Consider the following 122490-nt stretch of genomic DNA (forward strand, 5'->3'; position numbering starts at 1 on the left):
CTGGGTTTCAGGTGAACTCTCCCTCTGTTTTCAATTGACCTCAGGGTGAAATTGTGTTTCAAAACATCCTGCAACTATCAGATAAGTTTGATTTCTGCAAGAGGGCGATGTTTTCTTGTTTTGAACAATAATTTGATAAGGGAACATTTTTGGAAAATGATCACAAAGTAATAATATAAAAGTTACTAATATTAGTGTGGGGGAGTTGAGGAGCTCTGGGTGTCTGCAAATCTTGTGTGTCTGAAATGGCACCCTATTCCCTAGTCACTGCTTTTGACCGGAGTTACAGCAATTTAATTCATAGCCAAATAACACACCACCTGTAGTCTACCAGTAACACCTGTTCTCAATATCCCTATATATGATCAGATGTTGTCTTAGTACGCCTGTTAAAAGGCGTACTGTGTTGGTTTTGTATGCCCATGTTCTGTAAAGCATGTACCTTTGTGGTGTGTCTCCCTTGCTTCGGGTATTGGCTCCACATACTTCCATGCCACCCTCAGTTTCCTGGGTCAGATGCTGGATGAGTTGTGGCTTCTTCCATGCTGAGCAGCCTTTCAGGTTATGTCGATATAGGACACGTTTTACTGTGGATATAGATACTTTTGTACCTGTTTCCTCAAGCATTTTCACAAGGTCCTTTACTGTTGTTCTGGGATTGATTTGCACTTTTCGCACCAAAGTACGTTCATCTCTAGGAGACAGAACGCGTCTCCTTCCTGAGTGGTATGACAGCTGCATGGTCCCATGGTGTTTATACTTGCATACTATTGTTTGTACAGATGAACGTGGTACCTTCAGCCATTTGGAGATGCTCCTAAGGATGAACCAAACTTCTGGAGATCTTGGGCTGATTTATTTTGAGTTTCCCATGAAGTCAGGCAAAGAGACACTGAGTTTGGAGGTAGGCCTTGAAATACATTCACAGGTACACCTCCATTTGACTCAAATTATGTCAATTAGCCTATCAGAAACTTCTAAAGCCATGTCATAATTTTCTGGAATTTTCCAAGCTGTTTAAAGGCACAGTCAATTTAGTGTATGTAAACTTCTGACCGACTGGAATTGTGATACAGTGAATTATACGTGAAATAATCTGTCTGTAAACAATTGTTGGAAAAATTACTTGTGTCATGCACAAAGTAAATGTCCTAACCGACTTGCCAAAACTATAGTTTGTTAAAAAAGGATCGGTTGTAAGGGCTGTCGTTCTCCTCATCCTCGGACGAGGAGAGGAGAGAAGGATCAGTGGACCAATACGCAGCATTTGGGAAATAAGCCATCTCTTTATTTGCAACGATGGCAACACGAAAACAAACACTTACAAATTTACAAAACAAGAAAACGACGTAGACGAAAAAACCTGAACATGAACTTACATAACTAACGTAAAACTCACGGACAGGAACAGACTACATCAAAACGAAACGAACAACCGAACAGTCCCGTATGGTGCAAAACATAACACAGATACGGAAGACAATCACCCACAAACAAACAGTGAGAACACCCTACCTAAATATGACTCTTAATTAGAGGAGAACGCAAAACACCTGCCTCTAATTAAGAGCCATACCAGGCAACCAAAACCAACATAGAAACAGAAAACATAGACTGCCCACCCAAAACACACGCCCTGACCATAAACACATACAAAAACAACATAAAACAGGTCAGGGCCGTTACATCGGTGTCCCGCAAGCGGGACAACTTCCGGTGGTACTGGAGGGCGTGTAATTCAAATAAATTCTAATAGTTATTATGGATTTTAAACATTTAGGTACATATAAGTGTCTTATGTCGGCTGAAAGTTTACATTTGTGTTAATCTAACTGCACTATCCGATTTACAGTAGCTATTACAGCGAATACATGCCATGTGATTGTTTGAGGACAGTGCCCCACATCAAAATATTTTTCCACCAGCACAGGTTTCATACATTCACATATAAAGATTAAATATTCACTTACTTTTTGAAAATCTTCCTCTGATTTTTCATCCAAAGAGTTCCAGCTATAACATGTAGTGTCATAGTGTTTGATAAAATAAATGTTTATATCCCAAAAAGTCAGTTTAGTTGGCGCCATCAATTTGAGTAGTCCACTTGTTCAACTTGCAGAGAAATTATTCCAAAAATCTACCCCTAAATTTTGTTTCAGCAAGTCAAAATACATTTCTATTCACTCCTCAGACACCCTAAAATGTAATCAAACTATAATATTTATTTCGGAAAGAAGTATGTTCAATAGGAAACCGATTTTAGCAGGAGCGCAACTTCATCATGGCTTGCAAAGACATGGATTTCTAAGACTATGTCTTCATACAATTTTTTTTATTCTTATTCGTTTTTGAAGTCACAAGCATGGAACTTTGAACATAGACTGCTAAAACCCTGTGGAAGCCATAGGAATTGCATCCAGGGAGCTATTTTACAATATGACCTTTCTTTTGCATTTCTAAGAAGATGGTCTCTCAACAAAATAAATATTCTGGTTAGTTTCTTTGGATTTTCTCCTACCATATCTATTGTGTTATACTCTCCTACATTATTTTAACATGTCCACAAACTTCAAAGTGTTTTCTTTCCAATGGTACCAATTATATGCACATCCTGGCTTCAGGGCCTGAGCTACAGGCAGTTTATTTTGGGCACGTCATTCAGGCGGAAATTGAGAAAAATGGAACTAGCCCTAAGAAGTTTTAACAAGCAATATGTGGAGTGGTTGAAAAATGAGTTTTAATGACTCCAACCTAAGTGAATGTAAACTTCCGACTTCAACTGTACATACAGTCACTGTGGGGACGACGTCATCGATGCATTTATTGATGAAGCTAGTGACTGATGCTCCAAGAAGGCGTAGCAGTCGGACGTGTGTTTGTCTTGTCTTGTCCCGCGTAAATAGTCCTCGTATTTTTTGTATACATTTCGTATATATTTTAATTTCACTTTCCATCTTGGAACTGAATATATATTCCCGCAACCCACCTCACCCAATGTGGTACGGATCTGCTATTTTTTTATACTTTAGAACCGTAACCCCAATCAGAAGCTAGCCAGATAACTAGCTACTAGCTAGTAGTCAGTTAGCCACTGCTGCGGTCTTCGCCCTTAACTCGGACACCAGCCAGCTTCAGCTCGGGCAAATACCTGCCAGTCTGCAGGCGCGATATCAACCCAGAGAATATAGGACTGCTTTTTCTCTACCACATCACCGGATTCCTGACGCAAGCTCTGGACAATTACACCGGATCATCGTCGCTAGCTAGCTGCAACCAGGTGGCTTCTACTGGCTAATACCTCTGTCCCGAAACAAGCACCAGTTAGCCTTGAGCTAGCCTCGAGCTAGGCCCATCTGCCGGCTAGCCGAAGAGGCCTACCAGCGAATTATTGGGCTACAATACCTCTTTTGCCAATTGGACTGGACCCTTTATTGCCGAAACGGAGCCCCGCCGATCCATCACGACTGGTCTGCCGACGTAATTGTCCGAGGTGGTTTCAACAGGCTTTTCCATTGCGACGTTTCTGAATACCCATCTGCTAATTATTAGCTGTCTTATCGGCTGCTATCTAAATAAATATACCGGACAATTATTATTTTTTATTTTTTATTTTTCCTGGGTCACTATATCTATTTTGCCAATTGAATCGATCCCCTCTACCACACGGAACCCCACTAATCTACCGACGGAAACGAACGAGGTGACAAAAAAAATAAAAAAAATAAAAAATTAAAACAGACCTCCATCCTATGTTATCTTGCTACCGATAGCCAGCTACCCGGCCAGCTGTCTGGATCGCCGTGCCCCCAACCAACCTCTACTCACTGGACCCTTATGATCACTAGATTAAGCATGCCTCTCCTTAATGTAAATATGCCTTGTCCATTGCTGTTCTGGTTAGTGTTTATTGGCTTATTTCACTGTAGAGCCTCTAGCCCTGCTCACTATATATCCAACCTCTCAGTTCCACCACCCACATATGCGATGACATCACCTGGTTTCAATGATGTTTCTAGAGACTATATCTCTCTCATCATCACCCATTACCTAGGTTTACCTCCACTGTATTCACATCCTACCATACGTTTGTCTGTACATTATTCCTTGAAGCTATTTTATCGCCCCCAGAAACTTCCTTTTACTCTCTGTTCTAGACGTTCCAAACGACCAATTCTCATAGCTTTTAGCCGTACCCTTATCCTACTCCTCCTCTGTTCCTCTGGTGATGTAGAGGTGAATCCAGGCCCTGCAGTACCTAGCTCCACTCCTATTCCCCAGGCGCTCTCTTTTGATGACTTCTGTAACCGTAATAGCCTTGGTTTCATGCATGTTAACATTAGAAGCCTCCTCCCTAAGTTTGTTTTGTTCACTGCTTTAGCACACTCTGCCAACCCAGATGTTTTAGCCGTGTCTGAATCCTGGCTTAGGAAGACCACCAAAAATTCTGACATTTTCATCCCTAACTACAAGATTTTCAGACAAGATAGAGCGGCCAAAGGGGGCGGTGTTGCAATCTACTGCAAGGATTGCCTGCAGAGTTCTGTTTTACTATCCAGGTCTGTTCCGAAACAATTTGAACTCCTACTTTTAAAAATCCACCTCTCTAAAAACAAGTCTCTCACTGTTGCCGCCTGCTATAGACCACCCTCTGCCCCCAGCTGTGCTCTGGACACCATATGTGAACTGATTGCCCCCCATCTATCTTCAGAGCTTGTGCTGCTAGGCGACCTAAATTGGAACATGCTTAACACCCCAGCCATCCTACAATCTAAGCTTGATGCCCTCAATCTCACACAAATTATCAATGAACCTACCAGGTATCACCCCAATTCCGTAAACACGGGTACCCTCATAGACATCATCCTAACCAACTTGCCCTCCAAATACACCTCTGCTGTTTTCAACCAAGATCTCAGCGATCACTGCCTCATTGCCTGTATCCGTAATGGGTCAGCGATCAAACGACCTCCACTCATCACTGTCAAACGCTCCCTGAAACACTTCAGCGAGCAGGCCTTTCTAATCGACCTGGCCGAGGTATCCTGGAAGGATATCGATCTCATCCCGTCAGTAGAGGATGCCTGGATATTTTTTAAAAATGCCTTCCTCACCATCTTGAATAAGCATGCCCCATTCAAGAAATTTAGAACCAGGAACAGATATAGCCCTTGGTTCTCTCCTGACCTGACTGCCCTTAACCAACAGAAAAACATCCTATGGCGTTCTGCATTAGCATCGAACAGCCCCCGTGATATGCAACTTTTCAGGGAAGCTAGAAACCAGTATACACAGGCAGTTAGAAAAGCCAAGGCTAGCTTTTTCAAGCAGAAATTTGCTTCCTGCAACACAAACTCAAAAAAGTTCTGGGACACTGTAAAGTCCATGGAGAATAAGAACACCTCCCAGCTTCCAACTGCACTGAAGATAGGAAATACTGTCACCACCGACAAATCCATTATAATTGAGAATTTCAATAAGCATTTTTCTACGGCTGGCCATGCTTTCCACCTGGCTACCCCTACCCCGGTCAACAGCACTGCCCTCCCCTCTGCTACTCGCCCAAGCCTTCCCCTTTTCTCTTTCTCCCAAATACAGTCAGCTGATGTTCTGAAAGAGCTGCAAAATCTGGACCCTTACAAATCAGCCGGGCTAGATAATCTGGACCCTTTCTTTCTAAAACTATCTGCTGAAATTGTTGCCACCCCTATTACCAGCCTTCTCAACCTCTCTTTCGTGTCGTCTGAGATTCCCAAAGATTGGAAAGCAGCTGCGGTTATCCCCCTCTTCAAAGGGGGAGACACTCTAGACCCAAACTGCTACAGACCTATATCTATCCTACCCTGCCTTTCTAAGGTCTTCGAAAGCCAAGTCAACAAACAGATTACCGACCATCTCGAATCCCACCATACCTTCTCCGCTATGCAATCTGGTTTCAGAGCTGGTCATGGGTGCACCTCAGCCACGCTCAAGGTCATAAACGATATCTTAACCGCTATCGATAGGAAACAGTACTGTGCAGCCATATTCATTGACCTGGCCAAGGCTTTTGACTCTGTCAATCACCACATCCTCATCGGCAGACTCGACAGCCTTGGTTTCTCTAATGATTGCCTCGCCTGGTTCACCAACTACTTCTCTGATCGAGTTCAGTGTGTCAAATCGGAGGGTCTGTTGTCCGGACCTCTGGCAGTCTCTATGGGGGTGCCACAGGGTTCAATTCTTGGACCGACTCTCTTCTCTGTATACATCAATGATGTCGCTCTTGCTGCTGGTGAGTCTCTGATCCACCTCTACGCAGACGACACTATTCTGTATACTTCTGGCCCTTCTCTTGACACTGTGTTAACAACCCTCCAGGCGAGCTTCAATGCCATACAACTCTCCTTCCGTGGCCTCCAATTGCTCTTAAATACAAGTAAAACTAAATGCATGCTCTTCAACCGATCGCTGCCTGCACCTGCCCGCCTGTCCAGCATCACTACTCTGGACGGCACTGATTTAGAATATGTGGACAACTACAAATACCTAGGTGTCTGGTTAGACTGTAAACTCTCCTTCCAGACTCACATCAAGCATCTCCAATCAAAAGTTAAATCTAGAATCGGCTTCCTATTCCGCAACAAAGCATCCTTCACTCATGCTGCCAAACATACCCTTGTAAACATACCCTTGTAGTTTGACATCCGGTTTGGAGCGAGCGGTCGCATTCGCATTCGCTCCGCAGGTAGTATAACTTTTCATTACATTTCATTACATTTCATTATAGTACAACGGTTTGATTTGTCTAACCTTAGCAATTTCTTCTTAGCTAGCTACATAGCCGTCTTTGTATCAAAGATAATTGCGCAATTATCGTATTTCGTCGTCCTAACGCAGTCTACACTGCTATCTGCCCAGCAGCTAGCCAGCTAGCCAGCTAGCCAGCTAGCAAACGTCCACCGTCTACCGAATAGCAGCACTGTAGAAACTATTACACTCAACGGAACGACTTGATTAGTGTAGTGTTAGCTAGCTACATAGTTGTCTTTGCTGGCTTCGTATCCAAGATAATTGGGTAGTTCAGAGTGTGTAGTTTTAGAGTGATTATCTTAATTTACCGAGGTTAGCTAGCCAGCTATTTGTCGTCCTTAACGTAGGAAACACTGCTAGCTAGCCAACAGCTAGCCAACGTCTACCGAATAGAACTTCCGCACTCAACAACCCGGTCGCATTCCGCTTGCTCCACAGGTAGTATCACATTTTCATTTCATTACAGTACAACGGTTTGATTTGTTTGATCGTAGCTAGCTACATAGCTAGCTACATAGCCGTCTTTGTATCAAAGATAATTGTGTAGTCTAGAGCGATTTTCTAGGTTAGCTAGCCAGCTATTGTCGTTCTTTTAACGCAACGTAACGTAATCAACACTGCTAGCTAGCCAGCTAGCCACCGAATAGCAGCACTGTAGCAGCACTGTAGAAACTATTACACTCAACGGAACGACTTGATTAGTGTAGTGTCAACAACGCAGCCACTGCCAACTAGCCTACTTCAGCAGTACTGTATCAGTTTAATCATTTTAGTCAATAAGATTCTTGCTACGTAAGCTTAACTTTCTGAACATTCGAGACGTGTAGTCCACTTGTCATTCCAATCTCCTTTGCATTAGCGTAGCCTCTCCTGTAGCCTGTCAACTATGTGTCTGTCTATCCCTGTTCTCTCCTCTCTGCACAGACCATACAAACGCTTCACACCGCGTGGCCGCGGAAACCCTTATCTGGTGGTCCCAGCGCGCACGACCCACGTGGAGTTCCAGGTCTCCGGTAGCCTCTGGAACTGCCGATCTGCGGCCAACAAGGCAGAGTTCATCTCAGCCTATGCCTCCCTCCAGTCCCTCGACTTCTTGGCACTGACGGAAACATGGATCACCACAGATAACACTGCTACTCCTACTGCTCTCTCTTCGTCCGCCCACGTGTTCTCGCACACCCCGAGAGCAGCTGGTCAGCGGGGTGGTGGCACCGGGATCCTCATCTCTCCCAAGTGGTCATTCTCTCTTTCTCCCCTTACCCATCTGTCTATCGCCTCCTTTGAATTCCATGCTGTCACAGTTACCAGCCCTTTCAAGCTTAACATCCTTATCATTTATCGCCCTCCAGGTTCCCTCGGAGAGTTCATCAATGAGCTTGATGCCTTGATAAGCTCCTTTCCTGAGGACGGCTCACCTCTCACAGTTCTGGGCGACTTTAACCTCCCCACGTCTACCTTTGACTCATTCCTCTCTGCCTCCTTCTTTCCACTCCTCTCCTCTTTTGACCTCACCCTCTCACCTTCACCCCCTACTCACAAGGCTGGCAATACGCTTGACCTCATCTTTACTAGATGCTGTTCTTCCACTAACCACATTGCAACTCCCCTCCAAGTCTCCGACCACTACCTTGTATCCTTTTCCCTCTCGCTCTCATCCAACACTTCCCACACTGCCCCTACTCGGATGGTATCGCGCCGTCCCAACCTTCGCTCTCTCTCCCCCGCTACTCTCTCCTCTTCCATCCTATCATCTCTCCCCTCTGCTCAAACCTTCTCCAACCTATCTCCTGATTCTGCCTCCTCAACCCTCCTCTCCTCCCTTTCTGCATCCTTTGACTCTCTATGTCCCCTATCCTCCAGGCTCGGTCCTCCCCTCCCGCTCCGTGGCTCGACGACTCATTGCGAGCTCACAGAACAGGGCTCCGGGCAGCCGAGCGGAAATGGAGGAAAACTCGCCTCCCTGCGGACCTGGCATCCTTTCACTCCCTCCTCTCTACATTTTCCTCTTCTGTCTCTGCTGCTAAAGCCACTTTCTACCACTCTAAATTCCAAGCATCTGCCTCTAACCCTAGGAAGCTCTTTGCCACCTTCTCCTCCCTCCTGAATCCTCCTCCCCCTCCCCCCCCCTCCTCCCTCTCTGCAGATGACTTCGTCAACCATTTTGAAAAGAAGGTCGACGACATCCGATCCTCGTTTGCTAAGTCAAACGACATCGCTGGTTCTGCTCACACTGCCATACCCTGTGCTCTGACCTCTTTCTCCCCTTTCTCTCCAGATGAAATCTCGCGTCTTGTGACGGCCGGCCGCCCAACAACCTGCCCGCTTGACCCTATCCCCTCCTCTCTTCTCCAGACCATTTCCGGAGACCTTCTCCCTTACCTCACCTCGCTCATCAACTCATCCCTGACCGCTGGCTACGTCCCTTCCGTCTTCAAGAGAGCGAGAGTTGCACCCCTTCTGAAAAAACCTACACTCGATCCCTCCGATGTCAACAACTACAGACCAGTATCCCTTCTTTCTTTTCTCTCCAAAACTCTTGAACGTGCCGTCCTTGGCCAGCTCTCCTGCTATCTCTCTCAGAATGACCTTCTTGATCCAAATCAGTCAGGTTTCAAGACTAGTCATTCAACTGAGACTGCTCTTCTCTGTATCATGGAGGCGCTCCGCACTGCTAAAGCTAACTCTCTCTCCTCTGCTCTCATCCTTCTAGACCTATCGGCTGCCTTCGACACTGTGAACCATCAGATCCTCCTCTCCACCCTCTCCGAGTTGGGCATCTCCGGCGCGGCCCACGCTTGGATTGCGTCCTACCTGACAGGTCGCTCCTACCAGGTGGCGTGGCGAGAATCTGTCTCCTCACCACGCGCTCTCACCACTGGTGTCCCCCAGGGCTCTGTTCTAGGCCCTCTCCTATTCTCGCTATACACCAAGTCACTTGGCTCTGTCATAACCTCACATGGTCTCTCCTATCATTGCTATGCAGACGACACACAATTAATCTTCTCCTTTTCCCCTTCTGATGACCAGGTGGCGAATCGCATCTCTGCATGTCTGGCAGACATATCAGTGTGGATGACGGATCACCACCTCAAGCTGAACCTCGGCAAGACGGAGCTGCTCTTCCTCCCGGGGAAGGACTGCCCGTTCCATGATCTCACCATCACGGTTGACAACTCCATTGTGTCCTCCTCCCAGAGCGCTAAGAACCTTGGCGTGATCCTGGACAACACCCTGTCGTTCTCAACTAACATCAAGGCGGTGGCCCGTTCCTGTAGGTTCATGCTCTACAACATCCGCAGAGTACGACCCTGCCTCACACAGGAAGCGGCGCAGGTCCTAATCCAGGCACTTGTCATCTCCCGTCTGGATTACTGCAACTCGCTGTTGGCTGGGCTCCCTGCCTGTGCCATTAAACCCCTACAACTCATCCAGAACGCCGCAGCCCGTCTGGTGTTCAACCTTCCCAAGTTCTCTCACGTCACCCCGCTCCTCCGCTCTCTCCACTGGCTTCCAGTTGAAGCTCGCATCCGCTACAAGACCATGGTGCTTGCCTACGGAGCTGTGAGGGGAACGGCACCTCAGTACCTCCAGGCTCTGATCAGGCCCTACACCCAAACAAGGGCACTGCGTTCATCCACCTCTGGCCTGCTCGCCTCCCTACCACTGAGGAAGTACAGTTCCCGCTCAGCCCAGTCAAAACTGTTCGCTGCTCTGGCCCCCCAATGGTGGAACAAACTCCCTCACGACGCCAGGACAGCGGAGTCAATCACCACCTTCCGGAGACACCTGAAACCCCACCTCTTTAAGGAATACCTAGGATAAAACAATCCTTCTGACCCCCCCCCCCCCCCCCCCTTAAAAGATCTTGATGCACTATTGTAAAGTGGCTGTTCCACTGGATGTCATAAGGTGAATGCACTAATTTGTAAGTCGCTCTGGATAAGAGCGTCTGCTAAATGACTTAAATGTAAATGTAAATGTAAAACTGACCATCCTACCAATCCTCGACTTCGGTGATGTCATTTACAAAATAGCCTCCAAAACCCTACTCAATAAATTGGATGCAGTCTATCACAGTGCCATCCGTTTTGTCACCAAAGCCCCATATACTACCCACCACTGCGACCTGTACGCTCTCGTTGGCTGGCCCTCGCTTCACACTCGTCGCCAAACCCACTGGCTCCAGGTCATCTACAAGACCCTGCTAGGTAAAGTCCCCCCTTATCTCAGCTCGCTGGTCACCATAGCAACGCCCACCCGTAGCACGCGCTCCAGCAGGTATATCTCTCTGGTCACCCCCAAAACCAATTCTTCCTTTGGCCGCCTCTCCTTCCAGTTCTCTGCTGCCAATGACTGGAACGAACTACAAAAATCTCTGAAACTGGAAACACTTATCTCCCTCACTAGCTTTAAGCACCAGCTGTCAGAGCAGCTCATAGATTACTGCACCTGTACATAGCCCATCTATAATTTAGCCCAAACAACTACCTCTTTACCTACTGTATTTATTTATTTTGCTCCTTTGCACCCCATTATTTCTATCTCTACTTTGCACCTTCTTCCACTGCAAACCAACCATTCCAGTGTTATTTTTTTTACTTGCTATATTGTATTTACTTCGCCACCATGGCCTTTTTATATATATTTTTATTTATTTATATATACATATTTTGTTTGCCTTCACCTCCCTTATCTCACCTCACTTGCTCATATTGTATATAGACTTATTTTCACTGTATTATTGACTGTATGTTTGTTTTACTCCATGTGTAACTATGTGTTGTTGTATGTGTCGAACTGCTTTGCTTTATCTTGGCCAGGTCGCAATTGTAAATGAGAACGTGTTCTCAATTTGCCTACCTGGTTAAATAAAGGTGAAAAAAAAAAAAAAAAAAAATGTGGTGTACTCCTCAATGCCATCGGAGGAATCCCGGAACATATTCCAGTCTGTGCTAGTAAAACAGTCCTGTACCTTAGCATCTGCTTCATCTAACCACTTTTTTTATTGACCGAGTCAATGGTGCTTCCAGCTTTAATTTTTGCTTGTAAGCAGGAATCAGGAGGATAGAATTATGGTCAGATTTGCCAAATGGAGGGCGAGGGAGAGCTTTGTACGCGTGTGTGGAGTAAAGGTGGTCTTGAGTTTTCTTCCCTCTGGTTGCACATTTAACATGCTGTTAGAAATTAGGTAAAAAGAATTTTAAGTAAGTTTAAGTAAGTTTCCCTCCATTAAAGTCCCTGGCCACTAGGAGCACTGCCTCTTGATGAGCGTTTTCCTGTTTGCTTATGGCGGTATACAGCTCATTGAGTGCGGTCTTAGTGCCAGCATCGGTCTGTGGTGGTGTGTAGACAGCTACAAAAAATACAGATGAAACTCTCTAGGTAGATAGTGTGGTCTAAAGCTTATCATGAGATACTCTACCTGAGGCGAGCATAACCTTGAGACTTCCTTAGATATCATGCACCAGCTGTTGTTTACAAATATACATAGACCGCTACCCCTTATCTTACCAGATGCTGCTGTTCTATCCTGCCGATACACTGTATAACACGTCAGTTGTATGTTAGTCATGTCGTCGTTCAGCCACAACTCGGTGAACCATAAGATATTACAGTTTTTAATGTCCCGTTGGTAGGATATACAGTGGGGCAAAAAAGTATTTAGTCAGCCACCAATTGTGCAAGTTCTCCCACTTAAAAAGATGAGAGAGGCCTGTCATTTTTATCATAGGAACACTTCAACTATGACAGACAAAATTAGGAAATAAATCCAGAAAATCACATTGTAGGATTTTTTATTAATTTATTTGCAAATTATGGTACGTGCTTTTAGTTTGTCCAATTTATTATCCAGCGATTGTACGTTGGCCAAGAGTACTGATGGCAAAGGCAGATTAGCCACTCATCGGCGGATCCTCACAAGGCACCCCGATTTCTTTCCGCGATATCTCTTCTGTCTTTTTCTCCTGTGAATGACGGGGATGAGGGCCTGTTCGGGTGTCTGAATTTCATTAAACAAAAATTCTTTGTCCAGTTCAAGGTGAGTAATCGCTGTTCTGATTTCCGGAAGATCTTTTCGGTCATAAGAGACGGTAGCAGCAATATGATGTACAAAATAAGTTACAAAAAATGTGAAAAAACTAACAAAAAAGCATGGTTGGTTAAGAGCCCATAAAACGGCGGCCACCCCCATCTTTCTTAGTAAGTAAGAGTGTCCATGATTGAGTCTTTTAATGAAGAGAATGAGAGAAAACTGTCCAGTTTGAGTGTTTGTTACAGCTCGTTCCAGTCGCTAGCTGCAGCGAACTGAAAAGACGAGCGACCCAAGGATGTGTGTGCTTTGGGGACTGGCAGAACGGGTGTTGTATGTGAAGGATGACGGCTGCAGTAGATATCTCAGATAGGGGGAGTGAGGCCTAAGAGGGTTTTATAAATAACCATCAACCAGTGAGTCTTGCGATGGGTATATAGAGATGACCAGTTTACAGAGGAGTATAGTGCAGTGATGTGTCCTATAAAGAGCAGTGGTGGCAAGTCTGATGGTAAAGAACATCTAGCTGCTCGAGAGCACACTTACCTGCCCTGCCGATGTAATCTAGCATGGGTAGGCTGGTCATCTGAATCAGGGTTAGTTTGGCAGCTGGGGTGAAATGTAACCAAGTCTAGATTTAACTTTAGTCTGCAGCTTTGATATGTGCTGAGAGAAGGACAGTGTACCATCTCGCCATACTCTCAAGTACTTGTATGAGGTGACTACCTCAAGTTCTAAACCCTCAGAGGTAGTAATCACACTTATGGGGAGAGGGGCATTCTTCTTACCAAACCACATTGGAGGTGTTCAGAACAAGGTTAAGGGCAGAGAAAGCTTGTTGGACACAAAGAAAGGTTTGTTGTATAGTGTTTAACACAAAATCTGGGGGGGGGGGGCAACTACTTCAGGTCTCAGAGCGAGTGACGTCACCGATTGAAACGCTATTAGCGCGCACCACCGCTAACTAGCTAGCCATTTCACATCGGTTACACTAAAATGCGCCAATAGGATCTCGCTAGCTGGTGCTTGGCTCTGCCCCCCTCCTAATTGTTCTGCCAACTATGACTAATTTTATGACTAATTTGTTCCCACTGGAAACGACAGGCTGTGATCTATCCTGGGTTAGTTATAAACATATTTGGTATAGATCTATTGCCGCCTTCAAAATAACTGGGAACTCGGAAAAATACGAGGTAAAATCATGACGTCAGTGAACTTCAGGTCGGAAAGTCGGCGCTCGAGAAAAAGGAATTCAGAGTTGGATGACCGTTCAAATCGATTTTCCCATTTGTCTTGAACGCACGGAAGTCGGAAATTTCCGAGTTCCCAGTTGTTTTGAATGTAGCATAAATATAGTGTTGCAGGAAGTCCGTCCTAGTCATGACAGGAAAAACTCTCGTTGGTCGGCGGACACGTCTATCAAATAACAGCCATGTCTATATCATGGACTAGACTCGAATGACGAAAGGTTTTAATCTGGTCCGGCTCACATACTGTATGGTGGAAAAATATATATAGGATACGACATTCTATATTTGTTTTAAAGCAGATAGTTTGTGACCCTACGCATGTCAAAGAGGAAGCAAGATGCTGAACAATTGTCAGAGCATTTCTACTGGTTGAACCGTTAACTGCGGGTGTTACGAAACGATCCGCCGAAACCAAACCAGATTGGATATGATTTAACCCTATTCTGGTGGGCGACATTTGTGAATACGAGCCAAATGATGTCCGGAAAGCATGTCAAGGCTCATGAAGTCAGTTGCTATATCAAATATTTCATATTTGGATTCAATATAATATTTTGGGTAAGTAAGTGTGCTATATGACGTTTTCAGTGTCTATCATGGCTTTATAGACTAGCCTACATTTCACATATGGGGGCAAATGGGCAAGGAATGTGTGTCATTAATGTTGTTTATGTCTTACATCAAGGGATGCAATAAATAAGATAATTGAACGAATTAAAATTTGAATGCAGTGCACATTAGGTTATTGGTTATTAACGTTGAATAGGTGATTTATCAGGAGACCAACGTACGGGACTCCCAATAATAGCCGAATCGGTGGTAGGTTCAGCAATGTTGAACTGAAATAGTAGAATGATGGTTTATTTTGATAAAAGCTACCTATATAGGCAGCTTTCCCCCTGCTGCTCGTTGTCATTATAAGTATCCATATGTGATTACGTCATACTGATATTTTTTTGGTCATTAAATCTGTAGGTCCTACTGCTCATGGCATTCCTTAAATTAAATGCAAGCTATAGCAGTTTACATCAGATAATATTGAATGAGGTTTGCCAACTGTCTCGTATTAGCCAGGATGTCGCTTATACTGGGCGAAATTGGTTTGTCCTATGTTCATCCAATCACAGTATAGCGTAAACGCGGCAATTCCTGCAAAGTAATGTCTGTTGTTGTTCGGTCGGTTGGGCATATCAAGGAAATATGGATAAACCTGCAAAAAAGAAAAGACTGCAGCTACAACAAACAATGGGAAGCAAACAAGACGTGGGTTAAACCCGCGTTATTCCGTCTTGAATTCTCAATTGGCCATGGAGGGGAGAATGACCTAACTCAGCATGCATCCACAGAAATACACAAGAAGGCCACGCTAGCTAAATGTGCTAGCAATATCGGTGCATTCTTCGTGACGTCTACTGTGGAAAATGACTAAATCGTGGCATGTGAAGCCCTGTCCTGTGGCACTGAAGAGTATGAAGAAAAAACTGAAGCTGCTCATAAAAAAGCTGGAGGAAACAACGCTCTGCATCAGATGTTTACGAGGAAGTCTAAAAGTTCAAAATGAAGACGCTTCAGCAGGAAACAGGACAGTTTTTTTTGTATACCAGACCAAGCAGCTGATGGACAAACAACTGTCGGCACAAAGGTCCAAGCAGCAACAGGACTTTGAAGTTCTATGACACTGTCATTACATAGATTGACAAGTGGTTTGATTTCTCACCAGAATATGTAATGGTGAAACTGAAACCAATCGTCCTCTATGAGGAGCTCTCCTTCACTGACCTGGAGCAGGTGGTTGCCCTCAAAATGACAGAGACAGTCAGTATGGACCAACTCTGAAGAGTTTTGTGCTAGCTGAGAGGAAATACAGAAAGCCAGACAAGATACCACAACATCCACCAGTGAGAAGTGGGTGGCAGTTTTCCAAAACCATAGGGAAAGCCAACTTGATCAACATGTTCAGGATGGTCTCATTTGTCCTTAGTGTGCCAGGCTCAAATGCCTTTGTAGAGAGGATTTTTTCTCTGATGACCATTAAATGGTCAGACTCAAGAAACAGATGCAGCACAGAGGCTCTGTGACAGAGCTGATCAAAGGACTGCTTGAATCAGTCAGGAGCAGCAAAAATAATCCATAGAAAAAGTAGACTTGGTGAGTGACTCATGCCCCTCTTTTCCTGTTTTGCATTTGAATTGTAAAAAAAAAAAAAAATGCTGTAAAGGTCCATGATTTATTTGATCATTTATTTTGAGGTTTATTCACATAAGTTTACATAATGATACCGTTTTAGTAAAGCTATAGACTAAATGGAATATAAAAATGCTTTGCCTTTCCCATTGAATAAGAATATGAATATACACTGTATATTCATTCACACAACACCATACCCACACCTCCGTGGCACCGTGCACTGACACGCCACCTTTTGTCCCTTATTTGGTAGTGAGAAAGTTGGCAACATCACTGTCCATGACAATTATGTCAACATGCAGGCTATTGAGAAAAATAACTACTTTATCTCATACATTGTTTCCTTCTGGCCATACATCTAATCAATTGTCAGTAGGCTGTAGAATGCATGAACTGAGGCCTTGCCTCCAAATCTGTGAAAAACCTCCAAATCTGTGAAAATTAATTGCATTCTCCACTGAACCCTATAGCCATACTGCATAGGGGCCTATATGTAATTATGGCCTAGAGTAGATATACAATCACCGGCCAGTTTATTAGGTACATGAAAATTGATTGCTCCTACAGACAGTGAGTCAAGTGGCCGTGGCTTGCTATATAAAGCATTCAGTTACTGTTGGATTGAACATTAGAATGGGCAGAACAAGCAACTTTGAGCGTGGTATGTCAATGCCAGGAGCTCTGGATCCAGTATTTCAGAAATGGCCGTCCTCCTGGGCTTTTCGCGCACGACAGTGTCTAGGGTTTACTGAGAATGGTGTGACAAACACAAGACATCCAGTCAGCGGCAGTCCTGTGCGCAAAAACAGCTTGTTGATGAGAGAGGTTGAAGGAGAATTGCAAGAATCGTGCAAGCTAACAGGCGGGCCACAAACAGACAAATAACAGTGCAGTACAACAGTGGTGTGCAGAATGGCATCTCGGAACGCACAACTCTTTGATCCTTGTCACGGATGGGCTATTGCAGCAGACGACCACACCGGGGTTCCACTCCTATCAGCTAAAAACAAGAAGAAGCGGCTCCAGTTGGCACGCCATCACCAACACTGGACAATTGAGGAGTAGAAAAACATTGCATGGTCCTATGAATCGTGGTTTCTGTTGCGTCATGCTGATGGCAGAGTCAGGATTTGGTGTAAGTAGCATGATTCCATGGACCCATCCTGCCTGGTGTCAACGGCACAGGCTAGTGGTGGTGGTGTACCGCTGTCCAATCTGCAGCAACTGCATGATGCCATCGTGTCAGCACGGACCAACATCCCTGTGGAACGTTTCCGACTTGTAGAATCCATGCCCCGAAGAATGCCAGCTGATCTGGCGGCAACGGGGGTCCAACCCAGTACTAGATGGGTGTACCTAATAAACTGGCAGGTGAGTGTAGGTAGGCTACAGTGTAACTGCAGTATCGGTAGGTTTACCAACGTTTTCAACGTACATGTTTGCAACATGCAACATTTGAAATGTAATGTTAACATGTAATTACTCAAGTTGTAGTCTACCGTCACAATACTCTATTATCATATTAATATTTTTCTCTACGGTAATTTCATTGTGCCTGCCTACCATGGCGGCAGGTTGCCTAGTTGGACCAGTAACTGGAGGATTGCTGGTTCAAGCCTGTCACGCCCTGACCTTAGTATTCTATGTTTTCTGTATTATTTTGGTCAGGTCAGGGTGTGACGAGGGTGGGTATGATTGTTTTGTTTTGTCTAGGGTTTTTGTATGTCTAGGTGTGTGTGTGTAGTCTAGGCATATTTACATTTACATTTAAGTCATTTTAGCAGACGCTCTTATCCAGAGCGACTTACAAATTGTTGCATTCACCTTATGATATCCAGTGGAACAACCACTTTACAATAGGGCATCTAAATCTTTTTAGGGGGGGGTTATTGTCTATATGTAGTTGCATGTCAGCACTTGTTATAATATAGCTTCACGTTCGTTTTGTTATTTTGTTAGTTTGTTTAGTGGTTATTCGTTAATTTAAAAAGTATGTATTCATATCACGCTGCGCCTTGGTCTCCTCACTACGACGAACGTGACAAAGCCTTGGGTCAGGCGTTAAAAAAAAAAGGGGTAAAAAAGTGGCAACTGAACTGGGAAGTATACTGGCAGGTACCATCAACTGCATTTGTGCATCTGAGCAAGGCATTTACACTTAAACTGCTCTCCAGCTCTGTGGCTGACACTGCACCTCTCAACATGTGTGTATATATACAGTATATTGGAGCAGGTTGAGATATACAGTATACAAATTTCAGTTTATTATGAAATGGACAATAGTGTATCTATTCTACTCAAATCTATCCTAAGGGGCAATGTAAAGTGGGACCCAAAATGCATGATTGCCAATTACCCTCACTGAAGTGACAATAGTTTGAGTGGTACTAAAGGATTAGGGGGCATGAATTACATCTACAGTATATCTAAAATAGATAGAGTATACATGTAAATACAAATGTATTGACGTTGTAACACGTTATATAATTTTTACCATCAATACACTCCAAAAAGACCAGAAAGCAAATGCAGATATGGTGCATGCAACGTGTTTCGACTATGTCTTCTGAAGTGAACCATTATACATCAGATTGATTGTTTGAGTCCTACAGTATACCCTGGTATAGTCTGTGATATCTGTTGACACAGCCTACCATTTGTTTCCATTGTAAGATGTTCCCGTGCTGATTGATAGGTTAGATTCTACATTCAGTAGACTACTGATGGAATCCTTGTCTTTTAAAAAATTATAAATATAATTTGGGGCTAATTATTTATTTTCATGTACTGTAGATCCTCACATCTTGTACAGCATAACCTGACAGATGATGTGAACTTCAGGTTAAATGTACACTGCAGCACTCTAATACACTGTGAGGCAAATCTAATTGACTTCTGCTGTAAGGATGTAGATCCATTGATATAAAACCTATAGGCAGGTTCACCGGACACAAGTAAGCATAGTCCTGGACTAAAAAGCGCTTTCTATCTTGAGATTCTGGGCCAGTTTCCCGAATATATGCCCTTTTGACTAATAATAATTTTCTATTGACGATCTCAATTTGAACATGGTTTTTAGTCCAGCACTAGGCTTAAGGAAAGGAAACTGGCCCTTAACGTGTTCTTTAGTCCAGAACTAGTCAAGGCCTAATCTAGCCTGGTCTAAGATCTGTTTTCCCTCATCAATAGCTTTTAGGGGTGTTGGTAGTATGCATTGATGGAAATGCAGGAGGCTATTGTTCTGTAATATTTTTGCTCACATTATTTCAGGGTTACACAATTTTGCATTTTAGTCCCACTCCATAGAGTTATGGCAGTTCTAAATTCCTGTCTGGAACATTTGAGGAATCCTCCTACATATGAGAAATAATTGGTTGACGTTAACCTCAACAACTTTCAGTACATTTCTCATGTCTTGATGGTTGATTTTATGGTGGAATAATTTTCCTCATGCACAACTCAGTCAATAAGCCAGAGAGCATGTCTTTAGTTTTATATTAGTAACTCATATCTAAAATACTTGTCTGTCTGTCTGTTCACAGTTACTTGGAGTGGCGTTCCTTGGCATAGGGCTTTGGGCATGGAGCGAGAAGGTGAGTCCAGCTGAGATCCCTGGGTGTCCTGTATCATTAGATAACTAATGATCTGCTAGCTGACTGCTCAAAGAATTTGTAACACTTTGCAAGTGTCTGCAGGTATAGTGCATTATGATGCATTTATAATGCATTGTAAGACTTTTTGAGCATAATGTCTTATAATTATTTAATAATGATCCAGACTACATACCACAATTTGAGTTAGTTGAAATGTTCATACATAGACTTTCGACATTATAAGCCTGTTTATAAGACATTATAAAGGCTCATATACATGCTTATAACAAGTTATAAAGCATTATGCTTGCAGGCTTTAAGTAAAGTGTTACTGAAGAGATCCTAGTGTTATTTAGTATTTCTGTTCTACCAATAAAGAAGTATCATATGTCATATTAATAGATCACAGGTTTATAAGTCTATGGCGAGACTGACCCATGTTAATAGTGTTCCACACCCATCTGCCCTGCATGTGATTTATTTCTGTTTAAAAAAAAGTAAAAACACTGGAGTGTTCCAGTGGTAAGCATGACTTCACAATGACCCCTGAATGGATTGGACACATTCACAGGTTCATTTGTATTTATGAGGGATGCCAATTTTTTCATTGTGTTTGCTCCTCTTTTGGCTCATATTTCTAAGCTGTCATGAAGGCGGTGTGTGTGTGCATGCATATATGTGTGTGCGTGTACATATCCGGGTGTGGATTTGTGCGTGCGTGCATGAGTGAGCCCTTGTACAATATACTGTATGCTTGTGTCTTTGTCATGAGAATCCTAGAGTGGAATCATTTTAGTATGTCTCCACTGCTCAAGCTTTGTGTTTCAAACTCTATAAAACAGTTGACATGATTGACTCATGAATAGTTATGAATAGTTTATTCAGAGTCAATTATATCTAGTGATCCCCCCCCCCTCTTCCCCTCCAGGGTGTGCTCTCCAACATCTCGTCCATCACAGACCTGGGGGGCTTTGACCCCGTCTGGCTCTTCCTGGTGGTGGGAGGAGTTATGTTTATCCTTGGCTTTGCTGGTTGTATCGGAGCACTGAGGGAGAACTCTTTCCTTCTCAAGTTTGTATGTTCTCCTTTTTATTCGAGAGCATTATATTTTACATTGATATGACATAACATTGGAAGTATTTTTCCTCCCCCTGTCAATACTTGAACCCTACCCTACCAAGCAATTAAAGGGCAACTCTAATGTGTGTACTAAACCAGAGCACACAGCTTTATGGAGCAAGTGTGTGTTTTTTGTTGTTTGGACTGGTGAATTATTGCTCGCAATTATGTCTTAATGACTTCTTTATTACATTGTGATGTATTTTATGAAGTCATGGTTATGTCAGTTTGTATAAGGGCGTTTTGTTAACATATTTTTATAACATCCAGAAAATAATGTCTTCAGGTTGTAATATCAACCAAAATATGACCTCTTTCCCATGACTTCTTGATGTCGTCATGAAAGAGACCTTGGGTAACAGAGACCATTTGGTTGTAATCTGGTTATATGATGACTTCTCAAGCAGAAAACCAGTTTAATAACCAGAAACATTTTTCCCCCTGGGGATTGGTGGTCCTTTGATAGAAATGGGGTACACTCTTAGAAAAAAGGTGTTATCTAGAACCTAAAAGGGTTCTTCGGCTGTCCCCATAGGAGAACCCTTTGAAGAACCCTTGGGTTCCAGGTAGAACCCTTTCCACAGAGGATTTTACATGGAACTCAAAAGGCTTCTACCTGAAACCAAAAATGTTTATCCTATGGGGACAGCCGAAGAACCCTTTTGGAAGCCTTTTTTCAAAGAGTGTAGATGAAAGGGTTTTTTAGGTTTATGACAAAAAGCTTTATATTGAGTCTTATAAACCAAGTCAACATCTTAGAAGAGCTCTATTATAAAATGTCAATGGAATGTTGAATGGATTGGCAATGAATTGTTAGAGGTCCAGAATGGATTCATTCTCTCTCTTGAACTGGGTGATGGAGGGGGTAGCTGAAAGTAGAAAGCTTGAAAACAACAATGTGATTACTAATGTGTTTGCATAATATATTTGGCTGGCAGTGTTGGTTAGTTCAGTTGCTTTATCTACAAATATGTAGCGTTTGTTCATGTTTCATATTGTCACGTTCGTCATAAAGATCGGACCAAGGTGCAGCGTGGTATGCGTACATTCTTCTTTTATTAAAGAAAGAACACTGAACAAACTAACAAAACAACAAAACGAACTAAACGTGAAGCTATATGAATAGTGCAGAACAGGCAACTAAACATAAAATAAGATTTAAGGGAAATGGCTACCTAAATATGATCCCCAATCAGAGACAACGATAAACAGCTGCCTCTGATTGGGAACCATATCAGGCCACCATAAACATACAAATCACCTAGACCTACAAAACCCTAGACATACAAAAACCCTAGACATACAAAAACACTAGACAATACAAAACCCCTAGACAATACAAAAAATAGCGTACCCACCCTAGTCACACCCTGACCTAACCAAAATATAAAGAAAACGGAGATGTCTCAGGTCAGGGCTTGACACATATACTGTGATATGCTTCGATCCAGTGGGAAACATTTGGAATGCTAAAAAATAATGACTTCAAGTCCTGGCTGTAAACTGTTTTTCTGGTTGTAGAGACCACATTTTTTCATGATGTCATATCCAAGTCAGATAACAACCAGTTAAAGGACATGTTTTTCTGGTTGCTAAAAAGGTGTTTAGCACTGTTGGGAGATTTGGAAAGCCATAGGAAATCAGTCAACAATATAATAATACTTTTATTGGAAATATTCATATTTAACTTACAATCTGTAGATACTGTGCAATTTAGAAAGGTTCAGAATTTATGTGAAACAGCACAGTTGACAAATATATGGCACATGGAAATCATAAGAGGGTGGTTTACGGATATAGGTGGGATGGGCTGAGGGGTGGGTTTAAAAGCTCATATTCTATAATAGTTATGACTGAAAACACGATATATAACGTTTACCGAAAGTACTTAAACACAATCTATCCAGATATAATGTACAGTTGAAGTCGGAAGTTTACATACAGTTAGATTGGAGACATTGAAACTCTTTTTTCAACCACTCCACAAATTTCTTGTTAACAAACTATAGTTTTGGCAAGTCGATTAGGAAATCTACTTCGTGCATGACACAAGTAATCTTTCCAGCAATTGTTTACAGACAGATTATTTCACGTATAATTCACTGTATCACAATTCTAGTGGGTCAGAAGTTTACACACACTAAGTTGACTGAGCCTTTAAACAGCTTGGAAAATTCCAGAAAATTATGTCATGGCTTTAGAAACTTCTGATAGGCTAATTGACATAATTTGAGTCAATTGGAGGTGTACCAGTGGATGTATTTCAAGGCCTACTTTCAAACTCAGTGCCTCTTTACTTGACATCATGGGAAAATCTAAAGAAATCAGCCAAGACCTCAGAAAAAGAAAAAATTGTAGACCTCCACAAGTTTGGTTCATCCTTGGGAGCAATTTCCAAATGCCTGAAGGTACCACGTTCATCTGTACAAACAATAGTACGCACGTATTAACACCATGGGACCACGCAGCCGTCATACCACTCATAGAGACGAATGTACTTTGGGGCGAAAAGTGCAAATCAATCCCAGAGCAGCTGCAAAGGACCTTGTGAAGATGCTGGAGGAAACAGGTACAAAAGTATATATCCACAGTCAAACAAGTCCTATGTCGACATAACCTGAAAGGCTGCTCAGCAAGGAAGAAGCCACTGCTCCAAAACCGCCATAAAAAAGCCAGACTACGGTTTGCAACTGCACATGGGGACAAAGATCTGATGAAACAAAAATAGAACTGTTTGGCCATAATGACCATTTATGTTTGGAGGAAAAAGGGGGAGGCTTGCAAGCCGAAGAACACCATCCCAACTGTGAAGCACGGGAGTGGCAGCATCATGTTGTGGGGGTGCTTTGCTGCAGGAAGGACTGGTGCACTTCACAAAATAGATGGCATCATGAGGAAGGACAATTATGTGGATATATTGAAGCAACATCTCAAGACATCAGTCAGGAAGTTAAAGCTTGATCGCAAATGTATCTTCCAAATGGACAATGACCCCAAGCATACTTCCAAAGTTGTGGCAAAATGGCTTAAGGACAACAAAGTCAAGGAATCGGAGTGGCCATCACAAAGCCCTGACCTCAATCCCGTAGAAAAGTTGTGGGCAGAACTGAAAAAGCGTGTGCGAGCAAGGAGGCCTACAAACCTGACTCAGTTACACCAGCTCTGTCAGGAGGAATGGGCCAAAATTCACCCAACTTATTGTGGAAGGCTACCTGAATCATTTGACCCAAGTTAAAACATTTTTAAAGGCAATGCTACCAAATATTAATTGAGTGTATGTAAACTTCTGACTCACTGGGAATGTGATGAAATAAATAAAAGCTGAAATAAATCATTCTCTCTACAATTATTCTGAAATTTCACATTCTTAAATTAGTGACTTCAACTGTATATCAAATAACTATATTCTTGCTATGTAACTTGTGTGAAAAAAGTGCCATATATGTAAAACGTGTGTAGAATGTACATGTAACAAAAAAAAAATATTTATTTTTGTCCTCCGAAGAGGGGTGATGGGCCACACACATTTTTAAATAGAAAATAATTTACAAAACGTCCTGTTGCAAACCAGTATACCACCTGATCATAAGTAATTTGAACCAATTTTCTCGCTGGGTATCCCATATTAAGTGTTGGCCAACATTGCTCTGTTCCAGTTCTCCGTGTTCCTGGGGATCATCTTCTTCCTGGAGCTGACAGCTGGAGTCTTGGCCTTCGTCTTCAAGGACTGGATCAAGGACCAGCTCAACTTCTTTATCAACAACAACATCCGGGCGTACCGGGATGACATTGACCTGCAGAATCTCATAGATTTCACCCAAGAATACGTAAGAGCAGTTATCTTTTCAGAACTGTCTTTCTGTGTGATAAGATTAATAATTTACTGGTGCACCCAGTGGTGTAGTGAGAGCTATACGCAGGTACAGTTCCTTTGGAAAGTATTCAGAACCCTTGACTTTTTCCACATTTTGTTACGTTACAGCCTTTTTCTAAAATGGATTAAAAAAATTGTAATTCCCTCATCAATCTACACACAATACCCCATAATAACAAAGCAAAAACAGGTTTTTATACATTTTTGCTAATTTATAAAAAATAAAATACTGAAATATCACATTTACATAAGTATTCAGACCTTTTACTCAGTACTTTGTTGAAGCACCGTTGGCAGCGGTTACAGATGAGTCTTTTTGGGTATGACGCTACAAGCTTGGCACACCTGTATTTGGGGAGTTTCTCCCATTCTTTTTTGCAGATCCTCTCAAGCTCTGTCAGGTTGGATGGGGAGTGTCGCTGCACAGCTATTTTCAGGTCTCTCCAGAGATGTTCGATCGCGTTCAAGTCCGGGCTCTGGCTGGGCCACTCAAGGACATTCAGGGACTTGTCCTGAAGCCACTCCTGCGTTGATTGGTTGTGTGCTTAGGGTCGTTGTCCTGTTGGAAGATTAACCTTCGCCCCAGTCTAAGGTCCTGAGCGCTCTGGAACAGGTTTTCATCAAGGATCTCTCTGTGCTTTGCTCTGTTCATCTTTCCCTCGATCCTGACTAGTCTCCCAGGGCCTGCCTCTGAAAATCATCCCCACAGCATGATGCTGCCACCACCATACTTAACTGTAGCGATGGTGCCAGGTTTCCTCCAGACGTAATGCTTGGCATTCAGGCCAATGAGTTCAATCTTGGTTTCATCAGACCAGAGAACCTTGTTTCTCATGGTCCTAGTCCTTTAGGTGCCTTTTAGGAAACTCCAAGAGGGCTGTCCTGTGCCTTTTTACCGAGGAGTTGCTTCTGTCTGGCCACTCGACCATAAAGGCTTGATTGTTGGAGTGCTGCAGAGATGGTTGTCCTTCTGGAAGGTTCTCCCATCTCCACAGAGGAACTCTGACCAAGGTCACCTCCCTGAACAAGGCCCGTCTCCCCCGAGTGCTCAGTTTGGCCGGGCAGTCAGCTCTAGGAAGAGTCTTGGTGGTTCCAAACTTCTTCCATTTAAAGTTTTTTATTTAATACATTTGAAAACATTTCTAAAAACCTGTTTTTGCTTCGTCATTATGGTGTATTGTGTGTAGATTGATGAGAAAAAAAATAGTTGTATGTGTAAACTTCTGACCCACTGGGAATGTGATGAAAGAAATAAAAGCTTTAAATAAATAATTCTCTCTACTATTATTCTGACATTTCACATTCTTAAAATAAAGTGGTGATCCTAAATGACCTAAGACAGGGAATTTTTACTAGGATTAAATGTCAGGAATTGTGAAAAACTGAGTTTAAATGTATTTGGCTAAGGTGTATGTAAACGTCTGACTTCAACTGTGGGCAGCGGCGGCCTGCTTATTGGCTGAATATCCGTGGCGCGAGGTAGTTGTCAACAAAGCAGCATGACAGAAACATGATGCAAAGTTTAACTACCGGTATTTTCTTCGAAAATATATACTGTATGAAGTGATCTGTGCATTTGAACAACAGTATAAATCCACCTGTTTCACTTTTGTATGTCAGAAACCGAATGACCACTGCTGCACATGCTGACGCTTTTTTGAACAGATTAGATTGTACTATTTAGAACGAGCAGCCAGCTCACGAACGAACAAGTGCACCAGGGAGAACGCAACAAGCATGCAGATGCAATAAGTGAAAACACATGATGTAACTGGGGATAGATAGCTAACAATGTCACAAAGCATGATTCGCTAGCCAGTTAACTTTCATATTAGTTTAGAAAGACTGACATAAACATCAAACTGTTTCTCAAGATTACTGTAGCTGGCTAATTGATCATGACTAATTGATCATGCTTTGTGATACACCCGGTGCTTTGTAATACAATCCGGGGTAGTTCCCCCTCATAGCAAATAGCTGGCAAAATAGCTGGCAAATAGCTGGCGCCCACAGAGGCGAAGCTGCTACTGCTGGCAGTCACTGAGGTGCAGAGTAGCTCAACATCTTGTTTTGAACATTTACTACACTTTATGAGAATTTTAAACATAATCCATGAATTATATAATAATCTATTTTTATTTAAAAATATAACTTTATTTTTATTTTTGGGGGACCAATCAAAAGTGGGGCACGGCCCTAATTCCCTAACGGGCGAGCTGCCATAGACTGTGGGCCTACATTCAAATCAAATGTTATTTGTCACATGCATCGAATACAGGTGTACAGGTGTAAACCTTACCGTGAAATGCTTACTTAACCAACAGTGCAGTTCAAGAAATAGAGTTAAGAAAATATTTACTAAATTAACTAAAGTCAAAAAATATATAATAAAGTCAAAAAGTAACACAAGAAAATTACATAACAATAGCGAGGCTATATACAGGGGGTACCGGTACCGAGTCAATGTGCGGGGGTACAGGTTAGTTGATGTAATTTGTAAGGTGACTATGCATAGCTAATAAGCACTTATCGTAAGAGTAGGGGTGTTAACCCCGGTGTCCTGGCTAAATTCCCAATCTGGCCCTCAAACCATCATGGTCACCTAATAATCCCCAGTTTACAATTGGCTCATTCATCCCCCTCCTCTCCCCTGTAACTATTCCCCAGGTCGTTGCTGCAAATGAGAACGTGTTCTCAGTCAACTTACCTGGTAAAATAACGGTTAAATAAAAAAAAATAAAAAAAATAAACAGCGAGTAGCAACAGTGTAAAAACAAAGGGGAACTTGGCGCTCCGGTACTGCTTGCCGTGTGGTAGCAGAGAGAACAGTCTATGACTTGGGTGACTGGAGTCTTTTTTTGAATTTTTTGGGGGGCCTTCCTCTGACACTGCCTGGTTTTGGGTCCTGGGTTTCAGGAAGCTTGGCCCCAGTGATGTACTGGACCATACGCACTACCCTCTGTAGCGCCTTACGGTCAGATGCCGAGCAGTTGCCATACCAGACGGTGATGCAACTGGTTAGGATGCGCTCGATGGTGCAGCTATAGAACTTTTTGAGGATCTGGGGACCCATGCCAAATCTTTTCAGTCTCTTGCCCTCTACACAGCTGTCTTGGTGTGTTTGGGCCATGAAAGTTAGTTGGTGATGTGGACACCAAGGAACTTGAAACTCTCGACCCGCTCCACTACAGCCCCATCGATGTTAATGGGGGCCTGTTCGGCCCTCCTTTTCCTATAGTCCACCATCAGCTCCTAACATTGTTATAGGTCTACAGTACAGAAACACCACGAGCCAAATGATCAGTTCCTCTGCACCCTCCAAAAAATAGGTTTTATAGATTTCACAGGCATCAAAAATTTCACAGACATCCAAAAATGGTCTCCTGATATGGTTTAAGCATTACTGGAATTAGAACATCCAATTTTTGTTATATATAATTTAAAAAAAAGTGTGATTTTGAGAGAGAAAACCTAGAAAAAACTCCAGTGCCTTTAAAAAGTATTCACACTCCTTGACCTTTTACACATTTTGCTGTGTTACAGCTTGAATTTAAAATGGATTCAATTGAGATTTTGTTTCACAGGCCTACGCACAACACCCCATAATGTCAAAGTGGAATTATGTTTTTTGTACAAATTAATACAAAATTAAAAGCTGAAATACCTAAATAAGTTCAGGACAGGAAATGTGCTGAACAAGTTAACAAAGTTAACAAATTATCTGTAAGGTCCCTCAGTCGAGCAGTGAATTTCAAACACAGATTCAACTGCAAACACCAGGGAGGTTTTCCAATGCCTTGCAAAGAGATCACCTAATGGTAGATGGGTAAAAATAAAAAAAGACACTGAATATCCCTTTGAAGAGGTTGTTGATGTCTGAACGGGATGTTGTTCTGTCTCTTTGGCCTTTCCAGTGGGAGTGTTGTGGAGCCTTTGGGGCAGATGACTGGAACTTGAACATCTACTTCAACTGCACTGATTCCAACCCAAGTCGCGAGAAGTGCGGAGTGCCCTTTTCATGCTGCACCAAAGACCCGGCAGTACGTGTTCTCTCACCACTCTCACTTCACTGAACTATACCCAGTATCCTCTGAGGTACAGACAGCTTTTGTTGTAGTTGATCAGTCAGTACTTCGCTAGTGCAATTGCAAAAACTAATTTGGAAGAGTTATCAAAATGTTCCATTCTAATACCAATACACTTGAAATAGTAAAGTGGCCTGCGAGCACACTTAGCAGAGTCTGTAGGTTAAAGCTCAATACCTTCCTAGTTGTTTCTCTGTGACTAGTCAGAAGCCATGTCATAATCTCTCTCTGTCAAAAGCACTGGCTAGATGGCAGTGTTTCTATCTTAGCTCATATCCCTTTTTAAGGGGCTAACGTTTCACAGTGGCTAACTTCACATCACCATAAATCATACTCATACAACACACACAAGGAGGGACACAACTAGCCTGTGCTGCACAGAAGTCACTCATACTACAGCCAAACGGCATACAAATAGGCTACATAACCCTAGCTGAGCCTTATTTGAAGATGTTTATGATGAAATACATTTTTTTTTAGCATGCAACAAGACCAGATGGCATGTAGCTTCAAATTACATTTCTTTGCCTACATGCACATACAAAATATAAGTCCTTGACATTATCCATGATATTTGAAAAATAACTAATGGTTTGGCTCACTATACAGGTCAATATACAGTGGGGAGAACAAGTATTTGATACACTGCCGATTTTGCAGGTTTTCCTACTTACAAAGCATGTAGAGGTCTGTAATTTTTATCATAGGTACACTTCAACTGTGAGAGACTGAATCTAAAACAGAAAATCATATTGTATGATTTTTAAGTAATTCATTTGCATTTTATTGCATGACATAAGTATTTGATCACCTACCAACCAGTAACAATTCCGGCTCTCACAGACCTGTTTTTTTATTTATTTATTTTATTATTTTTATAAATAATGTTCCAACCGGAGAATTCCTTTGTCTGTAGAATTGCAATGCTTAGCTGGGCTGCAATTTCTGAGGCTGGTAATGAACCCATCCTCTGCAGCAGAGGCAACCCTTTCCTGTGGCGGTCCTCATGAGAGCCAGTTTCATCATAGCGCGTGATGGTCTCTGCAACTGCACATGAACAAACCCCCAAAGTCCCTGAAACCTTACGGATTGACTGACCTTCATGTCTTAAAGTAATGATGGACTGTCATTTCTCTTTGTTTCTCTTTGCTTGGTCTTTTTTTTTTTTTTTTTTTAGGGGTGGATCAGCTTAATAACAGACCTGTTAGTTTTTCTTTAAGAAGCCCTCCTGTTCTCCACTCATTACCTGTATTAACTGCACCTGTTTGAACTCGTTACCTGTATAAAAGACACCTGTCCACACACTCAATCAAACAGACTCCAACCTCTCCACAATGGCCAAGACCAGAGAGCTGTGTAAGGACATCAGGGATAAAATTGTAGACCTGCACAAGGCTGGGATGGGCTACAGGACAATAGGCAAGCAGCTTGGTGAGAAGGCAACAACTGTTGGCGCAATTATTAGAAAATGGAAGAAGTTCAAGATGACGGTCAATCACCCTCGGTCTGGGGCTCCATGCAAGATCTCACCTCGTGGGGCATCAATGATCATGAGGAAGGTGAGGGATCAGCCCAGAACTACACGGTAGGACCTGGTCAATGACCTGAAGAGAGCTGGGACCACAGTCTCAAAGAAAACCATTAGTAACACAATACGCCTGTCACGTTCCTGACCTTATTTTCCCTTATTTTGTATGTATTTAGTATGGTCAGGGCGTGAGTTGGGGTGGGTTGTCTATGTGTGTTTTCTATGTTGGGATTTTGGGTTCGGCCTGGTATGATTCTCAATCAGAGGCAGCTGTCAATCGTTGTCCCTGATTGAGAATCATACTTAGTGCAGCTGGGGTTTCACGTTTGGTTGGTGGGTGTTAGTTGCCGTGTTAGTGTTTTTTCACCACACGGTACTGTTTCGGTTTTCTGCACATCGTTTATTGTTTTTGTATTTCAGTGTTCAGTTCGGTTTTAATAAATCATCATGAGCACTTACCACTCTGCATATTGGTCCGATCCTTCTCGCCTCTCCTCGTCCGATGAGGAGGACGACTTAGACAAACGTTACAACGCCGTCATGGATTAAAATCCTGCAGCGCACGCAAGGTCCCCCTGCTCAAGCCAGCGCATGTCCTGGCCCGCCTGAAGTTTGCCAATGACTATCTGGTTGATCCAGAGGAGGAATGGGAGAAGGTCATGTGGTCTGATGAGGCAAAAATAGAGCTTTTTGGTCTAAACTCCACTCGCTGTGTTTGGAGGAAGAAGAAGGATGAGTACAAGCCCAAGAGCACCATCCCAACCGTGAAGCATGGAGGTGGAAACATCATTCTTTGGGGATGCTTTTCTGCAAAGGGGACCGGACGACTGCACCGTATTGAGGGGGGATGGATGGGGCCATGTATCGCGAGATCTTGGCCAACAACCTCCTTCCCTCAGTAAGAGCATTGAAGATGGGTCGTGGCTGGGTCTTCCAGCATGACAACGACCCAAAACACACAGCCAGGGCAACTAAGGAGTGGCTCCGTAAGAAGCATCTCAAGGTCCTGGAGTGGCCTAGCCAGTCTCCAGACCTAAACCCAATAGAAAATCTTTAGAGAGAGCTGAAAGTACGTATTGCCCAGCGACAGCCCCGAAACCTGAAGGATCTGGAGAAGGTCTGTATGGAGGAGTGGGCCAAAATCCCTGCTGCAGTGTGTGCAAACCTTGTCAAGAACTACAGGAAACGTATGATCTCTGTAATTGCAAACAAAGGTTTCTGTACCAAATATTAAGTTCTGCTTTTCTGATGTATCAAATACTTATGTCATGCAATAAAATGCAAATTAATTACTTAAAAATCATACAATGTGATTTTCTGGAAATTACAGACCTCTACATGCTTTGTAAGTAGGAAAACGTGCAAAATCGGCAGTGTATCAAATACTTGTTCTCCCCACTGTACATATGCCTATATCAAGCTCACTAATAACCCCAGTTTTAAACCATCCTCTCACTTAGCAGGCCCTGCATCCATTTCTATCTACTGTTTGCAAACTTGTCGCAGGTTTGGTATTGAGTCAATTAGGCGAATGCTGTGAATATACCGTTTATAAATATCCTCTCTTTTGTATTGTAGGAGGATGTCATTAACACCCAGTGTGGCTACGACATTCGAGCTAAAGCGGTGAGTTGAATCGTTCTTATTGCAGAAAATGTTATTTAAGATTCCTGGAAATGCTGTGAAGTACTTTGTCATAGAGTCTCCTCCAATATTCTAATTCGAAAGTCGCTGTTATTAATGTTGAGCCGACACACTGAGGCCGGTGCAATGCCTTAGTATTAGAGGAGAAAACGTACTTCAGAGACCTGCTGTCTTGACTCTTAGATCAAAAGGAATAATATTACATGTGTTCATTTCTAAATTTTAATTTCATTTCTAAAATTTAAACTCACAGACAATTAGTAAAGCTTAAACCAAGTGTATTCACCCATTGGGTCAATACAGCTGCAAAAGACAAAATAAATATTCACACAAGTGGTAATATATATATACCCCAATTTGGGTGGCGTCTCCTCCTTCTCTCTAAACATGACATCTTTATTACTAGGCAGGAAGTTAAGTGATACGGTCAGTAAACTGTTCCTTCTCTCTTAATGTGACCTGACCTCGACCCCCTTCCTCACTAATCCACAGCTATCCACCCTTATCAGTGCCTGCCAACATATGATCGTCTTCCCTGCACTCAGTACATTCCAAGCTTAATTGCCTCTACCGTATACATTCCTCCTACGGATAACCATTAACTTCTAGTGTAGACCCTCTAGAACATAGCACTCAATATTTCAATTGTATACCTGATAATTAACACTATTCCAAGTTTAGGAGTCAGAATCCATCACGTGGAAAGGGGGACTTGATACTAGATCAGCACTCCTACTCTGAGACACTTGATACAAACAGACCCAGAATCCATCATTATGGCAGTCTGTTCACTTGGAAGCAAGCTCCCAGAGTTTTTCCCACAACATGGGGATGGGTTGTTTCATCAAAAGGCAGTCCTCAAAATAAAACAGGAATCGTGGAAAACTGTTTCCCAATAGGGGAGGCAGTTAGCCTAGTGGTTAGAGCGTTGGGCCAGTAACCATAAAGGTTGGATCGAATCCCAGAGCTGACAAGGTAAAAATCTGTCGTTCTATCCCTCAACAAGGCAGTTAACCCACTGTTCCCCGGTAGGCCGTCATTGTAATTAAGAATTTGTTCTTAACTGACTTTCCTAGTTAAATAAAGGTTCAATTTTTAAAAATGCCGTTGGTTGAGCTAGATGAGGTCATTCTTACTGCACCCAAGTCTAAGTCACAACACTGGTCTCACAGTCCATCACCACTCTCCCAGCCTCCATTTGACAACAGCTGGGTTGCCTGGAATTACTCATGATGGAGAAATGTGCTTTTGGCCAAGTACCATGGGAGAGGGTAACGTAAGGAAGCGGTGTATTTATTTTCCACGCATTACCCTCAAACTGAGAAAAGTGACAAGATTCAGTTCAGGGAAATTAGAGGTATTTCAACAAAAGGACACAGGGAACGGTCAGTGGAAGGGCCATTTGGTGAAGGAGTGAGCTCCAAAAGTATTGGGACAGTGACAAATGTTTTCTTGTTTTGGCTCTCTACTCCAGCACTTTGGATTTGAAATGATACAAAGAAAAGTAGGTTAAAGTGCATACTGTCAGCTTTAATTTGAGGGTATTTTCATTCATATCGGAGGAACTGTTTCCAAATTACAGCACTTTTTGTACATAGTCCCCCCATTTTAGTCCCCCCTACCAAACGTGCAAACTACCTGGTACTCAGCACTATATTGTCCCTCTAATCACTCTGACATCAATGCAAATATGATCAAAAATCGAATCAAAAACTTCATGAGATCTCATGTTGCGCAACATTTCTATAGGTTATGCAATTCATTGCATGAGAAAACAGAGTGATGGCCTCTTAAAAAGAGCAGGATTCCATCAGCTTTCTATAAGCGATGCCTACCATATTTATTTCTCAACTTTTCTAATATTAAGCACATTGCTTCTCTTTACAACAGGATGGCATGAAGATTAACCACGGGAATAGCGTCCTCCATTCGCTACAAATCAAATGTATTTATATAGCCCTTCTTACATCAGCTGATATCTCAGTGCTGTACACAGAACCAGCCTAAAACCCCAAACAGCAAGCAATGCAGGTGTAGAAGCACAGTGGCTAGGAAAAACTCCCGAAAAAGGCCAAAACCAAGGCTATGAGGGGTGGCCAGTCCTCTTCTGGCTGTGCCGGGTTGAGATTATAACAACATGGCCAAGATTTTCAAATGTTCATAAATGACCAGCATGGTCAAATAATAGTAATCACAGTGGTTGTCGACGGTGCAACAAGTCAGCACGGCCAGGTGGACTGGGGACAGCAAGGAGTCATCATGCCAGGTAGTCCTGAGGCATGGTCCTAGGGCTCAGGTCCTCCGAGAGAGAGAAAGAAAGAGAATTAGAGACAGCATACTTATATTCACACAGGACACTGGATAAGACAGGAGAAATACTCCAGATATAACAGGCTAACCCTAGCCCCCCAACACATAAACTACTGCAGCATAAATACTGGAGGCTGAGACAGTAGGGGTCAGGAGACACTGTGGCCCCATCCGATGATACCCCCGGACAGGGCCAAACAGGCAGGATATAACCCCACCCACTTTGCCAAGGCACAGCCCCCACACCATTAGAGGGATCTTCAACCACCAACTTACCATCCTGAGACAAGGCCGAGTATAGCGCACAAAGATCTCCGCCACGGCACAACCCAAGGGGGGCGCCAACCCAGACAGGAAGACCACGTCAGTGACTCAACCCACTCAAGTGACGCACCCCTCCTAGGGACGGCATGGAAGAGCACCAGTAGGCCAGTGACTCAGACCCTGTAATAGGGTTAGAGGCAGAGAATCCCAGTGGAGAGAGGGGAACCGGCCAGGCAGAGACAGCAAGGGTGGTTCGTTGCTCCAGAGCCTTTCCATTCACCTTCACACTCCTGGGCCAGACTACACTCAATCATAGGTCCTACTAAAGAGATACGTCTTCAGTAAAGACTTAAAGGTTGAGACCAAGTCTGCGTCTCTCACATGGGTAGGCAGACCATTCCATAAAAATGGAGATCTATAGGAGAAAACCCTGCCTCCAGCTGTTTGCTTAGACCTCCAGCTGTTTGCTTAGAAATTAGGAGGCCTGCGTCTTGTGACCGTAGCGTACGTGTAGGTATGTATGGCAGGACCAACTCGGAAAGATAGGTAGGAGCAAGCCCATGTAATGCTTTGTAGGTTAGCAGTAAAACCTTGATATCAGCCCTTGCCTTAACAGGAAGCCAGTGTAGGGAGGCTAGCACTGGAGTAATATGATCACATTTTTGGGTTCTAGTCAGGATTTTAGCTGCCGTATTTAGCACCAACTGAAGTTTATTTAGTGCTTTAATCCGGGTAGCCGGAAAGTAGAGCCATTGCAGTAGTCTAACCTAGAAGTGACAAAAGCATGGATAAAATTTTCTGCATCATTTTTGGACAGAAAATGTCTGATTTTTTGCAATGTTACATAGATGGAAAAAAAACTGTCCTTGAAATGTTCGTCAAAAGAGAGATCAGGGTCCAGAGGAACGCTGAGATCCTTCACAGTTTTATTTGAGACAACTTTACAACCATCGAGATTAATTGTCAGATTCAACAGAAGATCTCTTTGTTTCTTGGGACCTAGAACAAGCATCTCTGTTTTGTCCAAGTTTAAAAGTAGAAAGTTTGCAGGTATCCACTTCCTTATGTCTGAAACACAGGCTTCCAGTGAGGGCAATTTTGGGGCTTCACAATGTTTTATTGAAATGTACAGCTGTGTGTCATCCGCATAGCAGTGAAAGTTAACATTATGTTTCCGAATGACATCCCCAAGAGGTAAAATATATAGTGAAAACAATAGTGGTCCTAAAACGGAACCTTGAGGAACACCGAAATTTACAGGTGATTTGTCAGAGGACAAACCATCCACAGAGACCAACTGATATCTTTCCGACAGATCTAAACCAGGCCAAAACTTGTCCGTGTAGACCAATTTGGGTTTCCAATCTCTCCAAAAGAATGTGGTGATCGATGGTATCAAAAGCAGCACTAAGGTCTAGGAGCACGAGGACAGATGCAGAGCCTCGGTCTGACGCCATTAAAAAGTAATTTACCACCTTCACAAGTGCAGTCTCACTGCTATGATGGTGTCTAAAACCAGACTGAAGCATTTCGTATACATTGTTTGTCTTCAGGAAGGCAGTGAGTTGCTGCGCAACAGCTTTTTATAAAATGTTTGAGAGGAATGGGAGATTCGATATAGGCCGATAGTTTTTTATATTTTCTGGGTCAAGGTTTGGCTTTTTCAAGAGAGGCTTTATTACTGCCACTTTTAGTGAGTTTGGTACACATCCGGTGAATAGAGAGACGTTTATTATGTTCAACATAGGAGGGCCAAGCACAGGAAGCAGCTCTTTCAGTAGTTTAGTTGGAATAGGGTCCAGTATGCAGCTTGAAGGTTTAGAGGCCATGATTATTTTCATCATTGTGTCAAGAGATATAGTACTAAAACACTTGAGTGTCTCCCTTGATCCTAGGTCCTGGCAGTGTTGTGCAGACTCAGGACAACTGAGCTTTGGAGGAATGCTCAGATTTAAAGAGGAGTCCGTAATTTGCTTTCTAATGATTGTGATCTTTTCCTCAAAGAAGTTCATGAATGTATTACTGTTGAAGTGAAAGCCGTCCTCTCTTGGGGAATGCTGATTTTTAGTTAGCTTTGCGACAGTAGCAAAAATAAATTTTAGATTGTTCTTATTTTCCTCAATTAAGTTGGAAAAATAGGATGATCGAGCAGCAGTGAGGGCTTTTCGATACTGCACGGTACTGTCTATTTAAGTGCATAGATGACATATTTTTCCCCTGCTTCGAGACATGATAATGCATGATAATCGTCCATTCTAAATAAATATAATTCACACACATACTAAATAATATATGTGAAGAGAAGATTAAATCATGAATAGTCTGATGGTTGATCATATTAGCCTATCACTTGTGAATTATATATTCGCTGCCGGAAAATTCGAGGCATTATCAAGGGCTTCAGAGACTGATGAAGTGTGTACAGACTGCACAAAAAACAAAGCAAGGCTCATGCCTTTCATGCACCATAAAAATACACATTACATGCATAATCACATTTGCAGTCACTTTTGATAATGGTGTTTTCCCGCTGATGGAACATTTGTGCTTATAGTCTACTGCCTTGTGCACATTGCTGAGCTTATAATGTGAAGAAATATTCTAATAGTTTATCAACATTTGAAGCTAAACGTTCTCATCTGTTGCATCAGCGTCATTACTTAAAGTTTTTGTTGATGCTAGTGGTTGTATTAATTTGGGATCTATCACATCCCACAACTGTCCCAGACTATGTTTGGAATATTTATTTCTCGCACAGAATAGAATAGGTCAACTTTTGTTCTATGGGGGATAGTCGATTGACATAGGCTAGTGCTTTTGCTGTTTGTTCGGGCCTACTTCTCTTGTTGACTGACAAAATGTAAATGTGGACAGTTCTTCCAGTATCTTCAATTAGATTAGATAAGGACAGTTGCGTCCCCGATGTGTCTGTCTTCACTTGTAGCCATGTGAGTGAGCGGTGCTTCGGAGTGCTCAGCCGGGAGAAGGGAATTATAATTATTATATTCAGCCCAAGGGCACAACAGACACTGGTCGCAAAAGACATGTATTTTTTTACGGGTCATTATGTCCACACAAAAAGTATGCCGCCATGAAATTTGATACATTATCAAGTGCTTGTTAAATTTTGAGAGACTGATGAAGTGTGTACAGCCGTGGCCAAAAGTTTAGAGAATGACACAAATATACATTTTCACAAAGTCTGCAGCCTCAGTTTGTATGATGGCAATTTTCATATACTCCAGAATGTTATGAAGAGTGATCAGATGAATTGCAATTAATTGCAAAGTCCCTCTTTGCCATACAAATATACTGAATCCCCCAAAATAATTTCCACTGCATTTCATCCCTGCCACAAAAGGACCAGCTGACGTCATGTCAGTGATTCTCTCTTTAACCCAGGTGTGAGTGCTGACGAGGACAAAGCTGGAGATCACTTTGTCATGCTGATTGAGGTCGAATAACAGACTGGAAGCTTCAAAAGGGGTAGTGCTTGGAATCACTGTCAATCATGGTTAACTGCAAGGAAACACGTGCCGTCATCATTGCTTTGCACAAAAATGGCTGCACAGGCAAGGATATTGCTGCCAGTAAGATTGCACCTAAATCAACCATTTATCGGATCATCAAGAACTTCAAGGAGAGCGGTTCAATTGTTGTGAAGAAGGCTTCAGGGCGGACAAGAAAGTCCAGCAAGTGCCAGGACTATCTCCTAAAGTTGATTCAGCTGCAGGATCGGGGCACACCAGTACAGAGCTTGCTCAGGAATGGCAGCAGGCAGGTGTGAGTGCATCTGCACGCACAGTGAGGTGAAGACTTTTGGAGGGTGGCCTGGTGTCAAGAAGGGCAGCAAAGAAGCCACTTTTCTCCAGGAAAACATCAGATATTCTGCAGAAGGTACAGGGTTTGGACTGCTGAGGACTGGGGTAAAGTCATTTTCCCTGATGAATCCCCTTTCCAATTGTTTGGGGCAAAATTGTTTCCGGAAAAAAGCTTGTCCGGAGAAGACAAGGTGAGCGCTACCATCAGTCCTGTGTCATGCCAACAGTAAAGCATCCTGAGACCATTCATGTGTGGGGTTGCTTCTCAGCCAAGGAAGTAGGCTGAGAAAACAACCATGAATAAAGAATGGTACCAACACATCTTCCGAGAGCAACTTCTCCCAACCATCCAGGAAGAGTTTGGTGACGAACAATGCCTTTTTTTAAATTTATTTATTATTATTTTTAAATTTGACCCCCTTTTCTCCCCAATTTTCGTGGTATCCAATCGCTAGTAATTACTATCTTGTCTCATCGCTAGAACTCCCGTACGGGCTCGGGAGAGACGAAGGTCAAAAGCCATGCATCCTCCGAAGCACAACCCAACCAAGCCGCACTGCTTCTTAACACAGCGCGCCTCCAACCCGGAAGCCAGCCGCACCAATGTGTCAGAGGAAACGGCCCGCCACAGGAGTCGCTGGAGCGCGATGAGACAAGGATATCCCTACCGGCCAAACCCTCCCTAACCCGGATGACGCTAGGCCAATTGTGCTTCGCCCCACGGACCTCCCGGTCGCGGCCGGCTGCGACAGAGCCTGGGCGCGAACCCAGAGACTCTGGTGGCACAGCTAGCGCTGCGATGCAGTGCCCTAGACCACTGCTCCACCCGGGAGGCCGAACAATGCCTTTTCCAGCATGATGGAGCACCTTGCCATAAGGCAAAAGTGATAACTAAGTGGCTCGGGGAACAAAACATCGATATTTTGGGTCCATGGCCAGGAAACTCCCCAGACCTTAATCCCATTGAGAACTTGTGGTCAATCCTCAAGAGGCGGGTGGACAAACAAAAACCCACAAATTCTGACTAACTCCAAGCATTGATTATGCAAGAATGGGCTGCCATCAGTCAGGATGTAGCCCAGAAGTTAATTGACCGCATGCCAGGGTGGATTGCAGAAGTCTTGAAAAAGACGGGTCAACACTGCAGATATGAACTTTGCATCAACTTCATGTAATTGTCAATAAATACCTTTGACACTTATGAAATGCTTGTAATTATACTTCAGTATTCCATAGTAAGGTTTGACAAAAATATCTAAAGACACTGAAGCAGCAAACTTTGTGGAAATTAATATTTGTGTCATTCTCAAAACTTTTGGCCACGACTGTACAGCCTGTGCAAAAAAAAAAGCAGAGCTCATGCCTTTCAAATCATCATTAGTCACATCATGCAGCCTTAGAATGTATTAAAAATCAAAACATATAGCTCAACGTTTGTATCACAACTAAAGTTACATAAATAACTCTAAATTAAGCATATAGGAGTACCTGTTTCTTTATTAACCTATCAGCACAGAATAGCCGCATGTGCACACTCCCTCAAATCCTTTGGAGAAAATATCCTTTCTATTTTATTCAGCTATATTCAATTGTATTCTTCATTCTATAGAATAATGCCACGGAATTCTAAGCAAATCATGTCTGTTAAATGAACTAGTGTAGCCCACAGCCATAGCCAGATCAGTACCTAACATAAGGACAACTCAGAGTAAGCTATTCGGTTCTTCTGGAACAGACTAGATTTTCTTCATAGCATGTTTCTTTAGACCTGTCTAAAATAAATAATGGATTTATTGTGATGGTGTAGGCTATATTACATGGATTTAGTAGACTTTTTAAAGTGTAGATGTTCCTCTGGTCTGCATCAGTGGCTTGTAGGCTATGTGTGGAAGCCAGTAGATGCTTACTGTGTTTGTTAATTAACGGCCAATTACCGTGAGACCGACAGTTATGTGCTTGACAATCACCTGCAAACAAAATGTAATTACCGCCACAGCCCTAATTGTGACAAGTTTAAAGTAGTCAAAGTGTAATATTTGGTCCCCTATTCCTAACACGCAATGATTACATCAAGCTTGTGATCTAAAAACTTGTTGGATGCCTTTGCTGTTTGTTTTGGTTGTGTTTCAGATCATTTTGTGCCCAATAGAAATGAATGGTAAATAATGTATTTTGTCATTTTGGAGTCACTTTTATTGTAAATAGTAATAGAATATGTTTCTAAACACTTCTACATTCATGTGGATGCCACCATGATTACGGATAATCCTTAATGAATCGTGAATAATAATGAGTGAGAAAGTTAGACACATTTTTCAGTCAAACTTTTTCACTCATCATTATTCATGATTCAAAACCACAACAAATGGGTCACTGTCCTAATACCTTTGGAGCTCACTGTATATGGCATGCAGGTTAGGGTGAAGTTGCCCCTACACGCTGATCTTTGGTCTGTTTTGCATTCAGGATTGGGGGAGGGGAAGCTGATCCTAGATCTATACCTAGGAGAAACTTCACCCCGTAGTGCCCCGCGAAAACACTTGAGGTGACTCATAAGGTGGCTAACAAAAGCTGACATTTAACATCTAGGCTACTGAAGCGGGATTAACCTGATGTACAGTTCACATAATAATATAACGATACTAGAAAGTAGCTGTGCCATTTAGCAGACCCAGTTATCCAAAGCGACTTCTAGTATAGTAAATGTTTTTTGTATATGTAACCCCAGCAGGAATCTAACCCACGGCCGTGGTGGTGGTAGCGCCATGCTCTAACCAACTGAGCTACACTTGATAACAGAGTAAACACCAATTCAATTATGGACTGTTAGAGAAAAGTGTTAGCATTAAAGGTAATTGTTTTGTGTCGTCTCTGCTGTGTTAGGTCTCGGAGCAGAGGACCTTTATCTACATCAAAGGCTGTGTGCCTCAGTTTGAGAAGTGGCTTCAAGACAACCTGACAGTGGTGGCAGGGATCTTCATAGGAATCGCTTTACTACAGGTTGGGACCACATGTCTGATGCATAAGCCCCAAATACACCGGAGAATGAACCCTGGTTTTACCTGGGTCTGCTTTCATTGCATTTGGGTCTTAAAGCTACAGCCTGGGATTTGGGAAGCTTTTCAATGGTCATTTCAATTCTTGATATTTTACGCATTGATATAATTTAATGTGTAAATGCCTCATGAGTTTAGCACAACTGTCTGTCTTCACCATAATCCAAAATATAAGGGACGGAATTCAATCTGAAACTGCTTTATGGAGCACGTGACATATTAAGATAATTTCCAATTGAGCCGACATCTGCCATGTTTACCTTGAATGCGATCTCCATGTATGTGGTAACATTGGCTTTAAAAGGCACATTGTCCACAGCATTCTATAGGTTGAATCCCCACCAAGGTTTCATTATTCCATTGTTTACAAACAAGAAGAATGTGAACAAACGACAGAGTTGAAGTCGGAAGTTTACATACACCTTAGCCAAATACATAAGTTTTTCACAATTCCTGACATTTAATCCTCATACAAATTCCCTGTCTTAGGTCAGTTAGGATCACAACTTTATTTTAAGAATGTGAAATGTCCGAATAATAGTAGAGTGATTTAGTTCAGCTTTTATTCATTTCGTCACATTCCCAGTGGGTCAGAAGTTTACATACACTCAATTAGTATTTGGTAGCATTGCCTTTAAATTGTTTAACTTGGGTCAAACGTTTCGGGTAGCCTTCCACAAGCTTCCCACAATAAGTTGGGTGAATTCTGGCCCATTCCTCCTGACAGAGCTGGTGTAACTGAGTCAGGTTTGTAGGCCTCCTTGCTCGCACACGCTTTTTCAGTTCTGGCCATACATTTTCTATAGGATTGAGGTCAGGGCTTTGTGATGGCCATTCCAATACCTTGACTTTGTTGTTCTTAAGCCATTTTGCCACAACTTTGGAAGTATGCTTGGGGTCGTTGTACGTTTTGAAGACCCATTTGCGATCAAGCTTTTGATGTCTTGAGATGTTGCTTCAATATATCCACATAATTTTCTTGCCTCATGATGCCATCTATTTTGTGATACTGCCACCCCCGTGCTTCACGGTTGGGATGGTGTTCTTCGGCTTGCAAGCCGCCCCCTTTTTCCTCCAAACATAACAATGGTCATTATGGCCAAACAGTTCTATTATTGTTTCATCAGACCAGAGGACATTTCTCCAAAAAGTATGATCTTTGTCCCCATGTGCAGTTGCAAACCGTAGTCTGGCTTTTTTATGGCGGTTTTGGAGCAGTGGCTTCTTCCTTGCTGAGCGGCGTTTCAGGTTATGTCGATATAGGACTCCTTTTACTGTGGATATAGATACTTTTGTACCGGTTTCCCCCAGCATCTTCACAAGGTCCTTTGCTGTTGTTCTGGGATTGGTGCGAAAAGTGCAAATCAAAGTATGTTCATCTCTAGGAGACAGAACGCGTCTCCTTCCTGAGCGGTGTGACGGCTGCGTTGTCCCATGGTGTTTATACTTGCGTACTGTTTGTACAGATGAACGTGGTACCTTCAGGCGTTTGGAAATTGCTACCAAGAATGAACCAGACTTGTGGAGGTCTACAATTTTTTTTCTGAGGTCTTGACTGATTTATTTGGATTTCCCCCATGATGTCAAGCAAAGAGGCACTGAGTTTGAAGGTAGGCCTTGAAATACATCCACAGGTAAACCTGTCAATTAGCCTATCAGAAGCTTCTAAAGCCATTGCATAATTTTCTGGAATTTTCCAAGCTGTTTATAGGCTCAGTCAACTTCGTGTATTTAAACTGGAATTGTGATATAGTGAAATAATCTTTCTGTAAACAATTGTTGGAAAAATTACTTGTGTCATGCACAAAGTAGATATCCTAACCAACTTGACAAAACTATAGTTTGTTTACGAGACATTTGTGGAGTGGTTGAAAAACGAGTTTTAATGACTCCAACATAAGTGTATGTAAACTTCCGACTTCAATTGTATATGGTTGAAACTATCATGTAGATGTAATCGACTGTCAAACCTTGCATTTAGAGTCCTGTCTATGAATTTGAGAGGGGTTATATTTCCCGACCCCCATCCCTCAGATATATAACCAAACAAATAGCGGGCACCCCCCTTTGTTGTTCTTCAAATCCCAGAATGTAGCTTTAAGGGGCTATACTTTCAACATTATGTTTCTTCTGACTTGTCGTCGGAATGGAATGTACTTGAAATAGCCAGGTTTTCTTTATTATTTGAGGGTGGTGTCAATGCTCAATTTCTTAAGATGTCTTGAAACATTGTTTATATCTGCTTTTTGTGTTCATAGCTGACTATGCTGGTGAATGTGGTTGTAAACTTTACTTGCTACTAAGTGATGACTTAGGTTATTGTCTAAGAATAGAATTTAGACATTAAACAAACTGTATTGCTGATCATAAACTGACCATGAAACACTGAAATCAACTAGATCTATCACCACAGTTGCCGTTTAAAAGTAGAGATGTCCCGCCTGATCTTTGTGCTCTTTTTCAGATTTTTGGGATCTGTTTAGCACAGAATCTAGTGAGCGACATTGAAGTAGTGAGAGAGAGCTGGTAAGAACCACAATTGATCATTGAAAAAATATATATACTTAAAAAATAAAATAAAAATGTTAAAGGAAAACTCTTTAACAACTCAAAAACTATCTTTTGGCATTTGTTTCAATCAAGTTTTGAAGATATGTAACTTTCAAAATACAGTAATCTGGTCCCTATGATGCATTTTGAATCATATGATGCTGCAGAGTTCTGTATTTTGAAAGATACATGTTTTTGGGTGGAGTTTTCCTTTAAAAAAAGAAAATGGTGGTTTCAGTATAGTGTAATTATGCCACCTGTTGGTCATAACCGGTACTACAAGATGAACTACTGTTGATGTTTTGTTGACTCTGCGTAGAGATAATGTATTGAAAAAACATTTAAATATAAACCCAAGGTTTGGTGAGTGCACTTTTCATTTATTTTCACTTTCCCCTGTCACACATCAGTTTGTTTACCTGAAACATCTCAAGCAAACTAAAGGTTGTAACGAAGGTAAGCCCCTTTATGCTTGTTCTACAATCGTTCTAGACTCCAGAATCTTTTTAATCTCATCTATTAAAGACAAATATGTCTAGGGAACCAATAAAACTATAGTTAATAAACAACTGTGAAATAACAGTCCTCCCCGCTACTGTTGTATTCTCTTGATTTGGATCTTAGTTTAGTGTCCTTAAGACATTATATTTGATCAAGCTCAGATTAACTACCATACTTTGACCTACATCTTTCATCCATACGTGACATTTCAATAAAATATTGATTTGATTTCGTATCTCCCATGCAGATCTCTTCCGTTTTGCCACCTTCTAAAGGGAGACGATCAGGACACTTGTACAAAACGGAAATGTACAAAACGAAGAGTCTCGCTGATTCCTTTATGCTCTGTATATAATACTTTTGTAAGAGTTTGTTTTTATATACATATGGCTTTGTACATGACCCTTCCAGGCAGTGTTTGACATATGTGTATATATGGGAGACAAACATATGTGTCAATATGGCTCTGGTCATGTACAGTATAGAGCTGAGGTGGTTCTGGAAATGCACTGCATGCCTATTCATAGGGCATTGTTTCTCCTACCTGTATTCTTTAATGTTATGATGTCTGATGTATTGTACAGTATACGTCAGATTACTAGTAAGGAGTGAATTGGCTGGGTAGCACTTCATACACTGTGTTATAAAGCCTGCGGAGCTGTAGCAGTAACATGTATTGTAATGTCATGCCATACTGTGTGAAGTGTCAGTTTCTAAAGAGAATTTGTGTTGCTAATACCACACACATCCTGTCTATTGACTAGCAATAACCATGAACTAACTATATTTCAGACATAGGTGTTGCATTTCATTGTCATGTTCAATTTATACCAATTCCATATACTCCATTCCAGCCATTATTATGAGCTGTCCTCCCCTCAGCAGCCTCCACTGGTGCGCAGTCTAAGTAAATCTGGCCCTATTTGGGGTATAGAGTAATAATATCACATATTCTGCAAATATGTGATTTTTTGGGGGACTGCATGTAGGTCTGTACTTTTCACTGCGCCATCTCACAACTCAAAAACAAACATTTCCCCTGTGCCATAGGTGTGATCATGATGTTCTGTACTTTCATTTCATATCTGTTTGAAATTATGTAAATAACTGGATAGTGAGAAGTTTTAAATATGTCAAAATAAATGTATGCTGCTTTGTATTAAAGTGGATCTGAGAAGGGAGTCATTCATGTATTTGTGTAAAAGGTAACATGGTTGTTGACCATGAACCACCGCCCAATTCATAATTTTTTTCTTTTTTTTCTTCTGGCAATGTAAGAAGGGCCTGGACGTCTGCCTGTAAGACTGTCAGCTGGCATGTTAGGCTAGTTTAAGAGGCTAACAGATTGATTCAGCCTACAGTTGTGCTGCTTTGGAACTTTATTTGAGCAAGATCTGTCAAACCGTGTCATCTCAGATATCATCATTAGCTTTTTCCTGCTAAATGTCTCCACCTGCAGGTGAATCAGTGACAGTACACAAACTACATGGGCGAAGTAACCATCCAGTGATAACTGTCTCATCCAAGGCCGGTTCCAGGCATAAGTGACATCGGCCTTAACTCAGTCGAGGGTCTCAACTTACTATTGAGAGTAAGAATAGTAGAATGCACCAGGTGCAATTTCGATATGTGGTTGTGCAGAAGCAGTTTTTCTCTTATCAGTCACTGGCAGTCACTCAATTAGCCATGTCAGCTAACACATTTTAGGTTAGTAGTTAGTCTAGCCAGCTACCTAAACTTGTAGTAATCATGGCCGAATACCAACCGGGCATGCAGTGCACGTGCCCAGGGGCCCCCATTGACTTTGTTAGTCATTCTCACTCAGATAATGATAGTATGGCATAACTCATTACAAAATGTGTAGAATGGCAGAAAATTTGCTTTAGAACTGCAAAAAGTTCTCTCCACCCAATGGCAAAATGCGTAGAATTGCTGAAGATATGTTGTAAAATTCCACATTTCTTCTATCCGGCCCATGGCAACATATGTAGAATTGCAGAAAACTTGCTTTAAAGGTCCAATGGGGCCAAAAAAGAACTGGGACATTTTCAGCTTCCAGGAATTGTGTACAGTTCCTTGCAACATGGAGCCGCGCATTATCATGCTGAAACATGAGGTGATGGCGGCGGATGAATGGCATGAAAATGGGCCTCAGGATCTCGTCATGGTATCCCTGTGCATTCAAAATGCCATCGACAAAATGCAATTGTGTTCGTTGTCCGTTGCTTATGTCTGCCTATACCAGGGGTGGGCAACTCCAGTCCTCGGGGGCCTGATTGTTTTCTCCATCCCTAGCAAATACAGCTGATTAATCCAATTGAATACTAAACTGAAGTTCATGATTAGGTGATTATTGGAGTCAGGTGTGTTAGCTGGGGCAAAACTGTAACACCAATTAGGCCCTCGAGGACTGGAATTTGCCACCCCTGGCCTATACCATAACCCCACCATAGGGCACTCTGTTCACATCAGCAAACCTCTTGCCCACTCGACTCCATACATGCTGCCTGCCATCTGCCATGTACAGTTGAAACTGGGAGTAATCTGTGAAAAACACACTTTCTCCAGCGTGCCACTAGCCATCGAAGGTGAGCATTTGTCCACTGCAGTCAGAATGCCAATTGCACGCTCCCTCATCTTGTGACATCTGTGGCATTGTGTTGTTTGACTAAACTGCAAATTTTAGAGTGGCCTTTTATAGTCCCCAGCACAAGGTGCACCTGTGTAATGGCAGCATTCGCTCAAAACTGAAAACGCGAACCATCGTATTTAACCACGGCAAGGTGACTGGGAATATGGCCGAATACAAACAGTGTAGTTATGGAGGGAATAAGGCAATCAAACAGGCAAACATCAGTATAGAGACAAAGTGGAATCGCAATTCAACGGCTCAGACACGAGACGTATGTGAAAGGGTCTACAGACAATCATGGACTGCAAAGCAAAAACCAGCCACGTCGCGGACACTGACGTCTTGCTTCCGGACAAGCTAAACACCTTCTACCGCTTTGAGGATAACACAGGGCCCAGACGGCATCCCTAGCCGTGTCCTCAGAGCATGCGCAGACCAGCTGGCTGGAGTGTTTACGGACATATTCAATCTCTCCCTATCCCAGTCTATTGTCCCCACATGCTTCAAGATGTCCACCATTGTTCCTGTACCCAAGAAAGCAAAGGTAACTGAACTAAATGACTATCGCCCCATAGCACTCACTTCTGTCATCATGAAGTGCTTTGAGAGACTAGTCAAGGATCTGCACAATGCCCTATCTCATCTGGACAAGAGGAATACCTATTTAAGAATGCTGTTCATTGACTATAGCTCAGCATTCAACACCATAGTACCCTCCAAGCTCAACATTAAGCTTGAGGCTCTGGGTCTGAACCCTGCCCTGTGCAACTGGGTCCTGGATTTTCTGACTGGGTCCTGGATTTTCTCCCGTACTCCCTGTTCACCCATGACTGCGTGGCCATGCACGCCTCCAACTCAATCATCAAGTTTGCAGATGACACAACAGTATTAGGCCTGATTACCAACAATGACGAGACAGCCTACAGGGAGGAGGTGAGGGCCTTCAGACTGTGGTGCCAGGAAAATAACCTCTCACTCAACATCAACAGAACAAAGGAGCTGATCGTTGACTTCAGGAAACACCACCTATCCACATTGACGGACCACAGTGGAGAAGGTGGAAAGCTTCAAGTTCCTCGGTGTACACTTCGGTGACAAACTGAAATGGTCCAACCACACAGACAGTGTAGTGAAGAAGGCACAACAGAGCCTCTTCAACCTCAGGAGGCTGAAGAAATTTGGCGTGGCACCTAAAACCCTCACAAACCTTTACAGATGCACAATTGAGAACATCTTGTTGGGCTGTATCAACGTCTGGTATGGCAACTGCACCGCCCGCAACCGCAGGGATCTCCAGAGGGTGGTGCGGTCTGCCCAACGCAAAACCGGTGGCAAACTACCTGCCCTCCAGGACACCTACAGCACCCGATGTCACAGGAAGGCCAAAAAGATAATTAAAGACAACAACCACCCGAGCCACTGCCTGTTCACCCCGCTAATCATCCAAAAGGTGAGGTCAGTTCAGGTGCATCAAAGCTGGGACCGAGAGACTTATAAACAGTTTCTATCTCAAGGCCATCAGACTGTTAAATACTGTTAAATAGTCATCAATAGGGCTGCTGCCCTATATACATAGACTTGGAATCACTGGCCACTTTAATAATGGAACACTAGTTACTTTAATAATGTTTACATAACTAAAGTTTTGTTACTAAGGATTCCACAACGCGGTTAGCCTTTACGGCTGGGACTGCAAGTTTGTGTCCTTTTTTGTGCGTGGATTCCGTGAGTGCCAGCTGGTTGTACTACAGACACTTGTCGTCGTCGTCGTCGTGGGAAAGACTCATTGTTATCTTTTCGTAAAACAACTGGTTGCAGTATAGAGCCAATCAGGATACCAAGGAGATCCTGAGGGAAATCGACGAGTACCAACAGCTTTACGCTATGGAGGAACAACATACTCCTTCGTGGAAAGATCCGACCACCTCACAAAATAACTTTAACCCGACAAAATAAAGAAAAACAGATTAATCTACAGACACGGACGATTTACTTACCATTGAGGTAGAGACTAGTGCTCTGGCTGGAATCCATGCAACAATGGAAAAGTTGTGTGAGGAGGTAGCAGGACTGAGGGGGATTTTGGAGTTCAGCCAGAGTGAAATTCTCAAGCTCCAAAGAGAAAACAAGACACTCACAGCTAAGGTAAAAATACACGATTCCAACATGGATTGTCTACTCAGGGAAAACAGGGTGATGAAGAAGACTCTACTAGACAAACAAAGTAGTAGCATGCGTGAAAATCTATTTTTTTCTGGTATTCCTGAGGATGCATCCAATAATCCAGAGGGCGCGATCAGAGAATTCATGCAATCCGTCTTGAAACTTCCTATAGAGACTGTAAACAAGGTGGCTTTCCACCGAGTACACAGACTTGGAGCTCGGAGCGACAAGACCAAGGGTCCCTGACCGATCATCTGACCGAAAATTTGAACACTACCAACAAAAGGAGCTGATCAAAAGCAGAGGAAGGGACCAAATTCAGTCTCAATGACCAATTTCCAAAGGAGATAAACGAACGTTGAAAGAGACTGTATCCGGTACAAAGACAACAAAGGAAGGATGGTAGGCGTGCCTTTATCATTGTGGACAAAGTCTTTATAGATGGACAGCTATTCCGAGAGAGCTACATAACACCGTGGCTGTACTAAATTCTACAGGGACTTCAGGTTACGGAAAAAAAGAAGTTATGGGAACTGTTTAAAATATCTGAACATTATGAAGTGGATATGAACACACACGTACTCAACTACATGCTTGCTTACACATACGGACTTATACATACACACACCATCTGATCTCACTCTCTTTCTCTTCTCTCCCTCTCTATTGTCGAGAACTGTTTTATAATTGAATGTGTTTATTGTTTGTCTATCTTTTTTATGTATTTGTCTATAAGTTTATATATGTTTACAACAAGCAAGGGGAAGATATCAGAATAGGGGAATTGGGGAATAATAACATATTGTACGGAATACATTTGTACTGTAGTGAAGCCGTCTCTAGAGTAATGCAAGGTCTCTTTCATGATCATGTGAAACGTCAATTGCTATGGAAATGCTGGGGTGTGTTTTTCAATTATGTTAAATGTAATTATGATGCAACTATGATGGTGATACGATATGGATTACAATTATGAATATTAACGCTATACGCACTACATGTTACACACATAGACACTCAAACATGCAAATTGGCAGAGTTATTATTTATTTGGACATCACACACTAGTCTTACTCTTATACAGACATCATACACACTCTCATTATATCATATCCAATATCATACACATCAACCTACTCAGATTTGTTACACACATAATTTGTCTCAATTTTCTAACATCTGTGGCATTGGCTCACAGGCAAACAGGCAAGGGAATATTTTTGTTGTTGCTAGAACCTATTTCTTGAATTCTAAATATCAGACATTTGAAAGCTCTAGTTTTGACCTTCATAATACCTCTGATGGCAGTAACTTTACAAGCACTAATTATGGTCAATTTAGCCTGAGAATAGTATCTAGTTATGGTAAGGGGTGAAATAAGTATAGCTAGTTATAATTGTTACGGTTTGGCAGATTATAAAAAAGAAGATCAGTCTTTACATGGCTTAAAGAAAAGGAATATAACATATACTGTTTACAGGAAACTCACTCTACATCCTTAGATGAAGTTGCATGGAAAAAGGAATGGGGTGGTGAAATAATTTTCTGTCATGGACAAAGGAACTCAAAGGGTGTGATGATATTAATTAACAAAAATGTCGATCTGAATGTGCAAATAATCAGGAATTATTTATAAGGAAGGTGGAGCCTTTTGAATATGAATGTGGACGAAAAAGAGATTTGGCTCATTAATCTATATGGTCCAAATCAGGATGATCCACACTTCTTCGAAAAAACATTTATACCAATTTATTGAACTTACAGGCAACAAATGATCTAATCAAGGAAATCACAAATATTATGGACACATTAGAAATAGTGGATATTTGGAGACTAAAAAACCCCGACCTAGTGCGATATACATGGAGACTTAATCAAGCTAGTCGTCTAGACTACTTTCTTGTCTCTTTCTCTCTTGCGTCAAAGGTTAAAAAAGTTTTAATATGAGACAGAATGCGATCGGATCATCATCTAATTGGCATTCACATAACTCTTATAGATTTTCCACGTGGACGGGGATATTGGAAATTTAATCAAAGTTTACTGGAGGACAACTTAATTTTTAACTAAGGCAAAATAATTTATAACTGAATTTTTCCAGTGTGAAATAGGTTCAGCAAATCCCCTTATTGTTTGGGATACCTTTAAATGTACCTTCAGGGGTCATTCAATTCAATATTCATCAATAATAAAAAAGCAGTTTCTGGCTAAAGAGACAAGACTAACAAGGGAAATCCATGAACTAATAGTACAGGTAGATAAGCAATAAAAAAATGATACTACAGAGATACAAAATAAGTTAGAGGAAAAACAAAAATAACTTGAGGAACTTATTCAAGAACGATCTAATGTAATCTATTACAAAAATATAGCAAACTGGATGGAATATGGAGAAAAATGCACAAAAGTCTTCCTGAATCTCCAATACAGGAAGGCTAACAAAAATAATTTGCAGAAACTCGTTACTGAAGACGGAGTCATCTATGATTCTCCAAATTATATTTTAAAAGAGGAAGCTAATTATTTTAGGCAGATGTTCTCTTTTCCGTCTCATCCTCTCCCAATGAATGAAGATTACGGTAAGGAATTCTTTCCAAATAATATAAAAAATGGAAAATTAACAAATATACAGAAAGACCAGTGCGAAGGCCAAATTACAGAGGAATAACTTTTTGAGGCTATTAATCCTTTCAGTCTGGAAAAACCCCAGGGCTTGATGGCATACCGGTAGAGGTATATCAAGTATTTTTTGATATACTAAAAGCTCCATTGTTAGATTGTTTTAACAATCTAGAAATGGTAGTCTGTCAGGTACTCAGCAGGAAGGTCTGATTTCTCTATTATTAAAACAAGACCTAGATGGCAAATATAAAGACCCAGTCTATCTAAAAAACTGGAGGTCCCTTAGACTTCAATGTTGTGATGCAAAAATACTAGCAGAATGCATTGCGCTCAGAATTAAAAGGGTTTTACCAGGTATTGTTCATCCTGACCAGACAGGTTTTTTACATGGACGATACATTGGAGATAAGACAACTACTATAAATAATAGAACATCATGAAACATATAAGAAGCCAGGAATGGTATTTATAGCGGATTTTGAAAAGGCATTTGATAAAGTAAGACTGGATTTTATTTATAAATGCCTGGATTTTTTCAATTTTGGTAATTCTCTTATAAAATGGGTAAAAATAATGTATAGCAACCCCAGGTGTAAAATAGTTGTCACGTTCCTGACCTATTTATGTTAGTTGTTATGTGTGTTAGTTGGTCAGGACGTGAGGTTGGGTGGGCATTCTATGTTTTCTGTTTCTGTGTTGGTTTTGGGTTGCCTGGTATGGCTCTTAATTAGAGGCAGGTGTTTGGCGTTCCTCTAATTAAGAGTCATATTTAGGTAGGCGTTGTCACAGTGTTCGTTGTGGGTGATTGTCTCCTGTGTTTGTGTATGTCGTTGCGCCACACGGGACTGGTTTCGGTTTGTTTGTTAAGTGTCATTTATGTGTAGGCTTTTTCCCTGTTCGTGCGTTCTCGTGTGTTATGTGAGTCCGTCGTTCAGATCTGTTCTACACCGTTTATTTGTTTTGTTAGTGTATAGTCAAGTTCGTGTTTTTTCGTCTTGTCATTAAATTCATTATGTATTCAAACTCCACTGCGCCTTGGTTCAATCCCTGCTCCTCTTCGGATGAAGAAGAGGAGGACAGCCGTTACAATAGTAAATAACGGCTACTTCTCAGAGTTTTGAATTGTCAAGAGGAGTTAAACAATGGTGTCCGCTGTCACCATATCTATTCGTTATGGCCATCGAAATGCTAGCTATTAAAATCAGATCCAATAACAACATTAGAGGATTAGAAATCCAAGGCTTAAAAACAAAGGTGTCCATGTATGCCGATGACTCAAGTTTTATGTTAAGTCCGCAAGCTAGATCCCTGCAATGTCTCATTAAATATAACTTTTCTGTACTCTCTGGACTAAAATCAAATTATGATAAGTGTACAGTATTATGTATTGGATCCTTAAAAAATACAACTTTTACATTACCCTGCAGATTACCTATAAAATTGGTTGATGGTGAAGTAGACATACTCGGTATTCATATCACAAAATATATAAATAATCTCTCCACAATGAATTTCAATAGAAAACTTGTAAAAAAAAAGACAAGATCCTGCAACCATGGAGAGGTAATTACCTGTCTATTTATGGAAAATTGCCCTGATTAACTCCTTAGTCATATCTCAGTTTACTCACTTACTTATGGCGTTGCCTACTCCTGATGATTCGTTTTTCAAATCATATGAGCAAAAAATATTTCGCTTTATCTGGGACGCTAAACCATACAAAATAAAACGAGCTTAACTATATAATGAATATGAATTGGGTGGGTTGAGATTATTTGTCACGTTCCTGACCTATTTCTGTTAGTTTGTTGTATGTGTTAGTTGGTCAGGACGTGAGTTTGGGTGGGCATTCTATGTTTTCTGTTTCTATGTTGGTTTAAGGGTTGCCTGGTATGGCTCTTAATTAGAGGCAGGTGTTTGGCGTTCCTCTAATTGAGAGTCATATTTAGGTAGGTTGTTTCACAGTGTTCGTTGTGGGTGGTTGTCTCCTGTGTCAGTGTTTGTCGCACCATACGGGACTGTTCGGTTTGTTTTTGTACATCGTCATTTTGTGTAGTCTATTTTCCCTGTTCGTGTGTTCTTCGTGTTTATGTAAGTTCGTCGTCCAGGTCTGTCTACACCGTTTGTTGTTTTTGTTAGTTATAGTGAAGTTCGTGTTTTTTCGTCTTGTCTTTAAATAAATTATGTGTTCACAACCCGCTGCGCCTTGGTTCCATCACTACTCCTCCTTTTCGGTTGAAAAGGAGGAGAACAACCGTTACATTATTAAATATAAAAGCACTAAACCTCTCTCTAAAAGCTTCACTCATTCAAAAGTTTTATTTGAACCCTAAATGGTTCTCAAGTAGATTCATAAGAAAAGCTCATCCATTGTTTTGTGCAGATTGCCATGTGTCGTTTTCGATTAATTGAAAATTATACTTTTTTCAAAGCATTGCAAAGCTGGCTACAATTTCAATTTCATTCCCCTGAAAAGATATAACAAATATTACAACAAATATTATGGCTGAACTCAAATGTGCTGGTTGATAAAATACCTGTATTTTTGGGAAAGATGTTTGAAAAGGGTATTTTGTTCTTAAATTATATTGTAAATTGTAATGGTAGAGATATGTTCTTCATGGAGTTATCAGAATTGTGCGGGAAGGTCTGCTCAATCCAAGAGTACAACCAATTGATTACAGCATTACCCCAGAAATGGAGGAGGCGGGTGGCAGCGGGAGGAGGTAGGGAACTGGTCTGTCTGCCCAATATAAAGGATCAAAACCGGCGGAGGAATAAAAATAGCATAAATAGGAAAGTATACCAGTTTCATTTGAGGACCAGGATGTTGACAACTGTGCCATACAGATTGCAAAATAGTTGGGAAGAGATATTTGATGTACCGATTCCATGGTACAGGGTGTATGAGTTGATATATAAAACAATGCAAGATTCAAGACTTTGTGCTTTTCAGCTAAAATTATTATATAAAATTCTTGTCACCATCAAAATGTTGAAAATGTGGGGCATAAAATCATCGAAGCTCTGCAGATTTTGTTGTGAGGATACAGAATCAATAGACCATTTGTTTTGGTAATGCCCTCAGGTAGCCTGTTTCTGGTCTCAGGTTCAGGAATGGCTGAAAATGCATAGCATTGATCTAAAATTGACCCTAGAAATAGTACTGTTAGGAGATCTGGAGAGACCGGGTCAGTCAATTACTAATATACTAATAATCTTAGTAAAAGTATTTATCTTCAACATGCAATCTGTAGATTCTATTCGATTAGATAGATTGAAATTGTACGTTAAACATCATAGCATAGTTGAAAGATATGTGTTGCGTAGAAACACGAAGTGGGTGGCCAGCAGAGATAGATGGGATGGGCTGAGAGAAGCTGAGGGTTGGTATGTGGAATTGGAGACAAGTGGGAGTGGAGTTGCTGTGTGAGAGAGAGAATGATGGTCAAAAGATAAAGGAGAAAAAAAAGTAAAAATAAAACATAATAAAAGTACATTTGAATGACACGAAGTGGCAGTGTTTTTACAACTAATGCCGGTTTGCCTGAGGCTGATGCCGTGCAGGTGTTTGTACACATGCATATACACACACTCTCATTCAAATAAACACATACAAGAACACACACATATATGTAATAGTGCCAGACATGCACATAAACATATACAGTTGGCATTGCTGTTATGATTTCAGTTGTCCTTGATGTCCTTTGTTTTAAATTTCTTATTTAAAAAAAAATAATAATAATTGCATTGTTGTTTGCTGTTTTCTTCTGTCTTTTCCTTTTTTCTCTTTAGTTCTCTTCGTTGTTGGTGCATTGGGCGGTTCTTGGGGAATGGAATTAATTGTATTTAAAAAATATACAGTATATCACAAAAGTGAGTACACCCCTCACATTTTTGTAAATATTTGAGTATATCTTTTCATGTGACAACACTGAAGAAATGACACTTTGCTACAATGTAAAGTAGTGAGTGTACAGCTTGTATAACAGTGTAAATTTGCTGTCCCCTCAAAATAACTCAACACACAGCCATTAATGTCTAAACCGCTGGCAACAAAAGTGAGTACACCCCTAAGTGAAAATGTCCAAATTGGGCCCAATTAGCCATTTTCCCTCCCCGGTGTCATGTGACTCGTTAGTGTTACAAGGTCTCAAGTGTGAATGGGGAGCAGGTGTGATAAATTTGGTGTCATCGCTCTCACACTCCCTCATACTGACTGGTCACTGGAAGTTCAACATGGCACCTCATGGCAAAGAACTCTCTGAGGATCTGAAAAAAGAATTAAACCACAAATAAATGCTGTGCTCATGGAATGGCAGATTTGAGCACAAGTGAAAAGTGCTATTTACATGTGAAACATTAATGCCATATGCTGCATTAGCTATAGGCCTATTGTTTACCTTTTTGTTGGTGACACTTTGACATCTTGATAATAGCTGTTTAAAGGGCAAATCCACAAATTAAACAATAACAAAACGGTCGCCCTGCCTCTGTTTTGGTAAATAACTGAGGGATGACCTGTTGAGTTGTTGTTCACCGGACGTGCTACCTGTCCCAGACCTGCTGTTTTCAACTCACTAGAGACAGCAGGAGCGGTAGAGATACTCTTAATGATCGGCTATGAAAAGCCAACTGACATTTACTCCTGAGGTGCTGACTTGCTGCACCCTCGACAACTACTGTGATTATTATTATTTGACCATGCTGGTCATTTATGAACATTTGAACATCTTGGCCATGTTGTTATAATCTCAACCCGGCACAGCCAGAAGAGGACTGGCCACCCCACATAGCTTGGTTCCTCTCTAGGTTTCTTCCTAGGTTTTGGCCTTTCTAGGGAGTTGTTCCTAGCCCCCGTGCTTCTACACCTGCATTGCTTTGGGGATTTAGGCTGGGTTTCTGTACAGCACTTTGAGATATCAGCTGATGTAAGAAGGGCTATATAAATAAATTTGATTTGAATTTGATTTGGATGGGCCTGGAGAAATGTAACCACTCTCAGATTAATAGACAGAGCTATGGATGCAAGGACTGACCATCCATTATATCACATTATTGTTTTAACCATGTTTTGAGGCTATACAGTGTTTGTTTAAATGTACAATGTTTACAAACATTGGAGAAAAACAAGCTTACATTTTGGGCTCTCATGGAGTCTGACAGTTGAACTAAGCTCATGAGGCATTTATAAGTTATATTCTTCAAATACAGTACCAGTTTAGACACCTACTCATTCCAGGGTTTTTCTTAATTTTTACTATTTTCTACATTGTAAAATAATAGTGAAGACATCAACACTATGAAATAACACATGTGGAATCATCTTGTAACCAAAAAAGTGTTAAACAAATCCAAATATATTTTAGATTTTAGATTCTTCAAAGTAGCCACCCTTTACCTTGCTGACAGCTTTGCACACTCTTGGCATTCTCTCAACCAGCTTCACCTGGAATGCTTTTCCAACAGTCTTGAAGGAGTTCCCACATATGCTGAGTGTTTGTTGGCTGCTTTTCCTTCACTCTGTGGTCCAACTCATCCCAAACCAACTCAATTTTTTTGAGGTCGGATGATTCAGCAATAAAAGCCTAAAAAAAATAAAAGCCTTTTATTCCATAGGCTGGGATCCGCACTGTGCAGCTGTTGCAGGAGCGCATTTTTTGTGCCAAATATATTTTTTCCGCAAACCTCCTTTCGGAATTTAAAAGTAATACTCAAAGTAATCATCTAGTTTTTTAAAAATATCTGTAATCTGATTCAAACATTTTTGTTAGTAACGTATTACAGTTTTTTGTAATCCCTTACTCCCTAACCCTGCCAACCAGTAGCTGATCTATGCTGCCATGCCTACCGATGGGCTCTGGCAAAGACCTCCACTCCAGCATCACCAATGATCATTGATGGGAAGAAGAGAATTAGGCAGGTTTAGTCTGACCTGTTCAAACTTCAACATACAATATGTTTGTGTGTCAGATATATTTGTTTTATTTAAATAGGTAAGTCAGTTACAATGACAGCCTACCCCAGCCAAACAACACTGGGCCAATTGTGCACCGCCCTATGGGACTTCCAATCACAGCCAGTTGTGATATAGCCTGGAATCGAACTAGGGTCTGTAGTGACAATTCTAGCACTGACATGCAGTGCCTTAAACCGCTGTGCCACTCGGGAGCCTGTATTACCTGTCCTGACTGCCATTGGTAATACAACAGTGACTATGTGTGCATTGGTTCACAGAAATGTGTATGGAGCAAGTTTTTAATTTTTTATTGAACCTTTATTTAACTTGCAAGCACATGGAGACTTGCAAGATGATGTCCAGAATGACAGATGGGCTTGAAACGGATGTCTCTGAATGGAGAGAGACCTGGCACTCATCATTAAAATTGTACTAGACTCGTTCTACTTTTATTGTCTTTTTTTAAATTATTGAATGGTATCAGTCAATATGGGAAGTGAGAACTCCTGTGTATTCTGCAACAGGATCAGGGAACTCCTGTTGTATACGGGACACCACACAGGAAGGTATGACCACTCTGACATGTTTGCCAAGGTAGCCCCATTAGCACCAGACAAAATGCCTATAGGCACGGTATCTGTATCAGCTGGGAATGAAAGGTGAAAGGTGCACATTGTTATATTATCAAAACACTGTTTCTGTAGTATTATGTAAAAGGCTTGTTTATTTACCTGTTACTACAATTAAAAGTGATCAAAACACATTCTTCTCATATTACTCTGTAGGCTACTGACTTACTGTATTCAAAGTTTCCTCCAGCATCTCACCATACATCTGCCTGTAGTAATTAAACTCAACCTAGGAGGTTTGTTTATTGTGATTGAGTGGGGGGAAAGAGGTGCTGTCACAGTTCTGACAGATGTGTGTGTTTTGGTGGTGGCAGGGACACACCTAAGAAACACCCACATGAAACCAACTAATGTTTGGCTTCTGTCATGGCTGCCAGCAATCTTTGAGGAGCCATAAAACAAGGTCAAATCAGCAGGTGGAGTTCCCCTTTAATTAGGGCGCATGAACCGCTAGCGGGACATCAATGACAACATCCAGTGAAATTGCAGAGAGCGAAATTCAAAATACAAAAATCGTAATATTAAACATGAAAATACAAGTGTCTTACATCATTTAAAAGCTTAACTTCTTGTTAATCCAACTGCGTTGTCAGATTTCATAAAGGGTTTACGGCAAAAGCATACCATGCAATTATCTGAGGACAGCGCCCCACATCAAAATAAATAAATCACTTACCTTTGAAGATCTTCTTCTGTTTACAATCCCAATGGGTCCCAGCTACACAATGAATGGTTGTTTTGTTTGATAAAGTCCTTCTTTATATCTAAAAAAGTCTGTTTAGTTGGCGCCATTGACTTCACTAATCCACTCGTTCAACGTGCCTGCAAATGAATCTAAAAAGTTACCGGTAAAGTTCGTCCAAACAAGTTAACGATGTTTCTAATTCATCCTCAGGTACTCTAATATTTAAATAAACGATCAAATTTAAGATGGAGAATAGTATGTTCAATAGGGAAGATAAATAACGAAGAGCGCGCACCTCATTCACGCGTGCATCAAGACTACTTTTCTAATGAGGTACACCTTAGAAAAACTACAACTACTTGCTCATTTTTCAAAAAACAAGCCTGAAACCTTTTATAAAGACTGTTGACATCCATTGGAAGCCCTAGGTACTACAATCGCGGTCCTTTTTGGTTGGAAATTCAATAGGCCAACATAGGAATGGTCGGGGTGAAAAAAATAATAATACATCTAAATGGATTTTCGCCTGCCAAATCTGTACTGCTTTACTCACAGACATTATTTTAACATTTTTAGAAACTTCAGAAGGTTTTCTATCTAATGCTAATTATAAGGATATCCTAGCTTCTGAGTAACAGGCAGTTTATTTCAGGCACATCATTCATCCAAATTTCTAAACACTGCCCCCAGAAGACTTAAACACCATCCACAAACAGTCCATTAGGTAGCCACACTTATGAGGACTGGCTACATTTATATTATTTAGCAGATGCTTTGACTTATGCATAGATTTCCATATTGCTTTATACGTTACCGTATGGGAATTGAACCCATAACTCTGGCGTTGCAAGGCACATGCTCTACCAACTGAGCCATATCTGACATAAATTATCTCTTGTAAGAAATGAGGATGACTGGCGATTGGTTGATATGTCAGGAGTGGGTGGGGACTTTTCTACAGTGACGATAACTGCAACAATTTGTAGCAGACAAATCTAAGTTGTTTTGTTTGCATTTTGAACTATAGCTGTAACGAGTTTGTCGCAACTGGCCAAAAGGTGTTAATCTGTCTCTGGTACAGTACCTTTCTATCTGCCATATTGGGAATACAGTATGTTACATTTTGCATTATGACTTTGAACTACCTTGTCAGTTGGAATAAGACCACAGTGAGTAATGAATACCGGTAGAAGTATTTCAAGAGGCACTGAAAAAACTGATTGGCACGTGTGTTTTTCTGTTGCGCATTAGAAAAACTCGTTTTCAGTTTCGGAGGTGTGTTTCCTGACCAATTATGTATGAGACACTTCCTCAAAATCCCCCGAATAAATCTAAGATAAGTCAAGAAATCTGTAAGAATTTTGACGTTTTTGCCGAGGATGTTTTAGTTGTGATATTTTACATCTAAGTAAGGTGTTTGGTACAGTATTTCTCAAGTAAAAAAATGCGTCACATGTTGTTTCCTTATGTAAAAATGTAAATAATAATCGGAACTGCTGGACAGGTCTGTCTCACTGTCTATGCTATTGGATAGAGATTAATCACCGCAGTTAATTAATCACCCCATGTTAGTGTGGAAATGGACATTGTCTAATCAAAACCCAACCTTCATTTATTTACCCGATGTGGATGGATTTTCCAAACTCCGTTTTAGACTAGACTGACTTTATGACCAAAATTCTCATTTTTACACTGTAGTCAATGTTGGCACTAACATAACTGTTTCTGACTTATATCGACGACAAATAGGCAGTTTTCTAGGGGATTCATTGCTTTTGAAAGGCAGTCGCTGTTTATTCAAAGTATATTATGTCTTGAACTGGTGGCCAGCGCTGGTGCTTTTTGAAATAGGGGTGAGTTGACTCTAGGCTCTTGGATAGGTTTATTATTGTTATGGAGTTCTGAACGGTTTGCGTGTGTAATGATTTGACAGTGATGCCAAAGTGACGCTTTGCAATAGTATTGCAATAGTATTCAATTCAATTAACCTGTACTGCAGTATCATACACGTTTTCTCTCTCCAGAAGTCAAAAAAGTGTTCATTAAGCCACACTACTGCTTTTTATCAAAACAATGTCATTTCGGAACAAGAGAGCTGAAGGTTTGAGGGTCTGTTTTCAAATGCTACCTTGCCTGGGTAAAGTTGCGGGTATGTTTGGTATTAAACCTCCAAGTCATCGAATTTGCTAGGTCATTTGCAAGCTAAAGTTTGTGACAGTCTCTGCAGTCCTAAATATTCTATGATAGATGGTCCCTTATTTAGAGAATCTCTCATGCTATACAATACATCGACTTTACTATAGGCTATGGCAATGTTTTTCATAGATGGAGTCCACCCAATTTAAAAGTGCACATTTACTTCCAAAACATTTTTTATCCTATCGTGTAAGATCAACATATACACAATAATACAATAATAAATAGTCAAATGAATGAAATATCCTGTCTTGTAAGGTTAGCTAACGTTAGCAGTGTTTTAGAGATGGGCTGACGTTAAAATGGAATAGCATGCATACAGTGACAGCTGGGTGAGAGAGGACTCTGACACAGCAGATCTGTTCAACGTCATCAAGCCTTTATTAACGTCAAGTCTTTATTTCGCGCGCGTCACGTGTCAATGGCGTCAATTCCAATGGAGCCAATGTATTCCAAGGATTTATGCAGAACTCCACATCTGAAGAGCGGAAGTAGATGGAACATTCCTGTGACTTCGAAAAGGTAGGGAACATTTCACTGATGAATTACGTCATTTAGCTATTGCACACGTATAAAACAATGGGGATACTTATTAATTAGGTTATGATGGGTTATATTTTGTGATCGAGTTGCATTGGGTCTGTAGGTTGTCAATGTGTGCTGGCTTTACACAATACACATTGTCAGCTAGGCCACATTAATAAGGCACAAAGACAGGTGCAAGTGAGCCCCGCTTGTTGCATGTAGTGGTTTTTCTTTGATTGTGATTGTCATCTTAAAGGCTATAGGCTTAATGTGCGAATTTCTGTTGAAACTCATTTAGACAATATTTTTATACTTCCCATTAGATCTTTTGATTCTTCAAAATGTCAGAGAGACCAATTTTCGAACCTTTCAGGGAAAATACGTGAGTCTTCTGTTTATCTCTCATTCATGTAACCTACTGGATTTTTGACTGACCTACTTTAAAAATTGTCTTTTCCCTCCCAACATTTTGTTACTTTTAGCTTTTTAAGGCTCATGGTTGTAATGAATATTCAAAACGTGAACTCATGGCCACTTTACAGTAACACAATAATTTCCTGTCACACTCAAGATCAAATTCAAATAATGTAGATGGTAGGCCTACTGTATAGCATACTAAGTACATAGATAAACAATAACCCACCCTCTTCTCTTGTTGCTTTACTGCCAATTTAATCAGTCAATCCCACCAGTTATCAATAGCCTATAAAACACATTTTGTATTAAAGTATCACGAGCAGCAAAACAGTCAACAGACATTCCCGTTCAACTTCTGTGAAAAGTTAGGTCTGTGTGCGATGCCCATTGAATGAAAGATGTCTGTGACTGTAGGAAGTCTGTTTAGGAAACACCAAGTTATTACATTAGACTTCTTATTGTGTCTCCTTTATCATTCAAAAAAACAAACGGCACCTTCCACTTTCATCTGTTGGACCTAACTGTCAAATCGTGGGAATTCCGATCGCTGTCCTTGGTGCTGAATCCCCTTGTAGCCTAGGCTCCTTTCCTATTTGTTTGTTTACCTTTTACGTGGCAAAGACACTAACAGGCCATATGAGGCGATGATGGTAGGCTAATCTTATTATAACGTTTGGGCAATGTCCAATTATCCATGGGTTGAACATGCAGTGAATTTCCGAAATGTGAATGCAGTGTGTGTCTCCTTCCAAAGAGCCCTTAGGCCTACGTGTGCACACATTGCCTCATGCTCATGGAACAATATCATGCTTCTAACCAGATCCAGTTTAGAAATATTGTTGTTTAAAAAAAGTAAAAAGTTCCTTTAATTTGAATCAGAGGCTCTATGGATGTTTACTTTTTGCCAAAAAACAAGAAGAAGAAAAAAACGTTAGTTTTATTAGTACATTATAATAAATATTATATTAATCATGATAGGTTAATAATTTAATATAGAAAAAATTTACCTAATGTTCTAATATTTTTTTAGGGCTCCTGTCAGTCACAGGCCCTTAGGATCGTCCTAACCCCCCATTTGGCCTCCCTTGATAAAAAAAGGTATAAAATAATAGTCAATCAGCGTTAAGCTAAACTGAGTGAGCTCAACTGTGAATGGTAAAAAAAAAAGTAAAGGGGAGCCTGTTTGGATTTAGCATCACTCCTATCAAATCTCATTGAGGGTATACTTAATTGACAGAAACAACTTGAATTTTTGCATCTTGTTGTGTTGTTGTCCTCCGGTGGCTAGCTAGCTAAAATTCGCCCTTTCCTAAATTAGCCATTGATGGAGAAAGGGATTTGGACTTGTGGTTATACTTAATTCTCCGTACCGGCCAAGGATTATCAAGGTGATCCAACCATTAATTTATACATTGTGCCCCTGTCACGCCCTGACCTGAGATATCTCTGTTTTCTTTATATTTTGGTTAGGTCAGGGTGTGACTAGGGTGGGTATGTTAGTTTTTGTATTGTGTAGTGTTTTCTGTAAGTGTAGGGTTTTTGTAGGTCTAGGTATTTGTATGTCTATGGTGGCCTGATATGGTTCCCAATCAGAGGCAGCTGTTTATCGTTGTCTCTGATTGGGGATCATATTTAGGTAGCCATTTTTCCTTTTGGTGTTCGTGAGTTCTTGTTCTATGTTTAGTTGCCTGTCTGCACTACTCATATTAGCTTCACGGTTCGTTTTGTTATTTTGTTAGTTTGTTCAGTGTTCGTTCTTATAATAAAGAAGAATGTACACTTACCACGCTGCGCCTTGGTCTCCTCCTTACAACGGCCGTGACAGCCCCTGGCCTGAGAGGATGGAAGTTCAATATGTATCTAGATGTAGAACGCTCATGTTAACTAGCTAACGTTGCCCATGAAAGGAAGTTAGGCTCGCGAGCAAGCATTTTAGCCAGGTAGCCTAGGACACACACACACACACACACACACACACACACACACACACACACACACACACACACACACACACACACACACACACACACACACACACACACACACACTGCTAGCCTACCTTACCACTACACCTTAATTGTGAGACCTTTCTACCCAGGCCAGAGCCCAGTGTGTCCAGCCATCCGCACACCTCGCCCTTCTCTCTGGGTAATCTTGAGCTCACCACTGTGTCCCTGAAAGTGGCAGAGGATAGCCCGCTATGCCACAAGCCCAGAGTGATCCTCGCCCCTCAGCGCAGCAGTGCCCGCTTCGGAGTGCCCAGCCACAGCCCTTTCTTCTGTAGGAACAACCCCCACCCACAGAGGGTTAGGCACATCAAGGGTTAGTTTGATACACCCAGAGTCACAAAGAGGCATGCACATTTGCACACATGCAAACACGCATACACACGCACACGCACATGCACACACACACACACAGTGTCTATTCATTTACTAATAGTTGAGTCACATTCCCACCTAGCAGATGATGAATAGCATTGGTACAGTGCCTCAATATTATTGAATTTACAGATAATTCAACAATGCCTCCATCCTTCATATAAGACATTTTTAATCCATGTCTGTTGTTTACACAGGTATCAATGACAAACAAATCTGTGCTGTCAATGATGTCATCTTTGGCCAGTTTCCCCAGTACTGCTTTGGCAGGGTCCTGACCCTTGAGAAGAATCTGGTGTTGCAGTCAAACATGCCGACGGCGGCCAACAGCACCTACCTCCCTATTGACGTCCTCACGGGCCTCCAGTTCTTCCCCCTGAAGCAGAAGGATTCCCCCTCTCTGAGGTTATGTATGTTCAGACAGTCTGTCAGTCTGGCCCCAGATCTGTTTGTGTCATGTCAATGGCCATAGGAGTTGGCAAGACTCCTTCAATACAGCAAGTCTCTGTCAATATGAACCTTTCTGTCTTTTTTATGGTGATGTCATTTATGTACAAAACCAGCCCTATTGATCCTGTGATATGGTGTTGTAACAAAGTAGTTCTCTTGTAAAATGGATGTGCTTTGGTTCTTGCCCAGCTGCATCCAGCTGTATTCCCGTGGAGTAGCCTATTGTACATTATTTTGTGTTTACAACTATGATGTCCCTACGTACTGGTAAACAAAGTTACGATGACGTTATATTGATCTTGTATTTTAGCTGCATGTTATGCCTGGATATTATAGTGTTTCTGAAAGTAAAAACAGGCATGTCGAGTGAGAATGAAACTCTAGCCCCTACTAGACCCTAGAGCATTCTGCTACAGGCTACAGGTAACCAGATGTCAGTGTGGCGGTTAAGCACTTCATTGTATCCATCTACCCTATCATGTTACAACTGCTGCACAAAGCAGCTCATTCAATACAAATTATAAATTGGTAGGGACGATGAATGGAAAACAACAATTATTTAAAACTATGCTCATGATGGTGCCCTAAAGACACTCAAAATTGATGTATGTATTTGTGTGTGTGCATGTGTTGTTATGCCATCGACATTGTATTTGGAAAATTAAGTTGCATAATGAAAATAATTGTACAGAAAAAAATACAAAATAAGCACAGTACTGTACAGGGTAATCATCGAAATCACATGCATGCAGGTGTCACACATGTTTGTCAGATCTTGAATAAGGCATATGTAGGCCTTATTGCAGGCTTATGAACAGTGCATCTCCTGTCCTTAGTTTTAGCAGAGAATTCATTTGCTGCTTTTTTGTTCTCTTCCAAGTGACCGAGGCCTGGCGTGAGGAGTTGCGAGAGTTGACAGAGAGGGCAAGGCTTTTGGGACCAGGTGGAAGAGGTGAGATGGAATATCATTTTTTCAGAAGATGAAATGTTATTATTATATATTGCCCAGCCAGGTCTGGGTAAATTCCACTTCAACTCCACCACAAGAAAGGCTGAATCCTAACTGGAGATCTCTTAACTCCAGATTTTGACATCGATGAGAGAAAGACTGAGTGGGATTGAATTGAAGTTGTATTGACCCCAACCCCAACTGTTGCATACTGCTCCAAAATCTAAAATGTTGTTTAATAATGTAATCGTAACACTTAAGAGGAAACCGTCTCAGTCAAAATCATTTTGGGGCCTCTCGAGTGGTGCAGCGGTCTAAGGCACTGCATTGCAGTGCTATAGGCATCACTGCAGACCTGGGTTTGATCCTGGGCTGTATCACAACTGGCCGTGATCGGGAGTCCCGTAGGGCGGCGCACAATTGGCCCAGTGTCGTCAAAGGTTAAGGGGGGCTTTGGCCGGGGGTTTTACCTGACTCCTCGTGCTCTAGCAACTCCTTTTAGCAGGCCGGACACCAGCAGGCTGACCTTGCTCGTCAGGTGAATGGTGTTTCCTCCGACACATTGGTGCGGCTGGCTCCCAGGTTAAATGGGCGGGTGTTAAAGAGCGCGTTTGGGGCGGGTGCAAAGGAGCGAGGATGCATGAGTCGACCTTCACCTCCTGAGCACGTTAGGGAGTTACAGTGATGAGACAAGATCGATATTGGGGGTAAAATGCCCACATTATTATTTTTGCTATAATTATAACATTTGTAAGTGTTGTTAAAGATGTACATTCTGTGTCTGGTGAATTTTTTTGGGGGGGGGGGGGGGGGGGGGTTTGTGGGTTAGGTTTAGGTAAGAGTTAGGGTTAGGGTTAATATTAGAATTAGGATTAGGGTTGTTGGTTGTAACCCCATTGCCCTCTGACCTCCAGGCAGTGGTGTCCCCTTCTTCCCCCAGTCTGGCTGTGTGTCAGCCCTCAGGGGGTCTAGAGATGACAGAGAGGGGAACCCTAAACTACAGCTGATGGTGAGCACGAGTGAACCTCATGTGTGAAAAAAATTCCAAGGCACTTCCCATTGGGCAAAGACATCAATTTAACGTCTATTCCATCTTGGTTCAACATCATTTCATTGACAAGACATGGAAACAACGTTGATACAACCAGTGTGTGCCCAGTGCGTTGTCAGATACAGTAAATTACAATTTTAATGTCTTTATTACATTGGCATACTGTATATCTGCAAGGAATGTTAAAAACAATTGCAATTTGCATGTTTCAGTTATAGGTTGCCTTCATGATGGCCTTCGAGTTACAGCTTGTAACACGTTATGACATAGTTTGAACACTCTTATATGTTGTAGGTGATTGATATGTTGTGTCAGATACTGCAAACGGAGTCTATAGGGGATGTCCAGCAATGGATTCTGACAGCTGGTCAAAGAGGTAAGTGCACTGGACTGCACATATACACCAATCCATTTAGCATGCTGTCACTGTTATCTCGAGCCCTTTTCTAGTTGTTGAAATCCAGCTGCAGAGCATAGAGAGGTAAAGACAAGATTAGATAGATAAGATAGCTCTTTATTCATACCCCAAGGGAAATTTGATAGCACCATCCAAATTAACAGTAACAAAAGGGTACATTATCAAGAAACATTTTTATCACAACATTAAAGTGAGACTCAGCAATTAGCATTGCCACAGGCAGAATGAACCAATAATATTGCAGATGAGCGAGATGCAAGACACCCTCACGCAAAGTATATGATACACTCACACAAAGATTTTAAAAGTCCCCAAAATAGTGTTAATCGGGACCATAATAATCCCAAGTCCCTACTAAGATCCATCAGGATGTAAACATTGATCTGTCATGGCGTTAACCTGTGGTGTTATTTACTTTTGTCCAGAAATGGACCAGGTTCTAAGTCTGCTGTCTTCCGCCCTGGCAAAGGACCCGGTCTCAGCCTATGAGGCTCTGGGAAGAGAGCAGCTGACAGTGAAGGAGGTTCAAAACCTCCCTCCTGCCTCCAGAATGGCTTCGATCAGTGAGGAGGATACCACCAGGTTAGTGTTTCCAACCAGAAAATGACGGCATTGTAAGACACCTATGCCAACTGTTGTCTACTGGGAGTATCGATTGTTGAAATATTTTGGTTGTTTTTGGGTCACTGGAAGATGGCAAAAGCTTTTAGTGGATCACAGCAAAAAATGTTTTGGAATCATTGCACATTGGAAGTTGGCTGCACACATCACAGTATACAGCCCCAGAACCAAATGCAGCCTAAAAAGTCATTGATGTGGGGGGAGGAAATCCTAGTTCTTAAGGAAATCTATTTGAAATTGGATGAATGATGATGCAATGCCATGTAGCATGAAATCGCCATGCTGCCAAGAAATAGTACATCCCGCTATAATAATTTTCTGGCCCCTTGAATCATGGCAATATCTGGCTACCACTTCCCCCCTGGACAAAAACTGTAAGTTGTGCACCCCTGCACTAGGTGCTGAATATAAATACTGCTACCCACTGGCCAATACATTTAACCTATTCAAAAAGGACAGCCTGTAATGTATTTACAAAATATATTATGTTTACTCTTCACAGAGATCATTCCCTAAAAATTATGTCAAACTGTGACTCAGGTGAGTCTCCAAGGTTAAGTCCTGACAAATAATATAATTCATTGACCTAGTAATAATATGTTGATTGATTCACTCAATTTCTCGAGGTCTGTCTGTCTATCTATGATACACCATTCCCAGGTAAACTGGAGGATGCAGGCACAGAGAGGGCAGAGTCCAAGACCCCCAGGGAGAGACACATTGCCAGACCCCTGAGTACCCAGAGGACCCTGTGTAGCCCCACCGTGTGTCACCTCAACCAAAAGGTGGTCCTACGTTACACCAAGCGGGCCCTGATGCCTCACACACCACCTGAAGTGTTCCAGGCCGAATGGCCCAACTATACCCAGCAGGCACCTGGCTCACTCGTGACATAAAACACAACTCTGGCAATACACCTGGGGCTGGTTCAGGAAGTTGCAATGTTACTGAACGTTCAGATAGAAATGTATGATGTAGAATAGATACCATTGTCTGTCATGTTGAATAGGTTATTGTATCAGCTCTAGTGATTCTATTCATATCTGCAACACTCTGAATGTTGTGCCCTAAAGAATGAAATCCTCCTGTGCATCTCAATAGACCTCTTATTCAGCAATCGGTAGTCATTTTGTTCTGATTTGGTTTGAATTAGATTTTGAATTGGTGTTTCATTGAGGTGGAAAGGGAGTTAAAATGGGATTTGAGTGTAATCATTAGTTACAGCAATACTTTTACACTGTAATGACATAAGTAGTTACACAGTAATAATGGCAATGTAACGTAAGTGTTACCACATACTGCATCACTACTAGTATTTCTAGACTGACAATTGTTCACACAAATAGAATAACATAATCTGAAAGACTATAAAGACAATAGGATCCGTAGTCAATATATCTGTATATTTATCTCACTTATTTCCCGAATGCATGAAAAAATAAAGTGAATCAATGAATGCCTATTAATGAATACAATAGACTGTGTACTACTCCCTTCACAGAACAGCGCAAACTGGCTCTAACCAGAATAGAAAGAGGAGTGGGAGGCCCCGGTGCACAACTGAGCAAGAGGACAAGTACATTATTGTGTCTAGTTTGAGAAACAGACGCTTCACAAGTCCTCAACTGGCAGCTTCATTAAATAGTACCCGCAAACACCAGTCTCAACGTCAACAGTGAAGAGGCGACTCCGGGGATGCTGGCCTTCTAGGCTGAGTTGCAAAGACAAAGACATACAGTATATCACAAAAGTGAGTACACCCCTCACATTTTTGTAAATATTTGAGTATATCTTTTCATGTGACAACACTGAAGAAATAACACTTTGCTACAATGTAAAGTACTGAGTGTACAGCTTGTATAACAGTGTAAATTTGCTGTCCCCTCAAAATAACTCAACACACAGCCATTAATGTCTAAACCGCTGGCAACAAAAGTGAGTACACCCCTAAATGAAAATGTCCAAATTGGGCCCAAAGTGTCAATATTTTGTGTGGCCACCATCATTTTCCAGCACTGCCTTAACCCTCTTGGGCATGGAGTTCACCAGAGCTTCACAGGTTGCCACTGGAGTCCTCCTCCATGACGACATCACGGAGCTGGTGGATGTGAGAGACCTTGCACTCCTCCACCTTCCGTTTGAGGATGCCCCACAGATGCTCAATAGGGTTTAGGTCTGGAGACATGCTTGGCCAGTCCATCACCTTTACCCTCAGCTTTATTAGCAAGGCAGTGGTCGTCTTGGAGGTGTGTTTGGGGTCGTTATCATGTTGGAATACTGCCCTGCGGCCCAGTCTCCGAAGGGAGGGGATCATGCTCTGCTTCAGTATGTCACAGTACATGTTGGCATTCATAGTTCCCTCAATGAACTGTAGCTCCCCAGTGCCGGAAGCACTCATGCAGCCCCAGACCATGACACTCCCACCACCAAGCTTGACTGTAGGCAAGACACACTTGTCTTTGTACTCCTCATCTGGTTGCCGCCACACACGCTTGACACCATCTGAACCAAATAAGTTTATCTTGGTCTCATAAGACCACAGGACATGGTTCCAGTAATCCATGTCCTTAGTCTGCTTGTCTTCAGCAAACTGTTTGCGGGCTTTCTTGTGCATCATCTTCAGAAGAGGCTTCCTTCTGGGACGACAGCCATGCAGACCAATTTGATGCAGTGTATTGCGTATGGTCTGAGCACTGACAGGCTGACCCCCCACCCCTTCAACCTCTGCAGCAATGCTGGCAGCACTCATACGTCTATTTCCTAAAGACAACCTCTGGATATGACGCTGAGCACGTGCACTCAACTTCTTTGGTCGACCATGGCGAGGCCTGTTCTGAGTGGAACCTGTCCAGTTAAACCGCTGTATGGTCTTGGCCACCGTGGTGCAGCTCAGTTTCAGGGTCTTGGCAATCTTCTTATAGCCCAGGCCATCTTTATGTAGAGCAACAATTCTTTTTTTTAGATCCTCAGAGAGTTTTTTGCCATGAGGTGCCATGTTGAACTTCCAGTGACCAGTCAGTATGAGGGAGTGTGAGAGCGATGACACCAAATTTAACATACCTGCTCCCCATTCACACCTGAGACCTTGTAACACTAACCAGTCACATGACACCGGGGAGGGAAAATGGCTAATTGGGCCCAATTTGGACATTTTCACTTAGGGGTGTACTCACTTTTGTTGCCAGCGGTTTAGACATTAATGGCTGTGTGTTGAGTTATTTTGAGGGGACAGCAAATTTACACTGTTATACAAGCTGTACACTCAGTACTTTACATTGTAGCAAAGTATCATTTCTTCAGTGTTGTCACATGAAAAGATATACTCAAATATTTACAAAAATGTGAGGGGTGTACTCACTTTTGTGATATACTGTATCTCAGACTGGCCAATAAAAAGAAAAGATTAAGATGGGCAAAAGAACACAGACACTGGACAGAGGAACTCTGCCTAGAAGGCCAGCGTCCCGGAGTTGCCTCTTCACTGTTGATGTTGAGACTGGTGTTTTGCGGGTACTATTTAATGAAGCTGCCAGTTGAGGACTTGTGAGGCATCTGTTTCTCAAGCTAGACACTCTAATGTACTTGTCCTCTTGCTCAGTTGTGCACCGGGGCCTTTCTATTCTGGTTAGAGCCAGTTGGCACTGTTCTGTGAAAGAAGTAGTACACAGCGTTGTACCAGATCTTCAGTTTCTTGACAATTTCTCGCATGGAATAGCCTTCATTTCTCAGAACAAGAATAGACTGATGAGTTTCAGAAGAAAGTAATTTGTTTCTGACCATTTTGAGCCTGTAATCAAACCCACAAATGCTGATGCTCCAGATACTCAACTAGTCTAAAGGCCAGTTTTATTGCTTCTTTAATCAGTACAACACTTTTCAGCTGTGCTAACATAATTGCAAAAGGGTTTTCTAATGATCAATTAGTCTTTTAAAATGATACATTTACATTAGCTAACACAACGTGCCATTGCAACACAGGAGTGATGGTTGCTGATAATGGGCCTGTGTACGCCTATGTAGATATTCCATAAAAGAAATCAGCCGTTTCCGTTAGTCATTTACAACATTAACAATGTCTACACTGTATTTCTGATCAATTTGATGTTATTTTAATGGACAGAAAATGTGCTTTTCTTTCAAAAACAATCACATTTCTAAGTGACCCCAAACCTTTGAACTGAAGTGTATATAAATAGGATTCTCCAATAAAGACAATGAGAAAAAACGACTTCAATGTCAAGGAAATTACTTCACTGCTTGATAAATTCTAGAACTGTTATTTCCCTTTCCCTCGCAATGTAGTCAAAGATAAGAATCATCCATAATGTAAACCCAGATCAATTTGTCCTTGATGCAGATAGGGGTCACAGGTCAAGGATCAGTCAGCGTCCCCTCCCACATATCCCCACATCCATCCTTACCATTAGAGTGGGAAACGCAAAACTGACCTCAAATCGGTGCTTACAAATTCCTCCACACCGCCACACAAACACGGCAGAACGCCAAGTGCCTACCATTGGCCCATATGCTGTCTGTTATAAAGTGACGTGTATATACCATTTCCTTCAACGGGTGTGTGCAACAATGTCAGTCTGTTTATTGCAAAATTAGGTGAAAGGTTCAATCTCAAAATGACGAAGTCTCACTACCGAGGTGTTAAATGTCACCATTGTTTTCAAACTTTTAGTCGTACGTTGAAAATGGAGAGTATTTTATTGTTTTGAGCTTGTTGCTGAAAGTTGGGCTGAATTCGGCAGTATCGCTACAGCTGTGAAACTAACGTTACTGTTTTATCCTATATGTAATTGTCTCACTGATTGTTATCATGATAGGCTACTACTTGAGAACGAAACCTCGATGTCAATTCGCACTTGTGCATGCGTTGTTGATAAGGCTATCGTCCTCTTCTCATCGATCATCATGACAATTAGGTATGTCGTAACATAAATGAACTGTTCGCGTACAAAGTATCATCTCCCGCCAACAGTGGGCATTGCGCCTATCGATAGTCGAAGGGATTGTCAAATCTCAGCTCTACAAGTTAATGATTTGCTCTTTACCTCGTACTTAGTACCTGAGCGTGGAGTTTGGATTCTGCCCTCCACGCCGATTAACATAATTTGAGTAGTTTCGGGTAGCTGAGCCTTTCTTTCTGGCCTGTGAGCGCCGATCCAGCCAACGTTTACCTGCGGTCACCTTCTTGCTCCTAATAGATTGCAAAATGTTAGCTCTCTTTGTGCTTTTGCTCTGCATAACATCTTCATTTTCTGCTTCTACTAGAGGTGAGTTATTGTTTGTTTTTTCATGTACGGATATGTGTGATGAATATGTTATTTTATAATGTGTTGGTATGTTAGCAGTTGGGCTCTAGGCGTACATTCAGTGACCTTGGAACTTCTGTCATAAAACCTTTGAATGGTCTTGCAATAACCAAGAAACCAACAAATCACTTTCACTGGAGATTCATAATTTCACAGCACATGTTTGTTCCTAAATTCAATAGTCAAATAGTTTCCTGGTGATGTAAGGTGGGCTCCCAAGTGGTGCAGCGGTCTAAGGCACTGCATCTCAGTGATAGAGGCGTCACTACAGACTCTGGTTCGATTCCAGGCTGTATCACACCCGGCCGTGATTGGGAGTCCCATAGGGCAGCGCACAATTGGCCCAGCGTCGTCCGGGTTAGGGTTTGCCTGGTGTAGACTGTCATTGTAAATAAGAATTTGTTCTTAACTGACTTGCCTAGTTATATAAAAAATAAAGTACGCTACCAATAGTAATTACTCCCCTGAACATTTAGGCAACCTGCAGGGTAGATATTGTGGATATTACTGTAGCTGGTGGTAAAGTTGTTTTTTGGGTGTCAATTCTATTAATCATAGGTGATATGAATGAAAGGAATTCTTGTTCAACTTGGTCAGTAGAAGCTAAGGCAATTGACAAAATGGTTGAATACAGCTGTCTGTGGCAGAATTTGTATGTTTGATTCAGCACTTTGTGATTGGTGATGCAACCCGAAAGTGACACGTCAGTCTTGACTCATGGCCTAATAATGTCAATTACTTTAATGCTACACTGTATTAGAGCAATCAAGGACTTTAATAGTCCACCCACCACATTCTCTGTCTCCAGTGTTGATTGTGTCCATCAGAAACGTAGACCATAGTAGGTTTAGCTTACAAGGGTTCTCGTAATAATGACACATTATTACAAGTTGCAATTGGACCACGATGAAGGGCTCACCTTCTGAATCCAGGATGCCTGACAGTATGAATGTATACATATTACTGTCTGTTTTTAAATCATCTGCTACAGAGGATAAGATGTTTGGAAGTATTTTGCATAAAGCTATACATGGTTTTACAAGTGTCAGTCTCATCCAGTAGTAATTAGCCTGGGGGCCAGGTAACGTGTGTAATGGTTAAACAATTAATTGTTGCCTAGCCAAAACATTACAAATCTAACAGAGTAATAAATTGATCCAATCTGAACTCAAGCCTTTTTGTTATGATTGACATACAAAGGGGAAGTATTTGACTGCTGTAAAGCAGATGATTTGAGGGAAATACCTTAATTCAATCACTGCTTAATGGTATATACCAACTATTTTGTTTAGGAGATGTTTTGACAGACATCTCACTCAGCAGTGAGGGCCATTTAGTGTTAATCACTTTGTTGACATTGTTCTGATGAAAGACCTTGATATTTATATAGAGAAACACGGGTCTAAGTGAATCCCAACCATTTGGGGTCCTCAGTGAGTTGTCAGGGTCTCAGTAGCCTGTTCAAACTGCACGTAGCCCAGTGAAACACCCTTGGTTGTCACCCAATTGACTCCAGAAAAGTAACACAGGAATATTTTACTCCAGAAAAATGACAGTTGGTTTCAATTAGCCAGGGTTAACAAATGCTTGTGTAAAAGGACGTTAAACTGGCCCCGGGCTAATTTTAACACAGTGTTAAAGATAGCCCTGGGCTAAGAGAATGCAGTTTGAAAAGGCCTAGCGGGGCTCAGAAAGAAAACTGATTTGAGAACCCCATGCTCTAAGTCACTCATCACTGTAACTTTTGATCTCACGCTGCGATTCCTGCATGCCCCCATCTTGTTTCAGGTGCTGGTGCTGCTGGACCCAGGCTGAACAATGACCAGTTGTACAAATTCAGGTACACCACCGAGGTGCTGGTGGACAGGGCCAAGGGGTCAAAGGATGGCAGTGTCGGCTATAGGATCTCCAGTGACGTAAATGTCAACTTAGTGTGGAGAGACCCCAGCAGCAAGGACGACCAGCTCATACAACTGGTGGTAAGTAATCCCACAGCACCACCTCCTCACCCTGACTTTGCCAATAGCTACATTTGAGGGAAAATGTACTTACTATGGCTGTGATATGTGGTCGTCCCACCTGGCTATCTTAAGATGAATGCACCGTTAGTCGCTCTGGATAAGAGTGTCTGCTAATTGACTCAAATTTAAACGTATGTTGGCTGGATGTACCTGAATCCCAAACCCAAAACCCAGCCCCTAGAACCCCAGCCCCTAAAACCCCAGCCCCTGGACCCTATGCTCTTGTGTAGGTCTGAGAGGATTGGGTAGGTGTATCTGTTTTATGGCAATAACCCTACCTCGCCATATGATAGCCTAGTTGGACTTTTTGCCATATCGCTTAGACCTATCCAGTCTTTTCAGATCTACACAAATGCAGTGAGTAGGGGGTAAGGGTTGATTTAGGATTCCTTCAGGGACAGACCGAGAGCCAGTTTTTGTCAAACCCGGTTGCATGTTTCCCCGGGATATTGAATTTTATAAACCCCACCTCTTGTTTTGGGGGGATACATGTTGGAGTTTATACATGCAAAATATTGTGTATTTGTATTTATTATGGATCCCCAGTAGCTGCTACTCTTCCAAAATGAAGGCAGTTTATACAATTTGAAAAACATTACCATACATTCAGACTGTGTGCCCTCTGCTCCACCACTACCACAGATACAGTACAAAATCCATGTGTACGTGTGCGTATGTGAAAGGAAAATGTGAAAGGAAACTCAACCACATATTGATATGATCCTGGGAAAGAGGTTCTTAATGTCTCCTGTAATTGGAAAGAATAGAAAAAATAAGCGTGGTCTGATTGTGTAAAAATAGTACTTAAGGTCTCAGGCAGGCCCCTCTGAGTTAAAAAAAAAATTGTATTTAAAAAGGCCCGGTTTCAAATAGTATTTGAATTCTGTTAAATACTTAAATTGTGCTTAATTGTGTGTGCCTGGCCCAAAAGCAGTCATCTCAAAAGTGCCAACATGCCTGCCTGGAATTCCAGACAGGCTAAACCAAACACTGACAGTTTTTGAATAGGTTCAAATAGTATTTGAAATCATTCAAAGTCCATACCTTCCACTCTGGTTGTATTCTATGGAGAATATTGCTATTGAGCTGCTTGAAATGTCCTAATCCTCCTCCCAAATCATCTAACAAGCTCCTCCATTCCCATCCACAGATCTCAAACGTGAAGATAGAAAATGTGGCCCCACGCTCAGCCAAGAGGAACATATTCCAGGGCGCCACAACGCAAAGCCTTCTGGGAGAGAATAAGCTGGCGGCACTGGAAAGGCCGTTCATGTTGCACCTGAAAAACGGAAAGGTAAGAGCTGTGGATGTTGGTTTGTTTCTATTGTAAGACATTTATAAAGGGGCTCATTCATACTCATAACAGGTCTTACAAATAATTACTGCATCATAATGCATTATACTTGCAGGCGCTAGGTAAAGTGTTACTGTATGTTTCTATTGATGCATAATGCAAAATTATTGATTGAACTTAAGGCAGTTACTAGGAACATGAATGTGCTTCGGGTATACTGTAGTGGAGATTATCTGCCATAGGTAGATGTAGTAGGATGTTTAATTGTTACCAGAAGTATACTAGATATACTACAAATAGCTATTTTTCTATCATTGTAGTACTATTGCTGTTATATCTTCATAGGTTAATAGTCATAAAAGTATTGTGCAATTTCTGGAGCATCATTGATGACATCTGTATTGTCGGGGACTATTAATGGAACCATAATTGGCAATGTGTTAGTGTGGTGACGCTGGAAGGGGAAATACCAGACAGATGGTGAGTACAGGGCAAGGGTCAATCCTTCAGATTGCTGGCCGGCCGGTTATCAGATCTCACGAGAGACAAGTGTGGGGGCATTGGCGTGGCAAAGGGGTGCCGTTCCTGGATGACACAGACAGGTTGAGGTGAACCAGTTGACCAGTGAATGTCCTGTTGAATGCATTGTGATCAGCTAAATCTGTTATGAAAATATTGCAAATTTAACACTGGACCTTATATATTGAAACTAAATGTATTTCATAGTGTTACGAACTATAATAAGTGACTACATACACTCACTGGCCAGTTTTATTAGGTACACCCATCTACTACCGGGTCGGACGCCCGTTTGCGTTCAACAGGAATGTTCCACAGGGATGTTGGTCCATGCTGACGTGATGGCATCACGCAGTTGATCCAGATTGAACGCCTGTTAGCCTGCATGATTCTTGCCATTCTCCTTGGACCTCTCTCATCAACAAGCTGTTTTCGCCCACAGGACTGCCGTTGACTGGATGTTTTTGTTTGTCGCACCATTATCGGTAAACCCTAGACACAGTCGTGCGTGAAAACCCCCAGGATACCATGCTCAGTTGTTTTGGTCACTTGTGTTGCCCATTCTAACGTTCAATCGAACAGTAACTGAATGGCTTGATGCCTTTCTGCCTGCTTTATATTACAAGCTACGGCCATGTGACATGTGCATCCATTTTCATGAACAGGGTTGTGTACCTAATAAACTGGCCGGTGAGTGTAAGATAATGAGAGAGTGACATGATTTTGAAACTTTTGTGATAGTGACCTTAGGGTGACTGTTTGTTTTTACTACAATGTGATTTATTGTCTGCAACCTTTGTACTTCTGTATTGTATTTTGGACTTTTTCTGCTGTAGTCTCTGCAATGTTAGACATGGTTTTTCCGCTTCAAATGAAGCTTTCTATCTCTCCGAGTTGATAATGGCTGAATATGGACAAAATAAGGTTAAAGAATGATAGTCTTCAACAAATATAATTACTAAAACCTAATAAATCTCGTGATTTAATCTAAACCTCAAAGTTGAGTGGAATACGCTGCGAAGGTGAATAAGACATTTGTTTGATCGTGTCTGACTGCAGAATGTGTCTTGGGTTGCCATGGGCATTCCTTCCCAAGAAAATTACACTATGTGCCACGCCATAGCCATACTGTCAGGTTTCAGGTAAGACCCAGATGCAGACCGTGTTGAAGAAACAAACATTTATTTCTAGTACAAAGGCAGGCGGAGGTCAGTAATCCAGAGAGGGTACAAAAGGTCCAGAATGGCAGGCAGGAGCCAATAATCCAGTGAGGTGGGGCAAGATTTATTTACCTTTATTTAACTCGGCAAGTCAGTTAAGAACAAATTCTTATTTTCAATGACTGCCTAGGAACAGTGGCAGAATGACAGATTTGTACCTTGTCAGCTCAGGGATTTGAACTTGCAACCTTTTGGTTACTAGTCCAACGCTCTAACCACTAGGCTATGCTGCTGCCCCAAGGTACAGAACGACAGGCAGGTACAGAACGACAGGCAGGTACAGAACGACAGGCAGGTACAGAACGACAGGCAGACTCAGGGTCAGGGCAGGCAGAACGGTCAAAACCGGGACGGACTAGAAAGCAGGAACAGGGGAACAAACGCTGGTAGGTTTCACAAAACAAAATGAATTGGCAACAGAGAACAAATGTATAAATACACAGGATAATGAGGAAGATGGGTGACACCTGGAGGGGGATGGAGACAAGCACATAGACAGCTGAAACAGATCAGGGTGTGACACATACCTTGCCAAGAGAAAAGCAACTCCCTCAAGATGCATTTCACAGTCAGACCCTACGTAGTCAGACCCTTTTCCATTTGTTGACATCTCATCATTATCTGAGGCACTTTGATAATATTAATCGGAGAAAAGTACTGCTAATTTCGCTGTTCTGTCACTTGATTCTAGTGCACTGTCGTATCATATTGACTTGTTTGTTGTTCCATGCCTCTGTTTCAGGTGAGCAGCTTTTACTGCTATAAGGCAGAGCCTGTTTTCATTAAGAACTTGAAAAGGGGTGTGGCTAGCTTGCTACAGGTGCAATCCAGATCTGGGAAGGTCATAGAGGTAAATGAGACCCAATACATATACAGTTACGGGAAATTGTGGAAACATTTAATCTGCAGTCCTATTTTAGCAGGCACTTACTAAGAGATGATGTGATAACGAGTACTTTTGATACACTTTTAACAAACTCAATTGGTAACCACCGCCGTGTACCAAATTGGTTATATATATATATATATACATACACACACACACACACTCTACTGGTCAAAAGTTTTAGAGCACCTATTCATTCAACAAGGGTTTTTCTTTATTTTTACTATTTTATACATTGTAGAATAATAGTGAAGACAAATCAAAACTATGAAATAACACACAGAATCACGTAGTAACCAAAAATGGTATTAAACAAATCAAAATATATTTTATATTTGAGATTCTTCAAATAGCCATCCTTTGCCTTGATGACAGCTTTGTACACTCATGGCCTTCTCTCGACCAGCTTCATGAGGTAGTCACCTGGAATGCATTTCAATTAACAGGTGTGCTTAAGTTAATTTGTGGAATTTCTTCCTTAATGCATTTGAGCCAATAAGCTGTGTTGTAACAAGGGGGGGGGGGGGGGTGTATACAGAAGCTAGCCCTACAAGTACATATTATGGCATGAACAGCTCAAATAAGGAAAGCGAAACGACAGTACATTACTAAAAGACATGAAGGTCAGTCAATACGGAAAATTTCAAGAACTTTGAGAGTTTCTTCATGTGCAGTCACAAAAACCATCAAGCGCTATGACGAAACTGGCTCTCATGAGGACCAACACAGGAAAGGAAGACCCAGAGTTACCTCTGCTGCAGAGGATAAGTTCATGAGAGTTACCAGACTCAGAAATTGCAGTCCAAATAAATGCTTCACAGAGTTCAAGTAACAGACACATCTCAACATCAACTGTTCAGAGGAGACTGTGTGAATCAGGCCTTCGTGGTCGAGTTGCTTCAAAGAAATCACTACTAAAGGACACCAATAAGAAGAAGAGACTTGCTTGTGCCAAGAAACAATGGACATTAGCCAGGTGGAAATCTGTCCTTTCGTCTGATTCCAAATTTGAGATTTCGGGTTCCAACCGCCGTGTCTTTGTGAGACGCGTTGCTGGTGAACGGATGATCTCCGCATGTGTATTTCCCATCGTGAAGCATGGAGGAGGAGGTGTGATAGTGTAGACGTGCTTTGCTGGTGACACTGTGATTTATTTAGAATTCAAGGCACACTTAACCAGCATGGCTGCCACAGCATTCTGCAGCAATACGCCATCCTATCTGGTTTGCGCTGAGTGGGACGATCATTTGTTTTTCAACAGGACAATGACCCAACACACCTCCAGGCTGTGTAAGGGATATTTGACCAAGGAGGAGAGTGATGGATTGCTGCTTCTTTTTTTTTTCTTCCAAGACGGCGTAGCAGTGTAGACGTCTTTGTCCTGTCGTGTCCCGTGTCCCTTGTATATATCTTTTTACATCTTTTTCTTCGCATATCTTTTAAAAATACTTTCTTAAACCTCAACTTCTAAATACTCTCCTGCAACCCGCCTCACCCAATGTGGCGTGGATCTGCTTTTTTCTAAAGTATTTCTATTTACTTCTGATCTGGAATCCATCTACTGAAGATAGCCAGCCAGCTAACTGCCTACCAGCTATCAGTTAGCAAACCATTGCTAGCGGTCATCAGCTAACCTTTAGCTCGGAAAGCTCTCGCTAGTTCGAACAACGTGACTAAAACCAGAGCATAACGGACCTATTTCTTTCCATATCCCCGGATTCCTACAGCAAACTCTGAACATTTTCATCTGGATCTTCGCAACTAGCTAACCACAATCCCGGGTGACCACTCCTGGCTAGCGTTTCCATCCCGGAGCAGGCACCAATTAGCCTGAAGCTAATTGGCTAGGGCTCCTGTGCTACCACTGAAGCCCACTCCTGGGCTACAAGACCCGGACCCATTTACTGCCGGTACGGATCACGGAACCCCGCCTATCCTCTACGACTGGAATACCGACATAATCTGCCCGGGGACTCCAACAGGCCCCTCAGGCGTGACGCCCGCTGAAGGCCCATTCTGCTAACCTACTAGGCCTGTTAGCTACCTAGAGCTACCTGGAACCCTACTAATTCCACGACTGGTCTATCGACGTCACCGCACGAAGAGGCAAAAACAGACTTCCCCCCCCATCGCGACGTCCCCCAAAGGCTAACTTGCCTGCCCCGGTCTGCTAACTGCTAGCTTATCTTGCAGCTAGCGCAGCCAGGAAGCTAGCACCAGTTAGCAAACACAATTCTACAATTCACAACCTCTCTTTCGCCATCGCTATCCGGCTTGGATTCTCTGTCGACACGACCACGTCTGGTTTGCAGACGTGCCCTCAACCGGTGCCCTCAACCGGCCTCCGTCTGAGCAGACCCCCTCCGTCTGAGCAGACCACCCCCCCGGGCTACTAACTTTAAACGCGTGCTAGCTTAGTGGAGGCCTCACTACTCCATCTACGGCTGCACCCTGGACACTATGATCACTTGGCTACATAGCTGATGCCTGCTTGACTGTCCATTAATTCACGGTACTCCATTCTGTTTATTTGTGTTTTATCTGTCGGCTCTGTGCCTTAACTCAGGATCTGTGTGTAGTTAATCCGACCCTCTCTGCCCAGTCGTCGCCATTTTTACCTTCTGTTGCTGTGTTAGCTGACTAGCTGCTGTTATTTCACCTGCTGTTTTAGCTAGCTCTCCCAAGCATGACCTGCAATCACTTTATGCCTTATTGTATGTCTCTCTCTAATATCAATATGCCTTACATACTGTTGTTCAGGCTAGTTATCATTGTTTTGGTTTGCAATGGACCCCGTAGTTCCACTCTCCGTACCTCTGATACCTCCTTTGTCCCACCCCCCACACATGCGGTGACCTCACCCATTGAGACCAGCATGTCCAGAGATACAACCTCTCTTATCATCACCCAGTGCCTGGGCTTGCCTCCGCTGTACCCGTGCCCCACCATACCCTGGTCTGCACATTATGCCCAGAATCTATTCTACCACGCCCATAAATCTGCTCCTTTTATTCCTTGTCCCCAACGCTCTAGGCGACCAGTTTTGATAGCCTTTAGCCGCACCCTCATCCTACTACTCCTCTGTTCCTCGGGTGATGTGGAGGTAAACCCAGGCCCTGCATGTCCCCAGTCACCCTCATTTGTTGACTTCTGTGATCGAAAAAGCCTTGGCCTCATGCATGTCAACATCAGAAGCCTCCTCCCCAAGTTTGCCTTACTCACCGCTTTAGCACACTCTGCCAACCCTGATGTCCTTGCCGTGTCTGAATCCTGGCTTAGGAAGGCCACCAAAAACTCTGAGATTTCCATACCCAACTATAACACTTTCCGTCAAGATAGAACTGCCAAAGGGGGAGGAGTTGCAATCTACTGCAGAGAGAGCCTGCAAAGTTCTGTCATACTTTCCAAGTCTATGCCCAAACAGTTCGAACTTCTAATTTTAAAAATTAATCTCTCCAGAAATAAGTCTCTCACTGTTGCCGCCTGCTACCGACCCCCCTCAGCTCCCAGCTGTGCCCTGGACACCATCTGTGAATTGATCGCTCCCCATCTAGCTTCAGAGTTTGTTCTGTTAGGTGACCTAAACTGGGATATGCTTAACACCCCGGCAGTCCTACAATCTAAGCTTGATGCCCTCAATCTCACACAAATCATCAAGGAACCCACCAGGTACAACCCTAAATCCGTAAACATGGGCACCCTAATAGACATTATCCTGACCAACTTGCCCTCCAAATACACCTCTGCTGTCTTCAATCAAGATCTCAGCGATCACTGCCTCATTGCCTGTATCCGCCACGGGTCCACGGTCAAACGACCACCCCTCATCACTGTCAAACGCTCCCTGAAACACTTCTGCGAGCAGGCCTTTCTAATCGACCTGGCCCGGGTACCCTGGAAGGATATTGACCTCATCCCGTCAGTTGAGGATGCCTGGTCATTCTTTAAAAGTTACTTCCTCACCATATTAGACAAGCATGCTCCGTTCAAAAAATGCAGAACCAAGAACAGATATAGCCCTTGGTTCACTCCAGACCTGACTGCCCTCGACCAGCAAAAAAGCATCCGGTGGCGAACTGCAATAGCATCGAAGAGCCCCCGTGATATGCAACTGTTCAGGGAAGTCAGGAACCAATACACGCAGTCAGTCAGGAAAGCAAAGGCCAGCTTTTTCAAGCAGAAATTTGCATCCTGTAGCTCTAACTCCAAAAAGTTCTGGAATACTGTAAAGTCCATGGAAAACAAGAGCACCTCCTCCCAGCTGCCCACTGCACTGAGGATAGATAACACGGTCACCACTGATAAGTCCGTGATAATCGAAAACTTCAACAAACATTTCTCAATGGCTGGCCATGCCTTCCACCTGGCGACTCCAACCTTGGCCAACAGCCCCGCCCCCCCCGCTGCTACTCGCCCAAGCCTCCCCAGCTTCTCCTTTACCCATATCCAGATAGCAGATGTTCTGAAAGAGCTGGAAAACCCGGACCCATACAAATCAGCTGGGCTTGACAATCTGGGCCCCCTATTTCTGAAACTGTCCGCTGCCATTGTCGCACCCCCTGTTACCAGCCTGTTCAACCTCTCCTTCGTATCATCTGAGATCCCCAAGGATTGGAAAGCTGCCGCTGTCATCCCCCTCTTCAAAGGGGGAGACACCCTGGACCCAAACTGTTACAGACCTATATCCATCCTGCCCTGCCTAGCTAAGGTCTTCGAAAGCCAAGTCAACAAACAGATCACTGACCATCTCGAATCCCACCGTACCTTCTCCGCTGTGCAATCCGGTTTCCGAGCCGGTCACGGGTGCACCTCAGCCACGCTCAAGGTACTAAACGATATCATAACCGCCATCGATAAAATACATTACTGTGCAGCCGTCTTCATCGACCTGGCCAAGGCTTTCGACTCTGTCAATCACCATATTCTTATCGGCAGACTCAATAGCCTCGGTTTTTCTAATGACTGCCTTGCCTGGTTCACCAACTACTTTGCAGGCAGAGTTCAGTGTGTCAAATCGGAGGGCATGTTGTCCGGTCCTCTGGCAGTCTCTATGGGGGTACCACAGGGTTCAATTCTCGGGCCGACTCTTTTCTCTGTATACATCAATGATGTTGCTCTTGCTGCGGGCGATTCCCTGATCCACCTCTACGCAGACGACACCATTCTGTATACTTCCGGCCCTTCCCTGGACACTGTGCTATCTAACCTCCAAACGAGCTTCAATGCCATACAACACTCCTTCCGTGGCCTCCAACTGCTCTTAAACGCTAGTAAAACCAAATGCATGCTTTTCAACCGTTCGCTGCCTGCACCCGCACGCCCGACTAGCATCACCACCCTGGACGGTTCCGACCTAGAATATGTGGACATCTATAAGTACCTAGGTGTCTGGCTAGACTGCAAACTCTCCTTCCAGACTCATATCAAACATCTCCAATCCAAAATCAAATCTAGAGTCGGCTTTCTATTCCGGAACAAAGCCTCCTTCACTCACGCCGCCAAACTTACCCTAGTAAAACTGACTATCCTACCGATCCTCGACTTCGGCGATGTCATCTACAAAATAGCTTCCAATACTCTACTCAGCAAACTGGATGCAGTTTATCACAGTGCCATCCGTTTTGTTACTAAAGCACCTTATACGACCCACCACTGCGACCTGTATGCCCTAGTCGGCTGGCCCTCGCTACATGTTCGTCGTCAGACCCACTGGCTCCAGGTCATCTACAAGGCTATGCTAGGCAAAGTGCCGCATTATCTCAGTTCACTGGTCACGATGGCTACACCCACCCGTAGCACGCGCTCCAGCAGGTGTATCTCACTGATCATCCCTAAAGCCAAAACCTCATTTGGACGCCTTTCCTTCCAGTTCTCTGCTGCCTGCGACTGGAACGAATTGCAAAAATCTCTGAAGTTTGAGACTTTTATCTCCCTCAACAACTTTAAAAATCTGCTATCCGAGCAGCTAGCCGATCGCTGCAGCTGTACATAGTCCATCTGTAAACTACCCACCCAATTTACCTACCTCACCCCCATACTGCTTTTATTTATTTACTTTTCTGCTCTTTTGCACACCAGTATCTCTTCTTGCACATGATCATCTGATGATTTATCACTCCAGTGTTAATCTGCTAAATTGTAATTATTCGATTTATTGCCTACCTCATGCCTTTTGCACACATTGTATATAGATTCTCTTTTTTCTACCATGTTATTGACTTGTCTATTGTTTACTCCATGTGTAACTCTGTGTTGTTGTCTGTTCACACTGCTATGCTTTATCTTGGCCAGGTCGCAGTTGCAAATGAGAACTTGTTCTCAACTAGCCTACCTGGTTAAATAAAGGTGAAATAAAAAAAATAAAAAAATAAAATGACCTGGCCTCCACAATCACCTGACCTCAACCCAATTGAGATGGTTTGGGATGAGTTGAACTGCAGAGTGAAGGAATTTGTAAGTCGCTCTGGATAAGAGCGTCTGCTAAATGACTTAAATGTAAATGTTAAATGTAAAAGGAAAAGCAGCCAACAAGTGCTCAGCATATGTTTGAACTCCTGTTGGAAAAGCATTCCAGGTGAAGCTGGTTGAGAGAATACCATGAGTGTGCAAAGCTGTCAGCCACCCTTTGCCTTGATATTTGAAGAATCTCAAATTTAAAATGTATTTTGATTTGTTTAACACTTTTGGTTACTCCATGATTCCATGTGTTATTTCATTTCTGTTGTGAGTACTTTTGGTTGGCTGACTGATCTTTCTGGGAACAGAATGACGTGTCCGGGAGGTGTACGGTAGAGTACAAGGCTGCCCAAGGCCAGGTGACAAGGACCAAGGCTTTGGAGACCTGCAAGACCGCAGAGACCGGCTTCACCACCTACATTCAGGTCCTGGGCGTGAGTGGGGAGTCCAGGTCTGTCACTGTTTTCACCCTGGAGGATGGCTTCATTAAGTCAGCCACAGCCAAGGAGACTCACATCTTAGCAGTCAACGCACGCCGCACCACCGCCGCTAAAATAGTGTCCAGGTAAGGTGTGACACAAATCAAATTTGATTTGTCACATGCGCCAAATACAACATGAAATGCTTACTTACAAGCCCCTAACCAACAATGCGGTTTTAAGAAAAATAAGACGCAAGGGAGTCAAATGGAATTTTAATGGTGAAATTCTGCTGTAAACTTTGAGGCAATAGTTTTATTTCTTCTTTTTGTTTACTAAATTAATCCAACACATGCATTCTTTCATTGTAAAAGTAATGTTCTTTTTTCACTTACTGATTTGAGTAGGCTTTCTGAGAGCATCAATTGCAAGGAACAGAAACTGATTGATTGATTTCGATTTGTTAATTTATGTTGTCCTCAGGCAAAACTTGACGCTGGTAACAATTGAGGCTGGGCCATTTGAGGCTGCGGGGAAGAATGTCGCCAGTGTTGTCAAATCACTTGATGAGAAATTGTATGCTGTTGGTGTGACAGCTGAGAAGGTCAAATCCCAATGCAAGGGCTGTCAATCGGTGAGTGTTTGTGAGAAACAATGAAGTAAAAAAGTGCTTCATGTTGTTTTCAACCTTGGACACTGACTTTTTCCTCTGAAAGGTTCCAATATAGCCTTCAATATAATCTTAAATTCAGCTTTTACATTGACGGTATTGACTCCCAAACTAAATGCTTCAAAAATGACTCTTTGCTAAAGAATAATTAAAAGAGGCAGAGGAAAACTGTACTATGCTGGCCTGGTTGATTGCTGGAATGGTGCTAGAATGAAATAATCAGAACCAACAGAGTACAGGGTGTTACAATAGTGTGAAAAGCCCTTGTGAAGTCTGAATTTACCAACGCTATACCACACTATCAATGCATGTCCTTGCCGACCAAACATGTAATTAAGAAATTACAATTTTTTTCCCCCTTTCTTTTCCTCTTCTCTGCTCATCCCGATAGCTGTTTGAGCACTGGCAAGAGGTCCAGAAGCAGTTTGAACCAGATAGCTTGTCAAAGGCCATCGCTCCCCGACGCTTCCTGGCTCTCATCCAGAGCATAAGGAAAGCCTCCAAGGACGAGATCCTCCAAGTGCTGAAGAGCTCCACCAAGACTGCCCTGTAAGGCCTAGCACTTACCCACCTCTCTCTCTCTCTCTTCCTTTATCTTTCTGTCTGCCTCTTTCTCTCACTCTCCTCTTTTTTTTATATTTTTGTCTTTCCCGCTTCACTCCTTCTCTTCTCTATTTTCTCTTCTATTGCTCTTTCTCTTCTCAATCTCTTGTATTCTCCTCTTTTTTATGTATGTTTGTCTTTTTCTCTCTCTCTCTCAGGCTGTGATGCTTTCTTATGAGATGTAGTGGCTCGTCACCCCATTTCCTTGCTGTCTGTCTCTCGCCCCGTGTTTCTTTTGGCCAGAGCCACATAGTTAACTATATAGGGAATATTGTGCCATTTTAGACTTCTGACTCACTGTCTCTCTCCAACTCTGTCGGGGTCTGCAGACCTCAGGTGGTGGATGCCGTGACCTCGTCCCAGACGCCCGCCTCCCTGGACGCCATGCTGCAGTTCCTCAACTTTGCCGACCCCAAAGGCCTGGTTCTGCAGGAAAGGTTCCTGTACGCCTGCGGCTTCGCCTCGCACCCCAACGAAAGAATGCTCCAGGCTTTGGTGGTGAGTGGCCAATGGCTGCCACTTGCTTAAACTCTACAAACCAAAATGAATGAAATGCATGTCCAACAAAGCGGGATGGGAGAAATTATTTGGTAAAAGTCAGTTCAACGTTTTCAGTTGGTTAGACAGATATGTCATTGTGACTTCTGACAGTCACCGCATCACAACACTAGACCCATGCACTGCCAGGTGCATGGGTCTAGTGTTGTGTTGCGATGCCTGTGTAAGGGCTATTTGACCAAGAAGGAGAGTGATGGAGTGCTGCTTCAGATGACCTGGCCTCCACAATCACCCGACCTCAACCCAATTGAGATAGTTTGAGATGAGTTGGACCGTAGAGTGAAGGAAAAGCTGCCAACAAGTTCTCAGCATATGTGGGAATTTCTTCAAGACTGTTGGAAAAGCATTCCAGGCGAAGCTGGTTGAGAGAATGCCAAGAGTGTGCAAAGCTGTCATCAAATGCAAAGGGTGGCTATTTTGAAGAACCTCAAATATAAAATATATTTTAATTTAACACTTTTTTTGGTTACTACGTCCATATGTGTTATTTCATAGTTTTGATGTCTTCACTATTATTCTACAATGTAGAAAACAGTACAAATAAAGAAGAACCCTTGTTGAATGAGTAGGTGTTCTAAAACTTTTGAACGATAGTGTGTACACAAAGAATTTGTGGTTCAGTTGTTTCTCTTTCTCTTCGACGTTGCATCTACTCTTCCTCTCAAACAACTTTCAAAATTGCAATTATATTTAAAATGTTTTTTTGTGTGTACTGTATAATAAAACATATGGCGATTTTAATTACACGCATTGTTTTTTCCAGGACATTTCAAAGGGCAAGATTGTCAGTAATGACATCAAAGAGTCGGTGGTGATCATCATGGGTGCCCTTGTGCACAAGCTCTGTCAGAAAGGAGGTTGTGAGCTACCAGTGAGTATCGAATATGTTCGACCCTATGTCTGTAATGAGGGGAGTTGTACAACATTCTTAAAGGGATTCACACATTCTGTTTACTTCATATTCATCTCCAGCACCACCCCAACATCAACATATGTGAAAATGGTGTTTCGTAGTTCAAAAGATGGAGGAAGATGACTGTTTCTGATGACATCATCTGTTGTGCATCATGTAATTTTAACCAACTATGAGTAGGCATTGTCTCGATGAATGTGAAGTAGAAATGAGCCAACTGAGCCAAGTGCGACTATTGGAATGCCAGACTGGAATAGTGTAGTGATACAATAGTGAGACGTAGCTGTGTCTGATGGTTCGAAAAGATACAGAAATTATCCCTCTGATGGATTTGGGCTCTGAGTGGCGCAGCGGTCTAAGGCACTGCATCTCCGTGCTAGAGGCATCACTACAGACCCTGGTTCAACTCCAGGCTGTATCACAACTGTCCATGATTGGGATTCCCATAGGGCGGCACACAATTGGTTTAGGGTTTGGCTGGGGTAGGCCGTCATTGTAAATAAGAATTTGTTTTTAACTGACTTGCCTAGTTAAATAAAATCAATATGATCCTTTTGTGAAATGCACCAAAGAAAGTCACAATTTCTTAAAAGGAACTATACAATGGCTGACTTATTGTGTGTTTTTGTCTCATGTACAACCCAGACTGTGGTTGAGGTGAAGAAAATGATTCTGGAAGGACCCGACAGTACGCAGGTGGAGTCAGACGTTCAGATGTACCTGCTAGCGCTGAAGAACTCCCTGCTGCCCGAGGCCATTCCCCTGTTTTCCAAATATGCTGAGTCGGAGGTCGGAGCCTACTGCACCATCTCTCTCACAGCCCTGCAGAGATACGATGTCGCCCTCATCACAGACGAGGTGAGGCCATTTGACGTCTAAATTCACAGGGGAAGTGCAGGATGAGGGATGCTGGATTGCCATTCCCAGAGCCATATATTTAGATATATTTCTCGTATTTCGATATACCCTTAGTATGTATGTGGACAACTGCTGTAAAGTAACAAAATGTGGAAAAAGTCAAGGGGTCTGAATACTTTCCAAGTGCACTGTATATGCTGTTGTATGTATGTATTTATGTACAGTGCATTCGGAAAGTATTCAGACCCCTTGACTTTTTCACGTTTTGTTACTTGACAGCCTTATTCTAAAATGGATTCAATTGTTTTTCCCCCTCACCAATCTACACACAATACCTCATAATGACAAAGCAAAAACAGGTTTAGAAATGTTAGCTAGTTTTTTATTTTTTTAATCACATTTGCGTAAGTATTCAGACCCTTTACGCAGTACTTTGTTGAAGCACCTTAGGCAGTGATTACACCCTCGAGTCTTCTTGGGTGTGACGCTACAAGCTTGGCACACCTGTATTTGGAGAGTTTCTCCCATTCTTCTCTGCAGATCCTCTCAAGCTCTGTCAGATTGGATGGGGAGCGTCATTGCACAGCTATTTTCAGGTCTCTCCAGAGATGTTCAAGTCCGAGCTCTGGCAGGGCCACTCAAGGACATTCAGAGACTTGTCCTGAAGCCACTCCAGCGTTGTCTTAGTTGTGTGCTTAGGGTGGTTGACCTGTTGGAAGGTGAACCTTCACCCCCAGTCTGAGGTCCTGAGTGCTCTGGAGCAGGTTTTCATCAAGGATCTCTCTGTACTTTGCTCCGTTCATCTTTCCCTCGATCCTGACTAGTCTCCCAGTCCCTGCCACTGAAAAACATCCCCACAGCATGATGCTGCCACCACCATGCTTCACGTTAGGGATGGTGTTAGATGGGTGATGAGCTGTGCTTGGTTGTCTCCAGACGTGACGCTTGGCATTCAGGCCAAAGAGTTAATTATTGGTTTCATCAGACCAGAGGGTCCTTTAGGTGCCTTTTTTCAAACTACAAGCAGACTGTCGTGTGCCTTTTACTGAGGATTGGCTTCCGTCTGGCCACTACCATAAAGGCCTGATTGGCGGAGAGTTGCAGAGATGGTTGTCCTACCTGGAAGGTTCTCCCATCTCCACAGAGAAACTCTAGAGCTATGTCAGAGTGACCATCAAGTTCTTGGTCACCTCCCTGACCAAGGCCCTTCTCCCCCGATTGATCAGTTTTGCCAGGCAGCCAGCTCTAGGAAGAGTCTTGGGGGTTCCAAACTTCTTCCATTTAAGAATGATGGAGGCCACTGTGTTCTTGGACCTTCAATGCTGCAGACATTTTTCTCGACACAATCCTGTGTTGGAGCTCTATGGACAATTCCTTCATCCGCATGGCTTGGTTTTTGCTCTGAGATGCACTGTCAACTGTGGAACCTTACATAGACAGGTGCGTGCCTTTACAAATCATGTTCAATCAATTTAATTTAACACAGGTGGACTCTAATAAAGTTGTAGAAACATTTCAAGGATGATCAATGGAAACAGGATGCACCTGAGCTCAATTTCGTGTCTCATACCAAAGGGTCTGAATACTTAAAGTAAATAAGCTATTTCTGTTTTTTAATAAATGTGAAAACATTTTGAAAAACCTGTTTTCACTTTGTCATCATGGGGTATTGTGTGTAGATTTTATTTTTTTAAATACATTTTAGAATAAGGCTGTAACGTAACAAAATGTGAAAAAGTGAAGGGGTCTGACTACTTTCCGTGTGTGTTGTCCATGTATTTCCGTCTTAGAGAAACACACAGTTGAAGTTGGAAGTTTACAGACACCTTAGCCGAATACATTTAAACTCAGTTTTTCACAATTTCTGACATTTAATCCTAGTAAAAATTCCATGTGTTAGGTAAGTTAGGATCACCACTTTTAAGAATGTGTAATGTCAGAATAATAGTAGAGTGATTTATTTCAGCTTTTATTTCTTTCATCACATTCCCTGTGGGTCAGAAGTTTACATACACTCAATTAGTATTTGGTAGCATTGCCTTTAAATATTTTCCCTTGGGTCAAATGTTTCAGGTAGCCTTCCACAAGCTTCCCACAATAAGTGAATTTTGTCCCATTCCTCCTGACCGAGCTGGTGTAACTGAGTCAGGTTTGTAGGCCTCCTTGCTCGCACACGCCGAGGTCAGGGCTTTGTGATGGCCACTCCAATACCTTGACTTTGTTGTCCTTAAGCCATTTTGCCACAACTTTGGAAGTATGCTTGGGGTCATTGTCCATTTGGAAGACCCATTTGCGACCAAGCTTTAACTTCCTGACTGATGTCTTGAGATGTTGCTTCAATATATCCACATAATTTTCCTCCCTCATGATGCCATCTATTTTGTGAAGAGCACCAGTCCCTCCTGCAGCAGAGCACCCCCACAACATGATGCTGCCACCCCCGTGATTCACGGCTGGGATGGTGTAATTCGGCTTGCAAGCCTCCCCTTTTTTCCTCCAAACATAACGATGGTCATTTGGCCGAACAGTTCTATTTTTGATTCATCAGACCAGAGGACATTTCTTGAAAAAGTACGATCTTTGTCCCCATGTGCACTTACAAACCGTAGTCTGGCTTTTTTATGGAGGTTTTGGAGCAGTGGCTTTTTCCTTGCTGAGCGGCCTTTCAGGTTATGTTGATACAGGACTCGTTTGACTGTGGATATAGATACTTTTGTACGTGTTTCCTCCAGCAGCATCTTCACAAGGTCCTTTGCTGTTGTTCTGGGATTGATTTGCACTTTTCACACCAAAATACGTTCATCTCTAGGAGACAGAACGCGTCTCCTTCCTGAGCGATATGACGGCTGCGTGGTCCCATGGTGTTTATACTTGCGTACTATTGTTTGTACATATGAACGTGGTACCTTCAGGCGTCTGCTCCCAAGGATGAACCAGACTTGTGGAGGTCTACAATTTTTTTCTGAGGTCTTGGCTGAATTCTTTTGATTTTCCAATGATGTCAAGCAAAGAGGCACTGAGTTTGAAGGTAGGCTTTGAAATACATCCACAGGTACACCTACAATTGACTCAGGCTAATTGACATCATTTATCAGAAGTTTCTCAAGCCATGGCATCATTCTCTGGAATTTTCCAAGCTGTTTAAAGGCACAGTCTACTTAGTGTGTGTAAACTTCTGACCCACTGGAATTGTGATACAGTGAAATAATCTGTCTGTAAACAATTGCTGGAAAAATTACTTGTGTCATGCACAAAGTAGGTGTCCTAACAGGCTTGCCAAAACGAAAGTTTGTTAACAAGGAAATTGTGGAGTGGTTGAAAAACGAGTTTGAATGACTCCAACCTAAGTGTATGTAAACATCCGACTTCAACTGTGCGTCTATATATTTCAGGTGAAGCAGACGGTAAACCGAGTGTACCACCAGAACCGCCGGGTCTACGAGAAGAATGTGAGGGCAGCAGCCGCGGATGTGGTCTTCAGCAGCAACCCCTCTTACATGGAGGTGAAGAACGTGCTCCTGTCCATCGGAAACCTTCCAAAAGAGTTGAACAAGTACATGCTTTCCAAGGTCAAGGACATCCTCCACTTTGAAATGCCTGCCAGGTGGGTGATGGGATTTACATTTTGATTTCTAAGTTCTTTGGTATTTTCATTTGATTCAGACAGAAACAGCACTAAATGAGTGTGGAGACTAGCGGTGGGGCTGGGATTCGTACCCACACTGGGGTGGTGTATATGTGGTACAGGCAGTGGCGTTACCTGCTAGACCAGCAGGCACTCATTTTATTTCATTTATTTGACAAATAAAAACCTAAATTGAAGCCAGGAGTTACTTAGTGAGCTCCAAAAGTATTGGGACAGTGATACATTTTGTTGTTTTGGCTCGGTACTCCAGCACTTTTGGATTTGAAATGATACATGAGGTAAAAGTGCAGACTGTCAGCTTTAATTTAACGTTATTTCCATCCATATCAGTTGAACCGTTTAGAAATTACAGCAATGTTTGTAGTCCCCCCATTTTAGGGGACCTGTATACGAAACATCAAGAATAGCCTCAAATAGCCCCCTCCCCCCGCCCACACCCCCACTTCACCCTCAGAATAGCCTCAATTCGTTGGGGCATTGTCTTTATAAGGTTCGAAAGTGTCCCACTGGGTTGCTGGCCCATGTTGGACTCCAATGCTTCCCACAGTTGCTTCAAGTTGGCTGGATGTCCTTTGAGTGGTGGACCATTCTTGATACACATGGGAAACTGTTGAGTGTGAAAAACCCAGCAGCGTTGCAGTTCTTGACACAAACCGCAACGCCTGGCACCTACTAACAGTCCGGTCTCGAGGCCACATATTGAGTGTCTCGGTCTTGTCTCGGTGTCGTATACATTTGTACTTGGTCTTGACTCGGTCTCAGACAGTGAGGACTTGTAATTTCTTGCCGAGACCAGCAGAGTAAAAAAAACTCATAATTATCAGCATTAATTTAGTCAGCGCATAAAACAGCTTTCTTGTAACATTATCTTAACAGCCTTTATATCTATTATAGACATGTTTGCGCAGTGGTGAACATATAGGCCTGAATTGTGTGACAGGTTTGTTATTCTGAAAGGACAGCAACCGTAATACCAGCTCGCTCATGTAGGAGAGTGCACTTTTTTCCCCAAAGGGACAGTGGTGTATCCCTACTTCTTAATCCCTACTGATGTGTATCAAAGTAGTGTAGTGGAGGTATACGATTGATCAATTATGTAGTATAATAGAGATCATGCACAAAGGAGCTTCTGTGATGGTCCGGAGGGTGGTGCGGGCTGCCCAACGCATCACCGGGGGCACACCTACAGCACCCAATATCCAAAAAGATAATCAAGGACATCAACCACCCGAGCCACTGCCTGTTCACCACGCTATCATCCAGAAGGCGAGGTCAGTTCAGATACATTAAAGCTGGGACCGAGAGACAGAAGCTGTTTTTCAATCTCAAGGCCATCAGACTGTTAAACAGCCATCACTAGCCGGCTACTACCCGGTTACTCAACCCTGCACCTTAGAGGCTGATGCCCTATATACACTACCGTTCAAAAGTTTGGGGTCACTTAGAAATGTTGTTTTTGAAAGAACCACTTTTTTTTGTCCATTACAATAACATCACATTGATCAGAAATACAGTGTAGACATTAATGTTGAAAAGGACTATTGTAGCTGGAAACGGCAGATTTTGAATGGAATATCTTCATAGGCGTACAGAGGCCCATTCTCAGCAACCATCACTCCTGTGTTCCAATGGCATGTAGTGTTAGCCAATCCATGTTTATCATTTTAAAAGACTAATTGTTCATTAGAAAACCCTTTTGCAATTATGTTAGCACAGCTGAAAACAATTGTGCTGATTAAAGAAGCAATAAAACTGGCCTTCTTTAGACTAGTTGAGTATCTGGAGCATCAGCATTTGTTGGTTCGATTACAGGCTCAAAATAGCCAGAAACAAAGAACTTTCTTCTGAAACTCATCAGTCTATTCTTGTTCTGAGAAATGAAGGCTATTCCATGTGAGAAATTGTCAAGAAACTGAAGATCTGGTACAACGCTGTGTACTACTCCCTTCACAAAACAGCGCCAACTGGCTCTAACCAGAATAGAAAGTGGGGTGGGAGGCCCCGGTGCACAACTGAGCAAGAGGACAAGTACATTAGTGTGTCTAGTTTGAGAAACAGATGCATCACAAGTCCTCAACTGGCAGCTTCATTAAATAGTACCCGCAAAACACCAGTCTCAACGTCAACAGTGAAGAGGCGACTCCGGGATGCTGGCCTTCTAGGCAGAGTTGCAAAGAAAAAGCCATGTCTCAGACTGGCCAATAAAAATCAAATATTTAAGACCGGGATCCTCCTCATCAAAAAAGATGACTAGCATAGCCTAGCCTAACGCGACAGGGATATCATATAATATAATTTTCATGAAATCACAAGTTCAATACAGCGAATGGAAGATAAACATCTTGTGAATCCAGCCATCATTTCCGATTTTTAAAATATTTTACAGCGAAAACACATATTTATGTTAGCTCACCACAATAGCCAAACACACAACGCTATGTTTTCACCATGTTTCCACTGCAAATTTAGCTTCACAAAACCCACAAATAGAGAAAATTAATCACTAACCTTTGGACAACTTCATCAGATGAAAGTCTTATCAATCAATCAATCAATCAATTTTATTTTATATAGCCCTTCGTACATCAGATAATATCTCGAAGTGCTGTACAGAAACCCAGCCTAAAACCCCAAACAGCTAGAATGCAGGTGTAGAAGCACGGTGGCTAGGAAAAACTCCCTAGAAAGGCCAAAACCTAGGAAGAAACCTAGAGAGGAACCAGGCTATGAGGGGTGGCCAGTCCTCTTCTGGCTGTGCCGGGTGGAGATTATAACAGATGTTATACAATACATTTATGTTTTGTTCGAAAATGTGCATATTTAGAGGTACAAATCCTGGTTTTACATTGTGAATATGTAGCCATGATGCACCAAATTGTCCGGAGATATTTTGGACAGTCACGTAATCTAACCAAAGAACTCATCATAAACTTTACTAAAAAATACATGTTGTACAGCAAATGAAAGATACACTGGTTCTTAATGCAACTGCTGTGTTAAATTTTTTTTTTTTTTACTTTAGTACAACATACAGCATGCAATATTGTGAGACAGCGCTCACCTATTCTCCGCCTTGTTGGAGCCAACATATTCCACAAAAATACGAAATAACATCATAAATATTCTCTTACTTTTGATGATCTTCCATCAGAATGTTGTGCAAGGAGTCCTAGTTCCAGAATAAATCGTTGTTTTGTTTTTAGAATGTCCATTTCTTCTGTCAAATTAGCAACTTTGGCTAGCCATATGGAGGGCACATGTCCAAAAAATCTTTGCGCCTGGAACGAAAAATTCCCAATAAACTGGTCAAACTCGGTTGAAAATCCTACTTTATGATGTTCTTCTCATATGTATCCAATAAAATCAGAGCCGGAGCATTTCGTCGTGTATACCTAACGCTTTTCAGAAGACAATGTGAGGTTCCCCGGCGCGCAGTTGATTACTGCCAAAAGAGCGGACCTGTCACTCCAAAAGCTCTCATTCGGTCTCAGATCAAGCTAGACACCCCATTCAACATTCCACTGCCTGTTGACATCTAGTGGAAGGCGTATGAAGTGCATACAGATCCATAAATATAAACCAGTTGAATAGGCAGGCCCTGACACAGAGCCCCATTTTCAGAATTTTCACTTCCTGTTTGGAAGTTTGCTGCCAAATGAGTTCTGTTTTACTCACAGATATAATTCAAACAATTTTAGAAACTTCAGAGTGTTTTCTATCCAATAGTAGTAATAATAATATGCATATTGTATGATCTAGAACAGAGTACAAGGCCGTTTAATTTGGGCGCGATTTTTCCCCAAAGTGAAAACAGCTCCCCCTATTAAGAAGTTAAATAATAAACAGGTAATTGGGTGAGTGAGACCAGGTGTGTAAGACTAAGACAAAACAAATGGAAAATGAAAAGTGGATTGGCGGTGGCTAGAAGGCCGGTGACGTCGACCTCCGGATGCCGCCCGAACAAGGAGAGGGACCGGAAGTCGTGACAAGCTAACAAATTACCAACATCCTCTTTGATAACACCTGCTGCTTCCGCTGCAAACTAGCTGACAACAAAAGCTAGCTAGCTAGACCGTGGGAAAACTACTGCTCACTATTGCGCAGAAGTTTCCATACGTTTTTTGTGTGAAAATGGTCACATCCATTAAGTTAAAATCTGATTGGTTAATTCCACTGTAACTCCAAAATGTTGCCCTAATACAGTTGAATGGTAGATGCCTTCATCTAGCTTCTCAAATCAAATGTTATTGGTCACATACATATTATTGTTATAATATAATGTTAATGCTTGTGTTCCTAGCTCCAACAGTTCAGTAGTATCTAACAATACACACAAATGTCAAAGTAAAATAATGGAATAAAGAAATATATACATATTAGGATGAGCAATGTTCGAGTGGCATTGACTAAAATACAGTAGAATAGAATACTTGTATGGAAACATTATTAAAGTGGCCAGTGTTCCATTATTAAAGTGGCCAGTGATTCTATGTATATAGGGCAGCAGCCTCTAAGGTGCAGGATTGAGTAGCCGGGTGGTTACCGGCTAGTGATGGCTTTTTAACAGGCTGATTGCCTTGAAAAACAAGCTGTTTTTCAGTCTCTCGGTCCCAGCTTTGATGCACCTGTACTGACCTCGCCATCTGGATGATAGCGTGGTGAACAGGCCGTGGCTCGGGTGGTTGATGTCCTTGATGATCTTTTTGGCCTTCCTTGTGATATCGGGTGCTGTAGGTGTGCCCCGGTGATGCGTTGGGGTGGAATGTGCCACACTCTGAAGAGCCCTGTGGTTGCGGGCAGGTGCAGTTGCCATACCAGGTGGTGAAACAGCCTGGCAAGATGCTCTCAATTGTGCATCTGTAAAAGTTTCTGAGGGTCTTAGAGGCCAAGCTGAGTTCACCACACTGTCTGTGTGGGTGGCCCATATTAGGTCGTCGGCGACGTGTGCGCCGAGGAACTTGAAGTTTTCCACCTTCTCTACTGCGGTCCCATCGACGCGGATAGGGGCGTGCTCCCTCTGCTGTTTCCTGAAGTCCACGATCAGGTCTTTTCGTTTTGTTGATGTTCAGGAGAGGTTATTTTCCTGGCACCACTCCGCCAGGGCCCGCACCTCCTCCCTGTAGGCTGTCTTGTCATTGATGGTAATCAGGCCTACTACTGTTGTCTCGTCTGCAAACTTGATGATTTGAGTTGGTGTGTGTGTGGCCACGCAGTCATGGGTGAACAGGGCGTACAGGAGGGGGCTGAGCATGCACCCTTGTGGGGCCCCTGTATTGAGGATCAGCGAGGTGGAGTTGTTTCCTACCTTCACCACCTGGGGGTGGCCCGTCAAGAGGTCCAGGACCCAGTTGCACAGGGCAGGGTTCAGACCCAGGGACCCGAGCTTAATGATGAGCTTGGAGGGTACTATGGTGTTGAATGCTGAGCTATAGTCAATGAACAGCATTCTGACGTAGGTATTCGTCTTGTCCAGATGGGATAGGGCAGTGTGATGGTCATTGCGTCTGTGGATCTATTGGAGCGGTAAGCAAATTGAAGTGGGTCTAGGGTGTCAGGTACGGTAGAGGTGATATGATCCTTATCTTGCCTTATCTAGACAGAAGTGAGTGCTACAGGGCGATAGTCATTTAGTTCAGTTACCTTTGGGGACAGCAGACTGGGATAGTGAGAGATGAAATATGTCCGTAAACACTCCAGCCAGCTGCTCTGAGAACGTGGCTAGGGAGGTCGTTTGGGCCGGGATCCTTGCGAGGGTTAAAACACTTAAATGTCTTACTCACGTCGGCCACGGAGAACAAGAGCCCACAGTCCTTGGGAGCGGGCTGCGTCAGTGGCACTGTGTTATCCTCAAAACAGCGAAGAGCTTGTAGCTTGTCTGGGAGCATGACGTTGGTGTCCGCGACGTGGCTGGTTTTCCCTTTGTAATCCGTGATTGTCTGTAGATCCTGCCACATACATCTCGTGTCTGAGCCGTTGAATTGCGACTCCACTTTCTCTGTACTGACGTTTTGCCTGTTTGATTGCCTTAGGGAGGGAATAACTACACTGTTTGTTTTCAACCATATTCCCAGTCACCATGCCATGGTCAAATGCGGTGGTTCGCGCTTTCAGTTTTGCGCTAATGCTGCCATTTATCCACGGTTTCTGGTTTTAATAGACACCGTGGGAACAACATCCCCTATACACTTCTTGATGATTCTCAGTCACTGTGTCTGTGTAAACGTCAATGTTATTCTCTGAGGCTACCCGGAACATATCCCAGTCCGCGTGATCAAAACAATCATGATGAATGGATTCCGATTGGTCAGACCAGCGTTGAATAGACCTTAGCACGTGTACTTCCTCTTTGAGTTTCTGCCTATAGGAAGGGAGGAGCAAAATGGAGTCGTGATCTGATTTGCCGAAGGGAGGGCGGGGGAGGGCCTTGTAGGCACCTCAAACGCGAGTAGCCTTTGATCTAATGTTTTTGCTAAGCGAGTACTACAGTCAATTTGTTGATAGAATTTCGATAGTGTTTTCCTCATTTGTATTGTTAAAATCCTCAGCAACAATAAATGCAGCTTCAGGATATGTGATTTCCTTGCCATGGTTAAATGTTTGCAAAAAGTCCAGTGTAATTCCTTCAGGGGTATCGGCTTGAGGGGGAATACACACGGCTGTGACTAACCTAAAATAATTATCTTGGAAGGTGATTGATTCTGGGTACTAACTCATAAACTTGGGACAGGGTTAATTATCAGGTATCCTATTGAAATATTGAGTGCTTAGGTTTAGAGGGTCTACACCAGAAGTTAATGGTTAAGTTAATTCATCTGTAGGAGGAAGGTAAATAGTGTGGACAATTAAGCTTGGGATGTGCTGACTGCAGGGAAAGCAATCACGTGGCAGGCATTGATAAGGGGAGAGAGACATGGATTGCTGATGTAGAGAGTTGAGGTCAGGTGACGTTAAGGTAGAAAGAATATTTTATTGCCGTATTACTTAGTTTATTGCCTAGCAGTAAAGATACAATGTTTGTTCAGATGTGTAGGAGGAGACTCGGCCTAGGAGAAATGGTTAAATAAATAAAAGTGTCCTTGTATAATGCAGCTGTATTCATCCTCTGAGAAGAATAAACTTGGTTTAAGCTTTCATAGTGTCCGTAGAGTTTTTACTCTGAAAATTACAGGTAATCGGTAAGGTAATACAGTCAGCATTTGATTGTGAGGTATTCTAGGTCTGGTGAACAAAGGACTTTCTGTATGTTATCACAATCACACCATGAGTAGTTAATCATGAAACATACACTCCCGCCTTTCTACTTCCCGGAGAGTTCTTTATTCCTGTCTGCGCGATGAACTGAGAATCCAGCTGGCTGTATGGACGGGGACAGTATATCCCGGGACACCCATGATTTCATGGAACAGAGTATGTTACAATCCTTGATGTCTCTCTGGAAGGAGATCCTCACCCTGAGCTCGTCTACTTTATTGTCCAGAGACTGGACATTAGCAAGTAATATACTTGGATGCGGTGAATGGTGTGCCCGCCTCCTGAGTCGGACTAGAATTCCACTCCGAATACCTCTTCTCTGCTGGCGGCGTCTTGGAGCGGACTCTGGGATAAGTTCAATAACCCTGGGGGATACAAAAAAGAATCCAATTCTTCTGATGGCATAGCCAACGGCTGCCTTAGCTAGCTAGCGTTATCTCCCCAGAGACCAGCGAAAAAACTGATTGGATCTTTTTTTCTCTTCAGTGTTGACCCTTTCCAACAAAAACTGAAAACGGTCAATCAGAACATCATTGAAAATAATATAATTGTCGTTATTATATTATTATAATCATTATTTTAAAATCCTTAGCCCTGCTCTGAAGACGTAGAAGGCCTATTGTTCCCCACAGTGTTTGGTTTAGTAATAATTTGTAGAGTGGCTCTATTTTCCCTCAGAATGCATTTTTCCACTATTCTGAATGTCTAAAGAATCCATATGTTCTGAAATAGGAAAACACAAATACTGGACATTTTGAACTCTTATTATGGTGATGATTTGACAAAATTACAATCATGGTCTTGACTCTGTCTCAGACCCCTTGTCCCTCTCTCGGTGTTGTCTCCCCCCGGTCTTGGTCTTGACTCGGATTCAATTTGCTCCGGAATTGGTCTTGAATCATTCTCGCTTTAGGTGGTCTGGAATACAACGCTGCCTACTACCATACCCCGTTCAAAGACACTTAAATAATTTGCCTATTCACCCTCTGAATTACACATATACACAATCCATGCCTCAAGGCTTAAAAAAATATTCTTTAACCTGTCTCCTCCCCTTCATTTACACTGATTTGAAGTGGATTTAACAAGTGACATCAATAAAGGATCATAGCTTTACCCTGGATTCACCTGGTCCGTCTGTCATGAACACAGCAGGTGTTCATCATGTTTTGTACACTCTGTGTATGTGTATTGAAGCTGTCAAAAGTTGAGTATTTGGTCCTGTATTCCTAGCACTAATGGTCCACCACCCAAAGGACATCCAGCCAACTTGACACAACTATGGGAGGCATTGGAGTCAACATGGCCAGTATTTGGTCCCATATTCCTAGCACACAATGTTTACATCAAGGTTGTGACTCTACCAACATGTTGGATGCATTTGCTGTTTGTTTTGGTTGTGCTTAATATTATTTTGTGCAAAATAGAAATTATTGGTAAAAATGTATTTTGTCATTTTGAAGTCACTTTTAAATAAGAATAGAGTATGTTTATAAACAGGTCTACATGAATGTAGATTCTAGCGTGATTATGGATAATCCTGACTGAATCGTGAATAATGATGAGTGAGTTAAAGTTATAGACACACATATCATACCCTCAAGACAACCTCTCACCATTACAATTACATGGGAGGTTAGCATTTTGAGAGGGTATGATATTTATGCCTCTAACTTTCTCACTCATCATTACAATTCATTCAGGATTATCCGTAATCATAGTAGCATCCACATGAATGTAGAAGTCTTTTAAAAACATTAAATTCTTATTTACAATAAAAGTGACTCCAAATTGACACACTACATTATTTATCATTCATTTCTATTGGTCGCTACATTTTCCAGCAAAATTCTACGGCAAGCCATGAAGGACATGATCTCCCACAACTATGACCGCTTCTCCAAGGTTGGGTCATCCTCTGCTTTCTCTGGCTTCATGGCACGTAAGTGGCCCCCCACATTTCTCCTGTTCAATATAAATGAAAAACTATTTCCACATTAAGGAATTTTTGAGTACATTTTAAAGAATAATCGATACAGCTACAATGGTTGCTCCACTAAAAGTTTTTGCGATTATGCTGCGGTACTTTGTGGTAATTTGTGGTTTAGTACGGTACCCTGCGTCACCACTTCATTACTCCAGACAAGCGCAAGGGGGAGTTAGAGCACTGATTATGTTTTTGGGTCCTACTGTGTCTCTGACAATGAATGGGCGACATAAACCTAAATAGAATGTTCAAGGCATGAGGACAGGGGGGCACGGAATGTGCCTGCAGAGCTGTGCACAGAAGACGGACCTAGCCCATGGGGAAGGAGGAGTGGGGGTGGACCCCCACCCCACCACACTGGGTAGCACAGAGCAACACTTTTTATGGGGCATTGTACTAATAATGGCGCTGACTAGGGAAACGTTCCGACTGTTCTTAGTGCCAGTCTGCACGTTCAAACTTAAACAATGTAACTAATAATGGCATATTTATGCTTTCAGCTCGGAAAATTCCATGGCTTTAGAAGCTTCTGATAGGCATAATTTGAGTCAATTGGAGGTGTAAAAAGTTTTGAGAATGACACAAATATACATTTTCACAACGTCTGCTGCCTCAGTTTGTATGATGGCAATTTGCATATACTGCAGAATGTTATGAAGTATGATCAGATGAATTGCAATTAATTGCAAAGTCCCTCTTAGCCATGCAAATGAACTGAATCCAAAAAAAACATTTCCACTGCATTTCAGCCCTGCCACAAACGACCAGCTGACATGTCAGTGATTCTCTCGTTAAGAGGACAAGGCTGGAGATCACTCTGTCATGTTGATTGAGTTCGAATAACAGACTGGAAGCTTCAAAAGGAGGGTGGTGCTTGGAATCATTGTTCTTCCTCTGTCAACCATGGTTACCTGCAAGGAAACACGTGCCGTCATCATTGCTTTGCACAAAAAGGGCTTCACGGCAAGGTTATTGCTGACAGTAAGATTGCACCTAAATCAACCATTTTATTGGATCATCAAGAACTTCAAGGAGAGCGGTTCAATTGTTGTGAAGAAGGCTTCAGGGCGGCCAAGAAAGTCCAGCAAGCACCAAGACCGTCTCCTAAAGTTGATTCAGCTGCGGTATCAGGGCACCACGAGTTCAGAGCTTGCTCAGGGATAGCAGCAGGCAGGTGTGAGTGCATCTGCACGCACAGTGAGGCGAAGACTTTTGGAGGATGGCCTAATGTCAAGAAGGGCAGCAAAGAAGCCACTTCTCTCCAGGTAAAACATCAGGGACAGACTGATATTCTGCAGAAGGTACAGGGAATGGACTGGGGTAAAGTCATTTTCTCTGATGAATCCCCTTTCCGATTGTTTGGGGCATTTGGAAAAAAAAGCTTGTCCGGAAAAGACAAGGTGAGCGCTACCATCAGTCCTGTGTCATGCCAACAGTAAAGCATCCTGAAACCATTCATGTGTGGGGTTGCTTCTCAGCCAAGGAAGTGGGCTCACTCACAATTTTTCCTTAGAACACAGCCGTGAATAAAGAATGGTACCAACACATCCTCCGAGAGCAACTTCTCCCAACCATCCAGGAACAGTTTGGTGACGAACAATGCCTTTTCCAGCATGATGGAGCACCTTGCCATAAGGCAAAAGTCATAACTAAGTGGCTCGGGGAACAAAACATTGATATTTTGGGTCCATGGCCAAGAAACTCCCCAGACCTTAATCCCATTGAGAACTTGTGGTCAATCCTCAAGAGGCAGGTGGACAAACAAAACCCCACAAATTCTGACAAACTCCAAGCATTGATTATGCAAGAATGGGCTGCCATCAGTCAGGATGTGGCCCAGAAGTTAATTGAAAGCTTGCCAGGGCGGATTGCAGAGGTCTTGAAAAAGAAGGGTCAACACTGCAAATATTGACTCGGCATCAAATGTAATTGTCAATAAAAGCCTTTGACACTTATGAAATGCTTGTAATTATTCTTCAGTATTCCATAGTAACATGTGACAAATATCTAAAGACACTGAAGCAGCAAACTTTGTGGAAATTAATATTTGTGTCATTCTCAAAACCTTTGGCCACGACTGTAAATGTGGATGTTTTTTTTCGAAAGCCTTCCTTCAAACTCAGTGCCTCTTTTGCTTGACATCATGGGAAAATTAAAAGAAATCCGCCAAGACCTCAGAAAAAAAATTGTAGACCTCCACAAGTCTGGTTCATCCTTGGGAGCAATTTCCAAATGTCTGAAATCACCACGTTCATCTGTACAAACAATAGTGCGCAAGTATGAACACCATTGGACCACACAGACGTTATACCGCTCAGGAAGGAGACCTGTTCTGTCTCCTAGAGATGAATGTACTTTGGTGCGAAAAGTGCAAATCAATCCCAGAACAACAGCAAAGGACCTTGTGAAGATGCTGGAGAAAAAGGTACAAAAGTATCTATATCCACACTAAAACGAGTCCTATATCGACATAACCTGAAAGGCCGCTCAGCAAGGAAGAAGCCACTGCTCCTAAACCGCTATAAAAAGCCAGACTACAGTTAGCAACTGCGCATAGGGATCTTACTTTTTGGAGAAATGTCCTCTGGTCTGATGAAACAAAAATTGAACTGTTTGGCTAAAATGACCATCGTTATGTTTGGAGGAAAAGAGGGGAGGCTTGCAAGCCGAAGAACACCATCCCAACTGTGAATCATGGGGGTGGCAGCATCATGTTGTCGGGTGCTTTGCTGCAGGAGGGACTGGTGCACTTCACAAAATAAATGGCATCATGAGGGAGGACAATTATGTGGATATATTGTAGCAACATCTCAAGATATCAGTCAGGAGTTAAAGCTTGGTCGCAAATGGGTCTTCCAAATGGACAATGAACCCAAGCATACTTCCAAAGTTGTGGCAAAATGGCTTAAGGGCAACAAAGTCAAGGTATTGGAGTGGCCATAACAAAGCCCTGACCTCAATCCTATAGAACATTTGTGGGCAGAACTGAGAAAGCGTGTGCAAGCAAGGAGGCCTATTTTGGAAAGCTTGTGGAAGGCTACCCAAAACGTTTGACCCAAGTTAAACAATTTATAGGCAATGCTATCAAATACTAATTGAGTGTATGTAAACTTCTGACCCACTGGGAATGTGATGAAAGAAATAAAAGCTGAAATAAATCATTGTCTCTACTATTATTCAGACATTTCACATTCTTAAAATAAAGTGGTGATCCTAACTGACCTAAAACAGGGAATTTTTACTACGGTTAAATGTCAGGAATTGTGAAAACTGAGTTTAAATGTATTTGGCTAAGGTGTATGTAAACTTCCGACTTCAACTGTATAATCAAGTTGATGGCGCGGTCATATAGCCGGCACCTACGGAAAGCTGAGTGACTCACTCATTCATGGCTTTGGATCAAAATAAATCTTTCTGATAATCTTTTAATAAAGAAATGTTTTGGTTATCCTGGCCTGGACCATGTACACCCATTACGGGCTATTATCAGGACAATATACCTTTACCAACACCTCTCTGTATTTTGATACTTTGTGGATGGGTGCTCCCGCAGTGCAAAATGCGTTGCGACAGATGCAGGTTTGAAACCCGTGCTACCACCGGGAGACCCATGATGCGGCTTTGGTTTAAATTTAGACTCCTCCAATCCTTTATATGTAATTATTGGCGGAGAGTCACGTCATATTTTTCGATATACTGTAGGCCTACCGTAGGCGACATGAGTCTCACTAGTGTTGAGTAATGTGCTGTTAAAAGTGGTGTAGGTCTTGTTTTTTTAAGAGCATATTGAAGTTAGAAACAATAGGATTAAAGCAAAAGCCTACAATTATTTGAGCACCGTTTCGCTCTGCTCTGAGACAAGCATGGGGACTGGTCTTGATGAGGTTTTTATATTGACTGAATCTCCGTTTGGGTATTGGTTAGACTACAATTAGGGTGTAGAAATGTTATGCTCTTAGTGTAACCTTTATTTAACTAGACAAGTCAGTTAAGAACAAATTCTTATATACAAGGACAGCCTGCTCCTTCCTCCCCGTCGGGGAATTGAACCTCGGTCTCCCGCGTGCCCGCACGACACAGGGATTCTTTAGCTAAATAGCCAAGTACTGTAGCCTACTCCCAACCGTCACGTTGTACAGCGCCATATTTTCCGTTCCATCCTAACAGTTTTTCTTGGAATAAAAACACCATAATATTAATCAAATTAATTAAGCAAAATGTCTTAAAATCAGTCCCATATACTATGCTATTACAAAAAAGGTTTTAATTTCTCTTGTACAGCCACTATTGAAGGCTATCAAATGCTTCTCAAAGATGCCCTCTGGTGGTCTAACTAGCATTAATGGTACATAACGTGCCATAGAATTCTGCGGCACCACGCAAGCTGTGCTGCAGTATGACGCAACTTTTAAAGGAGGAACCACTGTATGTCATATAATCAGAGATGGATGAAATTCATTCTCTTGTTGATTAGTCATTGCTGCCATGAGGCACAGTCGCAGGCTCTGTTTTAATTACTGTATAATTATGTTTATAACTAAATCAACTTCAGGTACCGCTGATGCCACTACCACCTACAGTCTGGACATTCTGTACTCTGGCTCGGGGGTCCTCAGGAGGAGCAACATGAACATCTACGGAGCCAGTAACGGCGCCATGCTACATGGCCTCCAGGTAAAGAGAATGAATTGGTGAATTGATATGAATTGGTGAAATTATATTATTATATTTACAGTGCCTTCAGAAAGTATTCCAGGGTTCGCACAAGGTGCTTGAGGTGTTCAAAGTACTTGAATTTGGCACTCTGAAATTCAAGTACTGGAATACCTTAAATCAGACATTTTCTCAAGTTGCTAGTTGAGAATACTTGAATTAAAATGAGGAAAGAACAGAAAATGATAAAATATGTCAATATGAAAAATATTAGGAAAATGTGATCTAATTTCAAGGCAAGTTTTATTTCCTCATGTATTTCGCTCTCTGTTTGCCAGGCGAGCTCACTCATTCCACCCACACTGGCGCCAGACAGGTACAGAACTAACTGATTAGGCGCCGCCAAACGTCAATTCGATAGCTAAAATACCAGGCAAATGTAGATTTAGTCCTTCCTGACAGGATATTGATGTTTATCAATGGGGTTTGCCAGACCCAATCAGGGATGTAGTAGAGAGTAAAGGCAATTTACGCCCCTTTTTTATTTGTGAAATTGCGTTTACCCACTTTTCATTGCGTTCCAGCATTGATCAACGCTCAGGAGGCTTCTTGATCTGAGTTCTAATCACGCCTACCTCTGCGAACAGGTGGAATCATGAGTAATTCATGTATGCTCGTTATGTTCGCCTGCTCCCCCGGAATTGGCTTGTTAGCAGCGCATTCATTCACTACTCTGTCCAACGGGAAACTCCGCCCATGACCTAGAAAGATGAAACGAACTAGCTCAGTAGAAACCTACAGTAGCAAGTGGCAGAGAGACACCGCTGACAGTGGGTTTTTTTTAATCATCCCTTGACTCCTGCCGTGTCAACAGACATCCACCTTACTCTTTGAGAATGAATGTACAACTGGTAAATAGTCACAGATATTTCAGTAAGCTAGGCTATAGGCTCAAGGGCTGTCTATTAGCCAGGTAGCTAGCTATAACTATACTGAACAAAAATATAAACGTAACATGCAACAATTTCAACAATTTTACTGAGTTACAGTTCGAATGAGGAAATCAGTCAATTGAAATACATTCCTTAGGCTCTAATCTAGGGATTTCACATGAGTATGCAGGTGCACAGCCATGGATGGGCCTGGGAGGGCATAGGCTCACCCACTGTGGAGCCAGGCCCAGCCAATAAGAATATGTTTTTTTTTCACATAAAGGGCTTTATTACAGACAGAAATACTCCTCAGTTTCATCAGGTGTCTGGTCTCAGACGATCCCGCAGGTGAAGAAGCCGGATGTGGAGGTCCTGGGGTGGCGTGGTTAAATGTGGTATTACCCTGGTATTCACACCTCTTGACTTTTTCCATATTTTTTTGTTACTAAGTGGGATTAAAATTGATTTAATTGTCACTTTTTTGTTAACGATCTACACAAAATACTCTCAAAGTGGGAACAAAAATTCTAGCATTTGTAAATATATATATATATATATATATATATATGAAAAATAAATCACTAATATATCTTCATTAGATAAGTATTCAACCCCCTGAGTCAATACATATTAGAATCACCTTCGCAGTGGTTACAGCTTTGCGTCTTTCTGGGTGAGTCTCTCTCAGAGCTTTCCACACCTGGATTGTGCAACATTTGCCCCATTTATTATTTTTTAGATTCATATTGGTTGTTTATCATTGCTAGACAACCATTTTCAGGTCTTTTGGCCACTCAGGAACATTCACTGTCTTTTTGGTAAGCATCTCCGGTTTACATTCGGCCTTTTAGGTTATTTAGGTTATTGTCCTGCTGAAAGGTCAATTTATCTTCCACTGTCTGGTGGAAAGCAGACTGAACCAGGTTTTCCTCTAGGATTTCACATGTGCTTAGCTCCATTCTGTTTCTTTTCTATCCTGAAAAACTCCCCAGTCCTAAGCATTCCCATAACCTGATGCAGCCACCACTATGCTTGAAAATATGACTAGTGGTACTCTGTCATGTTTGGGGCTAATCCAATACAACACATAACACTTTGTATTCAGAACCAAAAGGGCATTGCTTTGCCGCATTTTTTGCAGTATCGCTTTAGTGCCTTGTTTCAAACAGTATGCATGTTTTGTAATATTTTTTCTTCTGTATAGACTTTCTTCTTGTCAATTAGGTTAGTATTATGGAGTACCTACAATGTTGGTGATCCATCCACAGTTTTCTCCTATCACAGCCATTAAACTTTGCAACTGTTTTAAAGTCACTGTTGGCCTCGTGGTGAAATCCCTGAGCGGTTTCCTTCCTCTCTGGCAACATAGTTAGGAAGGACTCCTGTATATTTGTAGTGACTGGGTGTATTGATACACCATCTAAAGTGTAATTAATAGCTTCACTACATTCTCAAAGGGATATTTAATGTCTACTTCTACCAATAAGTGCTCTACTCTGTGAGGCATTGGAAAACCTCCAAACCTCCCTGGTCTTTGTGGTTTGATCTGTGTTTGAAATGCACTGCTCAACTGAGGGACCTTACAATTATCTGTATGTGTGGGGTACAGAGATGAGGTAGTCATTCAAAAATTATGTTTAACACTATTATTGCGCTCAGAGTGAGTCCAATATAACTTATTATGACTTGTTAAACAAATATTTACTCCTGAACTTATTTAGGCTTGCCATAACAAAGGGATTGAATACTTATTGACTCAAGAAATTTCTGCTTTTAATTTGTAACTAATTTGTAAAAAAATATATATATACCGTAATTTCCGGACTATAAGCCGCTACTTTTTCCCACGCTTTGAACCTCGCGGCTTATACAATGACGCGGCTAATTTATGGATTTTTCCCGCTTTCACAAATTCATGCCGCCAAAAAACTGAGCACCGTCACATAATGTGACGTAAATCGAGCGCGCTCAAACTTCCCATCATTCTGATTACAGTAGTCATTTTGTCACTCTCATCATGGCAAAGACACGGAAAAATGCATATGATGCAGCTTTCAAGTTGAAGGCGATCGATCTGGCTGTTGGAAAAGGAAATAGAGCTGCTGCACGGGAGCTTGGCCTTAATGAGTCAATGATAAGACGTTGGAAACAGCAGCATGAGCAACTGACTCAGTGCAGAAAGACAACAAAAGCTTTCAGAGGGAAGAAAAGCAGATGGCCCGAACTAGAAAATGGGCTTGAAGACTGGGTCAACACACAGAGAGCAGACGGCCGAGGTGTTTCAACTGTGCAGATCCGACTGAAAGCCAAAACAATCGCCACCGCAATGAAGTTTGAGGATTTTAGAGGTGGACCATCGTGGTGTCTAAGATTTATGAGACGTAAAGGCCTGTCCATCAGGGTACGGACGAGTCTGTGTCAGCAGCTCCCTCCCGACTACGAGGAAAAAGTTTCAAACTTCCGTAAATTCACTGATGCAAAGATAGCGGAGCATTCCATTGGCCCGCACGACATCATAAATATGGACGAGGTTCCTCTGACGTTTGACCTGCCTCTCACTCGGACTGTCAACAGGAAAGGCGAATCATCCATCACGCTGAAAACAACTGGGCATGAAAAAACGCACTTCACCTGTGTTCTGAGCTGCACTGCATCGGGAGAAAAGCTTCCACCGATGTTGATTTTCAAACGCATGACGATGCCAAAAGAAAAATCCAGAGAGGAATTGTTGTGAAAGTCAACAAGAAAGGATGGATGACGGAAAGCCTAATGCATGAATGGCATACGGAGTGTTACGGCAAGCGACCGGGAGGATTCTTTCACAAGAACAAGGCATTGCTCGCGTTGGACAGCATGAGGGCCCACATAACAGATTCTGTGAAAGAAGCCATCAAGAGGACAAACTCAATTCCAGCTGTGATTCCTGGGGGCACAACAAAGTATTTGCAGCCACTCGACATCAGTGTAAATCGTGCATTTAAGGTGGCGTTCAGTGGGAGGCTTGGATGACAAGTGGGGAGAAATCCTTCACTAAAACGGGCCGCATGCGAAGAGCAACTTATGGTCAAGTCTGCCAGTGGGTCCTGACAGCGTGGAGCATTGTCAAAAGATCCACTATCATCAACGGGTTTCGAAAGGCTGGACTGCTGCGTGTTGAAGAGGGCAGCATGAGCTCAGCGGGGAATTTGCCTCCGGATGAAAGTGACGAGAGCGACAATGAAAACGATCCAACATCGGATGAAGCAATTCTGAGGCTATTCAACTCCGACACCGAAGGAGATGACCAGTGGTTTCAGTGCACAGGAGGAGGAAGATAGTGACCAGTGACTTTCTTGGTAGGCTACTGTTTACTGCTATTTTTTTTTATTTTTGTTACAAGCCGTGTTTCGTTTAAAGGCTGTGTAAAGTTCATTTGTTTCAATGTACCGGTAGGCACCTGCGGCTTAGACATGTGCGGCTTATTTATGTACAAAATACATACATCTTTTTTTTTAATTCAGTGGGTGCGGCTTATATTCAGGTGCGCTTAATAGTCCAGAAATTACGGTACTTTTTTTTTTTTAATCAGGATTTAACACAACAAAATATGGAAAAAGTCAAGAGGTGTGAATACTTTGAAGGCACTATGTCACTATCATTGTGTTATTATATTCCATGTCATTTATCAGAAAATTTTATCCAAAGAGATTTTCTGTTATAGGGTTTTACCTCGATCATTTTAATTTTATACAGTGGGTATCATAAGTATTCAAATTTTGTTGCATTACAAGGTGTTTTTTTTTGCCATTGACCTAAGTAAAATACTCTGTCGACGTCAAAATAATGTTTTTTTTAATTATTATAAAAATGTAATAACTAACATATAGTCGTTGCATAAGTATTCACCCACTTTGTTTATGCAAGCCTAAATTCGCTCAGGAGTCAAATTTGTCTTAACAAATCACATAAAAAGTTACATGGAATCACCTGTGTGAAATAATAGGGGTTGACATTATTTTTACAGGACCTGTAAGTTCCTATAGTCAAGTATTGAATTTCAAGCACAGATTCAACTACAAAGACCAGGGAGCTTTTCAAAAGACGAATTAACAAGGGCAGTGATCGGTAGAGGAGCAACAATGACAAATCAGACATTAAATATCTCTTTAAGCATGGTCAAATTAATAATTATGCTGTGGATGATGTATAAAACCACCCAGACATATCAGAGATACAGTCATCCTTCTGAACTGAGCTGTAGGATAGGAAGGAAACTGCTCAGGGGTGTCCCCATGAAGCCATTGGCGATTTTAAAATAGCTACGGAGTTCAATGAATGTGATGGGGGAAAAATGTAGGATGGATCAACAACATTGAAGTGACTCCACAATAATGACCTAAATGAGTGAAAAAATTTAAAAGATACAGAATAAAAATAATCCAAAACATGCATCCTGTATGCAGCAAGGCATAAAACTGGGGGGGGGGGGATGCAAAGGAATACACTTTTTGGCCTAAATGCAAAGCTTTAATGTATGGGGAAAATCCAACACAACACATCACTGAGTAACTGCCTCCTTATTTTCAAGCATGGTGGTGGCTGCATCATGGTATGCTTGACATCGGCAAAGACTAGGGAGTTTTTCAGGATAAAATGAAAAGAGATAGAGCTAAGGACAGGCAAAACCTGCTTCAGTCTGCTTTACACCAGACACTGCGTGAGGAATTTACCTTTCAGCAGGACAATAACCTACAACACAAGGCCAAATCTACATTGGAATTGCTTACCAAGAAGACAGTGAATCTTCCTGAGTTTCAAGTTTTGACTTGAATCTGCTTGAAAATCTTTAGCCATGATCCCCAACATCTTGACAGAGCTTGAATAATTGTTAAAAGAATAATGGGCGAATATTGGTGTACAAAGCTCTTAGAGACTCACAGCTGTCTTTGCTGCCAAAGGAGTGATTATAGCATGTATTGACTCGGGGGTGAATCTTTATCTAATCATGGAACATAAGTGTTTTAATTTTCAAATAATCGGTAACAAATGTTACTGTTTTTTCTGTAGATCATTGACCAAAAATGACAATGAAATCCTTTGTAACACAATAAAATGTGAAGAAATCCAAGGGGGTGAATACTTATGATACCCACTGTATATTTACATTTAAGTCATTTAGCAGACGCTCTTATCCAGAGCGACTTATGTAGTCATGTAGAAGAGCAAAAGCGAAGATCTTGCATGCTCTTGGGTTAAGTTTGCCCTAGGTACAGCTTATTTTATTGGGGAAAATGCTCAACTGACTCAAGATCCGTGTTTAGGGGCAACTTCACCTTACACTGACTTGCTGCACTCAACTAAGGAAGGTGGACCAACCAACAGTGCTGACTTGTTGACACTTAGATTCGGATTGCCATATTCTATCTCTCACTGTCCAGGTGGCGATTGAGGCGCAAGGCATGGAGTCCCTGATTGCGGCCGAGCCGGACGAAGGCGAGGAGGACCTGGAGTCCTTCGCTGGGATGTCGGCCCTACTCTTCGACGTCCAGCTGCGGCCTGTGACCTTCTTCAAGGGTTACAGTGACCTCATGTCCAAAATGTTCTCCATGTCCGGCGAGCCCATGAACGTGGTGAAGGGCCTGATCCTGCTCACTGACCACTCCCAGGTTGGCACTCTTAAATCAATGAATCAGTCAGTCAGTCAATCCATCAAACAATCAGTCAATCAAAATGTATTTCAAATGTATTTTTTAAAAGCAATCACAACACACAAATTAACTTTGAGTTCATTCAACTTGTTCTTCTGTATCATATGAAGTCACTGATACCTCTGACATTTTTTACAAATTTCTTCATATAGACTCTATAAACTATTATAGGTGTTGGTATCCGCCTAGGCCGCGTTTTAGTTGTCAATGCCATGTTCAGCCACTTGGTTTCAAACCTCTCTGACACTAGCACTCACTGGCCCGGATGGGCAAGCAGCTATTGTGTTTTCACTCCTGTTTTCTCTCTTCTCCTCCATCATTTCAGGTCATCCAGCTTCAGTCTGGGCTGAAGGCCAACGCCGAGTTCCAGGGTGGTTTGGCCATCGACATCTCAGGAGGCATGGAGGTCAGCCTGTGGTACAGGGAGTCAAAGACCAGCGTCAACAACAAGTAGGGAACCTGGGAATGCAAACAAAAACACTTTTTCAGTTGGAGCATTCTTCTCGTATGTTGCCAACTGAATGTACTTAGTCATGCTTATCGTTGGATAGTTTTGAATGATCCTCTTTTGGTGGGCTCGGATTAGAGAGAAAGGCCAAGATTCGATCCGATGCGTTTTTATGGAATAGCGCACAATACCGGACTTTTAACGTGAAGTTATGCTTAAGTCGACATGTGCAGCATTTACAAACTCAATTGGTAATACATGATTGACATGATTGACGTTAACTGCACAATCTAAAAATGACACCCGATTCATTTCATCCACTGATTCATAGAGCACGCTCACGAGTGGCGACGTGACTATTCTTGTCTCCATCAGATATATGTGAAAGTGACATCACTTCATTCAGCACTAGATTAGAGTAGGTGACTGACTGACGCTTGCTGTCAATGCAAACACAATAGCCAGAAAACATCATCGGTCCAGTAATAAATATGTGACATAATCTAGTGATGGAGATGGAACTGTAAAGCGCCTATCTAGATTCTAAGACTTTACAGGAATCAGGGACTGTATTCATAAGGGAACCTGATCTCAGATTTAGTACATTCACTGTTTTCCTACACCCGCCTTTCCTACGCACGTCTCAGAAGTTGGTATTCAGACTTACCTTATGCAGGTGCGTAGCGGGCTTTGCAGGCGTGGTTCCCTTTTTGTGCGCTGAATACATTTGAATTCAACTGCTGAAAACCCTCCCACTTGCTGGCCAACAGATTTTCTCATGGAGTTTTCATTCAATAGGGTTTTCAGTACATTTATCTAAAGCCATCCCTTTAAATTTGGTGTACCTTTTTAATTTGAATTTTCCCTACAGACTCAGTAGAATGTATGGAGACAACGGTTCAGAATATTAGGGATCAATGAAATAAAATCATGTAAATACACGCATATTCGTCTCCATTTCAGCACCAATTGGTAGTTTAATGAAATGCAAGATCAGAGTATATCATTTAGGGTTAAGAAAGTGTTTATGAATAATTAAAAAAAAAAAAAAAAATGGTTTTGAGAGACTTTTACGCACAAAATATATTGATGAATCAAAAATACAGTGGTTTGATTCATCCTGAAAGATGGCATATTCAATTGTTCAGTCCCTGAAATATTGGAAGGTGAGAAAAGTGTACAGTGGAGGTTGAACAGTAGTCCTATAAATCTACCCTAATAATACCCACTAATCGTGTAACTGTGATAAAGACGGTCCAGTCATCGTGAGTCAGGCTGCACGTTTAAACCGCTGGTCTGCATTCCAGAATTATTCAAATAGGCTATACGTCCTAAATTATTGCACAACTTGTAATATATTAGCCTAAAATGGTTCACTTTTGCTAGCGATCCTCAGGAACATCCACGCAAACATGACAGAGGAAAGAAAGGTAAACTAACGACGTAACGGAATGATGCAAAATGTAAGAGAACTAACACTAAAGTCAGTGACCGTTATAAATGTATGTAGGTATAACTGATGTTAGCTACTGATAGTGGCTAATATTTTACACGATACAAATGGTAAAAAATACAGTGAATAGTATTTTAAGTATATTATAATTAAGACATTCAAGAAATCATAAATCGACTCAGTAGGTTTGGAGCTATACTGTCATTTGCGCAGAAGCCTACAAGTTTAAGCCCAGCATTTCATCAACTTCACTGTGGAAAAGGTGATATGTTTATATGCTTCAGTTTGCTGCCATATGACTTGTTTTGTATTTGTCTCCAGCGTTCATAAGGTAAAATAGATCTAGAACTATTGTGATTGATTGATTATTTACAATTCCCTTATCCAAAAGGTTTACTCATTTACCTAACACTTACCATTTTTTGTACATTACAATGCATAGAGAATGGTGTTACTACTTTTGTAAAATAAAAATAAAAAGTAATGTTCCACATGGAACCGACAGATTCCTGGACCTTATTCATAATTTAATTGCGCATAAAGGTGGTGGAATTATGAGGGAGTGAAGGTCAGAATACAGTGTATCTGTAGACACACCTCCACCACACCTTCATTTCGTTGATCTCCACCCCAAACTAATGGCGGGTGAATATTCCCCCAAAGACTACGATAAGACTACGATCAGGTCTCCCCTGTCCATGTTGTAATCTTATTCAAAAAGGCCAAACTGATCCTAGATCAGCAATCCTACTATGAGACGTTTAATTCCAGTGCTTGTATCACCTATTTGAACCTAATGGTCTTGTCTTCACAATGTCAAGTTGTTTTGTCTTGTCAAAAATGTTATCCAAGAAGTGATTTGGTTGGTCTGATCTTAGTGCCATTGGGATTGTTCCTCCAAATATACTAGTTGAATAAATTCGACTTCCGAGAGTTGGAACGCTGATCTGGATACTGTAGATAGACTTTCTTTAGTCTTTGTTTCGCGATGGCATTTTAGGTGGCATTCTGTGTTGGCTCAAAGCCAACAAGGGGAATGGCAGAGGCAGGTGTATGGATCCTCTCCTCTGATAATAGACCAGCAGGCTATCTATAGGAGCAGAACAAACCCAAGTGAGCAGATCAAACCCAAGTGACATCTAGGCCAAAGGCATGCTTCCACAGACAGACAGACAGACAGACATGCAGGTTTTTCAGATGGCTTGGCAGTGGCCATTTTGATTTGAGATTTCAAGCAGAGAAATATGATGATAGTGGTTTCATATTCAGACATTCTCAAGTTTGTAAGAGATTTTTGTCACACCTCAATGTCCACCACCAGTCACCACCTGTTAATTGTATGTTGAGTTAAAAGGCATTTTACTGGTCAAAGGCTAGCCAAATGCAATTGAATCTTTATTTGAGAAAAACACAAATTATTCTAATCCACCCACCCACCCATTTTTATTTTTCATCTGTACTTGTGTCTATTTGCAGGGGAGCCATGGTGGTGACCGGGAATGTGACCGTGGACATGGACTTTGTGCGCACTGGGATGGAAGTGAGCTTTGAGACAGAGGCGTCTCTAGACTTTATCACCACGGTCCAGTTCTCGGAGTACCCCTTCCTGGTGTGCATGCAGATGGACAAGACCACCTTCCCCTTCAGGTAGGCCAGGGCTAAGACCAATTGCAGCCTAGTGAATTCTACATTGTATTTTCGGTGAATTAGGAATGAGAAAATGGCTCATATTTCCACATGTACAGTCTCTGATTACATAGGTCATTAATTGACATTGTTCATTATTGCAGTGAGTCCCTAACAAAATACGAGAGCCTGCCATCAGGGAAGAGCTACGTGTCGCGCAGGGGCCGCAAGCAGTTGTTGCCTGGCTCGGAGTTCCCTCTCCACCAGGAGAATTCCAACATGTGCAAGAGGGTGTTTGACCCAGACTGGTAGTCTTCTCCGTGTTAATCCATCGGTAAGAAGATGGAAGATCTTTTGCAGAGTGTAGAGTTATGGGCCAACAACCCTATTTTGTTATTACATCATAGTGTAAACAGTGTGTTGTATGAGGCGGATAAATGGATGCTAGCTAGCTAAGATATGACCATTTGTAAAATGGCAAAAGTGAACTGTCTTGTGCCTTTTTTGTTGATCTGATTGGAAATTGCGTACATTTATTTAATCGCTTACATCAGAGTTCTGTTTACTGCAAAATCGCTAACTAGCGGCTAACTTGCTAGCTGTTTACTACTATTTATCTCCCTTTCGATCTCCACAACACAATGCATTATTTACAGTGTGACAATAGTGTAATAGGGTTATTCTTCCAATGAGTCCTACTTGACATTCTGGCTGAAGAGTTATTTATTATTATTTAAAAAAATGTTAAAGCTTTCCAGGAACACCTACTGTATCACACCACATGCATGTTTACATTCTTAATTCAACGTTTTATTTCAAATCAGACATTTCTGTGATGCCTTTTTATGAATTTGTATATCTATTTATATGGGTATATGAGTGTCATATATATTATGTGCTATATACTCAATATAGCTAAGTGATACAACACAATAGTCACCTATGTAAATATGGTACATAGCATTGGGTGAGCTGATGCTATGGTTGAATTTACTGGCAATTACATAAATGCTCACATTACACAGTTTCTAGATTGTTTGTTTAATTGAAGACATGAATGTGGTTTCCAAGGCTACAAAGGTTGAATTACAGTAAAGTCATTGCGTAACAATGTAAAATAATGTTTACAGTACTTGATTCACTCTGTAGCTAGCTTGAAGGAGCTGTTACATGAGACCAGATAACGCAGGGTTAATTTATTGAATTAATTTCTATGATTTTAACTTCTGGATGTTAAACATGTATATCAATAGGAAAGTGTCTGATTAATTTATTTACTTATTTGTAATTGAGCCTATTTAGATAATTGTGTCCCGTATGAAATGTGACTTGATATTATAATTATTACATTAAGCCTTTGATATATTTTTTTGTACCATAGTTTGAGATCAGTTTGTTAGGGTTTGTACTTGACCAACAACAAAGAGTGCACTGGAACCACTATGCCCCATTGGCTTGTAAGTGTATAAGGAAATTGTACATACAGTATGCAGTGCTTTTCTGGCATTACACTAGTGTGCATGTGTAAGATTATTTTCAATAAAGCTATGAAAACCAGAATGGAAATTGTATGTCTTTTGACCTTTCCCACAAACACTAACATTACTGACCTGTACATGGCCATTGTGCCTACTTGGTTAAGCTATCAGAACACTGGTTTACCTGACATGTCTTTAGATAATAATAGATTTCCTGTGTTGCTTGTTCAGTTTGACCATTTTAACGCATGTCAATCATAGTAGAAAGATATGGTAAGAAGTACAGTACATACAGTGGGGCAAAAAAGTATTTAGTCAGCCACCAATTGTGCAAGTTCTCCCACTTAAAAAGATGAGAGAGGCCTGTAATTTTCATCATAGGTACACTTCAACTATGACAGACAAAATGAGAAAAAAAAATCCAGAAAATCACATTGTAGGATTTGTAATGAATTTATTTGCAAATTATGGTGGAAAATAAGTATTTGGTCAATAACAAAAGTTTATCTCAATATATACCCTTTGTTGGCAATGACAGAGGTCAAACGTTTTCTGTAAGTCTTAACAAGGTTCACACACTGTTGCTGGTATTTTGGCCCATTCCTCCATGCAGATCTCCTCTAGAGCAGTGATGTTTTGGGGCTGTTGCTGGGCAACACGGACTTTCAACTCCCTCCAAAGATTTTCTATGGGGTTGAGATCTGGAGACTGGCTAGGCCACTCCAGGACCTTGAAATGCTTCTTACGAAGCCACTCCTTCGTTGCCCGGGCGGTGTGTTTGGGATCATTGTCATGCTGAAAGACCCAGCCACGTTTCATCTTCAATGCCCTTGCTGATGGAAGGAGGTTTTCACTCAAAATCTCACGATACATGGCCCCATTCATTCTTTCCTTTACACGGATCAGTCATCCTGGTCCCTTTGCAGAAAAACAGCCCCAAAGCATGATGTTTCCACCCCCATGCTTCACAGTAGATATGGTGTTCTTTGGATGCAACTTAGCATTCTTTGTCCTCCAAACACGACGAGTTGAGTTTTTACCAAAAAGTTCTATTTTGGTTTCATCTAACCATATGACATTCTCCCAATCTTCTTCTGGATCATCCAAATGCTCTCTAGCAAACTTCAGACGGGCCTGGACATGTACTGGCTTAAGCAGGGGGACACGTCTGGCACTGCAGGATTTGAGTCCCTGGCGGCTTAGTGTGTTACCGATATTAGGCTTTGTTACTTTGGTCCCAGCTCTCTGCAGGTCATTCACTAGGTCCCCCCGTGTGGTTCTGGGATTTTTGCTCACCGTTCTTGTGATCATTTTGACCCCACGGGGTGCGATCTTGCGTGGAGCCCCAGATCGAGGGAGATTAACAGTGGTCTTGTATGTCTTCCATTTCCTAATAATTGCTCCCACAGTTGATTTCTTCAAACCAAGCTGCTTACCTATTGCAGATTCAGTCTTCCCAGCCTGCTGCAGGTCTACAATTTTGTTTCTGGTGTCCTTTGACAGCTCTTTGGTCTTGGCCATAGTGGAGTTTGGAGTGTGACTGTTTGAGGTTGTGGACAGGTGTCTTTTATACTGATAACAAGTTCAAACAGGTGCCATTAATACAGGTAACGAGTGGAGGACAGAGTGGAGGACAGAGTGGAGGACGAGTGGAGGACAGAGGAGCCTCTTAAAGGAGAAGTTACAGGTCTGTGAGAGCCAGAAATCTTGCTTGTTTGTAGGTGACCAAATACTTATTTTCCAACATAATTTGCAAATAAATTCATTAAAAGTCCTACAATGTGATTTTCTGGATTTTTTTTTCTCATTTTGTCTGTCATAGTTGAAGTGTACCTATGATGAAAATTACAGGCCTCTCTCATCTTTTTAAGTGGGAGAACTTGCACAATTGGTGGCTGACTAAATACTTTTTTGCCCCACTGTATAAGGATATTTACAGATAGTGCTTTCAAAAAGTATTCATACCCCTAGATTTATTCCACATTTTGTTGTTACAGCCTGAATTAAGGATGTATTAAATATTTAAAAAAATCTCACCCATCTACAGACAATACCCCATAATGACGAAGTGAAAACATGTTTTAAAACATTTTTGCAAATGTATTAAATTAAATACAGGATTATTTACGTAAGTATTCATGGCCCTTTGTTATAACACTTCAAATTGATCTCAGGTGCATCCAATTTCCTTTGTTCATCCTTGAGATGTCTCTACAACTTGATTGGAGCCCACCTTTGGCCAATTCAGTTGTTTGGACTAGAGGTCGACCGATTAATCGGAATGGACGATTAATTAGGGCCGATTTCAAGTTTTCATAAAAATCGGAAATCGGTGTTTTTGGACACCGATTTGGCAGATTTATTTATTTAGATTTTTTTTTTACACCTTTATTTAACTAGGCAAGTCAGTTAAGAACACATTCTTATTTTCAATGACTGCCTAGGAAGTGTGGGTTAACTGCCTTGTTCAGGGGCAGAATGACAGATTTTTTCCTTGTCAGCTCGGGGATTCGTTTTTGCAACCTTCCGGTTACTAGTCCAACGCTCTAACCACCTGCCTTACATTGCACTCCACGAGGAGCCTGCGTGGCAGACTTGACTACCTGTTACGCGAGGGCAGCAAGAAGCCAAGGTAAGTATCTAGCTAGCATTAAACTTATAAAAAACAATCAATCTTCACAATCACTAGTTAACTACACATGGTTGATGATATTACTAGTTTATCTAGCGTGTCCTGCGTTGCATATAATCGATGCGGTGCCTGTTAATTTCTCATCTAATCACAGCCTACTTCGCCAAACGGGTGATGATTTAGAACTGTCGTTGCACCAAACCTAACCATAAACATCAATGCCTTTCTTTAAAATCAATACACAAGTATATATTTTTAAACCTGCATATTTAGTCAATATTGCCTGCTAACATGAATTTCTTATAATTAGGGAAATTGTGTCACTTCTCTTGCGTTCCGTGCAAGCAGTCAGGGTATATGCAGCAGTTTGGGCCGCCTGGCTCGTTGCGAACTGTGTGAAGTCCATTTATTCCAAACAAAGACCATAATTAATTTGCCAGAGTTGTACATAATTATGACATAACATTGAAGGTTGTACAATGTAACAGCAATATTTAGACTTAGGGATGCCACCCGTTAGATAAAATACGGAACGGCTCCGTATTTCACTGAAAGTATAAAAGTTTTGTTTTCGAAATGATAGTTTCCGGATTCGACCATATTAATGACCAAAGGCTTGTATTTCTGTGTGTTATGTTATAATTAAGTCTATGATT

General features: G+C 42.0%; 3 protein-coding genes across 4 annotated transcripts; all 3 read left to right on the plus strand.

Annotated features, from left to right (window-relative positions):
* Window positions 1-14211: 14211 nt before the first annotated feature.
* Window positions 14212-45766, plus strand: LOC129840982 (tetraspanin-5-like). Its single transcript, XM_055909060.1, has 10 exons — window positions 14212-14628; window positions 19800-19850; window positions 20779-20925; window positions 24626-24796; window positions 28758-28883; window positions 32035-32082; window positions 41379-41495; window positions 44016-44077; window positions 44512-44557; window positions 44850-45766. Exons 1-9 carry the CDS (start codon window positions 14545-14547, stop codon window positions 44522-44524), a joined length of 819 nt encoding a protein of 272 aa, XP_055765035.1. The 5' UTR covers window positions 14212-14544; the 3' UTR covers window positions 44525-44557; window positions 44850-45766.
* A 79-nt stretch (window positions 45767-45845) lies between these two features.
* On the plus strand, window positions 45846-69944 carry LOC129840981 (protein TBATA-like). 2 transcript variants are annotated; one of them, XM_055909059.1, is made up of 10 exons: window positions 61923-62013; window positions 62340-62398; window positions 64532-64755; window positions 65012-65224; window positions 66145-66216; window positions 67128-67222; window positions 67559-67640; window positions 68108-68264; window positions 68806-68843; window positions 68964-69944. In XM_055909059.1, the coding sequence occupies exons 2-10, from the start codon at window positions 62358-62360 to the stop codon at window positions 69197-69199; spliced, it is 1158 nt and encodes a 385-aa protein (XP_055765034.1). In that variant the 5' UTR covers window positions 61923-62013; window positions 62340-62357; the 3' UTR covers window positions 69200-69944. The 2 variants fall into 2 exon arrangements, with proteins under 2 accessions (XP_055765032.1, XP_055765034.1); XM_055909057.1 differs by lacking the exon at window positions 62340-62398 and having other exon boundaries at window positions 45846-62013.
* Window positions 69945-72866: 2922 nt separating this feature from the next.
* LOC129840980 (microsomal triglyceride transfer protein-like) lies at window positions 72867-119284 on the plus strand. The gene is made up of 17 exons (XM_055909056.1): window positions 72867-73585; window positions 75413-75603; window positions 76796-76939; window positions 79421-79528; window positions 86329-86585; window positions 86923-87073; window positions 87501-87658; window positions 88042-88210; window positions 89034-89141; window positions 89829-90041; window positions 93434-93645; window positions 102783-102880; window positions 107478-107599; window positions 113928-114155; window positions 114523-114647; window positions 117575-117745; window positions 117889-119284. Exons 1-17 carry the CDS (start codon window positions 73525-73527, stop codon window positions 118034-118036), a joined length of 2664 nt encoding a protein of 887 aa, XP_055765031.1. The 5' UTR covers window positions 72867-73524; the 3' UTR covers window positions 118037-119284.
* Window positions 119285-122490: the final 3206 nt, after the last annotated feature.

The sequence above is a fragment of the Salvelinus fontinalis genome, chromosome 42 (assembly GCF_029448725.1).
Source record: "Salvelinus fontinalis isolate EN_2023a chromosome 42, ASM2944872v1, whole genome shotgun sequence".
Taxonomy (NCBI): Eukaryota; Metazoa; Chordata; class Actinopteri; order Salmoniformes; family Salmonidae; genus Salvelinus; species Salvelinus fontinalis.

What these genes read in the sequence shown, in the direction of transcription:
- LOC129840980 (XM_055909056.1), top strand. Translation starts at nt 73,525, where the DNA reads ATGTTAGCTCTCTTTGTGCTTTTGCTCTGCATAACATCTTCATTTTCT. An exon ending in TCGCCCTCATCACAGACGAG is followed by an intron (nt 90,042 to 93,433) that starts GTGAGGCCATTT and finishes TATATATTTCAG; the next exon opens with GTGAAGCAGACGGTAAACCG. An exon ending in CCATGCTACATGGCCTCCAG is followed by an intron (nt 107,600 to 113,927) that starts GTAAAGAGAATG and finishes CTCACTGTCCAG; the next exon opens with GTGGCGATTGAGGCGCAAGG.
- LOC129840982 (XM_055909060.1), top strand. Translation starts at nt 14,545, where the DNA reads ATGATGTCCGGAAAGCATGTCAAGGCTCATGAAGTCAGTTGCTATATC. An exon ending in GATTCAATATAATATTTTGG is followed by an intron (nt 14,629 to 19,799) that starts GTAAGTAAGTGT and finishes GTCTGTTCACAG; the next exon opens with TTACTTGGAGTGGCGTTCCT. An exon ending in TAGGAATCGCTTTACTACAG is followed by an intron (nt 41,496 to 44,015) that starts GTTGGGACCACA and finishes GCTCTTTTTCAG; the next exon opens with ATTTTTGGGATCTGTTTAGC.
- LOC129840981 (XM_055909057.1), top strand. Translation starts at nt 61,913, where the DNA reads ATGGCGTCAATTCCAATGGAGCCAATGTATTCCAAGGATTTATGCAGA. An exon ending in TTTGGGACCAGGTGGAAGAG is followed by an intron (nt 66,217 to 67,127) that starts GTGAGATGGAAT and finishes TCTGACCTCCAG; the next exon opens with GCAGTGGTGTCCCCTTCTTC. An exon ending in TATGTCAAACTGTGACTCAG is followed by an intron (nt 68,844 to 68,963) that starts GTGAGTCTCCAA and finishes CACCATTCCCAG; the next exon opens with GTAAACTGGAGGATGCAGGC.